The 144179-nt window shown below is 34.5% G+C and overlaps 1 protein-coding gene across 1 annotated transcript; it reads left to right on the forward strand.

Annotated features, from left to right (window-relative positions):
* Nucleotides 1-19311: 19311 nt before the first annotated feature.
* On the forward strand, nucleotides 19312-88784 carry Tecrl (trans-2,3-enoyl-CoA reductase like). Its single transcript, XM_028780837.1, has 12 exons — nucleotides 19312-19734; nucleotides 33555-33606; nucleotides 53918-53962; nucleotides 55781-55884; nucleotides 64408-64523; nucleotides 72089-72194; nucleotides 73972-74044; nucleotides 75767-75810; nucleotides 83837-83894; nucleotides 87252-87337; nucleotides 87767-87812; nucleotides 88555-88784. Exons 1-12 carry the CDS (start codon nucleotides 19507-19509, stop codon nucleotides 88680-88682), a joined length of 1086 nt encoding a protein of 361 aa, XP_028636670.1. The 5' UTR covers nucleotides 19312-19506; the 3' UTR covers nucleotides 88683-88784.
* Nucleotides 88785-144179: the final 55395 nt, after the last annotated feature.

A 144179-nucleotide genomic window follows, 5' to 3' on the forward strand; every position in this document is an offset into this window, starting at 1 on the left:
GATATGGTGCTTTCATGGAAACATACCAGCTAGGTGTCTGCCCCAGCCAAAAGGCTACTATGGGGTTTTTATCTTCATGCTTTTCTCTCCCCATCCACCAGTCCTAATCTTGTGCCTTCAATTCCTGGTATTCTCCTATACTGGCTTCCCTCCCATATATGTCTGCTTGTTAAACCTTTACCTTCTTTTTCAACACCACTTGTTCTCTGCAGTGGCTTCCTGTGGTTGCATATCTTATACTTACCCTCACACCTTCAAAGTTGGAGTTACTTTAAGTTCATAATTCTCCACGGAAAGAGTTAAACATGTGTTCTATTGTTTTAAGAAGTTTTATGCTGGCTTACACATAAACATGAATGGTAGGTTTAGATTTAGTTTTTAAAACCAAAAGAAATAAACAACATAAAAGATACTTTAGAGAATTGCAACCCTCCTGTAATATATTAAATCACACCAACATTAAGTGCCAGCTCACGCTATTCCACATTCTCATTAGCAATTTTCATGTGTTGGGAGTATAGAATTGAGACATAATATAGGTGAGTTATGCTATCATATCTCATTGTGTGAGCACAAAGAATAATTTGAAGACACTCATGTCACATTAGCATTTGCTAATGGGCTTGGTCTCTACTCATGCTTTTGCATGTTTTCACTTTGTACGATTCCTGACTACTGAATTTTAAGTCTAAAATTTCAGGTATATTTGCATACTATTTCTTAAATATGTTTTATAAATCTATATTACTGGTTGGCAGCTTGTAATGGAATCATATTAAAACTTTTTTATCTAAATGATATAAATAAAAGTAAATACAGGGGAGAACAGAACAGAAAGACATTGTATGTGGCCAAATATATTTGATATATGATAGTGTTCAACTAGTTAATAAAACTGTAGACAGTCAGTCTACAGGATTGATTGGCAATAGAAGAATGAGAGAACATGATGTACAAGAAGGCTTATAATCTTGTCACAAATCTAAATAATGTTCTGAAATAAATGTTAAAAATTAACTTGGAGCAAATTTCCCAGGGCTCTGCATTATTAGGGCTGTGACTCTATGTTCATCACATTTCACAAGGACACATTCTCTTATACTGTGTGTTTCCTTTCCATTCTCCTGTTGAGGGACATCTGGGTTGCTCCGGTTTCTGTCTATTATGAATAAGGCTGCTATGAACATAATGGAACTCATGCCATTGTGGTATAGTAGAATATCTTTTGGGTACAGGCTCAGGAGTTGTATCACTGGGTCTTCAGGTAGAACTATTTCCAATTTTCTGAGAAGCCGCAGATTGATTTGCAGAGTGGCTGTACCAGTATGGAATCCCACCAGCAATAGAGGAGTGTTCCTCTTTCTCCACATCCTCACCAGCATGTGCTGTCACTTACATTTTTGAACTTAGCCATTCTGTGTGGTGTAAGGTGGAGTCTCAGAGTCATTTTGATTAACATTTCCCTGATGACTAAGGATGTTGAACACTTATTTGTACCTCTGTTGTGAATTCTCTGTTTAGCTTGGTACCTCATTTTTAATTGGGTTATTTGTTTTTTTGGAGTCCACCTTCTTGAATTATTTGTACATTTTTATACTATCCATCTATGGATGTAGGGTTAATAAAGTTCTTTTCCCAATTTATTCCTTGCTGTTTTGTCTTATTGACAGTGTCTTTTTCCTTATGTAGCTTTTCAGTTTTTAGAGGTCCCATTCATCAATTGTTATTCAGCTATTTTAAATGAGGACATCATGAAATTTACAGGAAAATAAATGGTGAAGCTAGAAAATATCATACTGAGTGAGATAATCCAGACTCAAAAAGCGATTCAGTATATGTATTTGCTGATAAGTGGATATTAGCCAAAATGCACAGAATACCCATGATACATCCGCAGACCTTTAGAAGTTAAATAAGAAGAAAGGCCCAAGTGAGCATGCTTCAATCCCACTTAAAAGAGGGAACATATTAATCATGGGAGGCAGAGGGAAAGAGGGACCTGAGTGAGAGATTGGATAAGGAGTGGAAAATGGGGACAGGATCACATATGATTGCAAACAGAAGAGAAGCCCAGAGGGTCAAGAGAATGAATGGAAATATACAGCTCTTGTGTATGAAGGGGTGTGGGGAGTAGAAGGTGTACAGGGAACCTCTAGAAAATTCCACAGACCTCAAATGTGAGGCTCATCCATGACTCAACGTGGGTGACCTTATTATTCAGAATACACTCATCCCAAAGTTATCATCCTATCTACTTTCAAGCTGACTGTAATCCATTGACTCCTACCCTACCCTTCTCCTCTTCCTATCCTCCTCCCCATATTCTCCTATTCCTCTTCCTCCTCCACTCCATTCTTTTGTTCCTCTTCTTGCCTTTCTATCTCTTCCTAAGTTTTCCTCTGTTTGACTGCTCATCATTCTGACATAATTGCTTTTATAACACATACAATCTTTCCTGTTTCAGTGTAGTTGGTCTTCCAGCCACAATGTCTTCAGGGACTGTTATAACTGAAAAGTGTGTACTGATCTCTAAGGTCTGTGACACTTTGAGTAGTGTACCTTCTTCAACATATTGATCATGGTAGGGTCATTTTACATATGTCTATATGTCTGTCTTTTCTTCATTTGCTCATTGTCTCTAGACAGGATTTTGGGACTCAAGCTAGGTGGGTCATGGGAGTCTATTGCACACATTATTCTTTCTCAGTACTCAGCATACCTTATTATCTGAGTAATAATTACAAATGCATTTTGATTTAGCGATGAAGAAAAGCACATAGAACAACAATTTTACCATCTGTCAAAAAGTTACTGTAGATAGATAATGGTGGCTCTCAGCTGTTTCCCTAGCACTGAGGCTGAGGGTTGAGGACTATTTTGCTGTTCCAGGTCAGCCTGGGCTACAGTTTGAGGAGACTGTGTCTTAAAAAATGAGGACAGAGTCAAATTAGTAGCAAATGGAATCACCAACTCTTAGATTTTTAAAAATATTTCTAAAATTTTATAAAAGCTTCAAGCAATTATAGTTAACAAAATTATGCATCCTCTACTTAATGTGGTCCCTCCTGTGGCTTCTCTCACATCTCACTAATATAAATCCTAATTAATTCTAAGTACTTTTTCTAAATTTTTATGCCTTGCTTCTCCTACTTAATTAAATGAACCTCAGTCAGTGTCAGTATTTCATGTAAGCCACATTGTTGCTGACTGTGTGGACAAAGCTATTTGATTTATTCACACGGTTTTTCTCATAAAGAAAAATACTGAATAGAACAAAACCATGGAGATATATATATATATATATATATATATATATATATATATATATATCATGCAAAATAAACATACTTCATGATATGAACAATTGGGTAGCAAAAATATTCCTTATCCCTAAAACTTCTTATATTCAATATATCAATAATATTATATTTTAAATTTAACATACCAATAATATTTACTGATCCAGAATAATGACCTTTGGAGTTTTCTCTGTCATTTTACTTTTGTTTCTATGGTTTACAACTGTATTTTACTTCAGATGATCTAAATTTTCAAATATGCTTTTTTAAAAAATTTTTTTTCCTTTTTTATTGGATATTTTATTTACATTTCAAATGTTATCCCCTTACCCCATTTTGCCCTCATCCAGGAACCCCTTATCCCATCCCTGCTCCTCCTGCTTCAATGAGGATGTCCCCCCACCTACCCCCTCCACTCCCACCTCCCCACACTATAGTATAGCAGTCACTTTAAATTTGTCTTAGCTTTCATTATATCAGAACTTTTGTGTGTGAAGAAAATTCTGGAATGACCTGGGCCATCAAGAAATTTGTTCTTCTGATTCAAATGTTTTGACTAACAAAAAGAAAACCCAAAGTTTGTCTTCAGATAAAATTATATAATAATTTTTATAATTGCATTCATAGGGGTTTTTTAAGGAACATTGCTGAAATAATGCATATTTTAATGAAAGATAAGTTGAGAAAATATTTGCAAGAATAACGCTATTCTGTATTACAGTAGTAGAGTATATGTTATCTAACAAGGGTTGTCTACATGCAAATGATACATAAAGTCAGGTAGTCATTAAATCAACGACCTCTTTGAGAGTTAAATCTATGGAGCTGGTGGTCTTCGGAACACAATGGAAAACTGATCATTTTTGAGTTTAATGTCAGCAAGGGGCTTCAGGAGCAGCAACTGTTAGTAAGGCACTCATTTGCAAGAAGGGAAGCAAGCAATTAAGATACATTTTTTGTTGGAACTTCTATTAATTTTTTATTACTTATTTAGGAAAATACTCATTCCTATATTGAAAGAACATAATGGATCAATAAGCCATGATTTCTGAGACATGAAATGAATGAAAGCAATATACGACTTATGGAACACATCAACAAGTAGCAAAGAATAATATGTGAACAATGATTCACGGCACAGAAATATTTGTAATTTGTATCCTTAATACATTTGTCATTTGGAATAAGAGAATGATGTTTGCACACTGAGTAATGACCTGGAACCCGAAGGCCTCTGGTGAAGAAGCACCCAACTTTTATGTACACACCCACTCATGTGGGTTTTCATTGACACCAGTACTATAGCAGATCTAAGCAACAATGTACAGATTCAGCAGGATGTATTTATACTTATGCCTGTTTGTATATAGTAAAAATCCAAAGGAAGTCATGATTTTGAGAGATAAATTCATGGGAAAAATTAGAGTACAAAGCAGAGAGTGGGTCTAGATATAGTGAGTATTACTGTAAAATAAATAAATAAATAAATAAAATAAGCAAGCAAACAAGCAAGGAAGGAAGCAAGCATTTATTGGATTTCCTTTATACTGGACAAGCAATGTAAAAACCACTGTCACCCATCTGAGAGAGAGTCCTGTCTTTAAGTCAGCCATGTATGGCTGTGCTCTACAGATTCATCCAGAAGTCTCTCTTAGTTGATTATACAACTTATCAAGTAGACAGATGGGTTTAACATCACAATCATTATATTTACCTGTACATTTTATTTCTTTGTATTTCTTTTTGACTTTTTTCTCATTTTAGCCAAATTATGTAGTTATTGAAATGGACAAATATGAATATTAAATAGATTAATTGAAAATTTTAGTAAGATCTACCTCACCAACTACCTTTAGTTATAATCTTAAACCGAATGTGTGTGTTACAATTAAAATCTGTGCTCTTTGAAATCTTTTGCTTCTATAGTGTCTGCCTGGAGTATGTGGTAACTGTTTCTTTGCTGGGTCTCTTTGAGTTCCTAAGCCTTCAGCTTCTTATGTTAAATAAGGTGGTGTGCCTATAGCATACCAGGGCTAAGGATATGCAAAAGCTGCCAAACTCTAGGAAAGTACAAGTTTAGACAACCGCTCACTTCTGCTGGCATTCACTACACTCACCATCTAAACTATGAATGTTGGCATCGATAGTAATACAGTACGATTTCTTTTCTAAATCAAGGTCATAGTTCAGAATCCAGCCAAGTTCTGCAGACAGGGAACAAGCTTGTGGAAACAGAAACTTTTCCAGTGTCTTGTATTGGTAGGTTCCAGACTGATAGCAGTTTTCTGTAACCTTCCCAGAAATTTATCTTTGAAGGTGAGTCAGAGTCACATTTGTTGGACTCAAATATCAAGTAAACAAGTTAATATAAATGTGGCAATTTAATATAAACAAGTTGACATAAAGATAGTCCCTCTTTTCTTTTCTGACATGTCAGATCTCCAAATCATCCTTGGTTCCAGTATCTGTTTTATTGAGTTTTTGATTTCTCATATACTTACTAAGCCTCAAAAAGGAAGCAAGAGGTTTGCAGGACCCAACAGGGATGACTTTAGTTGAAATATCTAACAAAGGGGAAATAGAACCCATGGAGACCACCTCCAGTAGATAGGCAGGATCCTTAGTTGAGGGATGAGGGTATTAACTCATCTCAAAAATTTTAACCCAGAATCATTCCTATCTAAAGAAAATTCAGGGACAAAAATGGAACACAGACTGAACGAAAGGTCATCCAGAGATCTCCCCACCTAGGGATCCATCCCATATGCAGACACCAACCCCTCACACTATTGCTGATGCCAAGAAGTGCTTGCTGACAGGAGCCTGATATGACTATCCCCTGAGAGGCTCTGCCAGCACCCAACCAATACAGATCAGGTACTCACAGCCAACCATCAGACTGAGCCCGGGGACCCCAATAGAAAAGTTAGGGGAAGGACTGAAGTGGCTGAAGGGGATTGCCACCCCATAGGAAGAACACTATCAACTAACAGGAACACCAAGAGCTCCCAGGGACTAAAAGCCCAACCAAAGAGTATACATGGAAAGAGCCATGGCTCTATTTACACATGTAGAAGAGGATTACATTATCTGACTTTAATGGGAGGGGAGGTCCTTGGTCCTTGATGCCCCAGGGTAAGCGGATGGTAGAGTGGTGAGGCAGGAGCAGTTGAGTGGGTAGAGGAGCACTCTCATAAAGGCAAAGGGGAAGGGGAATGGGATTGGGGTTTCTCGGGAGGGGAACTGGGAAGGAGGACAACATTTGAAATATTAATTTAAAAAATAACCAATATAAATAAATAAATAAATAAATAAATCGCAACATTTTCTGAAATGTGGCTTCCACAGTTACTCAGCATTAGTATAAGTAATTGGTAATGCTAAAGATCTTCAGCTGTATCTTTTTAAAATATTTCTTCATTTTCTTTGCTCTTTTCCTTGGAATTTATATAGGAATCCTCTGCCAGGACTAATCAAGCATGCTATTGTAGGCCTGTAATTAATTTTATCCTGTTTTTTCTTCAAAGAGAATTCCCTTGAGTATATAGTCACAAAGCAGATATTTGAAGAAGACAACACTTGGCCAGTGTTGCTATATTTGCCATTAAAAGAGCATCAAAAGCTTACTCTTATTTTTTTTTTAAGTAATCTGTCCCCTTTTCTTTCCTTCCTCATTATTTTCCTAGTCCTCTTGTTTTTCCTTTGCTCTTTAAGCCTGCTTTCAATATGTTTTATTTCTGAAGAGAGAGAAATTCATGTTTTACTCTGAACATTATTTTCAGATCATCCTGTGATCTGTTATTTCATTCAATGGTTGATGTTGACCATTCTTTAATTTCATATATTCACCTATAAGAAAAACATTACTCTAAAACTAATAAATACTTCATATGCAAAAATAATTTAGGTACATTTTACAATACTTTGGTTTATTAATTTAAGTAGTCCAAAATGTAAGTTCAAAAAGTATCATAGAATTATTTCATTATATACAACTACTTTATGGTGTATTTTAAGATAAAGCAATACTAAAAAGGTAACATAAAACCATTTTAACCTAGTTTTAAATTAAATGACTATTTTCTACAACAAAATTTAGTAGCTTGATTTTATTTTATAAGAAAATCAAATTAAAGAATGGCTTTTTGAATAATAATACTGTTTACATTTCCTACATTTTCAGACCTCTGTATTAAGAAATGATAATGGCTCAAAGCATAGTCCTTATCTTCATAATGTTTGTAATGTATTTAGAGAACATTAGCACTGCATATTAAGTTACGCTGTAATTCAATAGATACTTAAGAAACTGTAAATGAGCAAAGTATGAAGCAATCATTAAGAATTGCTTTCCAAACATGGATCAGGTTGTGCAGAAACAAATTCTGAGAAGATGTTTTGATATGGAGAGACATTCACAGCTGTCCTGGAGAGGCACTGGTTCTATAGGTTTCAGGAAAGCCAACAGCATTTTTTCAATCATCACAAGGTGGAGCAAACTTTCATTAAAACAGAGATGAGTTGATCTTAGGTTTGATTAGAAGGTGACTGTCATTGTCTGAGTTAATAATGTTATTTTAGGTAGGTACTGAGTTGAAGTAGGCTGGGAAGCCAACATTGGAAGAGTAAGACCAAATAGATTTTACTTTACTTTTCTGTATAAAAAACAATGGACCATCCTTGAAAGATGACAATCTTGAAGAAGTAAGGGCTCTACAAACAGCAAACCGGAATATCTGCTGTGCTGTGTGCAGAGAACTAAGACTCCAGACATGGAAGACTATGCATTGAGGGAAATCAGGAAGCCAACTCATTGTGTAAATATTGTAGGCCTTTCTCCTCATTAAAATCTTTTAATAATGAAACACTGCATCGAAGATTTGTACATTTATATTACATATCTGTAACTTCTCCATGCATATTTTACTAAATTATGGAATTCTTAAGATTATGTTTAACTTACTATCATATTCCAATAAAATAGTTTGTTGTAATTGCTATAAGAATTATGCATAAAAATATGTCTCTAATCTGGTTTAATACTCTTATCAATTTGATTAAATTTATGTCGCAAATTTAGATAAAAATACTTGGTAAACTGTCACACAATTTGACCTCTGACATTTTTTTTAAATATAACTTGCCCTTGATTTTTTTTATTTCTGTAATAAATTATTGTATGTCAATTGTCATTTCTTAATTACAAAACATTCAATCTTCTCATATTCTTGAAATCCTGTTTTATAGGGAATGGACATGGAAATCTGTTAAGAAAATATCTTTACTTTCATAATTGTTTACCACAAAGTATTTAGCAGCTGATGCTTTTCATAATGTAATTTCTTGTAAATATAATGGGGTGAATAATAAAAGTGTCACATATCTATGAAGTTTACAATATGTCTACTACCAAATGAATCTAGTTATTTTTATATCTCACACATTATCTCTGAGAAATTAATCAAAATCAAAACTTTATAATATACTGCTTATTTTTAATTCAGACCATTTAAACTGTTTAATAGTAATATGAATCTATCATGGAGAAAATTTTCTATTAAATTTTATAATATGAAAATTAATTAGTTTCATGAGAATGCAACCATCTATGCATGGTTTGTTTTTAATTTTACTGAATTTCAAGAGTTTAGACTTTATTCAGGGTCGATTACTTATGTGTCTGCTTGAGTACCATCAGAACATTTTATCTCCACAGTGTTTAACTTTTCGTTAATGTACTCCCTAGAAATAATTTAGATCCATGGCCTTTGCAGGCCTCTAATAAGTATTCATCATTCCAGTAAAGAAATACGTGTCCAGTGACTTTATTGGGTCAGAGAACAGATCATCAAGATGGGTACCTAAACAAATGGAGTCAGAAGAAATATACAAAAATATTAAGCATTCTTTATGTAAATAAAAATGTGTTGTTTGGGCTAGGATTGTTGCTCAGTGGTAGAATATCTATATATGTCTAGGAAATATATATATATATATATATATATATATATATATATATATATATATGTGTGTGTGTGTGTGTGTAGTCACCAAAATAAACAAAAATAATTGCATTTAGTTATTTTATTTTCTGAAAATTAAATTACCTTACCTTTTAATGATTTCATATGCATATATGACTTTTATATATGTTTTTCATTTTGATATATATATATATGTATATATATGTGGTATATATATGTATATACATATATATATGTATATAAGTATATATACATATATATATGTATATATACTTTGATAGATACTATATGTGTTCAAGGATACCACAAATAAATATTCTTGACATAAACATTCAACTACGAAAATATCTCTCATATTTTAATATATAGTCAGCAGAATTTTGTTTTGAACTCTTATTTATGACACTAAATACCTTAATTTCTAAATAATCCTATAGCAATAAAAATTCAAATGCATCAAAAGTAAGTAGAAACTACACTAAAACTTTTATGTATTTTTAAAACAACTTTACCTTAAATTGAGGACCAATATACTAGTATTTTATATATTGTCTTCATATAAGTAGCATGGTTGAACTAACAAAAAGTCAATTCCTTATCACCCCTATACTGTTCAGCATGCAAGTGATCTTGACGGAAAGTACCCCACATTTTGGAATTAATCATGTTAGGGACAGCCCTGTTTATACACTGAAGACCTAAAATCAACCATAGGCCTAAGTCAGCCTGTTAGCACAAAGTCTTGGGTCTCTGTGGAAAAACACTGAAACAGGTAGCTATAAGATGTTGTAAACAGACAGCTTTGGTGGAAATTTACCAGCCTGGACAAGAACAGTAGTTATATGTCTTGTAGATAGTCATAGATCTTGGGAATCCTTGGCAGACAATACCAACTTAGATAAGGACAACTGAATCATAGGCGGAGTCATAGAGACCTGTCCCCTGAACCTTCACCCAGCTAATACCCTGTTCTAGAAGATATCTGTATTCCCCCTGAACACCTACACTCCTGTGTGATCCGCTTCCCCACATCCTGCCTTTTTGTGTTTATAACCCCTGTGTGATAAAGTAAAAAGCCTCTAGACAAGTGCTGTTCTTTGCGTTCGCCTGTGTCCCCCATCCTCTCTTTAAGGTGATCTCCCTGGACCCCTGTTTAATTCCCTGCTGGACAGGACATAATTATATGTTAAACACTACCTATATGCATATAATATCTATCAATATTTTTATAATTAGCGATTATACTTCTGTCCCAGTAGAAATCAAATCCTAAGGTGAAAGAGTACGATACAAAGAGAATACATAACTAGACTTCTCTTTCGAAAAGACACTGTGGCTTGGCGAAGGATTCAGAATAGGAAAAAAAGAAAAAACAAAAAAAAAAACCAAAAAAACTTTTTTCTTCAGAAAGAGAAATGTGATTGCATTTTCCAGCAGAAATTCACTCTGATATACTGCTCATAAATTTCCTCACATCTCAGTCTACTTCAGTTATCTAAACTTGTGTAGCCAGTATTCCATGAATCTGATTTGGTGAAAGAGGGAATCAATATACACTACCAACATTTTAGATTGGTCAGATAAAGGTTCTTTTTTTTTTTTAACACTGATATTAAACTTCTCCTAAATGACTTGTGGAAGTATTTAGGTAAATACTTAATTAGAAGTAAGCTTGACACCATAGAAGAATTCACTTAAAATAAAAATAATGTCCAAAACTGTAAAGAATCATAACCAACACTTTGAGATTAAACTATTCCACTCAGTACGGAAGCTTCTTAAGCAGGAAGCTATACAGAAAACATAAGTTATAGGAAGTCCCTGAAACTGAACAGATGCACTAGGATGGTCCTTTTCAAAATAAAAGTTAACAGTCCCTCTCAGAAGAAGTGAAGCCAAGATGCAAAGAAGAGTCTCAGATCAGACCAGATTGTTTGAAAGAAGCAGAAACCAACCAAGATGTTGGAAGATTAGACTAACTGAATCAAGTAGAAGGGGCATTCTCCCCCCTTTTATTGTTATGTAAATTGTGCACTAAGTTCAAGGTTCCTTGCTTTGTGACCTAACAACCTGAAGATGGTGATACATCTGCCTTTGATTTTGCAGTGTGAATCAAAACTTGTAGCATAGTATTGGACACCTAAGGATAGCCTCATTTTCAAACACTGCCATCCACTACACACTTAGCTTTCCTCTTGGACCAAATACGCTTCATGCCTACAGCTCACATTGGTGGATTTCCCATAGTCCTGTGATATCCAATATACTAGGGTCTCCATTGCAACCAAGGATTCACCATCACTAGTGGCTTCTCAAGGACTTTTCAGGATTTCAGAGCTGACCTGGGTTTAGCTGTGATCCATGATATTTTTATGTTTTTAAATCGTTAATGCTTTGATTATTCATACATTAACTGAGTACTGATGCAAACTAAAGACGCAGCCTAACTTTCTTGGACCATTTTCTGTTTGGTGAACCAGAGGAAATACTTTCCTCTTGACCCAGTGGAGCATAGCAGAATTAAACAAGAATGTTCAGGATTCTTATCAGTCACAGCTGATACTTTGGTTTCCTGTTGCCTTGATGAAGCACAAAAGGAGCTTAGTGGTTTCTTGGATCCTTGACAACATCTGATTTTCACAGCAGCATGATCACCACACACAGATTCTTAACCAAGTATTACCAAGTCTTGGTACAGGCTTTACCTGTAATCTTCCAACAAATCCAATAAAGATAGTGACACAAACATAATTTCACCTCTAATGACAAAATAACAGGAAGTAACAATAACCTTTTCTTAATATGTATTAACATCAATGGAGTCAATGTCTCCAATAAAAAGACTTAGACTAACAGACAGGATACATAAACAGGACCCAGAATTTTGATGCATACAGGAAATGCACCACAGCTACAAATACAGACACTACCCCAGAGTACGAATAGAAAACAATTTTCCAAGCAAATGGTCCCAAGAAACAAGCCAGAGGACCCAGTTTAATTTCAAATAAAATCAACAGTCAACCAAAAGTTATCACAAAAGGAAAGGAAGGACACTTCATACTCATCAAAGAAAAAACAAACAAGATGAACTTTCAGTTCTGAACATCTATGCCCCAAATGCAAGGACACCCACATTCATAAAAGAAACTTTACTAAAGCTCAAAGCACACATTGCACCTCACAAAATCTGGAGGATTTCAACACCCCACTCTCAGCAATGGACAGATTATGGAAACAGAAACTAAACCTAGACACAATGAAACTAACAGAAGTTATGGACCCAATGAATTTAATGGATATCTATAGAAGATTTCATCCTAAAACAAAATCTTACCATCTCATGGTACCTTCTCCAAAACAGACCATATAATTGGTCACAAAGCAGGCCTTGACAGATAGAAAAATATTGAAACAGTCCCATGCATCTGATCAAATCATCATGGACTAAGGCTGGTCTTTAATAATAATAGTAATAATAATAATAATAATAATAATAATAATAATGGGAACCCCACATACATGAGCAAACTGAACAATGTTCTACTCATTGATGAAGAAAGGAAGAAATAAAGAAAGAAATTAAAGACTTTTTTAATTTAATGAAAATGAAGGCTCATCATATCAAAACTCATAGGACAAAATAAAAGCAGTCCTAAAGGGGAAAACTCATAGCTCTAAATGTCTACAAAATTAAACAAGAGAGAGCATACACTGGCAACTTGACAGCACGTCTGAAAGCTCTTGAACAAAAAGGAGCAAATACACCCAAGAGGAGTAGATGGCAGGAAACAATCAAACTCAGGGCTGAAATCAACCAAGTAGAAACAAAAAGAACTATACAAAGTGTCAACAAAACCAGGAGCTGGTTCTCTGAGAAAATACAAGATAGATAAACCCTTAGCCAGACTAACCAGAGGGCATAGAGACAGTATCCAAATTAATAAAATTAGAACTGAAAATGGAGACATAACAACAGAAACAGGAAATTCAAATACCATCAGATCCTACTACAAAGGCCTATACTCAACAAAACTGGAAAATCTGGATGAAAAGCACAATTTTCTAGACAGATACCAGGTACCAAAGTTAAACAGGAACAGATAAACTATCTAAACAGTCCCATAACCCCTAAAGAAATAGCAGCATTCATTAAAAGTCTCCCAACCAAAAAAAAAAAAAAAAAAAAAGCCCAGGACCAGATGATTTTAGTGAAGAATTCTATCAGACCTTCAAGGAAGACCTAATATCAATACTCTTCAAACTATTCCACAAAATAGAAACGGAAGAAACAGAAGGAATACTACCCAATTTGTTCTATGAAGCCTCAATCATGCTCATTCCTAAACCTCACAAAGACACAACAAAAAAAGAAAACTTCAGAACAATTTCCCTTATGAACATCAATGCAATAATATTCAATAAGATTCTCACAAACCGAATCCAAGAACACATCAAAACAATCATCCATCATGATCAAGTAGGCTTTATCTCAGGAATGTAGAGATTGTTCAATATTTGGAAATCCATCAATGTAATCCACTATGTAAACAAACTCAAAGGGAGGAAAAAAGAGATGGTCATCTTACTAGATGCTGAGAAAGCATTTGACAAAATTCAATATCCCTTAATGGTAAAAGTCTTGGACAGATCACCTAAACATAATAAAAGCAATATATAGCAATCCAGCAGCCAACATCAAACTAAATGGAGAGAAACTTGATGCAATCCCACTAAAATCAGGGACTAGACAAGACTGACCACTTTCTCCCTACCTATTCAGTATAATACTGGAAGTCCTAGCCAGAGCAATTAGACAACGGAAAGAAGTCAAAGGGATACAAATAGAAGAGGAAGAAGTCAAAATATCACTATTTGCAGATGATATGATAGTATACTTAAGTGACCCAAAAACTTCCACCGGAGAACTCCTAAACTTGATAAACAACTTCAGCAAAGTGGCTGGTTAAAAAATCAACTCAAACAAGTCAATAGCCTTTCTCTACTCAAAAGATAAACAGTCTGAGAAAGAAACTAGAGAAATGACACAATTCACAATAGTCACAAATAATATAAAATACCTTGTTGTGTATCTAACCAAGCAAGTGAAAAATAAGTATGACAAGAACTTCAAGTCTCTGAAGAAAGAAATTGAAGAAGATCTCAGGAGATAGAAAGATCTTCCATGCTCATGGATTGGAAGAATTAATATAGTAAAAATGGCTATCTTGCCGAGGGCAATCTACAGATTCAATGCAATCCCCATTAAAATCCTAACTCAATTCTCCACAGAGTAAAAAAGAAAAAATTCTCAAATTCATTTGGAATAACAAAAAACCCAGGACAGCGAGAACTATTCTCAACAATAGAAGAACTTTTGGGGAAATCACCATTCCTGACCTCAAGCTGTACTATAGAGCAATAGTGATAAAAATTGCTTGGTATTGGTACAGAGACAGTCAGGAAGATCAATGGAATAGATGGAATCAGATCCAGAAATGAACCCACATACCTATGGTCACTTGATCTTTGACAAAGGAGCTAAAACTGTCCAGTGGAAAAAGGACAGCATTTTCAACAAATGGTACTGGTTCAACTGGAGGAAAAGATGTAGAAGAATGAAAATAGATCCATATTTATCTCCTTGTACAAAACTCAAGTCCAAGTGGATAAAGGACCTCCACATAAAACCAGATACACTGAAACTAATAGAAGAGAAGGTGGGGAAGAGCCTCGAACACCTAGGCACAGGGAAAAAGTTCCTGAACAAAACACCAATTTCTTATGCTCTAAGATCAAGAACTGAAAAATGGGACCTCATAAAATCGCTAACTTCTGTAAGGCAAAGGACACTGTCAATAGGACAAAACGGCAACCACCAGACTGGGAAAAGATCTTTACCAATCCCACATCTGATAGAGGGCTAATATCCAATATATACAAAGAACTCAAGAAATTAGACCCCAGACACCCAAATAACCCTATTAAAAAGTAGAGTACAGAGCTACTAAACAAAGAATTCTCTACTGAGGAAACTCAAATAACCAAGAAGCACCTAAAGAAATGTTCAGTATCCTTCTTCATCAGGGAAATGTAAATCAAAACAACCCTGAGATTCTACCTCACACCAGTCAGAATGGCTAAGATCAAAATTTCAGGTGATAGCAGATGCTGGTGAGGATGTGGAGAAAGAAGAACACTCCCCCATTGTTGGTGGGATTGCAAGCTGGTGCAACCACTCTGGATATCAGCTTGGCAGTTCCTCAGAAAATTGGGCATAGCATTACCTGAGGACCCAGCTACACCACTCCTGGGCATATACTCAGGAGAAGCTCCAACATATAACAAGGACATATGGTCCACTATGTTCATAGCAGCCATATTTATAATACCCAGAATCTGCAAAACCCCAGATGTCCTTCAACAGAGGAATGGATAGAGAAAACGTGGCACATTTTCTGAGTAATACAATGGAGTATTACTCATCTATTAAAAACAATGAATTCGAGAAATTCTTAGGCAAATGGATGGAACTAGAAAATATCATCCTTAGTGAGGTAACTCAATCACAAAAGAACACACATGGTATGCACTCACTGACAATTGTATATTAGCCCAAAAGCTCGCAATGTCCAAGATGCAACTCACAGACCACATGAAGCTCATGAAGAAGTGAAGGTGCTTTGGTCCTTCTTAGAAGAAGTAACAAAATACTCATAGGAGCAAATATGGAGACACAGTATGGCACAGAAACTGAAGGAGGGGTCATATGGAGACTGCCCCACCTGGGTATCCATCCCATGTGCAGTCACCAAAGGTAGATGCTGATGTGGATATCAGGAAGTGCATGCTGACAGGTGAGTGATATAACTGTATCCTTAGAGGTCTGCCAGAGCCTGCCATATACAGAGGTGGATGTTCCCAAAGGAGGAGTGAGAGAGAAGACTGAAGGAGCTGAAAGAGTTTGTGGCCCCATAGGGAGAGCAACAATTTCAACCAACAAGAGCTCTCAGGGTCTAAATCTAAGGGTCTACCACCAGCCTAAGAGCACATAATGAGAGAACCATGGCTCTAGCTGTATATGTAGGGGAGAATGGCATTGTTGGGCATAGAAGGGAGAGGAAGCCCTTGTTCTATTGAAGGCTGGATGTCTGCCCCAGTGTGGTGGAATTCGTGGGTGGGGGAGGTGGGAGTGGGCAGGTGAGTGGGGGCACATCTTCATGGAGGCAGGAGGAAGGGGGTTGGGATTGGGGGTTCCTGGGTGGGAAGAAAATGGGGAAAGGAGATCACATCTGAAATGTAAATAAAATATCCAATAAAAAAAGGAAGGAAAAAAGAAAAAAGAGAAAAAATCCCATATTAAAACATAATGTTTGTGTTGCAAGCAAAAGGACAGAAATTAATCTATAAAGAAAATATACTCAGAAATTTCAACTAGAAAGTGACTTTCTAAAGAAATGTTTGTGAACAACATGTTGAACATAAAAAATTAAATGTTCTCAGAGACTCAAGCTGATGAGAAATATATCCTGGAGATTATAAGTCACTTTAAATCATATTATTCTAGGATGAACTAGAAACTATTCATTTTTTCTAATCTAAGAATTTAAAACTCAAAACCTGACCTTGAAAATAATCCACCACTATCCGTTAATAATATTCCAACAAAATTGGTTCTTCAATTAGAAAATATCAAAGAGAAGGCTTGGGGTGGATCTCGGCCCCCTACATATTTATAGCAAATATGCTGCTTGCTCTTCTCGTGAATCCCATAACAAGTGAAGCAACTGCTGACTCCCACTCAGGTGCCTCTCCTTGGGTCTCTATCCCCTATCTGGGCTGCCTTGTCTGGACTTAGTGGAAAAGGGTATGTCTAGTCCTGATGTCACTTGATGTGCAAGGGCATGTTGGTACTCATGGGGGGCTTTCCCTTCTCAGAGTTCTTGCAGTAGAGTAGAGTTCTGTTCTCAGTTCACAACTACTTTACTTCTCTCTGCCTTTTCAGGGTCTGTCTCTTATTCTGGCCTATGTGGTATTCTGCTGTGTGTACGAAAATATTTATAATCGTTCAAAAACACATAGTCATAATTAAATACTAAACTAAAATTATAAAATAACGTTAAATAGCTTCCATATATTAACATTGCTCTATAAAGTTCAATTATTTTATGAATTGTACTAATGAAATGCTGGAGAGATGGGTCAGCAGTTTAGAGCACTCTCTGTACTAACTAAGGTCTTGCACAGGACCTTAGTTTGATTCTAAGCATCTGAAGTGACTGACACTTGCCAAAAGCTCCACTCACAGAAGGTCTAAATCATCTTCTGATATCTTTGGGCACTAGTAATGGTGTACATGTGAACAAGCAGGCACATATTCATACACACAAACATAACCATAAATTAATAAAAGGTGAACCCACATAAAGTTGTTTTTGAAATAAGGAAATTATTAATATTTTGTTGTTGCTAAAGAAGACCAAAAATGATAATACCAGAAAAATGATGTTTCTTTTGAAAACTCATTCAAAATTTTTATAACTATATTTCATTAAAATGAAGATTCTAGTTCCTGACTGATTATTTTTTCAGTTGTTAGTATGACTACACATTTTATCAATAAGCTGGCGTCATGAATGTAATGAATCATTGTTAATTGAATTACGAAAATTCTAAATCAACTAAGAAAAACCGAAGGCACTTTACAGTCAAAGTTACTTCATTTCCATATGATAATAGTTAGTTGCAAAATGTGTTTTTATTTTCTCACATTTTAAACAATTAATCACAGATTAATACATACAATTTTCAACATTTATGCTATGACTTCCTCTACCATTTTCTCTTTCTGTAATCACTATTGTTCTTATTGACATTATATTGCTGGGAGGGTTATTATGTCGTTTTATATTTTGGGATCATTTTACAAGGACTTTGAGATGAGTGCATTGTGGTTCTTCTAATCTTTAAATTGCATGTGTGTGTGTGTGTGTGTGTGTGTGTGTGTGTGTGTGTCCATACGCTCAATGGGTGTTTAGATGCCTATGGACGTCAGAGGGCATTTTGTATGCTTAGATTTCTCATTCCACAAATGGGGAACCTGGAGCCCTAATCAGATCATCAGGCTTGGCTGTAAATTTCTTTTCTCACAAGGTTATCTCTCTGTTTATCTCGAGTATATCATGAATCATTCTACCAGGTACTATTCATTCAGTTTCTTCTAACTTAAGTTCCTTTCCTAACTGATTAGTATCCCTGATAAAATGTATTAATCATATGCCATGTCTTGTTCATAAATTTTCTGAAGATGCTTTTTTCCAAACAATAATTCAGAGTAAACACAGAATTTTCTCTTTACATCTCTCACATATATAAGTCTGTCTCATATATATGCATATATATATATGCACACAGATACATGTATGTTCATATATATGTGTTATATATGTGTGTGTTCCTTTATATATCTTATATATAGATAAAGATATATCTTATATATAGATATATCTTATATATGAGAATATATGTGTTTTTATATATTATATGCATATATATGCATATATAATGTTTACATTTTTAAAGAGTATTATTCAAATGTATCCTAGTTTGTCTTTTATGTGGTCAAATGTTTACACTGTATGCTGCCTGGCAGTTTTTTGTCTATGAAAGTTCAGTCTTTCCCATTCTGGGCTATGTTTCAAATTCTTTCACTAAGTGAAACTCATCCTATAACTGATTTTCTGTATATGTTGTGACCTTAATTCTAGACTGAATTTAAATGTGTTATATAATATCTTGCAGCCCTATAATTCACCTAATATGGTGTCACCTTCTGGAGTATAATATGTATGAATTCGAATCAGTATGTAATAGGTTTGAAGATTACTGTATCCGGAACTGGGAGATAATAAAAGCTCTCTGTTTTTTTTTTTTTCTGCTTTGGAATTTCAGATAAGAGTACTCATAAGTAGCAGAGATAAAAAGAGAAAGCAAGAAATAATTCAAATGCAGAAGGCAATGCACTACTCTGCGGCAGTTCTCAATAGTGTTATATATAGAAATCAGATCAGTCATTGTTTTCCAGCTTGCTAAATAAAACTAGACCTCTGGAATGGCATGCCACTTGACCTCCAGGGTGTCCACAGCAGTATTTAAAAGGCGCAAAGGGACACTCTTGCAAGTTTCTCCTGTTTACATGCCAGATTCCCCTGCTAGTTCACACAATGTTCAAAAGGCACAAGTCCCTGGAACGCAAGAAGGAATTACTATTCCAGGGACTTCCACAGTCCACAATGAAGAAGAATACAAGAAATTTCCACTCTTTGTCACAACTTGTACTCTCAGCAGGCCCGTTGAAAACTACTACAGCAGTCAAACATTCAAAAACGACTCATTTTGAGATTGAAATACTGGATGCCCATACAAGAAAACAGATATGTATTGTGGATAAGGTAAGATTTATTTATCTTCTTAAATGATTCTTTTTAGCCTCAAAACTACTAACTTCCTAATTAAGAGACAGGACTTGGTTAAATGCGTTTCTTATTATCAAACTTAATTCTTGAGAGAGTAAGAAAATGCCTTATATACTGTATCAAGAAGAAACATATGCTTCTTTTTATACTTACCATAAATAATCATTTTAATTTCTGCATTGCCCATAACCCATAAGTAAAAATCAATTAGAACAAAAAATAGATTGCATTAAAAATTTTATTTTCATGTTTTATAACAGTAAAACATACACCATTTCAGAAGTGTTTGTAAAAAATAGGAAGTAAAATAATAAACATTAAAAGTATTTAGTATGTGTCCAAATTGTTAACATGTTAGTATATTGTTTTTGGTTGTTTAATTTTCTAAAGAGTTTACCTTTTTAAAGAGCATTCTCTATATTCTTAAAAAGTACAGACTTTTAAATGTCCCTTCTCTCTGCATCTGCACTCACAGGTGTTTCAAGAAGAATGCTGTAATTTGTATGTCTTAGATTAGAAAAATGAAGTCTGTACTTGTGTTTATTGGAGATTTAAGGGCATGTATCATACACCGAAATGTTTTTCATGCAGTTGAAAAGGCAGCAACTTCAATTCATTACAGCATTGATATTTAAAAAAAAAATCTGTGTATTTTGTTTTATAGAAACACTGTTGGTTGTTGTTTGTCTAAACAAAACATCCAATCACTTATTTCTATGTAAGCATACTGCAGGTGGACTCTGAGATAAGAGTACTGCTCACTGCTCTTCACAACTGCCAAAAACATGCTATATTTTCAAATTTACTCACTGTGGTAATTCAGGTAATTTACTAGTTGAACATAATTATTTACTTTAGGTACAGAAAATATTAAGATGTCATATTTTAATATAGGTCACAAGTAACACTAAGGAGATTCCATCATCTACTTGTATAGAGTTGCAAATCATATACATCTGTATTTCCGTAAGTGATAAATATGTTTTCTGTTAAAGAAAATTTGATGTATAGGTTCTACATAATTTGTTTCTGCTTAATATAAAATATTTCCTTTCATTTTTCAAACATTACTTTCAGGAGTAAGAAAATTGTTATAACTTTGAAATCTTCTCCGGAAACGTTTGCAACATTTTCCTATGAAATGTCCGAATGGATAAAAAGTTCAGAGGAGGGAATTAAGCCATTAACAAATAGCAGAGAACCTAAGAATTGTTACCTTAAAGTAAGACATGTAAACACTTGTTAATTATTTATTATTCTCATATCTGATATCCTCCTTGAAGAAATGAGAATAAATTTCACTTTCACAGACATTAATTAAATTGAAAAGAAAAGAAAAGAATAGAAAGCTACTCTCTTAGGAATTCTACCCTTCAAATGTAAAATCCCAGGCTTACATCTGAGTGGTATAATTTTAAAGAAACAGTATCCTAATAAGGGGTTGACTTCAGATTCCTTACTACTCTCTTATTTTCTTTCATTCCTCTCTTCTTGTATACCCATTGCCCCACTGTTCTTTATTTACTTATTTTTCTTCCTTATGGAAAAGTCAGCCCAGAGCATAGTGCATACTGGGCCAGCCACCTACTACAGACTGCCTCCCTCCCACAAAACTAAAAGATTTTGACATTTACATTAACTCTCTGCTATTGCATTGTTAAGAGGCATTGCTCTGTAATTGTTTTTGTTTATTTGCTTGTTTGTTTGTTGTGTTTTGTTTTATGTCATAAAATGCTTCCATCATGATGAAGGTGCATGAGAGAAATGAGATATGAGTAAAGGTGCATTTTTGGTTTTCTTTAATAATTTCAAATTGTTTTGAAGTCTTAATAGTAGTAGCTGATTTTGTTTGCTGGTTTTATACTTCTTTGTCCTTGTTGTGAAATGTATAAAGTAAATATGAAATGTACCATTTCTCTTATTACTTTTTAGAGTTTTCCTCCTGTTACTCTCTGTATTTCTTTTCTCATATTCTACCCAGGCCCATGTCACATGGGCCTTTATCTTTCTCAGTTCTTGGAACTGGAACTTTCAGAATCCAGAGCAGCAGTGGCAAAGACCGCTGAATCCCAATTCGTCACAATGGACTTACAGCATATTCTATTATTAATCAATTAAAAAATCTTCTCAGGATACTTGTGTTTAACTCCAAAACCATTTTGTCCCTGCAGTACTTCTTTGACTTTTAAAAAATGAATTTATTGACTTTTGATCTCTGTTAATTCATCATCATCCAACTCATTAGGTATTTATGATCCAACTTATCATCTATCTGTCTGGCTATCATCATCATGGTCTCTGTCATCTTCTATGTATCTGTATCTTTTATTAGACAAACCTAATTTAGCATATCTGAAGCTGATAATATATGGGACATCTTATGACAGTTCTTAAAACATAATGTGAACAAAGTTATTTTTTACTTATGCTCATGATTTGGTGACACAGTATTTTTTTCACACAAACTATAAATAAAGTCTAATATGTTGATTTTATTATGATAAATTTATGATTTGATGAGATATTTGATATATTTAGTTTAAAATAGTATTTTCAAATACCAGGGGCAAGCCCTGTATAGATCTGGCACTAATGAGCTTCCATAGTGATCTCCAGGTAAATAAATGGAAACTACCCTTCAAATAACTCTCTAGATACTCACTCCTGGGAGTTATGACTCATCCCTTAATCTCATGCTCCACACACAATCCATCTTCTTGACAATACCTTCAAAGTATATCCAGACTGTGACAAATCCCTGTCACTTCCCACTGCCAGCTTGCTTAAATCTGCAGCCTGCATTTGTCATTATCACCTACAGTGGATTCCCTACATGGCAACCAGAGCTAGCTGTTACATTGAGTCAGATAATACACTCTACCTAGTAACTAGGCCGTGCCTTCCTTTTGGATTTCCCTGTCACATTTTCTCTCAGGCTGTTTCTGATGTTGAGCCTTTACTATGTTCCAACTTGCCTTCCCCCCATAGTCTCTGCCAGTGTTACTATGGGACATTATTTTTCCTTTTATTATGTGGTCTGATTACAGTATGTCATATTCATAAACTGAGAGGTTTTATTTTTTTTCTTTCCCCTCAACATTTTTTGCATGTAGATCAATGCTTAGTAGTTTGAATGGTTATGTGCTTAGTAGATGACACCTATTCAAAACAAAAGTCTGATATTACTCTCTTGTTCTAAAGTGATAAGCTTAAAATGGAGCAGTATAAAACATTGTGTGATTTCCTAGCTGTTACTGAAGTAAATGTAAATCTATTCCCACATGAAGACATTACTTTAAATTATTCCATTAATGAAAGATTTCTGTTTACTCCAAAGATAGTTGGGTAAAATTTATCCTTAAATTAATGTGTAGTTAATCAGTAGAAAATTTTATAATGATGTCAAAGGCTGTCATAACTTTCTAGAATCATCTAGAGATGTTTCCCAAGGATTTTTTTTTTCACGAATGACTAAAACAACATAAGTAATTAACAATGATATAATGAGGAAGTTAAAAATAAATTGTTTAATGTCATTGCTAAGAGATTGTTGGAACATCAAAATATATGATGCTAAATGAAAATAATTTTAAGGTAATGGTGAATCAGTAACACTTAGCTCTTATCACTGGCTCCTATACTTAAAAATGCCAGAAGCTTGCCTGCTGCTAAGTCACTTATTCAAGAACAGAGCAAGGGCACAAAGCACTGGGAGTGATAGATAGTCAGTGACTTCTCTTGATCTTTCTTCAAAAGAGATGGAGGTTATTTTATTCTTCTGTTTACCCTTCTCCCCCAAGAGAATCTTTCTAAATGTCTCATAGAAATAAAGCATTAACATCCGTCCAATGGTCCACATATGACCCTACTGCTACAGAACAGTAGGGAGGATATTAGAATTAAACTCCCTTAAATAGTGTGTCTTTAAATACCTTTTACAAAATTCTGAAAAAAATTAAAACTGCAAGTAGTGCCAATTTAGATATGTCTTGCAAAATAAAGCCAATGAGTTAGTTTGGAAATTTTATCTGCTCTAAAATGGTTACTTTTTTTTTTTTACAGAGACTTCTGGCTTTTTTTTTTTCAAAATTTTACATTTATGTCACTAGGTCTTGCTTCTTTTCTTCTACCTCTTACCAATATCCCCCCTTTTCTTCCACACTTACTCTCCTCCCTGTATTGTCTATGATATAGAATGATAAAGCTAGCAACCTATAAATATTTAATTCAGATATATCAGAATGTTATTAGAAAGCTGAGTGATTTTTTTTAATTAACCAATACATCTTATTTCTAAAAATGGAGTACTATCATTTACCCTGTAGAGTATAGGAAACAATGAAATTTGTATTTTCCCCACTAATTGAGGTAGCTGGAGGGTCTTGCATAGTTTATATTCTTACATATATGAAATAAAGTAACATTAGTTAAAATGTAAAAATGAATAAAACATGAGCCTTAAGTCAGTATGACAATCAATTAAGACTTAGTATCTCTTCAGTTTATTTTATTGAAAATAAATTCTTCTCTCAAACAGTACATCCAGACCCACATTTTCTCCTCTCTCCACGCCTCCCCGCCCTCCCCTGTCTCCACTCTCCCCGATCCACTCTCCCTCTGCTTTTACTTCAGAAAAGCACAGGCCTCTAAGAGACATCAACCAGACAACAAAACAAGATACTTTAAGACAAGCCAAAAGCCCTCATATCAAAGCTAAAAAGGAAAATACAAAAATGATCGAAAAGCCTATTTCCAGTTTAAAGTTCCATGGCATTTGTTATAAACACCTTGTCACCTTCTTTTCTTTTTTTTTTATTTTGTTAGCATTAGTGTTTTTCTATTGATTATTTTATTTATTTACATTTCAAATGATGTCCTCCTTCCCAGTTTCCCCTCTGCAAAACCCCTATCATATAATATGTACCATATATACTGTATATACAATAAATACTGATCATAATTTTGTATGGAAAACATAAAAAAATCCTTTTTAATTATTTTTAACTTCTAGTGTTTTATTAAGTACATTTGGCTTGATCCTACCCACCCCTCCCCCTAGCTTCTATGAGGGAGCTCACCCTCCCTCCCACCCATTCTGCCTCACTGTCCAAGCATTCACCTACACTGGGCATTAAGACTTTACCAAGGGCCTCTCCTCCCATTGATGCCAGATAAGACCATCTTCTGCTACATATGCAGCTGGAGCTGTGGGTCCCTCCATGTGGACACTTTGGTTGATTGATGGCTTGGTCCTTGGGAGCTCTAGGGGGTCTGATTGATTGATACTGTTGTTCTTCCCATGGGGTTGCAAACCCCTTCAGCTTCATTCAACATAACACTAGTGCATGTTTATTGGTATAATGGTCTACTTAGAGAGATGTATGCATTGTGGAATAGTATATCAGGTTAACTGACATATCAATAGGTCGTACACTATTGTATACATGTAATATACATATAGTATATATACATATATGTTAGAACAATATAATAAATACTGATCATAATTTTGGATGGAAAACATGAAAATCTCCTTTTAGTTATATTTAACTACTGGTATTTAATTATGTATATTCAGCTTGATCTGTAAAAAACCTTCAAAATTTGATAGCCTTAACAAATATTTAAATTCAGTTTTAAAACCAATTGACCAACAAATATCTCCCTTCTCCATCAGCCCATTAACCACAGGGATCATGTTCATAAGTTTAGTTGTTAAATAACAGTTTTTATTGTGTCTATTTAGCTAATTTATGTCTTCATTTACATTTAAATATATTATTATGTAAGAACAACATTCTATTGTTAAACTATGTATTAGTTATATACTCACTATAAACCTATACAATGACTGACAAGTTATTCATGGAGGACTTAACAATGTGTGATGTAGCAACCCTCCTTGCAAACATAATATTTATGCGTATATGATGAACAGTGGATAGCGAACTGGATAAATAGAAAGCAGGGGATATGGCAATCTATGAAGTATGTTTGCTTGACTGTGGTGATAGATGGAAAGGATGCAGACAAGATGCTGGTTCATGTCCTCAAGCAGTTCCAGACCACGTGCCGATATAACTTACTGTCTTAAATTGTAGTGATTTGTTTGTTTCCTTTCCTTTAAGCTCAGACAAGTAGAAAGGTCAGTATGCATACTAACATATACATCATGCCTATGTATAATAATATGTTAAAAATAGGAAATGCTATAAATGTTCTGTGTACCAAATATTCTTTTCTGAATTGACCAGAGTGTGTCAGTTTGTTATTTGAGAGGAAGTACTGACTGGAACTGATTTATCAATCAACAGGGGAGGAGCTTTGTAGAGAAGTCTTTATTTTGTAAATAGAGGTCTTTGGAACACTTACTTGTCCTAACTCAATCTTTTACTCTTCTCTCATTTAACAATATTCATTATATTTTTAATCAGTATGTATGCACTAATCCTCTCTGTGTTTGTGTGAGTGTGTTTGCATGTGTGTGTGTGTGTGTGTGTGTGTGTGTGTGTGTGCAAGTGCCTGTGGAGAAAAGAAGTTTTGGGATCCTAGATGTAGGGTTTCATAGAATTATAAATTACACTACATGGATATTGCGAATCAAAACAGGATCACATAGAAGAATAATATACTCTCAAAGGACTAAACCATCTTTTTAGCTTGTGTTCTGTTATCATGACTCATTTCTGCTGCTTGGATGCCAACAAAACTAGTACTATATGGGAGGAATTTATGTCTTGGCAAGTTCATTTGACAGCTTGAGGAACAATTTTGGCCATCTGTGGATGATATTCCCTATGAGTTGACCCTGAGGAAGTACTTCCCAGAAGATTTCAACGTGATGATACTGCTCTCTTACTAATCACAAATGGTATTTTGTGGCCAACTACCCAGCATATATTGTCCCAGAAAAGTAAAGGTTTCACTACCACAGTCTCCCCATTAAAAGACAACTGGCTTTGATAAAGTCTGGAAGGAATCCCAAACTTCCTTCTAAAACTTTATATGCCAGGTCTCCAGTGTCTCCATTTCTTTAGCCATCCCAGCTCCAAATCTTCCCCCAGAAGAGTCAATCAAACTCTCAACATTCAACAGCCTTTTCAGCCAAAAGCATTCAAATGCTTCTACTATCCTGCCCAAATCAACACGGCCAGTTATATGAAGGTACACTCACTAAAGTTTGCTGAGTTGACTATTGTCAACTAAACTCAAAAAATATTTTTGCACTGCCATAATCTTAAAAACAGTTCAGTTCCTTCATGGTGTTCTTTTTCTTCCCTGCTTTCCCACTTATATGCACTTTCTTCCACTAATACTCATCCTTCTGCTTTAATAGGCTCTTCACTGAAGATTTGCTTACCCATAGATGAAGAATTACAGGAAAAGAGCCTCTGTACAGTACATTTATACTACACATGCAGAACCTTTGTTGTCATTATTCTCTGAGAGCTAATGCAACTATTTGCATCTTATTTGTCATACATTAGGTATTTAAAGTAACTGAAGGACGGATCAGAGTAAGTGAGAGGAAATGCAAGAGATCTTTGTGAAGGTCATACACATTTGACATAGAAGCCTGAACATCAATGACTGTTGATATGTGAAGATCTTCCACAAACCAAGTAAAGGAAGACTGCATACTAAAAAGTATATCCCAGAAGTGAGCCACTGTCTCAGACCCTAGCTTGAAGTCACACTGAACCAAAGGCTTTTCATACTCTTCAGATATTCCTCTTAGTGCAAAAGACATGTACATGTTGTTTGACACAAGTAGACATAACACAAATCTTTTTAAATAAAATATGAACATGGTACTGGATGCCTTCTGCTAGTGTTTTTTTTTTAATATACTATTGTTTTTTGTTTTGTTCTGCTTTGTTTTAGGGTAAGGGTAAGGACAAATTTCAATAGGCAATAGCTCTACCATTAATCTAAATCTGCTAGAGTGAGACATACATACATATATATATATATATATATATATATATATATGTGTGTGTGTGTGTGTGTGTGTGTGTGTGTGTGTGTGTGTATTATTTAGAGAACTAATGAAATCACTTCCACTTAATGTCTTAATGTGTCCAATGACTCCACCATACGGGAAGGCCATCATGACAGTAGTGGCAATTTCATAAAGGAACAATTATGTCCCCCAAGTGCTCTACTCTGTTGACCTTTGAAGCTTTAACTGAAGCTAACATGCAGTAAAGATGCCTTACAGGAGTTTAGGCAGGAAAGCCAAATAAACTGTCTTATCCACTTAAGATTTTTTCGTGTGCAAATTTCTCAGGCTCCAAACCACTGAGATATCATGTTTTATTGGTGTATTTTGAAGCTGAATAATCCATGTTGATCTGCTAAGATTTAAGGAAGTGATCTGATCGATGTTCAAGAGTCAGGAATTCTCTTTTTGAGAAATTAGTTTTGAAATGTCTGTCCATCTGTCGTTGTTCTTGTTTTTTCTTAAAAAAACGTGTTGTACTTCTGTTTTCATCCTCTTTCAATTTGTGTAAATCAAGAATTAATTAAGAATTGTGAAGATAAATTGTGATTTATCTTTCCCATCATGTGCTTTAAAAGCTTTTGAAAAGGACATTAAAATTGTTTTATTTTTGAAGGCTTTTAACTTGTCTATTTTTGAAACTTATAATCTAATTTGATTGGTAATTTTTTCTAGCAAAGTATTTGATAAATTGTTTCCTTGATGAGTTATTTATATATACAGGTTTATGCATCACCGAATATAGATTTATTACCTGCTTGTCATAAACCTCACTGAATGAAAACAGTTACAATCTGAACTTAATTTAATCAGAATTCAAACCAAAGTCATTACAGATGCAAAATCTACTATAAACCTGAAAAACTGCAAAGCTCTATTGTATCTTTATTTTTTTTTTTACATTTTTTGTTTCGTTTTCTGTTTTAAGTTCTACTTCAAGTACAATTTTTACACAACTTACTAGTAATATTTTGGTACTCTTTATAATATTTATTCAGATGTGCCTATTTTTTAAATTTCTAAGTTACATGTTTTAGAGAAATTGACATGCGTATTAGTGCTGAACTTTTGATGGAAAGGCATATTTGGTATCTGTTGAAGGATTACTATTGTATGTAAATGTTTTATGGAAGAAGAATCATACATTTACAAATGACTATGTAATAAAAATATGTATTGATTTAATGAGAATTCATATGCAACAGCTCATTTTCATTTTTAAATTATTAAGAAATGTTAATAAACTACAAATTTCCTTCAAGGTCCCCCACAACTTGGCTTTTGAGACAATAAAACTCAGACTATCTTCCAGTCTGCGATGTTTCTGAAGCTGACTTTGAATGTTTGAATCCTTTCTTTACCTTCAGTTCATAAGTGCTAGGATTATAGGATCATGCATCATGCTGTTTAATGTAGTGCTGGAGATCAAATATAGACATCCATGCCTTCAAAGCAGGTCTAGGAGATGCTTAACATCCCTAGCCATAGAGTAATAGATCAAATCCACCAAGATAAGCATTTAGATGTTTGGTTTCAGTGTCTAGAGAGTTAACTGTTTCACTAAGACAGAATCTGTTCCACTATTTCTTAATTAATAAGTAAAAATTAACTTAAAATGAAATACTAAACTGTAATTTTATTTTAGCACTAAAATATTACTTGCTTATTTAAAAAAATTCTTATAAATTTTGAAGCAAATTTTCAAATTATTATCCCATTTTCTAAACTAAACATTTATAATAGAAATTTACAGATGTTGCCGTTTTTGTCTGTGCTAATCCTGGGGTTGACACTTTTGGGGCCATGTTCTTCCTTCTGTTCTAAAACCAGTAAGGAGCAGTTCTTACCAGTCATCAAGCCTGTTTGAGTGTTTGTTGTATGCGTTCTTCTGAGGAGCGTTATAACATCTTAATACGTAATCATTGATGACCCACTTATCTTTATTCTATCTTCTTTTGTACTTGTGGGAACAGTTTTCCCAGTGTTCACTGATAATTTCTGGATCAAAAATTGCAAATTTTCTAACAAACAGTTTGCAATGGCCGTTGATTTTTCTAACCAATTCATTTTTCAAAAAGATACTGTTGACAGTATTTCAGAGATGGCTGTTCAATTTTAGAAACTCGGGGACATATGAGAAAAAAATATGGTTATGCAAGCAGTGGTAGTATGAATAGTTTATTTAAGAAGACAACAGATGGTAAATGCAGTCACAACTTTCATTTCTTGCGTGTGAAAACTTTGCTTTCATCGGTGTAAACGTTGGCAAACCAGCAATGAGTCAAGCCTCAACTGCAATCTGCTAAATTTCAGATGCATACACTTGGTTCAGTTAGAAAGCTTTACCTTGCTCATTTATTAGTTCATGATTGATTTCTTATAATAAATACTAAAGAGAAGAATTTAAAAATGTTTCAGTTTGGAAGTTTTTATTTATTTATTTTTAATCATTCCATTTGTTTACCTCTCAAATGATCTCTCACTTCCTGCTTATGCCTCCACAACCTCCACAACCCCATATCCGCCCTCTCCCCCTTTCCTTTGCCTCTATGATGGTGTTCCCCAACCCACCCACCCTCTCCACATCACTCCAGCATCCCCCTACCCAATGCTGGAGCGTTAAACCTTTATAGAACCAAGGTCCTTCCATCCCATTGATTTCAGACATTCTCTGCTACCTACGAATCTGGAGTCATAGATCTCTCCCTCTACACTCCTTGGTTGGTGATCTAGTCCCTGGGAACACTGGGTGGTCTAGCCAGCCAATGTTGTTCTTCCTATGGGGTTACAATCCCTCTCTGCTCCTCTATTCCTTCTGCCAGCTCCCCCACAGGGGTCCTTGAGTTCAGTCTGATGGCTGACTCCAAGCATCCACATCTGTGTTAGTCAGTTGCTGACAGAACCTCCCAAGGAACAGCCACACCAAGTTCCTGTCAGGAACGAGCTCTTGGCAACAGCAACAGTGTCTGGATTTGGTGTCTGCAGATAGAATAGAGTCCCCAGGTGTGGTGGTCCCTGGATGGCCCTTCCTTCAGTCTCTGCTCCATATTTTGTCCATGTCTTTAATTTGGACAGGAACATTTCTGTGTTAAAAATTTTGAAATGGGTGAGTGGCCCCACCCCTCGACCAAGGAACAGTTCCTATCTAATGGAGGTGGTCTCTACAGGGTTCTATCTGTTCTTTACTGCTCATTTCTGCCACAGGCATCTCTGTTGGGTCCTGGGAGCCTCTGGCTTCCATGGTGTCTGGGACACTCCAGTGGCTATCCCCAGTTCCTCATCCACCACTGCTACATATTTTTATTCGATTTCCTGACCCTCTGTACCTCTCTCCTGTCCTCTCCAGTACCTGATACTGTCCCTCTTATTTCCTCTTCCTCCTCTTTTCCTTCCAGGCCCCCCCGTCTCCCTCCGTCTCCTGTGATCATCCTGTTCCCCCCTCAATGTAGGACTGAAGCATCCACACCCCGGTTTTCCTTCCTGCTAAGCTCCATGTGGACAGTGGGTTGTATCATGGGAATTGTGAGGTTTTGGGCTAATATCCACTTATCAGTGGGTACATACCATGTGTGTTCCTTTGTGATTGGGTTAACCTCACTCAGGAATCTTCTTACAACAAACCCAAAAGAAGTGAAATACACAAGTATTTTTTTTTCTTTGTGTATATAGCAGTGACTAATGACAATGACTAAATTCATGTGATATTCAGTTATCCTTTAGAAGATTCTTGAAAATTGGGTGAAAGGGAAAGGCTATTAGTAAACACTCTGAGAAAGTTATAGGGCATTTAATTAGAAGTCAGAAGCTTTCCATACTTTGTTTTTGGATCCTCGTATTCATTACTTAAACCTTCTCTTCAGAACCTGAAATTATTTCTCATTTATTCAATATGTTGGTAAGACTTTCCCTGAGCTTTTTGCATTATTTCTTGAGTGTTTTATTTCAACTCTTATTTCAATTTACCATTTAGTGATTCAGTTTCTTTATGAGATTATATTTTCATCTTGAATTGCTTTCCTTAATTCATTTTATAATGTCTTCTTTGAAGTAGTTATTCATAACCTCTTTGAAGTTCTTGACCTCATTCACAATTCCTATTTTGAAATTCTTGTCTTGTATTTCAGCTAAGCTAGTTTTTAAGAGAATATTAAAATAGAAGTTCTGGTTTTTGGAAAAGGCACAGTATCTCATTTGTTTGTTTCCGTGGTTTTGAGATTGTATCTGTATCTGGAGTTAAAATGTGTATGAGGTTTTGTGATGTTGTGTGTGTGTTCCAGTCTTTGATTACTATTATACAGTATGAAAGCTTGTGTATCAGTAACATGGTGATATCTTTGAGTCTTGGGGTCACTCAAGTTTTAGTGTTCAGATTCCAATTGGTCACAGATCTGAAGTGCTGGCTGGAAATCTTGGTTCATACACCTAGCAGTCCCAGATTAGTTAAGTGTGTGCCTGTGGTAGGGAAACTGGGTTAACCCTTGAGAAGTGTTTGGCATCCAGCTCCATGAAGCATTGGAAGGTCTAACCTATATTCTACCACAGAATGCAGTGAGTCTCAAGAATGGAATGGAATGATCTGGGAGGATGAGCAGCAAAGGCAGGACTATTGCTACCCTAAGGGAATCAAATGGAGGAAATGAAGGAAGGCATCTTTAATGTACTGGTATCTACCAATAGTGACAGCTGTGGGGTCCATAGGAGGCAATGGGTCTGGTTAGAGATGGGTGGAATGTCACAAAAGAATGGAGAAAATAACTGAGGAAGGTAACAGATGAAGAACTATGAGAAGCCTGTTTCTGTACCAAGATTAGCAGCCAAGTCCAAAGGTGACAGGCATGGACTTGGAGGATGGGGTAAGGCATTCTCAGTGTGAAGTATAAGAGAATCTGTGGAAGTCAGAATGGAGGAATGGAAGGAAAGTAGAGGCAGTTCACCTGGGTCCTTGCCAAGGTTGGTAGCTGTCAGTAATACATGTGTATGTTTGAGTGTATATTGAGTGTATTCAGTTGAGAGTTGTTGTAAAATATTCTACCATACGTTCATTAATGAGATCATATAAGTGACTTGTCTCATAACAGTTCTATGTACCATAAAATTTTAAATGTAACTCCTGTATGAGTCAAACGCACATCATACAGCACCTGTCTTTCAATAAATCATTTTACTTGTTTTTAATCGGTCATACTTTTTGCTCAATATTTTCTTGAAGCTATTTGTACTTTTAAAAAATTTTGTATTGCTTATTTTATTTATTTGCATACAAATTTTATCTACCCCCTTCCCAGTTTCCCATCCAAAAGTCCCTTATTTCCTCCCCTCCCTGTGCCTCTATGAGGGTGCTCCCCCACTCATCCACCCACTCCTGTCTCAGTGCCCTAACATTCGCCTACCCTAGGTCATCGAGCCTCCACAGGACCAAGGGGCTCCCCTCCCAGTGATGCCCACTAATGCAATCCTCTGTGACATCTGAAGCTAGAGCCGTGGGTCCCTCCATGTGTAATCTCAAAATTCTCTTCATTGTTGAAGACAGAAACCCAATATTTTGAAAAGATGAAACTTTTAAAGATATTCCTTAGAGGAATAAACTAAGTTTAGTTGGACTTAAACTACTATTGCTATATGTTAATAAAAATTTCAAGTGTAATATTATTGTTTATATTACTTGTTAAAGTAGAATTTAAAAGTTATTAAAAATATAAATTTACTGATATTTTGCCAAAATCAGTATGTTTCTTAAATATTTGTTTAGCAGAAATTATCATGTTTTTCTTATAATTTTAATTCCTTCTTTCAGGTAACACAAACGTCAACTATTCATGATGTCAAACAGAAGTTTCACAAAGCATGTGAGTTTTATCTATTAAAATATATGTTAACATATTTTCAAATTGGCTCACATCTTTCTTTAAGAACAAGCACATGAAAGCTATCTTTTAAAACTGATCTCTTTAATAATTTAGTAAGTAGTAATTCTTAAATATAATGATTCTCACATTTGATACTCTTTTTGATGTTATAATATTCAACAAGTTTTTGTCAGTACTGGTAATGGAAATTCATGTCAGTATTCAGGAGTCAGGTGCTTATCCAATGAACAATATCCCAAGAAAATCTTCAGTGTTTCAATGGAAGAATGTATAAAATTGTTTTAATACATAGTTCAGTATTCTTTTTATGAAGATATTTTAATATATAAAGACAGAAAATTTATTTCTTTTGTATTAGAACAAAACATTAGATAATGATTGGTCTAACTATTTAAATAAGTTAAATTCATTCCTCATAAAAATTATTTTACAAGGCCTATAAATGATATTGCTTAAGGTTATTGATAAGTAATGTTCTGTGAAAAAATTTCTCCATAATTTGCTTGAAAGTATTCATATTGTGCATATGCATATACTCTCTATATAGCTTTTATAGTGAAATTCATTCTAATTTTCAAACAGTGAAAATAGAGTTACCAGAAATTATGATTTTTAATATTTTATAAGGGTTAAATTATTGTATAATTATGAAAATCAAGTCAATGGTAGAAACATTTTCCAAATAGATGATTCTTCATATGCATAGTTCCCTTTTGCTATGAAAGTTCTTCTCCAGTGTAGTGCATTTTTAATTTAAAAACCTATGTTGATATATCATAATGTGTCAAGGCTTTGGATATTAAGATATATCATTAGATTCCATAGTTATATCATTTTAAAGACGCAACTTAACATGTTTTGTTGAACAGAACATGTGTTTTGGGAAATATATTCAAATTCATATTCTTATTTATTGATTCATCGTATGAAAATTGAAGATAAACTTAGTGAATAATTAAATTATTCCGTTTAACAGAAACAGAAACTATTGATCAGTATCTAGATTTATATATAGCTATTCCTATGGTACGACTAGTTCAGTTACAGTGCAAATAATAACATCATTCCTATTTAAAGAAGGACACCTATACAGGATTTAATATACATTTTAAGAAACAAACAATATAACAAGGGACTAAATTACTAGGGCTAAAATAGATAAATATTTTGAGAGAATCTGCTTGTGGTATATTGTTAAGAAATATATACAACGAGTAATATAATTACTGCAAAACTGCTTATATTTCAAATTGCTTTGTGAAGATGTGTTTTGATATTTTTCCTTAAAAGTATGTAGGTTTTTTTCTTTTTTTTCTTCTATTATCATTTTTTTCCTTTTTTTACACTCCAGATTTTATTCCCTTCCCAGTCCACCCTCAGACTGTTCCACATCCCATACCTCCTCCCCGACCTCCTGTCTCCAGGAGGATGTCCCTGCCCCCAACCCCTCCACCCAACCAGACCTCTAAGCTCCTTGGGGCCTCCAGTCTCTTGAGGGTTAGGTGCATCTTCTCTGACTGAACCCAGACCCACCAGTCCTCTGCTGTATATGTGTTGAGGGCCTCATATCAACAGGTTGGTGGTCAATTGTCTGAGGGATCTCGGGGATCTTGAGATTGTTGGTCCTCCTACAGGGTCATGTCGGTTTCTAATATACTAAAAATAAAAGATCAGGGCATCATAGCAAGGATACAAAATGAGGTCGGGAGTGTTCACACAGCGTTCCTAGATTCATTTTTCTAGCACTAACTTGTTTATTAAATTCTCTGAAATTGTGTGCCAATATTTTCTGAAATATGGGATGTCTTAAGTTTTAAGTTTTTAAAGCACATCTTTATTTTTGATGCATCAGATATGGTAATACATGCCTTTAAGCCCTTCAATGCAGGATTGAAAACTCAGCATGTGTCTATGTCGTTCCAAGCCACAATGAATTAAATATTAAGAAACTATAGATGAATTAGATTAGTATCTAAGCATATAATCTATGTTGTTAATTATCCTAGTTAGCCACACAACAGTCTCTACTTATTTATACTCTATGAACATTTATTTAGTGGTAATACAATCTGAGCATAAAGCAGATATCACACCAAAACAATAATTGCAATGCTAAAATTTAAAATGTTAGAAATTCAGTCATAGGAATTTGTGGTATGTAAGTTAACAGACATTTGAATATGACTTGAAAATATAGGAATAATTTGTAAAAAAAAAATTTCCAATTGGCTAAAGTGTGATTAGATCTAATAACTATAATAAGACAATATTTATTAACTAATGTTAAGTAATTTTTTTCACAGGCATAATATATTCTGATATTTAGCATGCTTACTAAACTTATTAAAAATAGAGATGCACCTAACCCCCGAGAAACTTGACTCCCCAGGGAATGGAGAGGCCTGGTGGTGGGGAGACATCCTCTTGGAGACAAGCAGAAAGAGGAATGGGATGGTGAACTGTAGGAGTGGGTCCGGAGGGAGACAATGGCTGAACTATAATAAAATAAAAGTAATTAAAAAAATTCAAAGAAACCAAAGCCAAAACCAACAACAACCCCCCCCAAAAAAACAAAAAAATATGACTTTATTTAAACAATTCATCTATAATTTAAACGTAACAATTATTCTAACTTTTTCCCATTTTATATTCTATTCTTAAAGTCTTCACACTTTTGTAAATCCTCAAAGATATAAGTGTTGATACATTTGTGCTGTAGGGGTATAAACACTAGAACAATGGCTATGTTTTGCTATTCTTCAATAGGACATAGTCCTTCCTAGATCAGAGATACTGAGACGCTGACCTGTCACTTCTTAGCCGTTTGTGCCTTTCCATCATTATTTAAACGGGCTCTTTTTGTCCTGCAACCGTCTAATAGGCAGGCTTCACTCAACTTTTACGGACTTCATGTTTTACTAATGGACAGGAAGTTGTGAGTTACACTACAAAATTTTCGCTTCCTCCATTGGTTTTTTTGGCTTGCAAATTGTCTAACTATTGATGAAAATTAATTTTGGGAAACTATTTTTATTCCCAGAAAACTCCAATATATCTATTAAGTGTTTGGGAATACATTTTCCTGACTTTTCTTTAAATTCTTTATTATACCAATGATTCATCACGTAGACAATTTATGATGCTCATGTCCAAGGCAGCTTCTGTACATAGTTGTTCTGAATGGATTTTTGAATTTCATTTTGGTATTTATTTTTGTGTATATGTGTATGCATATATGGATTTTCACATATGTAGAATAACATGACAGTGGAGGTCATAGGACAAGTTTTGTCAATTAGTTCCCTTTTTACAATATGTGGATTCTGGTGATTGTACTCCCGTTGCTGTCAGACTTTGCTGAAAGAAGTTTAACCTGTTGAACCCTTAGGCTGATCCCTCAACAGAGATGACATATATACTGTTCTACAGAAGGGACAGAATTATTACTGAAGAATTTTAATATGCTGAATAATTTAATTTTGCTTTTGAGGTTTATTGATTCCTATATATATAAGTGAAAATTTTTGATAGCTTCTGAATTTGGAAATATGTACATGTGATTTGAAATTAAAAGGCATCATAATTTTTTTTACTATACTAAGAACAAGAATATTTCCCTATTTTACTGTCCTAGTGCAAAATTTTCCTGTATAGAATTTAATTTATATGGTTGATTTCCTTTTAATACTTTTTTAATAACTGGAAAAGAACATTAAAGCATCATATTTTTACTGCTATTACTGTTTATGAATTACCAAGGGAACAAAAAGAGGAAAGGAAGATTTTATGAAGTGACCTGGAGCCATCACCATTAGCTTCCAGACTTTTAAAGAAAAGAGGAAAGGAGTTAGAGACTGTAGCATTTAATCAGTAAGCTTCTTAAGGTTGAAATCTATTCACTGGTGATTTTTCTCCCAATACCTGATTTATTTACATTTATTTCTGTAATTTAGTATACAGTCTCAAAAACATTGAATAAATCAAAACACAGAAGGAAGGCAATACCTATTAATCTATCCACTATAGATTAAATTTCAAGAAATAATTTGAAAACTGATATTCTTCTTAATTGAGTAGCTTATGAAATATTAAGGAACTCATATAAACCCCTTATCTCTACAAAGCATTGGCTTTTCTTGAATTTCTTTTCTGGAATTTATTCAAGGTATAGTTAGTAAGTCATTTAAAAATTAATGAGATGTGTGCAAGTTTTACAGAAGAAATACTTCTGAACATTTTGTCCTAGTTGGAAGTATGTAAATTTTGATTTATTTTTTTTTAGGTAATATGTGACTAAAATTAAAAACTTCCAATATTATGAAGGGAATGTAGTTTTCTTTTTAAAACAACTATTTAAAATGTAAATATGTACAATGTTGACATAAAACGTTTAACTTAGTATCTTTTTAAAATTATTTTTTTTCTTGTAAGAATCCTTACCTTGTAATATGTAATTGATTCGGTGTTTCTAAGTCATTTAATTACTACCTAAATATTTGCTATAACTTTCACAGTTGAGAGGTTGAGGTGATTGGAAACAGGATGTACTTGGAAGTAAGAAGAGATGTGGAAATTGGTGAATACAGTATAGAGGCTCAGAGATACTGGCTCTAACCCACATATGAACCTGATGATGTTGATCGTGTTATTGCTTCAGAAGTGTGTGTGTGTGTGTGTGTGTCTGTGTGTGTGTCTGTGTGTCTGTGTGTGAACTGTTGTTTCAGATTTTTTTCTCGTGTTTCAGAGGACTTCCCTAGCTTCTTTGTCACTAACTCGAAAAGAAAATTGAAATGAGCTGGTGCACTTTTTTCCTGGGGTCTGTAAGGAAGAGTCTTAAGCTCAGGCTCAGTGCTTTGTGGGATCCGTGCTTCGTTTTGTCTCTGTTTGCTCAGAACTCCTTACAGCTATATCATACTCAAGAGGGAATCTAGTCTTTTGTGATGTATGTATTCAATGGAATATATATGAGATATAAAAAAATAAAATCATGCAATTTCCAGAAATACCGATGTTACTATATGATACAATTTTAAGAAAGCTAATTGTGTCAATTACGTCTCTGTTGCTCTGATGAAACAGCATCACCAAAAGCAACATAGGGTAAAAGTGTTTGTTTCTTCAATAGATTGAAGAAAACACCCTTTTTGAACCCCAACTGGTTCAAGCTACATGGGAATATGTAGAAACTCTAGGGTGGTGGCATTGTGTGGTGATCTTTAGAAGGTGTGGCCTTGCCTAGGAAGCATGCTAACGGAGGATGGGTGTTAAAGCTCTTACCTCATCTCCGTAAGCTTCTCTGTCTCAAGCTTCGGGTTTAGGGTATGATCTCTCAGCTTCCTGCTCCTGCCATCATGCTGTCTGCGTGCTACTGAGCCTCCCCACCCTGAAGGAATCCTAACCTTCTGGAAACATAAGCCGAAACAAACACTTTTACCCTATGTTGCTTTTGGTGATGCTGTTTCATCAGGGCAACAGAGACGTAACTGAAACAATTAGTTTTCTTAAAATTATATCATATAGTAACATCGATATTTCTGGAAATTGCATGATTTTATTTTTTTATATCTCATGTATATTCCATTGAATACATACATCACAGTTTCATTATCTATTATCTGTTGATGGACACATAGGGTGGGTCTACTTGTTTACTATTGTGATATGAACAGTGTGATACATAGGAACCTGGACATACCTACATCATAGGACATGACATTCCTTGATTATATGACCAAGATTGGTACAAATGGGCCCTAAGATAATTCAATTTTTAGTGTTTTAGATAGCCTCCAGCTAATGCATGCAGAAGCTGTGTTTTAACCTCATTGCAATTATAGACAGGTTTGTCATTCCTCATATATTCTTCAGTGATATTTTTAATCTTGTGTACCTGATAGTGACTGGTTTCACTTGAATGAGATGATATCCCAAAGTAATCTTAATTCACAAGTTTCTGATTTCTAGTATTTTTGGACACGTTAATTTTTACTTGCGTTTAGCATAGTCTTTTCTATACGGTCCTGCCTAGTCTGCAATTCACTATAAAGATCAGACTGGTCTCTACCATACCCACTTTCTTCTACCTCCTGAGTACTATTTCAAAACCACACCTGACTGTGCCTTTAAAGTTTTGTAATGATTATTTGTAGCTCTTTTCTCACAGTTGCCTATTTTTTTTCCCATTGGTCCATTTATGGGTTGGCAGCTTTGTTCCTTTGATGACTAATGTTTTCTGTCCTTCAAATACTATAGATATTTCTTCTTCGTATAAAGGTAGTAATTTTCTCTCAGTCTATGGGCTGTCCACTTATGCTGCTGACGGTTTCTTTTCTCTAAGGATGGTTTTATTTCCTGTGCTTCGTTTTGCCAACCTTTGTGACCATATCTATGACTATTGTGATTCTATTCATACATTTTTTTTTTTTGCCTGCAACTAGGTTCCAAAGTGTTCACTGTTTTTTGTTTAGTTTTGTTGTTTTTTTTTTTCTGTTTAGTAATTGTGCTGCTTTGCACTTTAAATTAAGTTCTCCGATCCAGTTTCAATTGACATTGTGTACACAGGAGAAAGGGATCTAATTTTATCCTCTTGATTGTATACATGTTTGTTGACAGCACCACTACCTGAAAAGATTCTATTTTTTTTTCAGATGAATATTTTGTTAAAGCTTAGATTTCTCTATGTGAGTGAATTCATTGCTAAGCCTTCTATCATATTCCATTGGTTAAACATCTGTTTTGTGCCAGTATCATGATGTCATGATATTTTTATCACTATGGTTTTGTAGTATCATTTTCATTCAGTTAATCTGTTGTCTCTGACTTTAATTGTGCTTGGAATTGTTTGCTTGTTCATAGCCCCCCCCACCATGAGTGTGTGTGTGTGTATTTGTGTGTATATGTGTGTGTATGTGTGTGTTTGTGTGTTAATTGTGTTGATTTATTTTTTACTTCTGTGAAAGACGTACTGGAATTTTATGAAGAACTCATTGAATCTGTAGTTTTATTTTAGTAATATAATGTTTTACAACATCTATTCTGGCAATATATATATGTATATATGTGTATATGTGTATATGTGTATATGTGCATATGTATATATGTATATATGTATATACATGTATATTATAGAGATAGAGATGGACATAAATATGGAGAGAGAGTATCTTCTTCAATTTCTTTTATCAGATTTCTAAAATTTCCATTGTAACAAACTTTAATCTAATTGGTTAGTTTCTGGGTATTCTTTGCAAACAAGCATTGGAAAGTCTTTTTACAGAAGCCTGAGTAAGAATTTGAGATATGAATGCAGTCGTAGACATACTTGGGCAGATAGACTTATACCACAATGTATATTTGACCAAAAGAGTAACCTTAGAGAGAAGATATGTGACCAGATTCAGGACCAAGCAATGTGATAAAGATTGAAAAGAAATTTTCTGTTTGCTATTAAGTGTGAAATACAAACAAATATAAAAGAAATTCCAACTTTAGTTTCCTAGTTTAGTTTTTTTAAAAATGGAGGTAGCTAAATCCCAAGAAAGAAAATTCTAATGACTCAATGCACTTGAGTACATGTGCTACATAAGCATTTGGACACACTTGGTAGCTTGTGGACTCTAGGAAAGGGTGAGTGGCATTCGAAGATAGAGTCAAGTGCTATTTACAGAAGTGTGAGTTACTCGATATGCATCACAGATTCCTGTTCTATCTCAGGACACTGGAGAAGGTTGCAATAAAGGAATGACAGGAGAGCTAACATCTTGGTGAGCAAGAAGATTTTGTAAGACCTTTACAAGGCAGGAAAGACTTGTAAAGACTGATGTGTGAACTTACAGGCCTTTTCTCATGTTGAACTTGAAAGATAATCTTACAGTTGATTGGGTATCAAGGAATATACTCCTAGAAAGAGAAATGAGCAGCAATGAATGGACTGAAGAGGACTTAAGTACTATTAACTTTACCAAGTATGAGAATCTGTTCAGGAGAGAGAGCACTGGAAAGGAACATAGTGGGTAATAATTAGTGAATATTGTGAATATTTGACTGTTATTCTGCCTAGAGCCTGTTTGTGTAAAAAAAACCCCAAGTGCTATTATACAGGGATATTTCGTATAAAGATAATCATTGAGTAAAGCCGTGTGTGGAGATCTTTTACATGGTGAAAACCAGTGAAATCGAAGAAAAAGCAGAACATAAGCTGTATATGTTAAAACCTTTTGAACCAGGATATGCACTGATGCATTGAGTGTAGTCAGCATGGGAGGTACTTAGCCCTCTTCCCTAAGCACTCTGAGAACCAGCTATATCATATGGGACAAGGTTTTGTGGGGTAACAATGTGCAGTCTTCTGAGTCAGTGTAATGGTTCTTATTAAAGAATGATGTTGCATTTGAGAAGACATAAAACAAATGGAAGTTGAGGCTCATCAGCCTTAGTAAGATTTCCAATAATATCAGCTTTGTTGAACATTTTCAGAAGCCTTGACAATCTTTCAATAACTTGGGGATTTAATTGCTACTAGTACCTGGCAGTTTACACAGCGACATAATATGTATATTAGTCCTGCTTACCCACATGACCAATATTGCAAGGAAATATCTACATATGTATAAGTGCTTAGAAACAGAAAGAGAGAACAACTGATAGAAAGACACTGATCTGAAGAGGTTGCTTCAAGTGATTCTGTCACAAGAAATATGTCAACATATTTTGCCTTCCACATAAAGACCAAAACCAAGCTCTGTGAATATCACTGTCAATGGCTGTATTCCCACATGTATCCTTCAGTGTTAAAGAACAAGAAGTGCTTAGCTTGAGAAAGGAAGACTGGTGTGCTAGCTCAAGCAGAGAGCAAAGTTACATTTTCTCTTCCATTTTGTTTCATCCAGATGCTCCACAGGGTGAATTGTGCCAGCCTACATAGACCTGTGAGCTAGTTTCTTTGCTCAACTTCCAAAGGTCTCACCTGGGATTTACTTTAAGAATTGTGGTAGGCTTTATTAGTGTCATCTCACCTTTGCTGTTTTCAGCTAATGTTTGTCTTACCCAATTAAATATTGCGTGTTGCACATCGATTCCGTGTAGGAATGATTAACTGTTAATTTTCAAGACAAGGAAAAAAAAATGAAAAGTAGAAGTCCTTTTTGGACATTTAGCAGGTCTAGTGTTTCTTTTCTCTGATTTCTCATGTCTCTCAGACAAATTGCTTTTTGCTCTGGGCTCTTTGTATTAGTGTTTACAATCTTTATTCAAACCTATAAGTCATTAGGTTTTATGTAATGGATGTGCTTATAATAAATACACTTTAAACTGTGAGTACCTTTTCCAACACTGACTAGTAATGTTTATGTATTACATAAGTTTACTGTCTTTAACCTTGGGCTTTTACTCAATCAGAAGTCTTTCTGCTACTTGTTTTCTCTTTGGTGTGTGTGTGTGCGTGCGTGCGAGAGAGAGAGAGAGAGAGAGAGAGAGAGAGAGAGAGAGAGAGAGAGACGGAGTTCCTTATACCCAGTGACCCTTCAACTATCTATGAAGCTCAGGATGATTTTTGAACTTCTGATCCTTATTCTATCCCCAAGTGATAAGATTGCAAACATGTCTCACCTGACTATTTGTTTGTTGTTTGTTTGTTTGTTTGTTTAGGTCTCTTATTGATACAATATATTATACACAGAAGCATTTTATGTGTATAAAGTTTCTCACATTGAACAATTCATTTCTGATTTCAAATCCTTATTTCAAAATCAGAACAAACCACCATCTAAAAAATTTATAGTGATATACATAGAAACAAAAGACACAGAGAGAAATTAAGCCTCTGACATAAATTATTCTTAGATTAATGGGTCTATGTATAAGTTGGTTGGCTATAATAGTCTTCTCTATGTATGAATGTTTTAAAACTAGTTTGATCATTTCTTTCCAACTCAATAGCAAGAGTTATAGTCATAGGTACCATCTGAGTGAATTACCTAGGTGATCTGCACTTCATTTATTCATTCTGAACACAAATTTTTATTTATAGCACTATGTTCACAGAGCTGTGGTGTTTCCTCTCTGAAATGAGTGTCAAGGAATAAACACATATTTTCTTCAAAGTTTTCATCCATAAATTAAAAATAATGAATCTCCAGATCAGTTATAACGGGAGTATAAAGTCTTAAGTCATGGCAGTTTGCTCATTCTCCTTTTCTTCGATCCATCCATAAAAATTATAAGAGTCAATCATCTCTTACTAAGAATTTATGGCATCAACCATCAAAGAAAATTCTGTCAGCAAAGTGTAACTGTCAGAACTCGAAGCATAATTGCTGAGTTGTTTGTGAAAAGGAAATGTATTTTCAGTAACATCTAAAATAAGATATCTTTGTTCTTAAATATTTGATTTCTTGAAACTTGTATGCATGTCTGTGAATATTTCTAATCACAAGACATACAATTTTGATGAAGTGATAATTAAAACTTGTTCTCATGGAAGTTGGATGTATTATAGTGGCAAAGAGAAGTGGACATTAAGCATCCCCATATATACACAAAGTAGTAAGATGGGAAGGTAGAAACAGGGTGAGGGTGAAATAACTGCACTCAGAAGCTCTGGTTTTCTCCTCAGTACCATATAATCAAATTTATTGCTGGACTTGGTGCCAAATACCTTTAACTGCAGTTTTTGGAGGGCAGAGGCAGATGGATCTGTGTGAGTGTGAACTCAAGTTGGTCTACAGAGCTAGTTTTCTGTGTCTACCTTGGGGTTTCTATTTCTGGAAACAAACAAACAAACAAACAACAACAAAGAGAAACACCACCAACAATAAAAATACCATTGTCAAAACCAATTTGGGAGGAAACTGGGGTTGTTTGTTTGTTTTTCAGCTTCTGTCTGATAGTCTTCTGTTTAAGGAAGTTACAGCAAATATTCAAGTGAGTAACCTGGAGGCAGGGACTGACTTAGAGGCCATGAAGAAACATGGCTTGTTGGAATTGTTCTTTATGGCTTGCCCAGCCTGCTTTGTTATAGTATCTAGTACAGTAAACCCAGGATGTCAGCACACAAGTTGAACTAAAATCACCCATATCAATCATCTATCCAGAAAATGCATCTCATGTTCACTACAGGCCAGTCTGGTAGGACCATTTTCTCAGTTGAAGTTCTCTCTTGAAGAAGTTCTTTCGTTTTTGTAAGGTTGATATAAACTTAGATACTATATAGTTATCCTGGAACCTAGAGAAAGGACCAGTAGAAAAATATGGATTGTTTATTAATTATCAAGATGATGAAAAGTAGGAAAGGTAACTGAGGCTTGTGTATAAACAATGTAATATCAGGTAAAATTTAATATAGTACAAAAATTTAGATGAAGGATTTTTCTTAGAATAGATAGGTGGACAATTTCAGAAATCCTTGTAGAGAAAAAACATTTTGGAGATTTGGAATTATTTTATTTTATTTTTTAAGGTCCTCCTCCTATTTCATAATTCGGAGAGTTTGTTTATTCAGTGTTAGTTTTATTTATTTGAGTTTTCTTGCTTAAATCATGTCTCTATCTTCCTGCAAAAACCTCACTCTGCAATACTGATTATTATATTCTCCTATGCTATCCAGTTTTTCTTACCCAAGCACTGTAATATCAACATTATACTCTAACCATTATATTTTTTTTTCCTTTGGTGAACGAAAATATTCCTGTTTTATTGTTGCTGATTTGCATGAAATAGTTTAAGTTGTTGGGGAGGAGACAGCAAACATTTCTTTCTTCCAGATTCATAAACACTGTTCTGCCTCTCCTCCTAAAACCCTAAGTGTCTACCTGGAATCATGATCCATTTTAGCTTGATTACTCCATTGTGTCTGTGATATTTATAAAACTACAAGGAAATGGTTTGCCATTTGTACATTTGTGTCTAGTTATGCCGAAAGTATGCAATGATTGAATCACTCCAAACAAATGAAACAATTATTTTAGCAAACACAGAAGCCAGAGGTTGTAGCACATCAAGGAGTCATTTCAGGTGATGTGTTATGTTAGTTTTGATGAAAAAGCACCAGAAGTTATGCCCTTCTGGTACTGACTCATAAAATACTATAGTAACTGCATTACCGCAATATACAAAAGACATCCTGGCTTTGTACTTTCTTTATTGCTTTGTTATCTCTTTGCAGCGAGTTTATTTTGTGAAAATAAAAACTTTACATTGCATTGGGACTTTTAACTACAGGAAAGACAAGATGTATGCTGCTATAAATACCAGAAAGAGAAAACAGAGGCAGTTACTGGGAAAATATTTGTTAAAATATAATGGTAGTTTGGTGAAGGTATACTACTTTCGAATAAAACAGCTTCACTTTTTAAAATTTAAGGTCAATCAATATTTCAAGGTTCTTCATAAATAAGCCATGGAATTGTTAGTTAAAATAAGAATAATTCAGAGATTGTAATATTTTTAAATTCTATTTCTTCTTTACACTGATAATAACTACTATCAATATTATCTTCCATAATCAAATTAACAACTGTTCTGTATACTTTTTTTTGGTATTACCATGTATGGTACTTTATTTGTTCAATATCTTCTTATTGATGTTATTCTTTTCTATGATGTCTTACCTCATTTGTTAACAGGAAGAAATTGTTTTTTAAACTCAGAGATGGTGTAAAGATCATTTAAGAACTCATAAAGTAGTGAGCTATAAATTGGAACTCTATAGAGATGAAAGCAATCAGAAAAATATGGAGAACAGAGAACTCTCAGTTATGTATGTGATGCAATGTGAAAATATAATTGCTGAAACATAAAAAACAAAAAGTAAAAGAAAGTACACAGCTTTGTTGAAAACTAATTCAGAGCTTTTGAAACCCTCAAAATATGCCAACATTCATTAAAGAAACACTTTATGACTATTATATATATATATATATATAAATATATATATTATATATGTGTGTATTATAATATATGAATAATTAAAAATATATGTCACATATATTATATTTTATATATAATTATATAATTAATATTATTCTTTATATATGTAATATACAAATACATATTATTTATATGTATATATATATATGAACTATAGAAACAACACTTTAAAAATTTTAATGAAGGGAGAGCAATCAATTTAGAATCAAAATAAAGATAAAGTATCAACTAAAACTAAATGGTGAGAGTGGTGAAAATACTGTTTTGTTTCGTAGTCTCTACATTCACTGAATTTCCTATTTATTTTACTGATATCCCACCACATGGATGAAACCAACTTTTTCCTAGTGTTTATTTTTTTATATGTAATCAAAGTACTGAACTTTGAGCACATAGACCACTTTTATTAATTGAAATTGAGCTTTTTAAAATTTTTTCTTATAAGCACTAGTCTGTTTCTAATCATACTTGTCAGGTACTGGCTGAGATACGAGGCTCCCTTCAGGCCTTCTGCTTGACTTATCACGTACTACAAACACAGTCTGCCTAGCTTGCCAGCTCTGATCTTTTTTACCCAAATGCAAAATTCAAAAATGAAACCCAAGGCTCTGGCTGTTGGGCTAAGTTTCCTAGTTTTCCTTAACCTCAACCTTATCTTTGGTACTCATTCTTCATTCAATCTCTACCTGGAGAAATCTATAATTATTGCTTCATAATTTTATAGCTACTATCAACAGAATTGACGGACTGTAGCAATAGATTATCTTTACAATAACAAATATTTTTGTGTATGTGTGGATGGCTGACATTAACTTACATCATCCTAAATGTTTTACTCTTTCTTCATATTTGTATTGTTTTCCAGATTACTTTATATTTTTACATGTGTGTGAGTGTGAATGTGCTTGTGCATGTATGTGTGAGTGTGTACCTGCGTACATGCATGTGTGTGTGTGTAAATGTGTAACAACCGAGGTGGGAAGAGGTTATTAGATCCCTTGGAGCTGATGTTAGAGGCATGTGTGAGCCACTTAACCTGGGTGTTGTGGGTCAGTGGGCTATGAGAAGCAGCTGGGTGCCTGGACGAACATAGGCCTCAAACCCTGACCTTTATTGGATGGCAGGTGTTCGGCTCTGCTCCAGGGTCCTGGTTCTTTTCACTTAGCTTCAGCCCTCCACAGCCCCTCCCACAGAGAGGTCTATGGACATCAGTCTGGAGGAACAGTGCCTCAGGCTCTCCCACATGTAGATGAGGTATCTCTAAGCTCTCAGACCAAGCCAATAGGCGTTATCCGCTGCCAGACCCTAACCCACCCTAAAACTGTATAGAAGGGTTCTATTCAGAAGTAAAAGGTGTTTGAGAATCATCCTGGTGTCCGAGAGAGTTTCTGTTGCAAGAGCTGAAACACTTGGGAAGAGATCTGCTCTCCCAGAATCTGCCTGGGACACCAAGCTGCCTCCTTACCAGCTAGCTGGATTCTTATTAGCCCACCACAGGCTGGCTTAGCGTGGAGAGACAGGTGCAGCACCTGGGAGTGACCAGGCAGAGACAGCAGGAGACGAGCAGAGGCAGCACTGGAGGCAGGTGATCTCCTCTCCCTGCTCGCACTCTGTCCCATTGAACCAGAACCCCGCACCAGACCAGGCCGAAGATCATCGTGGGTTGCCCTCCAGAACAGGGGACCCACAGGGTTAGGAACTGAACTCTGGTCTTTGAAATAATAGCAAACTCTCTTAACCTCTGAATAGCCTGGTCCCTTTTATCTCTCTCGTTTATTATTACCTTCTTCCACTCTTCGTGCCCATTATTTTACCTACCAGGTTTCTGTTCTTTCTCACCGAATATGTTAAAATTAGGTCTCATTTTAATCACAAAAGCATGTGACAGAATAAGACAAGGCAGCTGTTCCCTCTTCTTGATTTTTCATGTTAAATATTCTACTTCAGTTTATACATGTCCAAGTGATAAAACAAACTGAGTACTAGACAGTTTTCTTTGCATTGTCTGTGACCTAAAGAAACATATGGCCGCCAGTCTTGAAGGCCGTGCTACAGTTTGTTCAACTTTCTATTCCTATTGTATAGACTATTTGCCTCAAATTGTATGTCACAACAAATAAAGTCCATTGTTTGCTTGGCAATCAGAATGCCATCTTCCATCAATCACGATATTTTCCCATGATGTCATTTTTTTAAAGACAAGCATTTTATTATTTATTTTTATTTTATGAGCACTGGTAGTTTTCCTACATGTGTATTTGTGTAAGTAACGACTGTGATGATAGCCATGTGGGTGCTGGGAATGGAGACCTGATCCTCTGGATGTGCGCTTGTGCTCTTAACCTCTTAACCACTGAGCCATCGCTCCTGCTCTAAAAGTACTTTTTGTTTTGTTTTTGTTTTTCCAGATGGAGTTTTTCTGTATAGCTCTAGATGTCCTAGAACTCACTTCTTTGTTGACTAGGCTGCCCTCAAACTTAGAGATCCGTTGGCCTCTGACTCCATATCATGTCAATTTTAATATGAATTAAGTAATAATCATTCACCTTGTAAATTTTCCATAATGACATGTCCTCTGAAACATTCTTGAAAACAGCTCTTGCCATGGTGGTCAGAGGGACCATATCAAGATGGGCTGTGGAAATTTTATTGAGAGTAATAGACATTTTTACATTGTTATTTGAAACAAAATATAATGGCAATTGCTTGGGTTGATACAGTTGTAGTTGACAGGATAGAAGTTTGCATGACACACAGGGTGCACAAGATTAATGTCTAAGACCAATTGTCCTATAAAGTTTCCTGGCTACCTTGACTACTAAGGGAACACACAGAGAAACACAAAGTAGCCTGAATACTTCATTGCATGAGGGAGTACATCAGTCTATTAGGAACTGGGAAGTTTATTTTATTTCAGGAGCCATAGACTACAACCTAAAAAACCTATGACAAATGGCTTTCAAGGCAGCTAGACCAGGCCAACTCCATGGTTTGCTGCAGTTGACAATCAAGAACATATGTATATGTGTATAGTATATGTATGTGTATATATATATATATATATATATATATGTGTGTGTGTGCGTATATATATATATATGTATATATGTATATGTTATATACACATGTATACACATATGTATGTATGATACACACATAAATTTGAGAAGAATATATCTATTTTCACTTATATTTAGGAAAATACCTGTCTTTATCCTGCTGAAGCTCTCCTAACATACTTGTTTTCTGCTCAGTTTACGTGGTTGCCTTCAAAAGATTATATTGAATAGGGTATCATCTGAAACATACCTGCCAACTGTCAAGTTCACAATGAGTTTTCAATCAGCTTCCCAATTATTTTGATTTAATCTAGAAACTTACTGTGCATTAGACCAAACATATGCATGTGTGTGATACATATCAATGACAAAATTCTAATTGCTACTATTTTCAGTATAAAGACCTGCTTACCATGTATAAAAACTGCTTTCCTCCAATTAAGCTACTGGCTATTCTCTTAAATAACTCTGGCAGGTTTATTTAACGTTTTGAGAGGTAGGTTGGGCATTGCGTTCACTTCTAAACATTCCTCCTTTCAGATGAACACATGCTCCATCTCATAAAAATCTCATAAAACCATTACTAATTATCATGTTTCATGCTTCCTAAGAATGGTCTCGTATTTACCTTTCTGTTAATTCTGAAATCTAGAAGCAGGTGCGGAGCACACGGAAACTTTATTTAATATGATCACAATATGTCTATTATGACATGTTTTTAGGAAATTTTCTCCCCTTTATAATGCCGAGGCTCTGCTAACATACTTGCTTTATGCTCTCAATTTACTTGGTTGTCTTAGAAGGTTTACCTTGAATAGGCTATCATTTGAAATGCACCTGGCAACTGTCAAGTTCGCAATGAATTTTCAATCCTATTTCCAATTATTTTGATTTAATCTAGAAAGTTACTGTACATTATTTCAAGTTTATTTCATAGTTTGAAAAGATATGTAAAAATATTTCCATTCAATTTTAAGAATATTCTGCATTATTTACTCCTAATGGTATATTATTAACTATAATTCTTTTTACAGTATAAAAGACACATTACCATGCTAACCCGTTGTTTTACTCAAGTGTTTGCAATCAAACAGCATTTAAGAACTGCTAACACCCTCCTGTTTTGAACATTTCCTAGTAGTGAATGCTGAATTATTCTGTTATTGGACACATGCTGTATAAGGCTGCCTTATTTCTGATAAATATTTCAAAATAAAATGGATACTTTATACTATTCATCTATCCAGTTTGATTTTCCATATGCATTGCCTTTTAAAAATGATGTTACATTGTTATAAGTACATTGCTACTGCTTATCTTTACTTGCCTGGGGAATCATGAGAGATAAGTAATGAAATGAAATATATTTTACTTGTGGCAAGGTTCCATTATTTTCACAGTGTTGTTGAATTACGTTAGGAAAGATTTTTAAAGTGTGATCAGAATAAATAGTGATTATATAAAACGAGTTTACTCTTGCAACTGACAAGATGTCATTATCATTGGGCTGACTTTTATAGTAATAATTTAGCTGTGACACCATGATCCAATATCAACAATGGATCTACAAGCTATTTAATATCTACAGGCTCTTTAAACAGGTAAGAAATGTTATATAGCTGATATCTCTTACACACACACACACACGAGTTGAAAAAGAAATTATAAATTGAATTCCTGCTATAATTAATACACTCCCTACATATATAGATACACACACACACAAACACACACACATACACACACATACATATATATGTATATACACATATATATATAATTTATGTATATATATGATTATATTTATCTGTGTTTGTATATATATGTATCTGTGCATGTGTGTATAAATATATACATATGTATTTTCATGTGCATGTGTCTGTGCATATGTGTATGTGTCTATGTATCTGTACATTTACATTAAATTGTATAATCTATATATACATATGGACATATACATACACAAACATACATGTAAATGTTTAAGAAAAATAATTACTTTTACTTTGGCATTTCTGTCTAAGATAGCATTATAATTTGTTATAGAAAGTAATGTCTTCAATGAATATTATTAAAATAAACAGTACCTGATTACTTACATACAGCTTTCATATGGGCTCGCTTACTGTCTGAAATGCTAATCAAATGGCTTGTACTTGGTTCAATATCAATTGTCCTCACATACTCAATTAAAAATGTTGACTTTTCTGTGGCATTTATGTTACATCATATTTTATTTGTCTGAAGGTCACAATGTGACAGAACTCTCTTAAAATTTTTTCAATAAATAGTGGTAGCTTACAAATAAAACTTTAAATGAATATATAAATCATAAGTATGTTAGATAATGCATAGGATTAAAAAAATGATGCCTTTATCTGGAGCATATCCTAAAATGATATCACAGTATTTGTGTGTAATCTGAATAATCATCATACCTAAATTTTATAATTAAGCCTAATTACCCTTTTGTTTATCATAAATTTTTGGTTAGGATTTTCCCCATGATAATCTTCATAAACAAGTTATCTTTTGATGTAAATTCAGGAGTATTTCATTCTTTTATTTCAGTAATTCACATCATTACCACTTCTAATTATTAAAACATTTGCTTTTAAAATATATTTACTTTAATAACTCAGGATTGTGTTTTGTAGCTCAGGCTGGCCTTGTACTTTTAATTCTGGTTGAGCCTCTAGGAGAGTGGTATTGTAATTTTGTGCCCCAATTGTTCCTACTGTTAGTAATAATTAAAATGTATTTTGGGGCAGACACTTGCAGGCAACCATTGGACTGAGACCAGGGTCCCTGATGGAGGAGTTGGAGAAGGAATTCAAGGAGCTGAGGGGGTTTGCAGCCCCATGGGGAGAGCAATAGTGTCAAATGGCCAGACCCCCAGAGCTCCCAGGGACTGGACCATCAACCAAAGAGTACACATGAAGGGACTTATTAGTCAAGCTGCATATGTAGCAGAGGATTGCCTTGTTGGACATAAGTGGGAGGAGTTGCCCTTGGGCCTGAGAGAATTCGATGCCTCAGTGTGGGCAAATGCCAGGGCAGGAAGGTAGGAGTGGGTGGGTGAGTGGGGGAGCACCCTCATAGTGGCAGGGGAGGGGGGATGGGATAGGGGGTTCTGGAGGGGAGACCTGAAAAGGGGATAGCATTTGAAATATAAAAAAGGAAAATATTCAATAAAAGGAAAAAGTTATTTTAGGGAAAGAATTTCCTTGAAAATACACTTCTATTTAATCTATCATTACACAGTAGATAGGATTGCTTAACATTTACTTCAATACACATTTAATAGAATTGTTTATAATTTGTTTTTAGCAGAAACAAATTATCTTTGAATTTGGAAGTCATTTTTCATTAGCGGTATACATTATTAAAATGCTAAGAATTTCTTGTAAAGAAAGTATTATTCTATCTATTCATATTGCTTGCTGAAAAAAATTTAAATTGTTATTCCTGAAATTATTGATATATTCACAATATTCCAAGTCAATATCCATACCCTTCGAATGGAACTCTTCACTTCTATAGATACTATTTTGCAGGAGAGTCTAAGACACTTACTCCTAAAGAGAAGAATTATTATTTTCAGGTGCCAAAGTTAGAGAAATTCCAGTGAAATAAAATGTAATCACTTTACATAAATATGTAAAGCTTATTACTGAAGAATTAATTACACTATCTACCTTGGCTGTCTGGGACCACAAGAATTGTTGCATGCTCATAACCTGAGCACATCTTCGTTGTCAAGTCACAGTTTCATCCAGTAGCCACACACCACTGCAAGTCAGCACTCTTCCAATGGGAACTATTGTGTCTATTTGATATTGAGTATGTGATTTATTTCCTTTCTCATAATTTATTTTTTTCTCAAATCGTAATTCATTCACACAGGGGTTATAAACACAGAAAGGCAGGATGTGGGGAAGGGAATGACACTTGAGTGTGGGTGTTCAGGGGGAATACAGATATCTTCAGAACCGGGTATCGGCTGGGTGAAGGTTCAGGGGACAAGTCACTATGACTCTGCCTATGACTCGCTTGTCCTTATCTAAGTTGGTATTGTCTGCCAAGGCTACCTATTAACAAGGTCTATGGCTACTCAGGCTTGTAAATTTCCACAAAAGCTGCCTGTTTACATTAGCTTACAGCCATCTGTTTCAATGTTTTTCCACTGAGACCCAAGACTTGGTGTTAGTATACATGTATGACAGGCCTATTGCTGATTTTAGCAATTGTTTTAAAGCTAAGTCTCTGCTCTTACTAATGATTAAATGTTATTTTTCACTGTGTAGGTCCAAAGTGGTACCCTTCTCGAATTGGCCTACAACTGGAATATGGTAAGACCGAGTTCAGCCAATCAATTTACTTAATTTAGAATCTGTCCTCAGAACTCAATAACTCTCATTTATTACTTAGTGCGTACACGTAAATACTCTTCTATTTGAATCTTACACACCAGTCCTTGTCCCTTTTATCATTGATCACTATTGTTTTGAAAATTACATATCGATAACATAAATAGAATGCTATGTTAAAGGGGAGCAAAAATTAATAAAATTGGGAAAAATGGAACATTCTCTAACAGAAGTAACAAAACCAGAATTTAAAGAGATATATAAATGTAAAACAGAGCCTTACTTAAAAACTAATAGCACTGATGTTGCACCATCTCTAGAACTTAAAACATTCTCTTGATATGAGAGCTGTAGATTGAATTAGATTTTTGCAAGGTGTGTAGAACCTATTTTTAAAAATTTTAGTATTGTTTCGTAGGAAGCACCTATTGAGGAGTTGCTGCTTCACATATATTGGATTTTTTCTTCCTTTGCTAATATTCATCAATCTTAAACTTCACAATAATTTAAGCCATATTCCTATTTCTCAAAATTTGAAAGATACTTCAACCTGAATGTTAAAATGATAGAGATCTATTATATTTTATAATCCATATAATTTTAGTATAATATGAATCATCACTAGATTTTTCAAAGCCAAGAAAACAAATGCATTGTCTTCTATCTATAGGCCTCCACAATGTATGGCTTATACTAAATGAAATGTCTCTCTCCATTATTTGAACAATTTCCTAACACAAAAAGTCTGTGTGAGGGGGCCACAGGCATCAGTGTCAAACAGAATTTCCATTTAAGGCATACTCCAAGGGACTAAACAATCTATGTGTTAGCACAAGTCTTCTGGTGGCTGAGAAGTACATGCTGACAGGAGAGAGAGAGATAAAGGGAGACGGAGAGGGAGAGAGAGAGAGAAGGGGGGGGATTTATCATGTATCTGGTTTTGTTACAAAATGTCCTATTTCTGAGAATATATTAAAAACAAATGTTCCAATGTTCTATTAAAAGATAATCTTTCAAAGATAATAGAAGAATGCAAATTTATTTCCCTTTTAAAGAACCGAGTAAATATAGATATCAAAAAAGATACAAAAACATCAAAATTTTTAAGTTTACAAATATTCTATAATTTTAGGTGTGATTGTCATAGTAATATTTACCATTTTGATTTCAGATTGCTTTCCTTGTTATAATCACTCCCTGTTGTTATATAATAAGTTAGAAAAAATGAAATATAAGAGTAATCTTCATTTACTCTCTCTATATATATAAAAGTAATATATCATTATATATATAGTCTAATATATAATAATATATATCATATAGGTACATATACATACACATATGCATACACACACACTATATATATACATATACATACACATACACATACACACACACACACACACACACACACACACACATATATATATATATATGTATATATATACATATATATACATATATATATATATATAGTGTCTATAATATACTGAAGGTTAATTCAAATGCTGGTTGAGTTTAATTTTCATGGGAAAAGTCTTGAGTCCTTTCTTTTCTTTCCAGAAATGCTGAATGTCTATGTTTGGCTCTGAAAGATTTTGGAAAACTGTATATCAGGAAAGTTGATACATAAATCCTCAAATATAATGCCTCATGTCTGATAATACTCAGAGTTGTTATATTCTACGATGACTACTTAAAACTGATTCTAAGTAGTTACCAGTTTCATATTAAGAAACACCTTGTCACTGTGTCATGAAACGATATTTAAATATGACTTCTCCATTGCTTTTACTTTAGGTGGCCCGTATTTGAAGGACTACATCACTGTTCAAAGTGTGGCTGCTTCCTCAATTATAACGCTCTATTTTACAGACTTGGGTCAACAAGTTGGGTGGACCACAGTAAGTGTTCATTGGCGTTTAGGACCTATGATTCACTATTTTAATTTTCATGTTTATATTTTAGGCTTTATATTTTTAAGTGATAGAAATTGAACCTAGTGTCCTACTTAGGTAACTTAGTATCTGACCATTTCTGACAAAGACATTTATATTGAAATTCAACACTGCAAATATATCTTTAAGAAAATGTTGTTAAATTCCTCTGCATTCAAACTGAAGACTTTGGCATAATGAGGAGAAACTAATTTCAATCGTATACTCAGGAAAGAACTGTGTGAAGTTTCTGTGAAGAGCTATAAAAACTCAAGAGGATCCAAAATAATTAAATGATTATGTACACAGAAAGTAATACATAATAATAAATCATTGAAAATCACCCAATTTCAAATGAACTTCCTCATAGTTATGTAAAATTCTACTATATTTATACCAAAATCATTGGACAAAGTTTTATTAAAACACTAGGTTTTTATGGGTAAAGAAAGAAATCTTTTTTTTATATCATTCTTCTTAAAAAGAGGAGTCCATCTGTTTGCTTTATCCCTTATCTATAGAGTGGCATTGCTTTAGCTTTGGGCTTATGCATAAATTCTCTTGCCTTCATTTTTATGGGGTGTAAAACTTGTAGTTCTTAAAATTAATACTTCTGAGTCTAATGATATAGAAACAGGAGGTCTACACCAAAGGAAAAGAAGGGGAAAAGTATTTGAAACCACTTCAAGAGATTGAACTATTCATAATTGTGGCAATCAATTAATAGAAAAGTTTCAGCAGCCAGAGTAAGCTCCATGTATTTCTTAGTACAAAGAAAAATTAAAGGGGATAAGCTATTCTTGCAATGATATGCTGAGACCTTGGCCTTCTCTTTCATCATTTTGTTTTCACGATAGGTATCTTTTATGTATTTTATTCAAAAATGAACAGGTGTGTTTTGTACTACAATATAATATATATTTGTAATTTTATACTTATTAATTAAAATGCTGACATATTTATTACCTTTCCATGTTAATTTTAAGATACATTCTCCTCCCATATTTAGTAATGAGGTTTTTTATAGTGGTGTTATTATAGTGGGATCTTTGGTATAAATTTGTTTTGGTTTCCAAACACTGTGGAGCCTTAGAGTACTAATTGTTAATTGTTAGACTAAAAATTAAATTTAAAATACTATTAAATCTTCTGAAATATAGGATGTTAAGGTGAAACTACTGATGCATGCATTTGTAAAAAATACAATATTTAATATGGAGCTTGAGCATGCTTAGCTAAAGATATTTGAGATAGGTAGATCTGGCCTTCGAAGATTCAAGTATTCTAAGATTCTTTGAGCAAACTTATGATGAAGAGTTCATTTTCTACATGGGGAAGGTGAGAGACATCAGCCATGACTTCAATAGAAGCTTCAGCTGCACTAGCAGGATAAGCACTGAAGAGCAGGAACAGTAAAGGAGAATTTTTTGATAACTGCACTAGAGAATTATACCTGTTTGAGGAAAAAAAGGTCATCTAAACAACAATGAGAGCTCTGAAAATTGGTTCTCACTTTGAAATCAGCCTTACGATTCACATATTCATTTCCCCTAAGTGGTTCAGTCTAATAAATGCTAAAAGAAAGACAGTGCAACCACACCTACTTTGTGTCCACTAAATTGTAAAATGGATGTATTTTATCCCATGTAACCTTTATATGCATTTATGAAATATTCAAATATGTATGAACAATAAGTCATTTTGTAGATGCAAAATTATTTAGTCACCACGAAGGTGCTTCTCAGTCATACTACTTCTGAGGGGTCAGAAGTTTCTATAGTATAAAACAACTGATCTTTTCTTATCAATCTGTTTCTTATATTTAGAGAATGCCTTATATGGGACACATAGGTTTGTGGAAAATATTTACTTTGCTCTAACTCTTCTTCTCTTGGAAGTAACCTTGTTTGTTGCCTGATGAATACTAGGTTTTATTTGTTTTCAAGTTATTTTACATATCGATAATGAAGGTCATTGGAAACCTTTTGGTCTTCAATGATTTATTATTGGGTGCTTTTACAGGTTTACATAATTAATTATTTGGTATCCTCTTGAATTTTTAAAATATTCACATAATTTCTTCCTGGGTATATGATTTGAAATGAATTTTTCCTTCTCATGCCAAAATTGTTGAACTTGATTGCTGGATGATTTAACAACATTTTCTTGAATACATGATTTCAGTGTTGTATCTTGAACCCCAAACTTAGTTCATACACAAAAGAATTAGCACTAGTGTCAGGCCTTGGTGCCCCGTCCTCCCCATGAGATGGATCCCAGGTTCAGCCGGTAATAGTCACTCTACCTCCTTTTTTCAGTCTTTTCTCCATTTTTGTCCCTGCAGTTATTTTAGACATGAAAAGTTCTGAGTCAGAAATTTTGATTGTGGGTTGGTAAACCATCCCTCTGCTTGGGGCCCTGTCTATCTACTGGAGGCGGACTCTTGAAGTTCCCTCTCCCCATGGTTGGGCATTTCGGCTAAGAATACCCCTTACTTACACCCATTGACTCTGGGGAATCTCTCACATCAAAGGTTTCTGATACTTTCTAAAGAATTCCCCCACCTCCCACCCCTAAAAGCTGCATATTTCCATTTATTCTTCTAACCCTCTGTGCTTCTCTCCTGTTTCCAAAGCCCCATACCTGATCCTGCTCTGCTTTTCCCCTCCCACTCCCCTCTTCTACCCACTTTCCTTCCTCCCTCAGCCTTTCATGATTTTTTTTTTTTGGTCCCCCTTCTAAGTGGAATTGAAGCAGCCTTCTTGTTAAACTTCATACCGTCTTTGGGTTGTATCATAGATATTCTGTACTTTATAGCTAATATCCACTTACCAGTGAGTACACAGATGCTTGTCCTTTTGGGTATGGTTTACCTCTCTCAGGACAATATTTTTCTAGTTCGATCCATTTGCCTGAAAACTTCATAATGTCCTCATTTTTAAAAGCTGAATAGTAGTCCATTGTGTAAATGAACCACATTTTCTGTATCCATTCTTTGGTTGAGGGACATCTGGGTTGTTTCCAACTTCTGACGATTACAAATAAGGCTTCTGTGGAGCATGTCTTTTTGTGGTATGGTAGAGCATCTTTCGAGTATATGCCCAGGAGTGGTAGAGCTGACTCTTCAGATAGAACTATTTCCAATTTTCTGAGTAACCACCAGATTGATTTTCAGAGTGGTTGCGCCAGTTTGCAATTTCACTAGCAATGGAAGAGTGTTCCTCTTTCTCCACATCCTTGGCAGAATCTACTGTCACTTGAGTTTTGATCTTAGCCATTCTGTTGGTTATAAGGTGGAATCTCAGGGTAATTTTGATTTGCATTTTTCTGATGACTAAGGATGTTGAACATTTCTTTAATTGCTGAACAAGTCTTTTAGTGCTTTAAGTGTTTCTTGGTCATTCAAGATTCCTTTGTTGAGAATTCTCTGTTTAGCTTTAGACTCCATTTTTTTAAATTGTATTAATTTGGTTTTTGGATGTTTACTCCTTGAGTTCTTTATATATTTTGTATATCATAAATGGGACCTCATGGAACTTAGATGCTTCTGTAAGACAAAAGACACCATCAATAAGACAAATCAGGAAGCTACAGATTGGGAAAAAATCTTCACTATCCCTACATTCGATATTTTTCAATATCTAAATTGTCTAGGAAAACCTTTTTTTTTCATCTTGATCACAAAGTTTAAGCATATTTAAGTACAAGTATGTTAGTCCTGTTATTTGAATCTCATATAAGTTCATGTTTTCTGATACGTTGTTACCCTTGATTTAAATCACAGTATCTTTAGCTTTAATGAACATGTATTTTGGATAAATGCAGAGGTTTTTATATAAAAGTATTAATGATTTCTGAAAATCAAGATTAAATTAAACTTTAAAATCATTTAAATTATTCCAGATGAACAATGACATTAAGGACTTTTGGGAATTCTTTTTTAAACCCATGAATGAAACAATATCTTAGTTACAATTTTTTGTTCATGGAGGCAATTATTTTTACGTTCACCTTCAGTCTTGATAGATAGCATATATGGTTTTAAATATTCATTTTCAAAAAAGGTTGAAAAATTGTGCTGTTGTCATTTTTATGATCTTCAAAGCTTCATATCCATAATCAATCACTTATCCAGAGAATATTTTTACAACAACAACAATAACAACAACAAAAATCATAACAAATTACCCTAGGATTACAATGACTCAAGAGCTTCTCATTTTTTAAAATATCTTAAAGCAGTGCTTTGATTAATTTTTTACTTTTAACTCATTATTATGATTTGTTGGGATTTCTTACTGCATGTGGATGATTTACATAGTAGATTATTCACATGAGAATAAGGCTAAAAAAAGAAAAATGAATACTTGTCTAATATGATATCCTATTAAATGGTATTCACTAATGAAAGTGATCTTAGTCTTATGAAACTACAAACAGTTTGACTCAGAGTTGTCCTTTGTTTAACAACTGAAAAATGCCATAGTGTTTTTATTGTTGATTTCCAATTATTCTGAGGTATGCTACTTAATTTTTTCTCAAAAGTAAAGTCAAATATAGAATAAGAAAGCAAACTATGAACTTCGTAATAATGGTAAAAGTAAAGATAATTTAAAAAAAACCCCATAAATTTACTAAAGAAAGTTTAAGCACGATCTAATTTATAACTGATATTTTAAATTAATTTTTCCAGAAACATTATCTCTGTCTCTTTATTGTAATTCATATGGTCTTGCATACTTGCCAATACTCAACTGACACATTAAAACGTCTATCAACTTTATACTCCCTAGCAAGAACTAACATGGCGGTATCTAACCTGAACATGTACAAATGTGCTTTTTTCTTGCGTTTTAAAGTATACTAGACACAAGGATTCCTACAATGTGTAGACTGTATCCCTTAATATAAACAATACAGATGCTGGAGTGTGGAGAAGGTGTTAGACTTCTTCGAGCAGCTTGGAACAGACAACACCAGACCAAACGGTTCTAAAGGGGAGGGGGTTTACTCAGGACAGAGGGCAAAGGTAGGGAGAGAAACGGGAGATGGTGGAGAAAGAGGAGAGAGAGAGAAGTGGAGGCCGGCCATGACCACGTGGGGAGAGGGGCAAGGGAAGGGAGGAAGGGTGAGGAGAAGCTAGAGGCAAGAGAGTAAGAGAGTAAGAGAGAGAGGAGGAAGCAAGCAGCCCCTTTTATAGTGTGCACGCCTACCTGGCTGTTGCCTGGTAACTGTGGGGAGGAGCATACCTGGGTGTTGCCAGATAACTGTGGAGGTGGAGTTTAGACAGAATACTAACAGAAGGTGTTTACCTACTACCCACATCCTGTGCAGTTTTATATATGGAACTTAGATATACAGATTTTAGTACCACGGGGCCCTAGATTCAATATTCTACAGATACCAAAAGAAAACAGTTCACCAATGTGGGAAAATAGGGCCGCAGGGGAATCCCAGAGGCTTTCCATGCTGGTGGGTCCCACATACACGAGAAGGTCTAAGGTTCCAAAGGCTAGAGGTGTTGGCGATGACAGGCCCCAATGACACGAGGAAATCCTTGGTTCCAAAAGGGTTTATTGTCATGGCGGATGGTGGATGGATCTGGATGTACCCCCCCCTGAAACTCAGAGCAGACCTGAGTTAAATGGGAGGGAGAAAGGGGGAGGTTCTGGGAAGAATGCTTAATTTTCTCCGCCCTCTGGCCTTCATTAGTATGTAAATCCCTAGGTCCTGAGGCCTCTAGTCACACCCTCTACCTTTACACTTTGGGAGGGGCTGTAATGGCCTACGTGACTGAACAATGTAGGTCCATGGAGACGAGACTGCATGTCAGGACTCTGGGTTCTGGGGATGTGGCCGAACACCTGCCATTTCTCCCTTGGAGTCACAGGGTTCCAGGCCCATGCCCAACCATGAACCAGGATACCCTTATGCAGTCCCACACACCAAGATGAAGATTCCATAGAAATTTGAAAGGCTCAAAAGGACCTCAAATGTCTACTTAAAGGAATATAATTTTAAAATCAAAAAACAAAAACACAAACAACAACAACAAAAACAAACCAAGAATCTATTTCAAATGAGTAATGAGGAGAAACCTGAAGATTTCTACCTAAATTAAGTTTCAATCAAAAATAAAATAATTAGAAATTAAGTGTAATTTGTGAATCCAAAATAAAATCAACTCCTTACTGCTTAAAATGGAGTTTCCAGACTTTGTACGTACTTATCATTTGCTTGGTTTCTGTATGCATAAGCAACTGCCTGGTATCTTTTTATTTTGCATCAGAACACAAATTCTATTTCATCAGCTTCCGCAGTAATATATATATGCAGTCCTTGTTTTTTTTATCATAAAACAATTTTGATAACTTTTTCAGTTTAATAAAGTATATTTTATCTTTTTTTTATTTGCCCTCGGATGAATATTTTGAGACATTGTCCAAAAGTTAGTGTGATTCTCTATTGTATTCAAGACTTATAATTCATATCTAGTTTCCATTTGAACTGCTATATTTCAGCATGTGAAATATTGGTGATAAAATATTAGCTTTTAAATTGTAATCATGCCTGTGAGCATACTGCCCTGAATTTTATTTAAGAGATGACAAAGGGAAAAAAACATAGTTTAATTTCCTCTGACTCCAGAGAACTTCATTCATAATATCTGATAAAATTTTATTAGCTTAAAATTATAGTAGCTTTTCATCAAATTTCACTATTATTCACAACCCTTTTCATACTGGATATATCATATAGAATTTTCTAAAATTTGACTTTGCTAAATCAGATGGCATTAGAATAAACATTTAAAACTTTTTTATGTAAAACAAACAGTTTTTTTATTAAAAAACAGTGTCTGAAACATATTATAGGACATTTACAATAGGGAATAATCTCACTGCCACTTTCTCTATTCATCACCCTCCCTCTCTCTCTCTCTCTCTCTCTCTCTCTCTCTCTGTCTCTGTCCCTGTTTCTGGACCTCTGTCCCTGTTCCTGTTTCTGTCTCTCTGCCTCTCTCTCTGTCTTTCTGTCTCTCTCTATGTCTCCGTCTCTCTGTTTCTCTGTCTCTGTCTCTCTGTCTCTCTGTCTCTCTGTCTCTCTCTGTCTCTCCCTCTCTCCTTTTTCTTGCTGAAATGTTATACATTATATGGATTCAAACTCATTTCAATTTCAGTGGCCCATCCTCCTGAATACTGACATAGAGGTGGAAGCTAGCATGCTAAGCAGAATTATTTGTTCACATTTCAATAAGGGGGAACCTCATAAGCTGTGAATTAATATAAATTTTTATGGGGAATTTATTTTTAGAAAAATAATCATGTGTTCTACAATTTTTCTTATTGCTAGTTTTTCTGCTCATGATATATGTATGCATTTCTCTATTCATAATTGTAGCTAAAAACACAAAAATATATGCATAAGTATATATTACACATTCCATTATAAGCCTAGATATATGTTTATACATAACACATATTTACACACCTATGCAATAATATACTCATGTAGGTACTTCTGTAACCTAGGCTGGCCTTAACTTATGGTCTCCTAGATTCAGATTCAATAATGCACACTGTAGGCTGTGCTTTTCTAGATCAGTTAATTTAAATAAGATAATCCTTCACAGACTTGACATCAGAACAATGTAGCTTAGAAAATCTCTCATTAATATTCTTTCTAAGTAAATGAAGATTGTGTACAGTTGAAACTTAAAGTTAAATATCATAAGATATAACATTTCAAATAGACAAGGCTTAGTGTTTTGTTTTTAATGATGGTAAAATTAGTTGATTTCATAAAGGAAATATGTAGGGGGAAGAATGTAACAAAAAGGAAAAAATAGACGCTTTCACTATGCTCGTCTCAATGAGTGGGGCACTATAGGATATAGATTGGGTGGGGCAAAACTAAAACATAGTTAAATGTATTTGCTTAATAAGACAGAATGATTTTTCACTATTTTTTTGCTAAGTTCAAAATCAGAGGAAATAATATGTGCTTTTCTGGTTTCAGATCTGTGTGTGAGTGTGTGACTGTGTGTGTGTGTGTGTGTGTGATAGATAAGTGCCTAAAAGTGTTATGAACAGTGACAATGTGCAACCTTAAGTGCAACGTTCTGCTTTACAATGACCATTACAATGATATAGAAGTGCATGGAGTTGCACAGAGTTTGATACTGCTCAAACGATTTTGTAAGTAGCCACATTAGTCTAGCTTTGGATGTTTTCATTTGCAATTTCATTACAATAAAATAGTTGTTTAAGATGATTTTTAAAATTATGTCTACATTATCCATTCTTCTTAGCTCTAAGTGGATTCCTCTGAGCAAGATTTATTTGCAGCAGTATCTAGCCTGTTTTTTAAAAAGTCAGTATCTGTTAATATTTCACCAGACCATGTATTTGATCAATGCTCATGAATGCTCATGAATCTTAAAATATTTATAAAACTATTTTTTAATCCAAATCTACTTTCTATTTTCAGGTCTTTTTGGCGGAATACTCAGGACCTCTGTTAATATACCTTCTTTTTTACTTGAGGAGCTCATACATATATGATGTCAAGGAGAGCTCTAGATGGCCCCGACACCCTGTGGTACAGTAAGTGACACACATGGGAGACACAAGGGTAACAGATACAACCTTAATAAAGAAGAGACTACTTCTCCATAATTACATTATCATTTAAAGGCATGAGAAGCTAAAATAAATCTATTTTTTGGACCAATACATCTTAGTTATTATCACAGTATAAACAATGAGATATTCATCTTCTGATCACATGCATGATTGAGTCACAGCTGCCTCTGAACATCAGGAAGATTGGAACCATACAGAATAACACAGGAAAATTTAAAAAATCAAAGTTCATAGTATAATATTACTAAGTCATATAGATTTTATATAATGCAGTTGAAGAGCCTGGCAAAAATGAGCAAAACTTTAATCTCAGCACTGTGAGTTTGAGGAGAGCCTGATCTATATAAGTATCAGCAGAGCCAAGGCTACCCAGAAGATTTGTCTCAAAAGCAAACCAATTTTCTTTCTGGAAAACAACAAATTTGTATAATTGTGGTCCATTGGCAGGGAAGCAGACTTTAGAGAGTTTATGCCTCTTTGGGAGGATTCTTCAGCAATTTAAGAGAACAAGGTCAAAGCTGAGGACTTTTGGAGGTAAAGATCAAGATAAGAAGTTAATTCCTGTGACCATGCTGGGCCACTTGTTCAAGGACATGAAGGTCAAATCCATAGACCTACATGTTCTCCATGTCTCTTAAGGAATCCAAGATTATTGACTTTTTCCTGGAAGCATCCTCAAAAATGAGGTTCTAAAGATTATGCCAGTGTAGAAGCCAAGTTGGACTGGCCAAGGGACCAGGTTCAAGAATTTTGATGCTACTAGGGATGACAACAGCCACGTTGGTCTTGGTAATAAGTGGTCTAACAATGGTGGATAGTCACTGCAATCTGTGGGGCTACTGTCTTGGTCAAGCTTTCCATCATCCTGTGTGGAGAACCTACTTTAGAAACAAGACTGGAAACACCACCCTCTACCATGCAGGATGAAAAGCTGCTGTGTCTGTGTGCTGATCACTGTTCCCGGAGGCACTGAATTTGTCTCTGTATCTGTGCCCCAGATGCTGTTGTTTGTGGCTAGTATTAATGATGTTACACATCAACCACAGGCTGTACTGTCAATATAGGCAACTTTGCAATGGCTGCTTTTGTTAACATCTCCACAACTTAGAACTCAAACTCTGGAAAGAGACTGTGCACACAAAGTCTTAACAGGAATTCACCGACCATCTGTGAAAACCCACAACAGAATCTCCATTCAGAGGACTCAAGCTCCAACTGTGACTACCACATAAGAAATTTTATACAAGAAAGATAAAATGAATTAACTCTATTAAAAATAATTAAGTTGAATATTTTTTGTTGTTGTTTTTTTGAGACAGGGTTTCTCTGTGTAGCCCTGGCTGTCCTGGAACTCACTCTGTAGACCAGGCTGGCCTCGAACTCAGAAATCTGCCTGCCTCTGCCTCCCAAGTGCTGGGATTAAAGGCGTGCGTCACCACTGCCCAGCAAAGTTGAGTAATCTATCTTAAACCATATCATCTTAAACCAGGATCTTCCTCAGCAAGCAAGTACTGTCCTCGTAAATATTCGACCAAAACCCCACCAGAGTAGAATTGATTTACAATAATATATTTTAGTGAATGATAAAATAGAAAGAGGTTGAATTTTTCTAAGTCCCAAACTGTCAAGTGTAGCTCAGTTAAGAGTAGCAACCCATAGCAAACAATAAATAACTCAAGTCAAGTAATTAAAAACATAAAAATATACTTAAATCTATAAAGTTGAGAGTGTTTAAAAATTATCAGTGTTACATAGGGAGATAATAAAGAGATCTAACTATGGATAAAGATGTTTTACAGGACACTTTTAATAATTTAAACCCCAGAATTAAGTAGTACTTAATTGGATGTGACTGATTTGTGTAATAAATAGAACAATTATAAAGGCATTCTATGTAAATATGGTTGTTAAGGTGAAAACTAAGCATCCTTTATTCTATGTCTATCTCCATACCCCCCGAAAAGACATGCCTGTTAAAGAGAAGGAGTGTGATCCTTCAAAACATCACATCAAAAATGTGTTAAAAGGATTGCTTCTAGGCCTTTGGCTAAGATCAAGTGTAAAAATGTGTTTAAGAAAAAACAAATCAAACTTCAAATTCTATGACTTAAAACTATACCAAGTGAATTAAGAAAGAATATTGGGGTCCTGTGGATTACTGTAGTAGATAACTTGATTTTTCATTTCATCATAAACACTGAGCCTCACCCAAGCTGAGGACTTCATGTCTTGTCTTCCCACTGCATTTCTCCATACATGTTATTAAACCATGACACTCCCAATTCTCATAGCTTCCCCTCTATTATCTAGATTTCAAGCATGATATCAATACTGTCAATATTACTCACTCAGAGTAACCATTCCAATTTCTTTCATAAACCTTACTACTTTGGCTTGCTTTTAAACAGTTTCTTATTTTTAAACTATGTTTCTGTGATCATTTTGATAATTTTTTTCTCTAAATTTAATTTAACTCCCACAACACATACAATAAGTTATTGACCATGAATAGTTCATACAACATATTAGTTGGAATAATTTGAATGATCTGATTGGTGAACTTATTGTATACATATTGGTTTCACTTTGGGTATTTTGTGGGCTAGATTTCAACTGGTCAATTTGGTAATTGTTCATATTAAAGTGATCTGTGCTATAAAGTCATTTAGTATACTGTAGGAACAGAAGAATGGCTACTGTAGCCCTTCGCAAAGGTACAACAGGAAATTGACTCTTGATAACAATAAGCTTGTCAAGGAAGCTTTGAAATATAAGCCCCTTCATTTTTCTTCAATTAAATTAAATGTCTAACTGAGTTAGAGAGTAAGTTTAGGACCTTGGAAGGAGAACACAATAACACTTGGATTTTAAGAATGAATTCTAGCATATATTGAATATACAGCACAGATTGGAAGATGAACAATTTTAGTTACAAATGAACTGACTGACAGTGATTATTACTCTTAAACACTAACAGCATGTTTGATAACATATTAGTAACAAGTCCATCAGTACCACATGTTTTCCCAAGCATCAAACATGTTAAGCGTCCACAAATAATTTCATTGTAGCAACATCAGAGTCCTCTTAAAAATTACCACCCTTGAGTGGTTAGCAGAGATTTATGAAAACTCTTTGCAAGATTCTAAGGCATGTGATCTCCAAATGACACCAAGAAATATGAAGAACATGCTTATGGCAAATTGTTGATCAAAAGAAGTAAGGAAACTACAACTTTAATAGAGGCTGTTGCGGTTGCTTTTGGACACTTTAAAGAACTTGAATTCAATGCCGTTTTATAGAATACACAACAGACATTGGAGAAGTCTCCCTTGAAAAAGTCCAGTTAGAACTGTCCTGGAACACTTCTCCTGAGGACCAGTTGTTGTAGTAATATAAGGAAAGATGGAAGCTGCCTAAGGAGCAGAGTAATCAATAGTCTATCTAGCTGTAAAATTTACAAACCACTTCAAAGATCGTCTTAACAAAATATCCTCAAGGGTGTAGTAGTGGCATTTACATCTTGGTGATTGCCAAGACTCCTTTAATTAGACTAAAGGCCCATCAGATAGGAGGGAGATTTCCCTGCTCTTGAAAACCAGTGCTTAGCAGTATGTGGTGATCATTGAATATTTTCTTTTCTTTACTGTCACTACTATTCCCAGTGTATTTATTTAACTAAAATAAGATCTTGCTATGATAAGCTAAATGTCTTATATTAAATAAATTATGTGTTTACATTTTTATTCTACTATACTGCCTAAAGTATATTATCTTTCATTTTATTTAAAATATATTTTATTATTGTTTCGTTTATTTAAATTCTAGTCATTGACCCTCCTCAGTTCCCCCTCCCACAGTTCCTCATTCCATTCCTCCTCCTCTTTGCTGCCTGCAGGGTGCTGCCCCTGCAGAGCTTCCCCTTCTCTGGAGCCTCAAGTCTAACAGGATTGAGAGCATCTTCTCCCACTGAGGCCTGACCAAGCAGATCTCTGCTGTGTTTGTACTAGGGCCCTCGACCTGGACTGTGTATGCTCTTGGTTGGTGGCTCAATCTCTGGAAGCTCCCAGGGGTTTGGTTAGTTAAGAATGTTGGTCTTCCTATGGGGTTGTTCTCCCTTTCAGATTCCTCAATACTGCCCCTAATTCAACCATAGAAGCCCCTGACTTCAGTACAATACTTGGGTGTAAGTATCTATGTCTATCTCACTCAGCTGCTGGTAGGGCCTCTTGGGGGACAGCTATGCCAGGGCACCCTTTAGAAGCACATCATAGCATTAGTAATAGTGTTAGGCATTGCCTTCCTTCCACCCATGAGATGGATTGCAGTTGGGCCTTTACTTCAGTCTCTTTTCCAAACTTATCCCTGCAGTTCTTTTAGATAGGAACAATTCTGGGTCATAAATTTTAACTGTGTGTTAGTAACCCACTCCTTCCACTTGAAACCATGTCTATCTACTGGAGATAGACTCTTTGAGTTCCCTCTTCCCAATGATCAGCATTTTGGCTAAGATCACCCCCACTGTGTCCTGAGAGTCTCTTACCTCCTAGGTCTCTAGGACTTTCTGGAAGTTACCCCCCCACCTCTCATCCCTGAGGATGCTTATTTACATTCATTCTCTTGGCCCTACAGACTTCTCTCCTGCAGCCCTCCCCCACCCCCACCCCCACCCCTCACACCTGATGCTGTTCCCCTTTTCCTCTCCCCCCTCCCCTTTCCCAGCCATGTCCCTCCCTCCCTCTGACTCCTGTGATTATTTCATTTCCCCTTCTAAGTGGGATTGAAGTCTCTTCATTGGGCCTTTGTGCTTGTTACACTTTTTACAGTCTGTAGTTTGTATCCTAGGTATTCTGTACTTTTTGGCTAATATCTTCTTAACAGTGAATATATATCATGCCTATACAATTGGGTCTGGGTTGCTTCACTCAAGATGATATTTTTGAGTTCCATCCATTTGTCTGCAAATTTCATGGTGTCCTTGTTTTTAATAGCTGAATGGTATTCCTTTGTCTAAATGAATGACATTTTCTGTTTCTATAGTTTGGTTGTGGGACATCTGTGTTGTTTTCAGCTTCTGATAATTACAAATAAAGCTGCTATGAACAAGATGGGGTACACATCCTTGTGGTATGGTCACACATCTTTTGAGTTTATGTCCAAGAGTCGTATAGCTTGGTCTTCAGGGAGAACTTTTTCTACTTTTCTGACAAAATGCCAGGTTAATTTCCAGTGATTATTTCAGTTTGCAATCTCACCAGCAATGGAGGAGTGTTTCTCTTTCTCCACATCCTTGCCAGCATATGTTGTCACTTGAGTTTTTGACCTTAGACATTCTGATTGGTGTAAGGTGGACTATCAGGATTGTTTTGATTTGCATTTATCTGATGACTAATGTCATTGAACATTTCTTTAAATGTTTCTTAGCCATTCGAGATTCTTCTGGCATGAATTCTTTGTTTAGCTCAGTCCCTTATTTTAAATGGCGTATTTTGGGGGTTTTCTTGAGTTACTTATATATTTTGGATATTAGCCCTCGAGCTAAAGCAATTACATAACAAAAGTAGATCAAGGAAATATAAGTTGGAAAGGAAGATATCAAAGTATCATTCTTGTCAGATGATATGACAGTACTCATAAGTGACCCCAAAAATTCCACCAGAGAATTCCAACTTCATCAATGTGGCAGGATATAAAATTAACTCAAAAAAAAATCAGTAACCTTCTTTTATACAAATAATAAACAGGTTGAGAAAGAAATTATGGAGTTAAAACCTTTCACAATAGCCACAAGTAGTATGAAATATCTTGGTGTAACTCTTACCAAACAAGTGAAAGTTCTGAAATAAAAGAAGTTCAAATCCCTGATAAAAGAAATCAAAGACCTCAGAAAACAGAAAGGTCTGCCATGCTCATAGATTGGTAGGATTAATATAATGAAAATGTTCATCTTATCAAAAACAATCTACAGATTCAATGCAATCCTCATCAAAATTTCAATAAAATTCTTCACAGACATGGAAAGAGCAATTATCAACTTCATACGGAAAACCAAAACACCCAGGATAGACAAAACATTTCTCAGAATTAAAAGAACTTCTGGGAGGACTCACCATCCCTGGTCTCAAGTCATATTACCGAGCAATAGTGATGAAAACTGCATGGTATTAGTACAGAGACAGATAAGTTAATCAATGGAAGTTAATCAAAGACCCAAAAGTAAACCTACACATTTACTTATACTTGATCTTTGACAAATACGCCAAAAACATAAAGTGGACAAAAGAAAGCATCTTCAATAAATGGTAATGGTCTGACTAGAGTTCTGGATGTAGGAGAATGGAAATAGATCCATATTCATCACCTTGAACAAAGCTCAGGTCCAAGTGGATCAAGGACCTCAACAGAAAACCAGATACATTGAATCTAATAGAAGAGAAGGTGGGAAAGAATCTCATACTCATTGGCATGGGGGAAATTTACTGAAAAGAACACAAGTGGTTTAGGCTTCAAGATCATCAATTGATAAATGGGGCCTCATGAGACTGAAAAATTGTTTAAAGCAAAAGTCTCCATCAAATACTTTAAAGAAAATACAGATTTTTAACTATTTTACCTTTGACATAGAAATAAAATAGTTAAACATGTTAGTAGAAAGTCTGTCCAAGTAAATTGGCCATCCTAAAAGACATTTTGCACTTACTTTCAAAATAGTAGTTATATAAAAAATGGCAAGAGGAGGAGCCTTATATACAGGGGATGCAAGAATATGAAGAGACAAATGTGGCAATGTGACAGATAGTCAAAACGACAGGCTGCAGTAAGACAGCATAGAAGATGAAATTCAAACTTTCTCAATCTAATAGGACTTGCAAAAGGACAAGCAGACAGTTAAAAAGTAATTTCAAATATTGCAAAATGTCAACTACTCTCAACATAGGCATTGGTTATTTTTAAACTTATTCATTATCCGCTTCAATCTCCAGGCAATTTCTTATGAACACATTGTTAATTATTATATTTATGCCACTTCCTAGAGCAAATGGATACGAAAAAAATCATGGTTGATATTATATGATATTTCTGGTATCATCAGAAGCAATTTTGATATATTTGTATTTGTTACTTTAATTATTAAATAAAAATTTAAATTGTTATAAAAAAATTAAATATAAGTAAACATTTATGGCTAATTAGCATTAAATAAGATTTATTGTTAATGAGATATTCTGATATACAATATTTGCTAAGATTTGTCAAAATTTGTAATATATATGTGCATATATATATATATATATATATATATATATATATATTTATGACATGAAATCAGAAGTAAGACTGCAGGGCCCAAGAAGAATTCACTGTGAAGGAGCAGAGCAAGTAAATAGAGGGGACCAACTGCTCAGTGTATGATATATGCCGGGCAGAATACTTAAAAAATGAATAACCTTTTTAAAAAACACATAATATGTCAAGGTTGGTTCTGAGAAAGCAGTTAATTGTCTGTTAATTTGTTCATTTTCCAGTTTGGCTTGCTTCTTCCATTGTATCCATTACATCCGACACCTTCTGGAAACTTTGTTTGTTCACAAAGTTTCTACAGGACACAGTCCAATGAAAAACTTGATAAAGGTGAGAATTAAGATAAGTAATGGGTTTGATTTTTATTGCAAAGTAATATGCACTGCATCATTGTGTTAGCTATGATTTTAGGAGCTGTGAAAAAACACAAACAAATAAACACCATGATGCCCAGAAGCTACTAGGGAAGTAAAGGGTTTATTTTTCATTTAATTGTTAAGTGTCTCAATGAAGGAAGCCAAGGCAGGGCTTGCTTATGGACACCAGGACCACCTGCACAGGAGAGCCGTGACCCTTAATGACCTGAGCTCCTGCACTTCAGTGATTAATCAAGGAACTATCACAATGTCTTGCCTTCATTCAAATCTTATACATATATGTATACATGTTTGTATATATGTATACACACAAGTTTTTAATTCAAATTCAATGTAATTTATCTTTTTATTGAATTTTTATTAACATTGTACGCTCTTAACAAAAATTTCCCTTTGTACAAATATCTAAAAAACAAAAAAACAACAACAGCGAATTTTAGAATGCTTAGAGAACCACCTCTTTGAACTACCAATTTGTAACTGAGCAAGGTGAATGCCTTAGCCTCTATGATCAAGTCTGACATTGTCTAATTAATCAGCATATATATATTTGAGTTCATGATTATGTTGACATTGTTTTTTGTAGTGTCAATACTTTGCTGTAGATCATTTCTTTCAGTTTAATATCATGATGAAAATAATAATTCTTAATAAGTAGTTATATAATATAAAATATTGAGATTTGTCTCCAATACCTATGAAATATAAAGGCTGCAACTAAGTTATGTGTTTTCTTAATGATATCAAATTTTAATGTTAAATGCTGCTTTATTTTGGGCAGAAGCATTCCATGTACTCTGTTTGGACAGTTTATGATAAAAACGATTCTGCATTACCCAGTAGTTCAGTGGGCGAGACAAGGACATGTGAGCCTCTCCTTGGTATGTGGTGGACAGATAACAACTCAGTATTGTTTAAGTCCATTGTAGGTAATCATAGTCTGTAAGGACATTCCTGTACTGTCTGTACCATGAACAGAAAGCAGTGCTAGACAGTCTTTGTAGCATCCCATTTTTTTACACTCTAAATACTCATAACTCAGTGACATCCCATGAGACTTAGAGGGGTGACATATGTGTCATGCTCAGAAATGAAAAGGCAACAACAACTTGAATTCCTCAACATTCTTGTCAGAGAAGTTTCTCTGAGTAAAGGTAGGGGGTAACGTTTGTCTGTGGAAACATAAATGTTTCGAATGTAGCTTCAGACCATGGCAATTTAGCTCAATAACTGTGATAAATTCACCTGGGAAGTTAAAAACCTACTCAGACATTGGTTTTGACCAGGAATAAGGTATCAAACATAAATTCCAATGACTGTTGATTGATTCTGAGGAAAGGCTTTCATTGTCTTCAGATTTGTACCCACTGAGGAGAACATCACATTTATGACTACTATCCTAATTAAACTCAGTGAGTCTGAAAAAAGGAAACTAACAAACAAACCAACAACTACAGTAACAAAACCCACACATAGATGTTGAAAGGGAAGGGTAAGGTACATGTAGGCCAAGTTGTAGCTATGTAAAGGGGGTAGGAGAGAGATTAGGAGAATGAGGGTTCGCAAATATCAGATTCACTTTATACAGGTATAAAATTTTCAAGTAACAAACACAAGAAAAGTAATTTTAAGATGCTACAGTGCATATGTAAATGTACAGGTATTTAAATAATAATAATATATGGTTTGTTATATCACAACTATAACTTTTATTTTGTCTTTTTTTGTAGGGTTGTGCATTTTATTGGGGATTTACTTCTTGGATGGCTTATTATATTAATCACCCAAGATATACACCACCATGTATGTACAATTTCTTTTTAACTAAACCCATGCTAAAATCCAAGTTCAGCTCTTAGTCGCATAAAAAAGGGAATATCTTATACTTAACAGAAATTAATGAAAGTGTCAATTTTTGATTTTATCTATATTATAATCTTTAAATTTTCATGGCATCTTGAAAGACTAAATCTAACTGACATGGATATTTTCTTTAGAAATTCTAAGAAAATTACTAGTTACTTGTCCAAAAAGAGACAGTGAAGTGATTAAAAAAATTAAAAAGAAAGCATAGTCACTGCCACATTATGGTTTCTAAGAAAGCTAGAATCAGTTTTCCCCAGGAATGAGACCTTTAAGAGGTTATTTAATCCTAAGCGGTCAGCCTTAAAAATGTGTACACACAAGCAGCACTAAATGAACTCTAGGCTATGTGTATATGTAAACATTTTATATATATACATACATACATTATAATATATTTATTATTATATTATATATAATATAAAAATATATAAATATATAAATAATATATGTAACAGCCTGTTCCTTTGTAACAGCTGTTCTGCTACTTTGTAATGGCCCATTGTGCTGCTCCAATCCTCATGTCAGGGTCTAGCAAGAGAGAGAGTGGGGACGGAGGGGCGAGAGAAGCAAAGATGGATACAAGACAGAGTCTGGTCAAGTCTCATCAAGTCTCCTTCAAGTCTCTTTTATTCTCCTGTATAGAAAGGAAATCCTGGGTATTTATACCCTTTACCACGTGACTTGCCCTCCTGGACAAGCTCAACTGAAGGCACTATGTCACGTGCCTTGTAGCCATGGATACCACGTGCACCTTGCAGCTGGGGGCACTAAACAGTGTGACAAGACGTTTATCAGAGTGTGCTTAGCTGTTGCAGGCTGTTGAAAACAAGTCTCTTGTCAGGGTATATGGCTCGAGATGGCTGTAAAGATGATAGCTGCTTTAGGCTAAGAGTCGGCTCCCAATAAATATACATTGTGTGTGATATGATATTTTGTATATATATTATATATATATGTGTATGTATATATTTACATTATATATTACATAGAAATACATATATAACCTCTACATGCACAGCACAGGATGGGTGTACACCTGTCTATGGGGAAGCACCTTCATAGAAGCAGGAGGAGGGGGAATGAGATAAGGGGTTTGCAGAGGGCAAACACGGAAAGGGGATACCATTTGAAATGTAAATAAATTATCCAAAAAAAATATAAAAAACATAAAAGCCACATCACTTGTACTTGTTCTCATGATAATTATGAAGCTCTTACAATAATAAGACTATAAAGCACAGTCAAAATTTGTAAAATTAACATAATAAATATGAAAGGTACAAAATTAAAAAAATATATGATTTTTTTTCATTATATTGTTAAACAACAAATAACACCTAGATGTGCTGTTATTTGCTGGGCAATTTTATATATGTAGTTAAAATGAGACATTAGCAAGATACATTCTGCTTTCCAGAAGCTTATAAAAACAATTTTAGATTCTATTTGTTTTCTAGACACTGTTAGAATATAAAAAGAAAAGTACATGAGTAAACAAAAACAATTTCAACATTTTGAAATTCAAGGGTATGATATTAAATATTCAGATGCATATGGCAAGCCATATAGGATGGTTGGATACTGTAGACATGCCTGCCTGTGCTTTGTCTTTCTTTAGTACAATGATCCAGCAGCTCCTCTTCTCTCTCTTCTTTACAGCATTTGGAAACAGGCAAATAATAGTGTCTGCTATCAATTTCTTGGTATGTATTACACAGTAAATCTTATTGATGTTCTAAATTTAGTGTGAATAAAAATACAAAATACATCATACGTATGTAGAGAATGTAGAGGAGAATATGTATGTGGAAAATGTACTTAGCTACGTAAAAAATTATCTATATCAGGGCTGGAAAGATGGCTTAGAAGTTAAGAGCACAGAACGCTCTTTCAGAGGACCTGGCTTCAAAACTCAGCAACTACATGACATCTCACAAATGTCTATAACACTGAGATCTGACATTGTCCCACAGACATAGATGCAGGCAAAAAAAACCCTATTGCACATATAATATATTACTTTGCATATATACATATAAACTGGCAAAATGTATAAATAACTTTATATAATTTACTCATTAATTGTTAAGTATTGCTAAAAAAATAGCAGTCATTTATAATAGATAATCAGAATTAATTGAAATACAGTAAACAGTTAACAATTAGCATCCATGATTCTTCTTATCATCCACATTTTTATGAATTTACAAACTTCTAAAGGACAATCATTTTTACAAGTATAAATAAATATCCAAAAGTAGTCATTAAGTTATCACTTTATTCATTCAGGATGTAGAAAAAGCCAGCATCCATTTGACTTATTAAGTGGTACTTATTATTGAACCAGGAACTGGCTCTTTTCTAACTTGTTTTCACGATATTTTTTTCTTCCCCATGGTTTCATATATGTAAACATGACTATTAATTGAATTTCGTAAAAATTGATCTGCGTTCACAAAGTTCTTTTGATAAAGACTTTTTGATAAATTACTCTAAGAGACAAAATATTTATGTGTTTATATTAACTTCACAGTTGTAAAGTTCGCTTACTGTGTGCTCATTTTTATTTTAAAAATCAACAAATATGCACACAGTAAGATACAATGATCTATAGTTATTCAATAAATATGACATATTGTTTGTTTTTAGAATTTCAAAAAGATGGTGAAGTACATCAAAGCATTTAATGTTCATACTTATACATTGTTCATAAAGAATTGCCTCATAGCGTAAGATTTTTGTATTGTCTTCATGACTAATTTTCTAATATGAGCTGCTCAGAAATATTTGGGACAGGAAATAATGAGTTTACAAACAAAAGCAACAACTTGTTTCAGCTCATACCTACTTTGGGTTGTTTTGTGTTGGTGTTTACATCTGATTGTTGCTCAGATTTTTATCCTTTGTCAAACTGCAGCCCTCTGCTGTTTGGAGCATGTTCATAATCTCCTTTTTGTATTTTGTTGTCATTTACACTATTCCTTTAATGCACTGTTGTTGATTTATTACTTTTTCTCCAATTTACTATAATCTATTGATTTTTCTATTAAATATGAAAGAAGTACAAAACGAAACTTTTACAGGTAAATATAGATTTTCAAAACAATTGTGTAAGAAGCACCTTAAACTCAATACATAATTAGACATAAGCAAAATTCTACCCACTCTCTTTCTATGTATTCAATATAGTACTTGAAGTTCTAGCCAGACCAATTAGACAACAAAAGGAGGTCAAAGGGATACAAATTCAAAAGGAAGAGTCAAAATATCACTATTTGCAGATGATATGATAGTATATTTAAGTGCCCCAAAACTTCTACCAGAGAACTTCTAAACCTGATAAACAACTTCAGCACAGTGGCTATATAAAAAATTAACTCGAACAAATCAGTAGCTTTCCTCTACTCAAAGGATAGACAGGCTGAGAAAGAAATTGGGGAAATGACACCATTCATAATGGTAACAAATAATATAAAATAACTTGGTGTGAATCCAACCAAACAAGTTAAAAATCTATATGACAAGATCTTCAAGTCTCTGAAGAACGAAATCGAAGAAGATTTCAGAAGATGGAAATCCCATGCTCATGGATTGACAGGATTAATATAGTAAAAATGGCCATCTTGCTGAAAGCAATCTACAGATTCAATGCAATCACCATCAAAATTCCAATTCAATTCTTCATAGAATTAGTAAGAGCAATTCCCAAATTCATTTGGAATAACAAAACAAAACAAAACAAAAAAAAAAAAAACAAAACAAAAACACAAGAGTGAGAACTATTCTCAAAAATAAAAAAACTTCTGGGGGAAATCACCATCCCTGACGTTAAGCTGTACTACAGAGCAATAGTGATAAAAACTGCATGGTATTGGTACAGAGACAGTCAGGAAGATCAATGGAATAAATCTTCAGATCATGAACCCACACACCTATGGTCTCTTGAACTATGACAAAGGAACTGAAACCATCTAGTGGAAAAGACAGCTTTTTCAAAAAATGGTGCTGGTTCAATTGGAGGTCAGCATGTAAAAGAATGCAAATCAATCCATTTGTATCTCCTTGTACAAAGCTCAAGTCCAAGTGGATCAAGGACCTCTACATAAAACAAGATACACTGAAACTAATAGAAAAAAAAGTGGGGAAGAGCCTTGGATACATGGGGACAGGGGAAATTTTCCTGAACAGAACACCAATGGCTTATGCTCTGAGACCAAGAATTGACAAATGGGACTAATAAAATTGCAAAGCTTCTGTAAGGCAAAGGACACTGTCAATAGGACATAACGGCAACCAACAGATTGAAAAAAGAACTTTATCAATCCTACATCCAATAGAGGGCTAATGTCCAATATATAGAGAGAACTTAAGAAATTAGACTCCAGAGAATCAAGTAACCGTATTAAAAATGTGGCACAGAGCTAAACAAAAAAAAATCTCAACTGAGGAATATTGAATGGACGAGAAGCACCTAAATAAATGTTCAAAATCCTTAGTCATCAGGGAAATTCAAATTGAAACAAACCTGTGATTCCATCTCTCAACAGTCAGAGTAGCTAAGATCAGAATTTCAGGTGACACCAGATGCTGGCCAGAATATGAAGAAAGAGGAACACTCCTCTATTGTTGGTGGGATTGCAAGCTGGTACAACCACTCTGGAAATCAGTCTGGTGGTTCCTCAGAAAATTTGACATAGTATTATTTGAGGCTCCAACAATACCTATTCTAAGCATATATCCAAAAGATGCTCCAACATATAACAAGGACACTTGCTCCACTATGTTCATAGCAGTCTTATTTATAATACCCAGAATCTGGAAAGAACCCAGATGTCCCTCAATAGAGAAATGGATACAGAAAATGTGGTACATTTACACAATGGAGTACTACTCAGTTATTAAAAACAATGACTTCATGAAATTCTTAGGCAAATTGATGGAACTAGAAAACATCATCCTGAGTGAGGTAACTCAATCACAAATGAACACAGATGATATGCACTCACTGATAAGTAGATATTAGCCCAAACGCTAGAATATCCAAGATACATTTCACAGACCACATGACTGTCAAGAAGAAGGAAGACCAAAGTGTGGATGTTTCAGCGTTTCTCAGAAGGGGGAGCAAATATGGAATCAAAGTTTGTAGCACAGATTGAAGGAAAGGCCATCCAGAGACTGCCCCACCTGGGGATTCAACACAGTCACTAAACCCAGACACTACTGTGGATGCCGAGAAGTGCTTGCTGACAGGAGCATGATATACCTGTCTCCTGAGAGGCTCTGCCAGATCCTGACAAATACAGAGGTGGATGCTGGTAGCAAATCATTGAACAGAGCAAGAGGTCCCCAGTGGAGAAGTTAGAGAAAGGACTGAAGGACCCAAAAGGGTTTGCAAGTCATAGGAAGAACAACAATATCAACCAACCAGACCCTTCAGAGCTCCCAGGGAGTAAACCACCAACCAGAATACACATGGAGGGACCCATAGCTCCAGTCGCATATGTAGCAGAGGATGGCCTTGCCAGGCATCAATGGGAGAAGAGGTCTTTGATCCTATGAAGGCTCGCTCAATGCCTCAGTGTAGGGGAATTCAAGGGCAAGGAAGTGGGGAGTGAGTGGGTGGGTGCATACCCTCATAGAAGCAGGGGGAGGGGAGGGGATAGGGTGTTTCAGGGTGGAGGGACTGGGATATGTGTGGGATGACATTTTAAATGTAAGTAAAGAAAATATTCAATTAAAAATAGAAAAGAAAAATAAAGAATGAGAAGACAAAGAAAGAAAGAAAGAAAGAAAGAAAGAAAGAAAGAAAGAAAGAAAGAAAGAAAGAAGGAAAGTTTAATTATTAGGACCTGTTTTCTTTTTTTAAATGAAACATGCAACTGACTTATCTTTGTCTTTGCCGATTTTTCATGATTTCATATACAATCATGAGTTCTATCTTACATACAATCCTAGGGAAATTGTTGAAGTCCAGCAAGCTAATGTGCATTAACTCAATGCTTACAATGGCAAATATAATCCAGTTTTAATGGAGTGTAGAGAAACATAGAGATGATATTGGATAATTTTATACTTCTCTTAAAGTTGAAAACAATGAATATAATTTTACTCAACAGCAAATCAAAACTAGCAAATTAGAAGTCAATCTTCACTGAACCTCTTGACAACATAAATCATGGTGACAATTAAAAGATAATTATTGGCACAGGATATTCTTATAAAAATAGTTTTAATAAATAATAAATATATATTTAACATTTATTATTTATATCTGTATATATTATCTATATATACTATAAAATATGTAATTGTAGATATAAATTTAATGATGAAAATATAAGTAAATATAATAGAAATATTAATAATACATGTTTACCAGTCAGATGTAAATTTGCAAACACTTGTTACTCATTTTACATAAATGACAATATTAGAGGACATAACACAATGATCTGAATAATTTTGAATATATAAATTAAATTAAGAATATCAAAATTTATTGCAGACCAGGTAATTCAAAGATGGCTTATTCATTCATAAAAATGAACAAACTTACATAAGAGTATTTTATTATAATATAAATGCTGTATGTGTATTTTATTTTAAGGAAATTAACAACTCATTTTAAGTACTTAGCATTGTAAATTATCTTTAATTAAACTAACAGAACATAGTAAGTCTGTTATTATGTAGGATGATCAAAGGGAAAATAATGATAAATATTCATTAATGTATATTTCAGTGATAAATTTATTCCTCAATTACCAGTGCTAAAGTTTTATAATAACATTTTGCATTTGCTAAACTTCATATTGTTCTTTATTGCTTTGTATACTATTAAAAATAAAATCATAAAATTTATTTAAAAGTTACTTTTAATTTTGTTGATATATAGAATTAAGAAAAGTATCTTGTGAGATAATTTTAAAACGATGCTGAATGCTATTACAGTTGTTTTTTTATTTACTTGATTTCTTTGATCCTCAGGAAAGGATAGCCCATAGTTTTACTATTAACTATAATTAATCCTCTTGCTCTACTTCGCATCTTTCTACTGAAATTTTGTTAAATAATTTTTTAGGAAAAATTATCATAAGTTACATAAAATTGTCATAAAATATATTTAAAGGTCAGGAAAAACACTTGTGATAAAATATTTAGTTAGATCACACTAAATGAATGTTACAGTCTATGAAGTATTTTATTGTCTGCTTTTTCAAACTTAAATGTAATTTTGACCTCTTAAATATTTTTAAGAATCACACACTCAAAGGGAAAAATAACAGTAAGATCTAGGAAAAAAATATCAAGTTTAGAATTAGTCTTCCTTCAATGTTCATATGTATTTTTTTAATCTGCTCTAAATTTAACACACTGTTCATTAATGTTTTCATGTATCTACCACCATTCTTGATTCTCTAAAATCATCTTGCTTCAAAACACTACAAAATGGAAAGAATCAAAATTCTAAAATAGATTGCATTGCATAAATAACACATTTTTTAAAAATCCCATTTCAACTCCATTTACTTTCGTTTTATAGAATCTGTCACGGTTTGCCAATCTTTTGAATAGGTAACATTTCACTGACAATGGGTGTTCTCTTTCCTTTCTTAGAGTGTTTCATTATTAATAAACTAGAAAGAAAACAGAACTTCATGCAGGTTTGCTAAGTGTTCTAATAGTTCTTTAAGATAGCTTTTCTCTTCTGTCTCTAGCATAAACATTTGTTATCTATTCAGCTGAGGTTTTTTTCTCCTTGTTATGATAAAATGCAAGTATTTGTGGAAAAGGGAACTGTTTGTATCTGGTGGTGTTTGTGTTGTAAAAGCACTGAAGTGCCTCAAGCATAATAAAGGTAGACTTGATTAGGCAAAAGGATTCATAGAATCATACATCACAGCCTGTAATAAAACCAGAGAGCTGGGCTTGCTGTGATAAGCCAGAAAAACCAGAAAGCAACTTTTGGAAATTTTGTATGTACTGATATGGCAAAAATGAAGAATTATCCCATACCTTCATCTTCAGCATGGTTATGATTGGAATCAATAAATATAATTTTGCACTCTTTTTTAACCAAAGGCTAAATAGAAATTCAAGAGTAAATTAAAGTTCATTTGTTGTTTTAATCGCATCTCAAATTAACCGATACAACTTATATAAGTAATAAGTATATAAATAAGAAATCAGTGGTTAAAATTAAATTTAGCTGATCTGTGAAAATAAAGCTCTTTTAAATGATCTGAAGTTAGAAAACTACAACGTAAAATTAATATACTATATATTATATGTTTAATTAAAAGGAATCAATGTTTAACAAACACTTCAAAGAGACACGGTCATGATTTAAACTAAAATCAGTAACTACTATGAGAACATCAACGTTTAAATATTTAAGCAGCATAATACCAAAGCAATGTATGAAGAATTCCTGAGGAAAACAACTCTCACAAGCAAGCTTCAATTACACCAGTTCCTATTCTCCATGTTCTGGATTCTCTTAATGCAGTGTATGGTATTCAAACATCACAAAATAATTTGTGATGACTCTATGGATTTACAAACAATTGACATACTGTAAAAACCATGATAATGAGGTAGATTCTAGAAGCAAAAATGAAAAATCTTTCTTTGGTAGAAATGTATTGACTGGGGGTTTTCTTCTTCTTCCTCCTTCTCCTCCTCCTCCTCCTCCTCCTCCTCCTCCTCCTCCTCCTCCTCCTCCTCCCCTTTCTTTTTCTTTCTTCTTCTCCCAAGTCTCTTCTTTGAGTAACAACAATGTTATAATGAGAAAGGCATAATATTGAGTAGCAAAAAAGTGAGCATATCCAATAATTCTGTATTATACAATAGTTATTGTCAGCTTCCTTTTCCATATTCATTCATATAGTAACTCAATACAATAATAGGTTATTAAATAATTAATATCCTGAAACTCTTCATTTGCATAATGAACCTACCATTAACTTCCAATAGTTAATTTTCCTAATAAGGATTTTATCAACTCACAAAATAATGATTAAATTTTCTTTAGAATTAATTCAAATGTAAACTCCATTAGAATTTCCACTTAACTGCTCATAATAGACACAGTGACTTCATATGGAGAGTAAAGTGTATTTTATTTTTAAGACAATTTAAATTCTAATCACATAAAATCACCCTAACGTTCCTCCTGACAGTTACCACAATGACAATGAACAATTTGTTTCTGATGATGCTCTTCTCTTCATGTTTATTTTTACCCATTCTTCATTTTTATCTATGTCATCTACTATTTCACCAACCAAAATGTCTATCATTTCCTTGTTTCTGCTTCATTCGCTGTGCTTTCAAACACTGGAAACTAGGCTAAGGACAATGAAGAATTACCATGCCACAGCCTAGGTGCTCTTCTGTATTGCAGTTAACTCAGACACTGAGCCGAAACCAACAGGGTACCTAAGTATGATCATTGCATTAAAAGCTTTGTTCTTATATGTTAATGAACTTAAACTGTATACTGGTGTTAAGTCAATCTTTAGCTACATATATGATAAGCTTATGGTAAGAAAACTAGCCAGCAAAGATGTTGAAGGCAGATAGCGTTGACAGATTAATAAGGATGTTGGAACCTGTTTAACAGCATAGTGAAGAATATCTTTGGAATATCTACCTCCCTGTAAATAATTATTAGTAGATAAATGTTTCTTCTTGTTAATTGGAAAACGTTAATATATTTTGCAGGTTTGTGAAGCTGGAAATCATTTCATCAATACAGTGTTGGCTCATCCTAATCACACAGGTTAGTTGTTTTGTATTAACAAAGGTCTTTCAATTCATTTTATCATTAGTACATTTATCCACACTGTAAACCTAGAAACATGTAAGATAGATTTCAAACTGATGCAATCCTTTCTGATGACAAAAGTTTGGAGGGAAAATAAAAGTCATCTTTAAAAACGAATTTTTATGCTTTGAAATTCATATAGTGTAGACCATGAAACTTTTGTCATCTTTCATTCCATGCTTCCAACTACTTCCAGGATCCAACATCACATCTCCATTCCAACTTCATGTCCTCATTTTATAAATTTTATTTTATCTATTTCTTCCAAGATAATTTTCTTTAGATTGCATTTTAGAAAAGAGGATGCTTATGTTTAAGGACGAGTGGACCACTTCTGTAGTCGTAAGGACTCAGAAAATTTAGAGTTTGGAAAATATTTAGTCATCCCTGTTTGCATAGAGCAGTGTGGTCTTAGGGCTTTATTGCACTTTGTAGCTAATGCTGGCCATAGTTTGGGTATTATCAGTCTGCTCGTGGCAGGTTATCAGCACTCATAACATGTTCTTTGTGACATTTTTTAGAAGACATCATAGACACTTGTTTATCCTAGATAGGGCACCGTGACAGACCAAAAAAACATCCCACATGAATCTGTCTTGGGAAAACATGAATTTATTGGAGCAACAAGCAGGCACATGAGTGATGGGTCTTATAGGACCATGTGAGACTCAAGCAGATGAATCAATGTAAAACTCACTCTAGCATGTATGAACTCACCAAACCTACAATCCTGGGTCTTACTGCAAAATTTGAAGAGTCTTCTCTCCATAGAAATTGCTTAGTTTTTCTGTTATTTGACCAGAACCTTTCGGAGTTTGAATAATTCTCAAGTCTTATGAACAGTCTTCTCTGTGTAACAAAGATGATTTCAATTCAGAGGAAATCGATTTGCTACATTTGCTGCTAAAGAGGCCTTAGAAGCATGCATATTTTACTTTTAATTTTCAGCTATATTTAAACTATATTAAGTATATTTACCTAAATTCCACTTATTTCTATTCATTATACTGAGCCTACCAAAGTATTCCATACATCATTATTACATACTGGCATATCACTATTGAACATCTACACATTTATACTACTTCCTTATACAAGCAATATTATATTCTGTTATCTAAGTATAATATGATATTTATTGAAGTCCCTCCAGACAATTGTTCAACTCTAAAAAAACTATTTTAATATCATGTTCTTTAGAAATTCTTGGTCCAAAAATTTTCTGAGTAGGTTTCTAGGAATGGAGATTTTGAGGAGATAAATGCTCAGACATTCCATTTCATGAAGTGATGTCATGTATATGGAGAAAAAATGACACTGAAATTAGAGATTACTAAATGTCTTCATTGACCATTTCAATCTGGGATTATCAGTAAATGCTGACTTGCAAACTATTATGAATTTAAAATAATAAAGTCTATGTTAAAATTTTAACATAAAAACTAGACATAACTTTGATCTAGATCTCTCATTTGGGTCAAAAAAGCCCTTAGTAGGCTTGTTGAGAGATGAATGTTTTGACAGCAATACTTGTTAACACTAACCAAATATTGAAATCTTAAGACATGGTGCAACATTTAATATTAAAAATATCTAATATTCATGTATGGAAGAAAGACTACGTCAGTAATGTGCTTACTACATAAGCATGGTGAATGAGTTTTAATTCCAAGTACGCATACTAAATGTCGGATGTATTTGACACATATTTGTTATCTCAGTCCTGATGAGACAGAGGCAGAATTCCTGTTTGTTTGTTTGTTTGTTTGTTTGTTTTGTTTTTTGTTTTTTGCTTGCCATAGAATTTCTTTTCAAGTTGTCAAGCTCTGAGTTCATGGAAAGAACTTTTCTCAAAAAATAAGATGAATAATGGCAAAAGAATAAAGCAGGTATCACACACGCACACACACACACACACACACACACACACACACACACACACACACAAACAGAAATCTTGCCAGATTCCATTAATAGAAACGGCTATAATAATTGTAACTTGAGAAAGGATAATGGAAAATGTATGTAATTAGTAGCCGCTACACTTACTTACATATTATTATAATCAACAGCAACTATGTGTATTGAAACATCACTGCCAATATAATTATGTTTATTTTAGAAGACGTGGTCATTATGTAACCTTGAAACAGCAAATTCAAAGACAGATTGTTGAGCACTTGATCAATGCTCCATCCATGCTTATGAACTAAATGCTCATTACCTAGTGACTTATCTCAAATTATCTCATGTGCATCTCTTCCCTCTGAAATGCAATGATTTCTCACTGAATTAGCTTCCTCAATAAACTTTCTTTTGACTACTCGATGGCTGTCATACAACATGGTTACATAAATTTTCTAAGAGAATCAGTAATATGCTCATCCTTGACATAAAATGAGCCAGAAAGTGATCTGCATGCTATTTCATATATATTTCTTTTGGTATTTCAACCACAGTTATATTATTGAACAGAAAACACTGACATTTTACGATGACTTTACTCTTGTAACTAAGCGAGATTAGGTGATTTGTTTTCTGATTAAACTTTGTACAGAAATAATATGGTGATTTTGTAATTCACATTTCCTTTTACAAGTGTCACAGCTCAAAGTTCAACTTGAAGTCATTATAAATTTATTTTCCAAAATGTTCCCTGATAAAAATTTACTAGGAGAAAATTAATGAAAATCAAGTGATAGTGTGAGGCATATAATGAAATGTGTAAATAATATTTCTGAATCCTTAGCTGCAATAATTTATGTGACATTACTGAGTATTAACTATACCGATTCAGGATAATCCTCAAGGTACTATCAGATTCATCTGATATAAATGAAATTCTTATAAAATTCCTTTTGATTTTCACTTATTTAATAGAGAGTTTTGAGGTATTTATGATTTCAAGCATATATACTTTGACACTGAGATAATGAAAAAAGCTATGGAGTTAGCATTATATAGTTTATAATTTAAGAAGAGAAAACTGGTAGACTGTTGCAGCTGTTGTCTAGAACAGAATAATTACAATTACCATTTAATTTCTTAAGTAGTTAATTGTACTTAAATAGTTAATTGTACTTATGCATCTCATCATTTTAAGGGGCATAGATGTAGAAATACTAGAAAGTGACAGCTATTCCCTCTGAGTCAAAAGGTCATAACATTTGAAACAGGTTTTTCTGAGAATTTTATAAAATAAATTGCTATGGATAGATGACATTCCGTGTGTTACATGATTATCCTCACGTATTTAGCAGTGCCTAATCAGTATATTTGCAACATAATTGACATTTTTTTCTTTCCAAAAAGGGAGCAATGCCTGTTTCCCAAGTCCAAATTACAACCCCTTTACATGGATGTTTTTCCTGGTTTCCTGTCCTAACTATACCTATGAGGTATGGTATTTACATATGCAAATAACTTAACTGGATTCTATATATAATGAATATAATATATATATTATGCTTGGACTATATTATGTGCAATACATAGATATAGCTTTTCTAAAGATATCGGCAGATATAATAATATTTTATAAAAATATATTTATACTTAAGGAATCTGTAAGCCTTATATCACATGGATTGAAATATATTCAAATTTTAAGTTTAGCAAATATTTTAAAATAATATTTTCTTTTATGAATGTAGTGATATTTTGTGGCCTTTATGGATTTAACATGTAAAAGTTATTATGTGCAATCCATCTATACCTGTAACATTTCTGAAGTCTTGAGCTTTCAAATTTTTTATTTAAGACCACAAGTGTTGAAATATCTAGATGAGCCAGAGGTGTCTGTTAACTTTGGGATTTTTTATTAACAGATCGGATCCTGGATTAGTTTCACAGTCATGACACAGACACTTCCAGGTAACCTTGATATTTACTGATAATTTAAAAAATGATTACATCTGTAGGAGAAATCACTTCTGAAAACAAATTACTCTCACACTAATATTGAAGTATTTTCACGAGTATATTATGCATACATTTTATTTTGATAGTGATTTTTAGCATTAAAAAGGGTATATTTTTATTATGTGTACATCTGTAACTGAAATTTAATTCAAAGTAGGAAATACAATTGAAATGTATTTGTTGATTGTATACATAATCAGAAGGTACCTCTTGTGTGTTCATCTTTAAAATTTGACCTGAGTAATGCTGATTTTGCAAACTTGAAAACTTGATATTTTAACACAAAGTGGAATATTGTTCATTTGAGTGATATGCTTAAAGAAATACATGTAATACCAATGTCATTTATTGTTTCAATTATCTGTTATGATTTATCATTAATTTAGTATATATACATATATATTATATGTAAGTAATTATATAGATATAGAAGTTTACAAAAATATGATTTCTTTCAGAAATTTTTGAGAAGGCAATATGTAAGTAGATTTTATGAAATTTTTTGTTTATTTAGTCTTCACATAGATTTTGTGCATCTAATATTCTAAGCCATAGATAAAAGGATCTTAATAGAGAACCATGAAACATTTTAGAAATATTTTCTATTACAAATTATTTTTATTGTTTAAAATAGAATTGTTTCTTTCTACAGGAATATATTAATGTGATTGTTTTGTTTTGTTTTGTTTTTCAGTTGGTATTTTCACAATCTTAATGACCATCCAGATGTCTTTGTGGGCACGAAAGAAGCATAAGATATATCGGAAAAAATTCAACTCATATGTTCGTAGGAAATCAGCCATAATTCCATTCATATTATAAATAATCTGAGCAAGAAGTGTCACGTAAAAATTCACTCAGAAAGGCTTAGGAATTGATGATTAGCTGTTATAAAGCAACAATTCATTAATAATATTTTAATAAATATTAATGGAATTAAGCTAAGTTTCTGTTATGAACTAGAGGTAATAAAAAAGCAGAAATTAATCTAAGCATGGCAACTCATGGCCGATTACCGGCATACTGAAAGCTGAGTAAGCAGGATTGCCATGAGTGAGAATCCATACAAGTTTATGATGGAGAGCCAACAGTGCAATTAGAATGAGGAAGGTAAAGCAGATATTATTAATATAAATATTAAAATAGCATTGAATTATTTGCAAGAACTTGAACTTAAAATAGTCTTATGGCCTTAATATTTCATAGCACTATTTCATAAGGTAATTGAGTTTTCAGGCTTCTGGGCTGGCCACCTGGATTGGTGCTTAGAATTTTCTTGTTCTCCTGAAAACTTTCCATACTCTATTTGCTTCTTAGAAACATCCTTTAATATTCCTTAGACGTTGTAGCATTTTTCGTTATTGAAATGTTTCCAGTTTTACATTGTTTGACACTCAAAACAGTAACCGAAACACTGTCACCTCTCTGCAGGAAACTGCAGATCCCAGACATTCAGAAAATTAACAGTTTGTGTGGTTACATCTCAAACTTATTTATTTTTAAAACATCTATATGAAAGATATATATATATATATGAAGGAAATGCTTGATATGGCTCTTAACAAACCATAGCTTTTCACATTCTGTTTGAAGTTTGTTGAAAATGGTAGTTTATGGATTAGAAGTCAAACTTTTGACAACTGAATTTATTAGACATCATAAAATAGAAAAATAAGTCTAATGCATTTAGAAGGAACAGTATAGAGACATTCTACTCTAACCATTAGGTTTTATGCATATGTGCTTAGAATAAGATGCTATCCTGAAATTCCAAAAATGTAATGGTTTCAACGTGCCATGATTTAGGTCAAATGTAATTATATAAAGTACCTAGAGAGATAAACATAAAAACCAAGGTCTTGAAGCATCAGCTGGCATACTAGCCTTCATTGCCTTAGTTTATCAACTTTACTTGATATCATATAATACACAAATTACACTTGCAGTAAAATTGGTTTTGTTTAATTGTTTGTCTTTTTTTGATAAACAATTTTATTCAATATATTCATCTCCAAACTTCTCTCAAACCTCCCGCCTCTCTACTTATCTATACCCACAACTCTTTGCCTATTCTTTTTCTCACCCCTCTCTCAGAGTTGTGATCTGCTGACTTGTTCTGTCTCATCTCTGTAAGCTTGCGTTATCAGGCAGATGAGTTTGAAGATATTGTTTCCTTGGAGTTCTCCCTCATTTCTGGGCTCTTATCATCTTTCCATCTCCTCATCAGCATAGATGTCTAAGTCTTAAGGAAAGGGGTTTACTTAAGTTAAAGCTGATATCTTTATTAAAATACTGTCTCTAAAACGTAAGCCAAGTTATAAAATTCCTGATGATTTTGTTTGTGTATTGACATTTTGCCAGGAATGAATCAAAATTTCAAAATGTTTCAGCTTAAATTAAATTTACTGTGCTCAGTCCAGGTCAAAATTCAGCTATTGGTTTATGTCAATTATAGTGATTTTGTTCCTGAAATAAAAATTTTCCTTGAATTAATAATGATGGTTCTTCTATTTATATAAAGGCAATGAAAATCCTCTGGTTTTCTTGAGATATTTGAAAAGAATATGGCAAATATTACTTTATAGATTCAACTAACATTACTTGTACCTTAGATGACTTGTACGATCTGTGTATAACAATAGTAATTGAAAATCAAGTTTCTAAAGACTGCTTAAAAGTTAAGTTTTGCCAAGATCCATATAGAACCTTATAATTATATCTTGTTTCAAGGAGATTTAGTGTAGAAAGCTGTAGATACATTCCCAAAGACAGTATTCCTTGCTAACAGGGACATTAATTTCAAATAATTTTGGGTGTTGATGCTTGAAAACTATAAAGTGATGCTTGGAATTATTTACAAAATCAACGTACAAATACCTCAGAATTATATTTGTGGGAACAAGAAATATCTATTCCTGAATTGACCAAGAAATAATGACCTCTATTATGGTGTCAAACTAAAGTAAAATTTGTATAATATATTAAAAAGAATCAAGCTAATCACAAAATTGATTTCGTTTCTTTGGGGTCATTACATCACTCTACCAGCTTGGAAAGCTGTATGGTTTCTCAGAAGAGAGCTGAAATTTTAATTTTGCTCTGTAATTAATTCTCTACTTGTTATAACTTCTCTACATGGTATAATTTTCATAAGAATTGACCAAATCCATGTAAACATTTAGATAGACAAGACTTAGGTATCCCCATAGGAACTTATGAAGTAGAAGAGAGGGACACTGTGAGAAAGTTTGTAGTGCTATAAATGTGCTCAAACACAATGAGGAGGTATCCACTTGAGTAAGTTCACAGTGCCAACAATCAGATTCTTGGCTATTTACAATAACTTATATGCCTACAGTTGCATTTGTGATAACAGGAAGAGATATTTCCTTAAAAAAAAAAGAAAAAAAAGTCATACATATACAGTTACACAGTCCTGGTTCACAGTCTAACTCAACTGCTTTCTTAAAATATGATTGTTTTTGTCCATGCTCTAGTATCTTTTGATTTTACACTGTCATGTTTACAAACATCATTAATGTTTTATTTTATGAATATTTGCAAGAATGAGCTAATTAAATGAACTCATTGTAAACTCAGTCGCCAATATGCATTGACATTGCAGGGAGGAAAGATATCAAAGCACTTCCTATTTAAGTCGTTAAAACTTTGTCAAGACCACGTTTTAATTCTGTAATTCTTCCTTCTGTGTCTTTACTGTGACTCCTGTCTGTTGACTGAGTCTACCTCATGGGTATCTGTTGTATGTATATGAATCTCAGTCTGCCTGATGACTGTTTTGCGTTGAGAATCTATCATCTGTCCCTGTGTCTCTGTCCTTAGCAAAAAGTTTTTGTTGCATGCATATTGCACAGATCAGAGAGCATCACATGGGGAAGGGAAGAAAGATCCTCTACATGAAAGCTCAGCAATTAAGTATCAAATGTGTTAGCCAAGGAAAAGAACTCAGACAAAATAAAAGAATAACAAAACATCTATTTTATGTAATAAAACAACAAGCAAAACTATGTTTCTTAGATTTTCTGTATACTCGTTTTATATGTTCTATGTTGATCTCCGACACATTGTAAAGAAAAACTTTAACAATTTTTTTTGTATCTCAGACCTTCAAAGGATAAAGTTTTATACTCTGCTTATAGTTTATCTCAGCAACTGTATCTATTCCCATAGATTTCAACTATTATAATTTTATTACACTTTAAAACTCTAAAGAATTAGCTCGGTAAAAACATAAACAAAATAAATAATCTATATACGCTTTACACATTTTATTTTATTACTACTTACAAACGGATCCATGTATGTGCACCCTAGAAAATAAAGTATCTTGGGAAAAAATTAGTCTAAACAACTCTGTAAAGCCTGTTAAAAATAGGACATATGTATGTAAATGTATGTTACTAAAGGATATCAACAGCTCTCTGAAATGAAAATAATAGCTTAATTTTTCACATTTAATATAAACAAAAGTAGAATAGTTTGTCTTTGCTTGTTTTTTGTTTGGTGGGTTTTTTTATTGATTTGTTTGAGATGTTTTTTATCACGTATATGAGACTGGATTCTGTCTATGTATGACAGGCTGGTCTCAAGTTCATGGATGGTTGCACCTTAAAATATGGTTTTCTTTTGTTTCTGACTACTACCTTCTGCAGAAGAGATATGGGAATTTGATCTAGTAATTATCACTAACTTTTATACTTAATTTTTCTTTGCGACTCCTATATTCACATAAAATATGTCATGGATCAATATTTGAAAACTCAGGCAAAATTACAAAATTCTACACATATTAATTAATATATAGTAGCATTTCGTTATATTTGGTAGTTTGTTTTAAACAGCACAATTTACTAAACTCAAGTATTACACTATAGTATACTTGGAATTTGAAACCCCGTAAGAAGAACAATATCAACTAACTGGACCTCTCAGAGCTCCCAGACACTAAATCACCAAACAAAGAGTACACATGGAGGGACCAGGACTCTAGACACATATGTAGGAGACGATGCCCTTCTCTGGCATCAATGGGAGGAGAAGGAAGCTTGATGCCCCAGCATAGGGGGATGCTAGATGGGTGAGGCCGGCGTGGGTGAATAGGAAGAGGAGTACTCTTGTAGAGGCAAAGGAGAAGGGTGAGGAATTGAAAGGATAGGTGGTTGGTAGAGGGGTAACCAGGAAGGGAGATATCACTTGAAATGTAAACAAATGAAATGATTAATAAAAATTTAAAAGGAAAAATGATTTAATGTGTGTGTGTGTGTGTGTGTGCATGTGTGTGTATGTACATATGATAGAACTTGTGGGCATCAGGTTCTTCTACCATGTGGACCTCAGGGCTAGTCCTGTGATCTCGTACTTTATGATAACTTCCTTTAACAGGGAACCACATCACTGGCACAAATTTGGATTGTAATTAAGGCATCAATGTTCAGAATTTCAAAACAAAGTAAACTACTTTGAATATTTGAAATTGTTATACTATATATAAGAAAATAGAAAATTCATAATGATTTTATATTGAAATATCTTGTTGATACATATTTGTCATGCATAATCATATTAACATTTCTTTTAAATTTTCATGAGCAAAATATATTAATTATATGAATTTTTTCTTGCAAAATTACCTAAAAGAAATGATTCATTAATAAAATAATATTTTATATAGTTATTACTGTGGAATTTTATGTTGGCTTTTACCTAAGTGAGTTTACTGGGAATATAGACCATACATGAATAAAACAGTCATGGTGATTTGACCACATGTTGAGCCCAGGATCATCATCATTGTCATCATGGACATGAGCAGTGACAGAGCAGAGGCACCCTTCCACGGCCTTGAGCAGGCCTGAGAGACCTTGTTTATCACAACAGACCAAGTGATAAGGACCTAGGTGGAGTTCCACCTTGGCTCCAGCGAACTTGAAAGAAGAACTGCCCCTGGGCTTGCCTTGAGACATCTCCAGCTCTGACTCATGACCAAGAACAGATTATCTCATCCATCTCTCCTGGCTGAAACTAGGAAGGTTCGGGAGGGGTCTTTCCCTTTAAATTGAAAGCCGAACATTAAAACATTGTGCCTTGATCAGAGAATTTTGTCTTGGCTTCATCTTTTCTCGTTCTCTGTCCTTCTTTCGTTCCCAGCCCCCTTTCAGGAGAACCCGGTTGACTCGTGGCCGCTGGCCGGCTACAATCTTTGATCATCTAAGAAGGAGAATGTGGGAGACTTGGGACGAGCCATTTCTCCAACCACATGTTCTCAAATGCCTGCAAGTTCCTGTCAGCTTCAGTATCTCTATGTATCCATCAATATTGTGACACATTTCTTAGGTCAGAACCCTCATGGTACAGTCACTTTCCAAAAGGCTCTCAGATAGCAAACCAGTACTTAGAAATAATGCAGAGGTCAATTTAAATTCCAACAAAAAAATAACCCGAGGAAAGAAAAGTTTTTCTATACCTGATACCTGTACAATTCTCATTCTGTTTTCTAGAACATTATAAATCATCTTACTGAGTTTGATTTTAAAATAAGCACTAGTAATGGTGAATTCGGGATAAAGTTATCCAAGCTGGTTTTAATTCAAACAATGTCTAATGCCTACACATTTAGTGCATTCCAATTTGTCCACACATAATCTCTATTGATGGGACTGTGAGGGTGAAATGATGTTTTAAAGTTGTTTTTAGATTGTAAATCGATTTGTTTTCTATCTGGATTGTACCCTGTCAGTTAACTTGCTGAAAATGGACAACTCTGTGGTTCAATTGGGCTATTCTCTCTTTTTTTGCATTTATTATTTATTTATTCACTTTGCATCCCAAATGCAGCCCTACTCTTCCCTTCTCTACCCAGTACCACCCTTCCACCCACCTTCTCTCATCCCTCCTTCTCCTTCTCTAGTTGGATTCTTCTTAAATCCTGATGACTGAGCCTGACCACAGCGGCACATGCCTTTAACCTGAGCACATATGTTTTACAGAAGCTCATGATCATGTAGTATTTCAAATGTAATTTTTATTTGTCTACAATACTAGGTATTCTAACAAAGGCATTTCTTAAAGGTAGGGACTAAGACTTAATAAATTTTTGTGTGTAATGAAAGCAATGATTGTAGAACAATGCTATGGCTTCCATCTATAGAAACCATACATAAGAAAGCTCAAGGCTTCATATCCTTCTCACTTCCTTTTCTTGTACTGGGAATGTGGGATCTAGAATGATAATATGATGTCAGCTTTAATTCTATGATACTGTAATTTATTATTATTATTATTATTATTATAAAATATCTCATTAAACAATTTGGGCAGACGTTCTAGAAATAAGATTACAGGCGTATACTGTTAAATATTAAAACTTAACAATGCCTTTGCCATGATCCCTCAGTCGTTATTTTATAGCTTCTAACCTTAAATTAACCTACTATTCCTTGCCCTGACAAAAATAACTGGTTGTTGTACTTTATTATGGAGCCTGACGGGCTTTGAAGATCCCCTAGGCTCAATTCCTCTAGATCCAGCCCACTAGCTTAAAGGTCATACAGCTCTGCTTTGTGCAGATAAAGCTTATAAGTTGCACATGTTGCAAATGTTGCAACTATACCTCTTTGCTGATTTTCCCAGATAAAAACTGGGATTTGCCGGGGTTAGCAGTTTTGGATCCTGACTCCCTGATACGTCCTTGATTAATCAGTCTTAGAGTGTGTTTTCAATAAGCCATCTATAACTGACTGAGATTAGAGTCTATGTGGTTTATGCAGCTGTTCCTGGACCCTAACGCATACCACTACGCAACACAGACAAATGTATCTTTTTTTTCTGACAACCTCTTCTTTAAATATTTAAAATCGAACTATCTTTTAATAGGACCTGGGTGACATGATCCCTTCCATCTGCCTGAATTCCATTCATACAAGAAACTCAATCTGGGCAAGTACAATATGCTGCTCAGAAATGCTGAGAAAAGCAAATGGATTTGTGTGCTGACGGCAATAAAAATATATCATGTGAGAAATGGTAGAGTAAGTAGGAATGATCATCACATTTTTTTATTTGTGAATAAGGTCTCACAGTTTCAGATGTTATCAGTACAACTTTAGGCCATCCATCACCCACACATTGGGTTCAATAACATTAGCTGCAATGAACGTGGGAAGAAAATCACGTGGTAATACTGAAAGCTAGGGAAGATAAGGAGGCCAGCGTTTCTCTTGTCTGCCTCCCTAGCATCTCAGCAACTGACTTCAAGGGACCAATATTTGTCAGTCCCTTAATTACTTCCCACTAGAGCCTTCACCTTTAGTTTCTAATACCTCTTAATCCTATTCTAATGAAGACCATGCATTTGGCACATGAACTGGTAGAGGAAACAATTAATCCATAACTATTGTGGTTGTGTGTAATGTCCTTCACAGGATCATGTGTCTGAACTATGTTTTCCATGCTGTGATGTCTGAGACAATTATGAAAGCTTTAGGACAGGAAGTCCTGATTGAGGAAGCATGTCCCTGTGGTTTGGCTTGAAAATGTATAGCCTAGCCCCGTTCCTTGTGTTTGCTTTCTACTTTCTGTGTAGTGATGAAATCCAAACAGCTTCCTGGTTTATGTGGTTCCTTCCACATAGTCAACACGTCAAGCTTTTGTCTTAAGAGTTGACTTTTGCTAGACTGCCGTATCACTACAATAGAAAAGTAATAACTACAATATTTGAGCCACTGAAATACCAAACTAAAATTCAGCTTCAGACATCCCAGGAGGAAAATACTGATTTCAAAATGGATACATTAAAAACGTATTTCATAACATTTTAAGACACGAGGAAGAAAAGATTAGAAACTGTGAAGTTGATTATTATAGATATTCTTATGTATTGAATGAGAAGTAAAAAATGTTATCAATTCATTCATCTCTTTTTAAAATTTTATCCACCAGAATTAAAAACAGTCTTACAAAATTCTATATTGTAGCTATTTATGTAGTTTTTTCTTACAGTATTCCTATGAGTTGTATATTTAATTTAATATTACACATGTGTTCAGTTGATAGATCAAAGAGGAACTGGCTTTTGTATCTTTTAACCTTACCATTATTGTTTACTCATGCTGGTACAGCTCATCTCTTAATCACCTTTAAATAATCAGTAATCTTGAAATTAGGGCAAAATTCTGAACTACAAGGCAAACATCTATGAAAGTTCAATAAAATTGTTTTCCAAAAGACAAATTGTTATTTTCTCATGATACAAGTGGGATTTAAAATGAAACAAGAATTTTGAAATTAAACTCCTTTTCTTCCTCAAACAAAAACATATGTGATATTTAGTCATTTACATAGAATTATGTGATTATGGTAATGATTTCATTGGTTTTCATTCAGAAGCCAGTCTAAAATTAGACATCTAAAATGCTTGTCCATGGTAATTACCATATTCCATTTTAATTTCCGTTTCCCTGACAAGGGCAGTAAAGAAACTGTGTGTCAGAATGGCCATTTATGATATCTTTGGTTGAAAACTACTCACAAAGTTTAAAACAGCTTTCTACGATGGGGTCTCTCACTGGGTATACAAAGCTCAGTTAAGGGCAGGCTCGATAAATACCAACACAAAAGAAGCCCAATGGTATTTTAGACACTTTTTTTTAATCCAATAAAGCTTTATCTGTTCATCTCTTAATATCTTACTGGATTTTTGCAGATGTTTTCTCACATTTATGCTTTTTGTGGTGTGTGTGTGTGTGTGTGTGTGTGTGTTACTCTGCATGTGTATCTGACTATCTTCTTTTTTTTACTTAACTTTTTCTGTCTCTCTTTGTTTTTCTCTGCTTCTCTCTCTGTCTGTCTTTCTGCTAATTTTATTCTATCTTCTTTTATTTGTTTTTTGACTTATTGTTTTCTAAAGAGAGACCAAAAAAGCATGAGGGTAGATGAGTGGGACAGTGGAGAGGATCTGAGAAAAAATAAGGAAAGAAGGAAGGAAAAGTCATGGTTAGAAATAGATAGATAGATAGATAGATAGATAGATAGATGATAGATGATAGATAGATAGAGATAGATGATATAGAGATAGAGAAAGAGAAAGAGATAGAGATAGAGATAGACAGACAGACAGACAGACAGATAGATAGACAGACAGAAAAGGTGAAAATTATATATATATATATGTATATATATATGTATATATAGTGTAGTTTATAATATGCAATAAATATAATAGATTATAAATAATATATTATACATATATTTAAATTCCCAGTGTCTATTTTCAAATACACTTTGATATGTTTAAGTATATTGGTATTCTTATGATTAATTTTAATCGTAAAAATTACAGCTATTCATTATTTCAAAATGTGTATAACTATTTTTCACTTTTACTGAAATGAGTGCATCACATCTACTATGAGTTGTGTGACATCACTATGGAAGTTCAAATATATGACGTTGTACACATTTTTATATTAAGTATGCATAATGCTTTACTATAATTTCTTCACAGCATACTGTCTTGTTATTCATGTATCTATTTTCTACTGGAAAATACATGACTGATATATTTTACTGCTTTTATTTTATTCTTGCTTTATATCAGCAAGCATATTGTTCTTTAAATTATAATATTTATCAAGTACTGTTGTAGGAGCGATTAAAAATAACTGTAGTAAAAGTTTGCCTATGTGCTTCATTAGAATGAAGCCTCATAGTTGAAATAGTTAATTATTTGACAACTGATTGTAGCACAGGGTCTGAGCTTCTGTTAAAAACATCGAACTGGTGGCTACTGTATAAATATCTAAAAATCTCAAATTGACTTTCAGTGTTTAATAGTGTGACTTGCATAAGAGGAATTCACCAGGATATTTTATAGCTTCTTCTTTCCATTGTCCTGATGACTTCAGTATTGGCTTTTATGGTTCATAGTCCAGTTTCCTTTGCAACAGAAATCATTTTCATGTTGGAAGGTATTCCACAAATAATGAAAATGATATAGGTAGGTTAAAAGCCTTTAACTCAGATTTCTAAATCTGCATTTTTAAAAGTTTTTTGAATTGATTCTTAGTAGCTTTAGAAGCTTAAATCTGCTTGCTCGTTGAACTTGTTGCAAATCCTTGAACTGTTGTTTAGAGCTACTTCAAATGAGAAGGCCACTTGAAGAACAGTCAATCTAGAGCTCAACAAAAGATCACTTGCACTTTTACAATGGCATCTTGCTGATGGAATAAGCTGAACTGGCACACACTTTGAGAAAATGTTATCACAGCCTTATCTGAAATATGGCATTTTTATAAAAAATGTGGTGGAAATCTTTTTAAAATTTGAATACTTTCTAATTATCACACAATGATATCCATACTTTCGTTAGAGAAATAGCTGATCATCTGTTTATAATTTATTCAATCCACTTCTGCTTTTGATATAGAAAGTGTCTAACTCTTAAAACCTTAATGCAGGAACCGAATCTTTAGAGTCTATATTACAAAAACCAGTACGAAAATCACTAATGCTGTTATTTCTTCATTGTTTTAGGTAAGAAAAGTTGTCATGTTGTGAGCCTTGACACAATTGGCACTCTTATATTAATGTTCATTTCTGTCTCCCAGTTTAATGTTTTAGTAAATATTCCTCAAAAGAAACCACAATCCGTCTCTATTTCTGTCCTCTTTCAGGGGACCTGAGTGTGCATCAGGGTATCTTAGTAAACCTTGGATTTTTAAAAAGTCTGAATTAAACTAAAGGTTGAAAGGTCATCTGCTGAGACAGCTTCCGCTCACTTTTATCTGTCTATTTTATGCTTAGTGTATTTGACATGTAACAACTGAGGCAGATAATGCTTCACAATTTTTCAAGCTGCCAAATCCCATGAAGAAAGAAATGACTCACTGTATCCTGTCACTGTCCAAGTGCAAACTTAGCAAATTAAATGCTCAATAATATTTTCATTCATGTATTACCAAAAGTGGGTTTCATAACTGTAAATGTAATCTTCCTTTCAGAGAACTGTATCTTATTATTCAAAACTCACATTAGGGAGTAGGATTAAGCCAAGCCATGATGTACTTAAAGCAGTTTGAATTTGGTATACGAAGGGAACAGCTGGTTGTCAGTGCTGTTTACTGTAACTCTAGCAGACAAGAACAGCTATAGGATGTTAATCCTAAATGAAAGAGAAGTTCTAAGTTTGCCTGTGGATGGAATTCCAAATGTTCTGGGAATGCCTCAGCAATTTGTTCCCCTCTAATAGCATTGAAATTAATCAGAGATTCCATTACCCAGAAGAAGTGAAGTCCGTAAGACACAAATGTTAACCAATTCTGAAGGCTCTTGGAACACTAGTATTTATTTGTATTCTTTATAGTTGCCAATCCTTCCATAGTATCTTAGTGAAATGCAACAAGTCTTTATATTTGTTGAATAATCTATATTACTCTAATGTAGGTACCATCAATCTAGGAGGATAAATATGAATGTGTGTGTGTGTGTGTGTGTGTGTGTGTGTGTGTACAGACCTATATGTCAGATTCTTTTGAAAAGGCTGCAAAACACACCCTGATAAAAAAGTAGTTACTATGTATGCGTATATAAAACTGCTAAAGAATGAGAACTAGAATCCTGAGTGCTCTGACTCCAATCTCAGCACTATGAAAAAGGAAGAGTAAGTGGAGTCTTAGTTGCTATTCTATCACTATTACTGTGAATAAATGACCATGACCAAGGCAACCCTTTTAAGGAATAGTTTCATTTGGAACTTATTTACAGTTTCAGAGGTTTAGTCCATTATCATAATTTTGTAGAACTTTAACCCAGAAGCATAGTTTCTTAGGCGAATGATCATATCCTAAAAACTTTTAGGTCTATGTTGTCCAACTGGAAAGAAGCATCTTTAATCCCTAGGGCTGGAATATAGACAAACCCTTAGTACACATCTTTATTCCCAAACAATGAATGTAGGTTTAATTTGTAGAAGGAGAAGCCATATTGGAAAGTGACTTCTAATTGGTGGTCAGTTCAGCTAGTGGAGTTGAGTCAAGTCTTTCTGTGTAGTGGAGTTGAGTTCACTTCAGAGTTCTCACAGTTCAGTGCAGATCAGCAAAGGCAGCTGAAGCCAGAGAATAAGAAGTAGCCAGAAGATTAAGACAGATTGATGGAGTTACTCTGAGGCCGAGTAGAGGAATTCATTCAATAGCTGAGAGAAGACAGTTTGAATTAGAGTCAGCTTGAAGTGGAGTTTGAGCCAGAAGAGCTGAGTTGAACCATCTAGCCAGAGTTCAGAAAGAGCTGGAATGATTGAGCTTATTCAGCAGTAAGGCTCAGGGCAGCCAGTTACTTCAAGTGAATAAAAGGTGCTTTATATCAGGCATGGTGCTGGAGAAGTAGACAAGAGCTACACCCTCTTCCACAGGCAGACAGGGCAACACCTGGAACTTCAAAGCCTGGCCCTAGTGACACACTTCTTCCTACAAGATCAAACCTCTGAATCCTTTCATTCATATAAAACATGGTGAATACTCTATTGAAGTATATGTGACTGCGGGGGGCTATTCTATTTCAAATCTCCACCAGTTGTAATGAGAGAAATTGAGGAGGAGTGGTGAATATACTTAAACACCGGAAAATGAAAGTTATTTAAAACAAAACAAAATGAACAGACAAGCAAACAAGCAGATTTAAGAATCAGTATGCTTTAAGTTAAAAAGTTACCTTGAAATCCTCAAATTAGAAAAAGGAAAATATAGTCATAAGGTTACAAGATGCATTTAGTTATATTTAAAACTATGGGCTAGAGTATTATCTCTCACCACACACACAAATCAAACCAAGTATTTTATTGCATTTTCATTAAATATGGATTAAATTGCAGTATGGATAACAAAACCTAAGTGGACAAATGGAATCATGTCAAACTCAAAAGCCTCATGTGTCAAAGAAAATGATCGACATAGTAAAGAACATGAAAAGTGGAGAACATATATGTGAATTATCCATGTTCCTGAGAGTTAATGCATGGAATATCTGTGCAGCACAAACTACTCATAGTACTATAAGAAGTCATTTGGTTAAAATGTGTGCAAAATCAGTAAAACAAGATTAGTAAAGCATGGCATGTAAGTGGCTAAGAGATATACATGAAAAAATCAAAACAGAACAAAAAGCAAAACCAAAAAGTTCAATATGACTAATCACCAAATTAAACGTAACTCGTACATGGCACACAAATGCTTTGCCAGTGTCAAAGAGTCAGCCCTGAAAACGTATATATAATTAACATTATACGAATTTAACAGGTTATGTTTAGGAATATATATGTATGTGTAAATAGTTATATGCATGCAATGACAATTTGTGAAAAAACTCATGGATTTGAAATAGCGAGGATCAGCTACTGAAGTTTGGAGAGAAGACAAAAACAGAAGAAACATTGTGATTAAATTGTAATTGAAGCCTCCAGCTGAACACATAAAAGCCCCATCCCCCCCACCCTCACCATCATTCTATAAAACAGGGATCACACAATGGAGACTCTCATCAGGATGAGGGTGGCTGTCTTGGTCCTCCATAGTCTTTTTGATTCTAGTCGAGGAAGCCTAGGGAAGCCATAGGCAGACTCACCATGCAGCGGGGAGATAATGTAAAGAGAAAGGACAGCACTTTTCAATGTTCTACAGTTTGGGGAATAAATCTGCTGGTCCAAAGTTTTCTGTCAGAAAAATCCAGTTGTTGTGTTAGGAACTATTGTGATAGAACAAAATGTCCAGGAAGCAACAGTGTTGGGATTCAAAGGGAAGTGAAAGTTTTGTGAGGAGGTGCTTCCTCGGTAATTATAGCTCTTCTGAAACTATAAAGTGATGAAATATGCTGTCCCATCTGTCTGGAATTTCTTTTGCCTGTCGATTGTATTTTTCTGTATTTCTTAAAGGGATTTATTCGTTCATCCATCTTTAAAGCCCTTTGTCATTGTTATAAATTGTATTTAAGGTCGTGTGTGTGTGTGTGTGTGTGTGTGTGTGTGTGTGTGTTAACTTACTGCCATTGAGTGTGCTTTCCAGAAACTTGATAGGCAGGGGCTTGGGATGGACCGGCTTAGTTGGTGTTTCTGGTGGCAGCAGGCCTCCTGGAAAGCATACAGGACTTTGGAGTTGGAAACGGAGTATGCAGTGGAGTTTATTGCTATTTGTTAAGCATTCCAGGGAGTTGGCAGGCCGGGGCTTGGTGAGAAGAGACTTATGGGGCCTCCCTCAGGATGGCAGCAGTCCAAATAATCAGGTAGAGTTGTGGAGATTCTGTTTTTAAAGGAACATACCAATAAAATGACTCCTAAATCAATGTCTTGCTCCGCAAATAGAGAAGCTTCCTCCTGCAGGAGATGGAAACACATACAAAGACCCACAACTGAGCAATGTGAAAATACAGATCTGAAAACACCGAATCCTGTAAGGAATGTCTGCATCTTTCTTGACTCACGGAACTTTGAAGAATAGGAGTTGGAGACACTGTGCTAGCTCCAAGACATGGATGATCCCAAGGAAACTACGTTTTCCAGACATAAGAGATGTCTGGAAATGTACCCGCAGATATGCAGATGCAGATATGTACCCGCAGAAACTGTAGCAACATGCGCGGGGCCAGCACAGGTCTACATGAGATCCTGTACCAGTGCTGAGAGATGTGGACACAGACTTCGCCTATAACCCAGTAGCTAACTACAATTGATAAACACTTGCAAAAGAAAATTTATTTTTTTCAACAAAGACACACTGGTATGCAAATCACACTGAAGGGCGGGTCTCATGCACAGCAATGTGAGGCCAACACAAAATGAACCCACTGGTATTTTTGGAAGTCTGCTTATAAGGCTTGTCTCTTACTTAAATATTAAGGTGTCCTGTTATGTGGTTTTATGAGTTTTCAGGGAAGTTATAATGTAGGTGTGTAAAAAAAATCACAAAATTATACATCTTAAACACATACAGTTCTATTTATCAGTGATTCATGTATAATCGGGAAAAAGATTTTCATTGTTTTCTTCACTTTTTCCATTCTGTGTGACCACTTACATTACTGAGCCTAATTTCATTTCACTGTAAATTTCAGTTTATATGTAAAGATTTTATAGAATTTAAATATTGCCTCCATAAAAAGTATTGTAATCTGCACAATGAACAAAAATTAATAAAATAGTGTTCTTTTTTTTTTTTTGAGACAGGGTTTCTCTGTGTAGTCCTGGCTGTCCTGGAACTCACTCTGTAGATCAGGCTGGCCTCGAACTAAAATAGTGTTCTTATACATACTCTATAAAATGTAATTGGGTAGAGCTCTTTTGGATTAAAAATTTTTAAGAAATATATGCAGAGCAAACCATCATGTATTCTGACCATCCTATTAGTTGCTATAAAATCAGTATATAAACAAGAAGTTCTATACAACCATAATTCATTGTAGGTTGAAATGCATTGGCAAAAATTGGCAAAAGTTGTATAGTACTGATTAATGGATTAATGAAATGTACACAGAGGATTATTACTTGGTCTTAAAACATTGAGATTGTCATTTGTGATGAGGAACCCCAAAGATATTATGCAAAGTAAAATAGGCAAGGTACTATTATATGCATACATATTTTTTTATAAAATTAATTTCATATTATCAATGTTAGAAGGGAGTGTGTGGGTGGTAAATGTCTGTTCCATATGTTCCAGTTATATGCAAGAACATGTTTGGTGGCATAACTTTTATTAATAAAAATTTATTTCTCATGTCACATTCAAGAGATTGTAGGATTTTAAATATTTTAGTCGAGAAGGAAAATGTTTACAGTAACCAATATGGAATAATTATTCACTTGATCTTTCCACAGTGATGTACTGCATATCAGAGAATTCACTTCGCTGCAGACCGAATGTTTGCGTTCCCCACAAGACATGTCTTGCGAGGAAACCTAGCATCAGTGAGATGGTACTAGATGATACTGAGGCTACAAACAACTTAGCTTTATGTGATTCTTTGATCCCAATGTTAGACTCCAAACTCTGAAATTTTTAGAAGGAAAAAGTACAGAGTACACTTTCAGACACAAGCATACCTAAGAGCTTTCTGAATAGGATTCTACACAGGAAAAGATACCAAAAATAGACTTCATAAAATGAAAGACTTCTGTACTGTAGAACAAATGTTATCAGTCTGAACATGCAGCATGCAGACTGGGAAAACAGTTTTTGAAGAAATACATACGACAGATTAGTGTCTAAAATATACAAGGAAAAAAGCAACCCACCTCACTGGAACAACATTTTAGTTATTTCTTGTGTGGATTAAAAGGTGGGAATTTTTATTACTCCAGATTCATTATATCTGTAAGGTCTTAATAGGAGCAGTTAAAATTAATATGTTAAGATTTATATATGAATATACATGAAATCTACAAACAAGAAATAATTTAAATGTCATAATAAAACTTCTGTGGATAGCTATTTCTTGAAATAAAAATGAGAACACTATGTTTCAATGAATCAATTTCCCTGTTTCTAAAATTTAAGTTTAAATTTTAAAATCAATTTTTAAAGAAAATTCTAGATAAAAATGTAAAATTTAGTCTAATGCGTATGTATCAAATTCTTAATTATTTTAAGAAAAAATAAAGTAAAATTCTTAAGATGATGTACTATGACAGCTCTAACTACAAGAATGTCTTTGTTAATATCAAATAATTTAGTAAAGGAAAAACATTCAAGCAGTTCAAAATTTACATATATATACCTCAGTAATCATATACATTGTAGAAGTAATAACAAAAATAGAAAGAGATATTTAAGTGAACTGTTCAATTCAATGTTGGCTGTGAGGTTTTAATATAAATCTCTCTGAAATTGGAAAAATATGTATCAACTCACTGATACACATTAATAACATCATGAATATTTATGTTCTCCATGGCTTTAAAAGTGATCTAAATATAGCAACAGCCCCAACTTGCTTAAATGCTCAAGAAACATATTTAAGGGCACACTCAAATACAATTGGAAATACCTAGAAGGAATCAAATAGATAAATTAATTCTGTGACATCATACACTTTTAATATGAAAAAATTAATAGAATGATATGTGTTGTACTCAAAAGCTGGAAACAAAAATCTGTCACTACTGCATATAACACTGGTTAAAAATAAATAAAAATGAAAACAGAAAGTTGAAGTGATTTGAACAGGTTTGGCTACCTTAGACTCATGTGTTTCAATGCTTGACCCATGGGGAATGGGACTATTAGGAGGTGTGGCTTTATTGGAATAGGTGTGGCCTTGTTGGAAGTATATCATTATGAAATTGGGCTCTGAGGTATCCTAGTGCTCATGCTCTGCCCAGTGTGGCATACCAGTCTCCTCCTGACTGCCTTTGGCCCAAGATGCAGAAATCTCAACTCATTCTCCAGTACCATGTCTGCCTGGATGCTGCCCTGAGTCCTGGCATGATAATGGACTAAATAAACCTATACACTGTAAGCAAGCCCCACATAAATATTTTCCTTTTAAAGAGTTGCTGTGGTCATGTTGTTTCTTCACAGCAATAAAACCCTAACTAGGACATAATGTATAAAAATATCAAGAGATCTTATTGGAAGTGTCAACAATGTGCCTGTTTAAAACTTCCGAAATTAATGCACTCATCATTTCAAGATGAACTCCCTTTAAAAACTACTTTCAGGAATGGTTGTTACTGTTTTTTACCATATATAGGAACAGGCACAATTGATTTTAGAAACAATCTTCTCCAGAAAATTTAGGAAACTGTTTAAATCACCAGAGACTGGCCACTGGGCATGTAAAGAAGTCAAAATATCCATTCTTCATTATCACTACATTATTTTAGCACTCATTTTTCAATGTTATTAGAAAGAAAGAAAATTTTAACTATATTGCATGTATTTCTACTTAGCTTTATATAATCTAATTGCAATATCTCTAAAGTTTTGAAATTCTCCCACCCAGAATTTGTTAAAGTTTTTAGTGATTTTGTTATGTAGGAAAATTTGAGTTACTGGGTCTGACTATATACATGAATGCTACATAGATATTCATTGTTTATAACTTTATAGTCTTCTCCCATGTTTTTCCTTATATTTAACCTGTTGCTATTCTAAGACATGTTTTGCAGTCATAAATAAAATTAAAATTTATCCTACCATCCATGCCAACATTATGGAGGTTAGAATTATTTTCATTGTTTATTTTTGGGTGTGTATGTGTATGTTTGTGGGTGGGTGTTAGGATAATGCTTTTGTACTGCATTTGTAGATTTGCTGTTATTTTCTTTTCTTGTTATAATTAATTGTAAATGATACAAATGCAAATATGTATATTACACACTGATATCATAGATGTTATCAAACATAACTCAAATTCAAGATTTGTTAGGTATGTTAAATTATATAAATACAGTGAAAACATATAGCATTGAGTCTACATTCAATGTACACACTATAATCAATATAACCACAGAGATCAGGTGTAAAATAAGGGACATTAAGTGAGGGAAGAATCTCGCAAGGCAGTGGAAACTGAATATCTAGATATGAAGAGATATAAAGAAGATGAAATAAAGTAAGGAGTAGAGAAATATGTTATAAAAAGAGGTAAGATAGGGTATACAGGGAACAGCTTCTAACTTAAAGGTATTGGAGAGGTCTATGGAAACATAACAGTATAGAAGTTTCTTAAAACAAATAAATCTATGAAATAAATATAAACAGAAAAGCAAATAACACAGGACACAGAGCTCCAGCTAAACACCTTCCTGCCCCTAGTGAAACTTCATCTAGTTGAGTCATTTGGGAAAAATATCCCAATAGAAAAATCTCAAATGCCTCGAGATATTGATAAGACTATTGATTTTTCTCCATAAATTATGGTAAGGCCTTCTTGCTGAAGACAACACTTACATAGCTTACTTAACATTCAGAAGTCAAGCTCATGCCCATCGAGAACCTTCACCTCTCTTGAACAGTGTTTATGGTACTTTGCATGCTGATAGAGGAGGAAGGTAACCATCAGCGTAACTACAGACCCTTTGATCTGCAATAATGACTTGCTTACATGATTTTCTGGTGCAATAGTGGAACAAACTTGTGTGTGAGTGTTTGTATAAGTGTGTGTACATGCATACATGTGTGTGTCTGTGTGTGTGTATGTGTGTCTGCGTCTCTGTGTATCAGTCTGATGTACGTACATAAAGTATTTTAAACATTAATGTGTTGATGTGCATCAACTTGTGTCTGTTTTCATGTGGAGGCTAGAGATTAAATTTGAATTCTTTTGAATCCATAATTTATGTTTTTTTTCTCAAGTGTTAGTTTAGCACTGAACAGTTTTAAAAACAATTTAGCTCTTATGGCTGGTCACGAGGTCCAGAGATCTTCCTGCTCTTGCCCCATCAATACCACACTGAGATTACAGACACATTGTGTGGCAATACTTGTGTGGCATGCCTTCTACAAAATGAGTCATCTCTCCAGGATATAAAAATACATTTTTGAAATAGTTTTAAATGCAAATGCTTGTGACAAGAAGAGTATAAAGTGAAATTAATAATGTGTCTTAGAATTAACCTTTTGTTTTGTAAGTTAGAAAATAATCATGATTTATTTTTATAGATACAAAGATATCTATGATTTTAAATATGCTTCTGAAAAGAGAAGGTAAGGAAGCTTCTGAAAGGAGGTAAGGATATCCTGAGAGGAGGAAGGGAAGGTCAGGTTGAACAGCAAATGAGGCTGTCACTGCTAAGTCGCATCAATGGAGAAAATGCCATGGGACATTATTCACCTAATCATGGATAAAATGAATGTCCTCATTCTGTCAGAAAATATGTCTCAAATGACCTCTCCTCTTATCAGCAATAGTGGGCTGCAATGGCTCAGCCATTATTTATATACAGATAAGAAGGGATTGTTTTTCTTTCTGTCTTTGGTGATGATGCATACATACAGGTTTTCTTATCATCTTCAGTACTGAACATTCTAAATAAAATTCTAATAGAAATTGCAAAAGCATCTATTTTATCATACAATCCCTTTCACCCATTAGGTTTATATATGAGAGTTTTAGTCAATTAGATATCAGAAAATAATGCAAAACCTTTCTTGAGTTTGAAACACAAATATAGATTCATACAGTCACAAAGCCATAATAACAAGACTCCCCCTACTAACCATGCTTTTGATGTAGGGATTTGTTCTGGAGAAATTATGAGCAAAAGCAACCAGTTTGCACTGAACAGTCATCACTTTTTCATAGATGATTTGTTATAGTAGAATGTATAAGATATATGATTTCTTAAAAATTAATTAATCATAAATATTTAAAAGTGCTGAATGCATTTCAGGCCACATGATTAACATGTCTATTTTAATTCTTAAAGCTATGTCAGTTGGGCATAATTTTCTTTCTGATGGTCTCTATGTTGTTAACTTGACTGGATCTGGAATCAATTAAGAAACATGTCTCTGTAAGTATGTACCTATGAGAGATTTTCTAGATTAGCTTAATTGCATCAGTAAAAGCCAGGATATATAAAGGTTAGTGTCTTCCAGTGACAGCTCAAGTAAGAGAGGATCCAGGGAAAACTCTGCTTTTTGTCTGATTGCTTTCATGTCTTAGCAAATTCCCTCACTCTGTTTAAGAATCTATCTATGTTTTTGTTGTTCTTGGTGAATACTTTGCTGACATCAGAATCCATAGCCTTGGGACACTCAAATTAAACTGTAGACCACTGCTTGGCAGAGAATTCTCTTGATCTTCATTGTAAGACTGTGATTGCTGAAGAATCTAACAGAGAGCTACTGTTGGACTAGCCATTATAATAATCCCCATTTAATATATTATCATTGCATTAGCTCTGATCCTCTTGCAAAACCTATTAAAATTTCTGTGTTTTATAAATTCACATTCTAGTATGCAGTTGTATTAGATTAAATGTTTCTAAACCCAAGTCTTAGTCTATTTGCAGCTGCTCTCCTCAACTAGTATATGTTAAATGATTTATAAGATTCTAATTTTATTTCTCACAGTTCTGGAAGCTATTATGTCCAGAAGGATGGCTGGTATATGATTAGAATAAAGTCTTCCTGACCCAGTTGGCATATGCAATGTTCAACTCTATGTAGAGAAGACATTCTGAGTTCATCCATGGCAAACATTGACATAACAGTGGACAGAAAGGCCTTTCTCCCAGTTTTCTTTAAGGAGCCCCCAATTCCATACAAAAGGCCAGCTAGTCTGGCTTGGCACATCCTGAACTTCTGTTACTACCCTATCATTTTTAATGGTAGGAAAGGGGGATTTCATTTGAAATGTAAACAAATAAAATGATTAAAAAATAAAAATAATAAAAATATGCTACTTATGTTCTATCCTGTTTATGAATATTTGGCTAGAAATGCTTGCCTCAACTCAGGAAAAACAATAGAGTCTCTGTCGGGTTACCATCTTATTCATCTTCCTCTCTGTATCTGCAATGTGCTATATAATTTTGCCACATATTATCTTTGAATTTTAAAACATTGAAACAGATGGCTATAAGCTATTGTAGACAGGCAGCTTTTTGTGGAAATTTACCAGCCTGAGTAGTCATAGACTTTGTAAATAGATAGCTTTGGCAGATAATACCAACTTAGATCAGGACAAGTGACTCATAGGCAGAGTCATAGCAACCTTCAATTAGCCAATACTCTGCTCTGAAAGATAACTGTATTCCTCCTGAACATCCACGCTCCAATGTCATCCCCTTCCCCACGTCCTGCCTTTTTGTGTTTATAACTCCTGTGTGAATAAGTAAAAAAAACGATTTGAAAAAAATTATAATAAAAGAAAAACTTTATGAGAAAACTAAAAAAAATAAAATAAAATGAAATGAAAGAAGATAATATATGTAAAATTTATCTAAATATAAAAAGAAACATAAAACGTAAGTATATACTTAATACTGAGGAAATATCTATGTAAAATGAAAACAAAGCTTTATACAGAGAAGGATATTTCAGAGTCAACAATTTTCGTAATTACTTTTCATGTATTATATATTTCAAACAACTGTGCGATACTAGATTAGTTTCACAAAAGATTAAATCTACTGTCTTGCAAACTCAAACTTGAACAAAAGCAGGTGTTGTGTCTTAATGGAATGCAATAAGCCTATTGCTTTAATGAGTTTTTACAGACATGTAAATCTGAATTATTTGTTCTCCATTCACATTCAGTGTTTTATCAGAACTGCCTACTACTCAGTCTTCAAGAGAACTGGCTATTTTAAAGTTGTTTAAATTTTAGAGATATTGAATTTTAGAATTTTAAATTATATGGTATTTATTTTAAGTGACAGTGTGATTCTACCATAATTATTACCCATTCACAAATGTCACTCAGGGCCATAATGACCAATTTCAATAATAATCCTTAAGGATATTAAAGGTCCTAATCCAATACATGTAAGTGTCTCAGTAGGTAGAATTTGCTGATGGGCACAAGAGGAGTGCATATTCATATAGAATCTTATAGAATCAAAGATCTGTTTTTATATTCAAGAGTGCTTGATGAAGCTTGGAGTTGTAGCTCTGTTAGCCGAGTGTTTGACTAATATGGATGATTTCCTCGCTTTACTGGAACACTCTCCATAATTCTAGCATGGTGATACACTCTACTAATCTCAAGAATCAGAAGGTTAGAGGCACAGCACGTTTCAGGTTAATCTCATATACCCAACAGTTTGCAGTAAAAAGGAAGAAAAAAGAAGAGAAAATGAGAGTTTGTTGTGGCCAATTTATACAAACTTTTAAATCATTTTACACAATCCTAATTGCCAGTGCTATCACTAAATTTTATACAATATGTTAATGTTTAAATCTCATACATTAGAGTAAAACAACTTTCTTGGACATGCAAGCAGTATAAATGACACAGAGTCTTCTATGTAGTATGAAGCTTATGACTTCTTTCTGGGCAGTCTCCAGGCTAACTTGTCTGATTTAACATAACTATCAAGACAATGACCTGCCATATCACCACATGTTTACATCTATACCGCTATACCTCTCTGCTTCTCTGGAGCTCTTTATTACAACCAATCACCAAGGAGACAACCTCTGATACTATTCTAGATTGCCTTTAGACAGGTGAGGAAGGATGGATATTCACAAAATAGAAAACTCAGTGATGAGTCATGGAAAGGACAATACCATACCACCAGCACTTAACTCTCTGTCAATACAGAATTAACCATTGAAAATATAGAGACATTCATACAAAGTAAAAAGTAAAGGTTAGACCAACACACAATTCTTTTTTTTATATTAGTTCTTGCCCGAAAGGTGGTGGAGTTAGCAGTGAGTAGAAAAATCGGCATCTATTGAAATTCAAAATACATTTCATATGTAGGGAGTTATGGAAAAACAGCCAGCATCTGACATTTCAGACAGAGAAACAAGTCTTTACAGGAGAGACTAATGGCAGAGAGGAGATGAAATCCCTGAACAAAAGCCTTGTTTGGGTGGAGATGGGTATCAGCCAGAAATAGTTGACAAAACTGATTGAAGTGACTGGGAAAGAAGGTTAGAGCCTCATAATCCTAAAGTTTTTACACAAAAATTAAGGAATTTACGGGGAATTCATAATAAATACTTAAGTGAATTATGTAGGTTAATTGTGAGAAGATAATAATTTTTTAAAAAAAATAAGTGTCTTCTTATTAAATGAACGGTACCATCATAATTTTGTAAATCAGTTATCATTATATGCATCCTGTTTTCATGGCCAAGAAAATTACAGCGGGCACTTTGTCTCATCATCATAATACATCCAGGACTTGCTTGATGCCATTTTGGCTACAGCAGGAAATGCCACTTTTATGTCATTTTTATTTTCTTTAATTATTATTTTTTTTTAAAGAAAAAGTCCAGAACCACCAGCATATACCAGACAGCATATACTAGCTGATATGAGGGCCCCAACACATCTACAACAGAGGACTGCCAGGTCTGGGTTTAATAAGAGAAGATGTACCTAACCCTCAAGAGACTAGAGGCCCTAGGGAGTTTAGAGGTTTGGTGGCATGGGATGGGAGATGGGAGATGGGAATGAGGGATGGGGTATGGGGGATAGGTGATGGGGACATCCTTGTCTAGACAGGGGAGCAGGGAGGATGTACGGGATGTCGAGCAGTCTGAAGGTAGACGGCGAGGGGAATAAAATTTGGAGTTTAAAATTAATTAACAAAAGAAAGAAAGAAAGAAAGAGAGAGAGAGGGAGGGAGGGAGGGAGGGAGGGAGGGAGGGAGGGAGGGAGGAAGGAAGGAAGGAAGGAAGGAAGGGGAAGGAGTCTGGTTCCTAATACACACACTTACATAGGCATTTTATGGAGGACTCTGACTAGATCTCTCCATGTCGTTTACTTCTACAGTGTAAAATGAGGTAGGAAATTTGCAATGGAATATCTTCTCTAAGATAGTGTAGGAGTGAATACAAATATGTGTGCATATTTATGGTTAAAGAGGTAAATGTGTTGTGAAGAGAGAGAAGCAAATAAACACACACATGTATGTGTATGTGTGTGTGTGCATGTGCGTGTGCGTGTGTGTGTGCGTGTGTGTGTGAGAGAGAGAGAGACAGAGACAGAGACAGAGAGACAGAGAGACAGAGAGACAGAGAGAAACAGAGAATGACAGAGAGAAAGAGACGCATAGAGAGAACTTATGTTTTAGGCTGTATTTATTTGTAGTTTATTACCTTGGAGATAGACTGAGAAGCCCTTGGAAATCAAGAACTCCCATTAGATAAGAAAGTCCATAAAGTCCATAAAGAATGAAGACCAAGTGGGGGTGATTCGGTCCTTCTTAGAAGGAGCAACAAAATACTCAAGGGAGCAAATATGGAGACAAAGCGAGGGACAAAAACTGAAGGAGGGGCCGTCTGAAGACCTTTCCACCTGAGTATCCATCCCATGTGCAGTCACCAAAGGTAGATGCTGATGTGGAAGTCAGGAAGTGCATGCTGATAAGAGCCTGATATGGATGTCTCCTCAGAGGTCTTCAAGAGTCTGACATATTCAGAGGCAGATGCTCACAACTAGCCATTGAAGTGATCATGGGGTTCTCAATGGAGGAGTTAGAGTGAAGACTGAAGGAGCTGAAAGGATTTGTGGCCCCATGAGGAGAGCAACAATACCAACCAACCACAGCTCCCAGGGTCTAAACCACCAGCCTGGGAGCACTTATGGAGGGATCCAGGGCCTTAGCTGAATATATAAGAGTGGAGGGCCCTGCTGGGCACAGGTGGAAGATGAGATCCTTGACCTCATGAAGGCTGGACGCCCCAGGGGGTGGGAGTTTTGAGGGTGGGGAGGTGGGAGTGGGGGGGTAGATAGAGGTTACATCCACAAAGAAGAAGGAGGAGGTGTGAGGGGATTGGGGGTTCCTGGGTGGGTGGGGGATGGGGTAAGGGGACAACATATGAAATGTAAATAAAACATCCAATAAAAAAATTTAAAAAAAAAAACCATAAAGTGTGTGGATGAGCACAGACATTTAAAAAAAAAAAAAAGAAAAGAAAGTCAGGTCCTTTCTCGAATATTTTGAAGCAGAATTTGCAGAACAGGGCACAGTAACACTGCTACTTTACTCGTTGCCTCAGAGCACTTGAAAAAGAGACATAGGCTTGTGTGGCAGCAGATTAACTTGTAAAGGGCAGGACAGCAGCACGGCAGCCAATGAGAAAGAAGCCCTAAGGGAAAGCACAAGATCCAGATGGACCTGGTGACCAAGTAGTCCTGGTGGCTCACCCTTTAATTTTAGTCTAAGTTTGCTGAACAAATGTTGATAAGCTAATACAAATAAAAAAGACAAGGCAGAAATGAAAGCAAATCTAGAACTTGCTGCTATGTTTACATCCACATGGTTGGTTTAGAAATGTCAGCAGTTCACGCGGAAGATGGCAAGGCTATTTGGGAGCACATGCTGAGGAATATGCCTTTCAAACTCGTCTGTTAACAGATGACCATTACAGTGGAAGCAAATCAGATCAATTAACATCTAATTTTGAACGAATCTCCATTTTTATAGAAAATATTTTTCAAAAAATGGATCATAATGTGTTATTTAATGCCAACGTTAATTCTTCATTGAAAACTTTGTATAGTTTATAAGCACAGAAATCAACGTTGCTGGTGTTGTGGCAAAAACATTAACATTCAGGTCCTGATGGGTTGTGAGATGTGTCTGCCTTTAGCGTTTATGACTATATCTGGAATTATGTACTTTTTATTGAAACTATAACTAAGCTCTTTGCTCTTGCATATTTCTAAAAGAGCTATGACAGCAGATGGTAGTAAACTATGTATTTTTATAACTGTTTGGCAACTTTCATCAAATGTTAAAGGTAATCATTAAATTCACCATATCTAAAACTACCAAAAATATCAATATTCAGCAGTAATATAGGCAATTATTTTGGTTCACCATAATATTGCCTGTTCCCTATGTGTGCTAAGTAGAAGAGGCTCGGACTAAACTTAGCTATGCTATTCAAAGGCTCATTTTTGCTAAGTAAAGCAGTTATTGTATTTCATAGAGAGAAGATAAATCTTTAATCAATTTTGTCAGTCCTTGATTATTTGCAAAACAAGATGACAGACCGAAAAGAAGAACTAAAAACTGTCCACCATAAGGTTGGAATTTATTGCTGTAATTTTACAGAAGAGTCCCTTTGATGTCATAAACGGCAAGAATAAAGCATGAACAGTTTATTAAAAAGCAGAACAGTGAGATGAGATTGAGTCGTTATAGGCTCCCATTTTGTATTGGATAATTCATTCATTCTCCACTGTAGAAAACAGTAAATTGATTTTGATTTCAAATATAGCTGTCCCATTAATTTTCAAAGCATAACCTCATGAAGATCAAAATGGAGGAATCTGCTGACATCAGCTTCACAACAGAGCATTTGCTGCTTCCTGAAGGGAAAGTGTAATATTACCAAGAAACACATCTGCAAATGCAGCTATTGTCCAGGCAGTATGTAAATTACAGCAGTGGCATAGTTGGTGATTACCCCATTTTACTAAGAGAGTTAAAAAGTAGTTTAAAGCACAGAAAATGAGAAACGTGTTTTCAATGGTATCATCAGTTTTATGACACTTTTTAATTGGAGTATATTTTTTGCTTTACTTTATAATACTGAGTGCATTTTCACAATTTCTGAGCCAGCATACCTAAGGGCAAATGTAGTGATACATCATTGTGAAAGTACCTCTTTTACTCTAAGAGGCTGGAGTGTTTGATGGACTTCACAACTAAGTTAATGATATATCTTATGACCATTAAAACTTAAAGGTTCTACCCCCCAACACTGATATACTCAGCCTATTTGTTAACCAGCATTTAGAAGAGAACAATATTATAAGCAAATTGACTTGTTTGCCAGGATATCTGAAGAAATTCCATTTTACAAGGTATGTTAATGTATATTTGTAATCTCAAATTATGACTCATGACCTATCTGGATTGATATATGTATATATTGTGTGTTTTAATACTCATTTTCTGAAAGCAACAATCAGATAAGGAATGGATATGAACAGATATCCACCCTAAATGGTAAGAACTACTATTGATAGTTTTTCCTACAAACAAAGGCCAATGCATTGTTTATTTTGTCATGTTTGCTTTTTCAAGTGCTTCACAGAGGCACTGAGAAAATTGGAGTCAGGGAAATTTCATATTCTGTAAGACTCTGTTCAACAATGGCATAATACATTGTACATAATACATTTCCTCACCATGTGGTACTTTTTCTGTTGTAAAAAAAAAAAACTAGAGAAAAAGCTCTTTGTTAGGAACATAGAAGCCAGGACAGAGAATTAGACTACAGGCAGTCAGATAAAGAAGTATGCAAAAGACAGATACAGACAAACCCCAAACCATAAGTTATACTGACACATTAAGACATTCGAAAGTGGAGAATTCAAACTTGGGTTTGCTTAAGCTATGCCAACAGGAAGTCCTAAATTTCTTTCCTAATGTGGTGTCAATATACTATGATTTCTCTAAGGCTACTTTTTAATGCATTCACCCACTGCAGGAGAACGTTAGGTTGGTATAATTCACTCAGACTTAAAGTTGAACTGACATTCTTTGATTTTGCGATAAAATAATCTCTCTTTCAGTAACATTTTAGATCATTAAATATATCCTGAATTGATTATTTAAAAACAATGCTACTTTCAAGTAATTTTAGTCTTTTTTAATCATAAGTTTAAATAAAACTAATCACTCAGATAATTTATTAACCTTGTAGCCAAGTTCACAGGATGTTTTACTAGTTGGGGCAAGTGTTTGTTTCCTTTCTATTCAGATTTATGCACCTAACCCTGCACTTGATGGAAGTTAGAAACCATTTAATATTTCAGTCAAATGATTTAGTTTCATATAGAGTCCAGAAAAGTTATTCAGGGTTTCAAGGACTCACTAAAAATTGCAGTAAGCCTGAAGAATTGAATAGTTATAATTATATGTATACATTATCCAAGGTTGTAAAAGTTGATTACATAGAAATTCAAGGTGAGTAAGGTTGAGAGTTGTGTGGTCCCCTTAAAGGCAGGTTAAACAAACAGGCTAAGTACATAAGAGGACAGCAACAGTCTTAAGCTGTAATTGGCGGCAAGGGTACATTATTAACTCTGGTTGTGTAGTCCAGCCAAAGTTCCAGTCTCATAGAATTTATGAGCTATACCTTCATCATAATGTATTATCACAATTAAATCAATGTGAAGTTATTTTTATTAGGAATATGAACAATGATGTTAATCATTTCCACAAAAGAAAATAGGTTTGAAAAATCATGCATAATATGAAATTCTGTTTATAGCAGCTCACTTACAATTATGTTACACATCTAAAGACCTTGGCGAAATACATTCATCTATAGGTTAGCCCAATATTTCTAATACACATATAAATGGGTGTGTGTGAGAGTGAGTGAATGTGTCTATGCAAAGTGAGTAGCTGTGGAAAAGTAAATTTTTTCTCTTTCTTTTCTAATGGTTTTATTTCTACTTACTAGATTTCCATGATGTTGCCACCACCACTGTTTACTCAGCTATAGAAACTTGTATGAAGTCTCTGTCTCCTTCATAATGCTCCTTTATATCCATACCAATAGACCGACTTTTCTCACTGCTGTCACAAAATATTTGACAAGAAGAAAGTGTGGTCTGTGTTAAATGATAGCAGTGCCATCATGGTTGTCATGTCCACCAGCAGGACTTTTCTCCTTTTTATTCAGTTTCAGACCCAGTCCATGAAATGATTTTTACATTCAGGATAAGTCATCCTATGTTCAGAATCTCCATAACATACATGATCGGAATTAATGTTCTAAGTGACTCTAGATTCCATGACGTTGACAATTGATATCAACCATTCCAGATACATTTACATTTTTCCAGAACGGTGATTCATGTTGATATCATCTTTGTTGATAATTTTCTGTGTTAGGAGCACAGATAGATGTAGCATCAACCTAACTTTTTCTGTATAGGAATATAATAATTAATATCTAATTTGTTCAATTAAAAGAATTTAGAAAAGAATTTATTATTACAAGATTTTTGTTAAGAAAACATACTTTTTATATATTCTGTACTCAATGTTTTTTAATCAGCCTTTAGTGGAGTGGGAAACTCTTCTTTAACCACTATCATTAATGAAAGCTTGTAATTTACCCAGAAATCATTAGCTGGTATATCTCTTTTCTTTCTCAGTTCCAAAATCCCATTTAGAAAAACACATTATATTCATTTGGTATTTCTACTTTAGCTCCTTTCAGATTTGGGCGTTTACTGAAATTTACTCTATTTATTATCCTATATTTTGAGACTTGCTACAATCAAAGGGAACTTAACACATCATGTGTACAAATTTAGGTATCTCCACATTTTTTATTATGATTAGTCTAATGTAATCTTTTTAGAGTGAGAGTAGAGGTGAAGTACTGATCAATTAAATTTTATCTTTTTATTCATTGTTTTCATTTAACTTTTTTTCTATGCTTGTTAAGAAAAACATTTTTTTTAACATCCTAACTTGATTTATTGACATTTCAGGGTAAATACCTTATTTAACTCCATTACTCATGCTCCATTTACTTAAATATACACATTTAAATTATCTTTAAATACTGAAAAGTAATGGAACAAACAGAAATTAAATAATAAAATGGATCATTTGATATCAGTGACTAAAAGATGGTACAGCAATTAATCCTTTTGGCAGACTAGAGTTTAGTCTCCAGCATGCACATAGGGTGGCACATGTCTGCAAGTAATTTCAATTTCAAAGGATTTGAAACCATCTTATGATATGTGCATGTACCTGCATGTGTTATTGAATAGTCACAGACTCACACATAACCATAAATAAAATAGATCTTAACAGATCTCAAGGTTTGATCATAACATTACTAATTACTCAAATGAAATATAAACAAGTCATTTAAAAATATTTCAAGATATAAGATGCACAATGCAAACCGCAGTTCTATCCATGTATATACAATGTGGATGTTGAATTCAAACAGTAGTACTGTATATAATAATGTAAATATGTATACTATACAATGAATATATGTTTAATGTAAAAATATTTTACAGTACAATGCTTTTATGCTTTAAACTACATTTGACTTATAACAATGTATTTCCTTGATGTATGTTTGGAATTAAATGGAATATATAGAGGGAATGTTAAGACTCGGCAGACTATGTCTTCTGTGTTTTAGTAGCTTCTCTACTTACCTGAAAGAAAACATAAGCTTCCTTCCAGTCTGTGCTGGTGCCCTGAGCAGACCTTGAGCACTAGCTCTGCACTCAATCCTACAACACCCAGAGGATGTTGGACTTCCAGGAGTTCTAACACATGCAGGATCATGGCTCTGTACCAAGTCTCACAACACCAGAGAAAGCTAGACTCCCAGGAGCTTGAACACACCCATGACCATATGATCTTAGGATCACAGGATCTCAGGAACTTGGTCACACCAGAACTTCAGGATACCAGGTAACCTGACTCCCAGGAACTCTTACACCCAGGATCTCAGAATCACAGAATCACAGAGACAGCTGGACTCTGAGGAGTTCTGACACAACCAAGATAACAGGAGAGACAGATTCCAGTCAGAGACAGTGAGTCCAGGTAGCACTAGAGATAAAAAAGATGGTGAAAGGCAAGCACTAGAACATAAGCAGCAGAAACCAAGGTTACTTGACATCCTCAGATCCTAGTTTGTCCACCATAGCAAGTCCGAAATACCCCATCACACCAGAAAAGCAAGATTGAGATTTAAAATCACTTCTCATGAGGATGATAGAAGACTTTAAGAAGGACATAAATAACTCGCTTAAAGAAATACAGAACACTGGTGAACAGGTAGAAGCATTTAAAGAGGAAACGCAAAAATTCGTTAAAGAATTACAAAAAAAACCCAAAGTCAAACAAGTGAAGGAATTGAACAAAACTATCCAGGACATAAAATTGGCAGAAGAAACAATAAAAAAAAAATCACAAAGGTAGACTACCTTGGGGATAGAAAATCTAGGAAAGAGATCAGGAGTCATAGATGCAAGCATCGCCAACAGAACATAAGAGATAAAAGAAAGAATTTCAGGTGCAGAAGAAAACATAGAAAATGTTGACACAACTGTAAAAGAAAATACAAAATGCAAAAGCCCTTAACCCACAACACTCAGGAAATCCAGTAGAAAATGAGAATATCAAACCTAAGGATAAGACGCATAGAAGAGAGCAAAGATTCCCAACTTAAAGGGACAGTGTGGGGAAAATTTAAAAGCCGCCTCAGTGGCGGGGGCCCCAGAGGGGCTTCCACCGCTGTGGTGGGTCGCACATTCGTGGAGAACTCTATGGTTCCAGTGGCCTGGAGGCCTTGGCGGCGACAGGCCCCAATAACACGAGAAAGTCCTTGGTTCCAAAAAGGTTTATTGTCATGGCGAATGATAGATGGATCTAGGCGTACCCCTAAAAACTCAAGGCGGTCCTGAGCCATATAGGGAGGGAGAAAGGGGGAGGATTGGGGGAGGATCTGGGGGAGGCATGTTTAATTTGCTCTGCCTTCTGGCCTTCATTAGTATGTAAACCCCTAGGGCCTGAAGCCTATAGCCTGGCCTATGTAATTCTATGGAGACCGGGACTGCTTTTCAGGATTCTGGGTTCTGGGGGGTGCCAAACTCCTGCCGGTTCTCATGCAGAATCCTACCCAGAATTCACAGAGTCTCGGGGTTCTAAGCACCTGTTCCACCATGACCCAGGATATCCTTACACAGTCCCACAGGCCAGTAAATATCTTCAACAAAATTATAGAAGGAAACTTCCCTAACCTAAAGAAAAAGATGCCTATGAATGTACAAGAAGCCTACAAAACTCGAAATAGATTAGACTAGAAAAGAAATTCCTCCTGTCACATAATAATCAAAACACCAAATGCACAAAACAAAGAAAGAATATTAAAAGTAGTAAGGGAAAAAGGCTAAGTAACTTATAAGGACAGAGCTATCAGAGTTACATCAGACTTCTCACCTGAGACTATAAGAGCCAGAAGATCCTGCACAGATATCACACAGACCCTAGCAGACTACAAATGCCAGCCCAGGCTACTATACCCATCAAATCTCTCAATTAACATAAATGGAAAAAAACAAGATGCTCTATGACAAAACCAAATTTACACAATATTTTTCTATAAATTCAGGCCTACAAAAGATAATTGATGGAAAACTCAAACACAAGGAGGGAAACTATAACCTAGAAAAAGCAAGAAAGTAATCTTCTTCCAATAAACCGAAAAGAAGATAGCCACACAAACATAATTCCATCTCTAATAACAAAAACAACAAGAAGTACCAATTACTTTTCCTTAATATCTCTTAATATCACTGGACTCAATTCCCCAATAAAGAGACATAGACTAAATGACTGGATACATAAATAGGACCCGACATTTTGCTGCATACAGGAAACACACCTAAATGACAAAGACAGTTACTATCTCAGGGTGAAAGGCTGGAAAACAATTTTCCAAGCAAATGACCCCCAGAAACAAGCTCTAGTAGCCATTCTAATATAGAATAAAATCGACTTTCAACCAAAAGTTATCCAAAAAGACAAGAATGGACACTTCATACTCATTAAAGAAAAAAGTCAACCAAAATAAACTCTCAATTCTGAACATCAATGCTACAAATGAAGGTAGCCATACTCATAAAAGAAAGTTTACTAAAGCTCAAAGCACACATTGGACCTCACAAAATAATACAAGGGACTTCAACACTCCACTCTTATCAATGGACAGATCATGGAAGCAGAAATTAAACTCAGATATAATGAAACTAAAAGAAGTTATGAACCAAAGAGATTTAATAGATATCTATAGGACATTTCATCCTTAGACACAAGAATACACCTTATTCTCAGCATCTCATGGTACCTTCTCCAAAATAGACCTCATAATTGATCACAAAACAGGCCTCAACAAACACAAGAAAATTGAAATAATCCCATGCACCCTATCAGATAACCACGAGAGAAGCTTGGTCTTCAATAATAACAAAATCAATGATAATTTGGTCAAGGAAGAAATAAGGTAAGAAATTAAGGACTTTTTAGAATTTAATGAAAATAAAGGCATATCACACCAAAACTTATGGGACACAATGAAAGCAGCTATAAGATGAAAATTCAAGAAATTAGACTCCAGGTGATCAAAGAAGCCTATTAAAAAATGGGGTAGAGAAATAAACAAATTATTCTTAAGTGAGGAAACTCAAAGGGTTAAAAAACACCTAAAGAAATGTTCAACATTCTTAGTCATCAGGGAAGTGCAGATCAAAACAACCCTGAGATTCCACCTTACATCATTCAGAATGGCTAAGAACAGATCTCAGGTGATAGCAGATGCTGGCGTGGATGTGGAGAAAGACAAACATTCCTTCCTTTTGGTGGGATTGCAAGCTGGTACATCCACTATGGAAATCAGTCTCGCAGGGTGATTCCTCCGAAAATTGACCCTATTACTACCTGAGGAAACAGCGATATCATTCCTGGGCATATACCCAAAACATGCTCCAACATATAAAAGGACATATGTGCCACTATGTTCATAACAGCCTTATTTATAATAGCCAGAAGCTGGAAAGAACCCAAATGTCCTTCAACAGAGAAATGGATACAGAAAATGTGGTATATTTACATAATGGAGTACTACTCATTATGTAAAACAATGAAATGTTTTTTATGAAAAACAATGAATTCATGAAACTCTTAGGCAAATGGATGAAACTAGAAAATATTCTGAGTGAGGTAAATCAACAATGGAGCAGTGTTCCTCTTTCTCCACATCCTCACCAGCATCTACCATTACTTTAGTTTTTGATCTTAGCCATTCTGACTGGTGTGAGGTAGAATCTCAGTGTTGTTTTGATTTGCATTTCCCTGATGAAGAAGGATGCTGAACATTTCTTTAGGTGCTTCTCAGCCATTTGAGTTTCCTCAGTTGAGAATTCTTTGTTTAGCTCTGTACCCCATTTTTAATAGGGTTATTTGGTAGTCTGGAGCCTAATTTCTTGAGTTCTTTGTATATTTTAGATATTAGCCCCCTATTGGATGTGGGATTCATAAAGATCTTTTCCCAATCTGTTGGTTGCCATTTTATCCTATTGACAGTGTCCTTTGCCTTACAGAAACTTTGTAATTTTATGAGGTCCCATTTGTCAATTCTTGATCTTAGAGCATAAGCCATTGGCGTTCTGTTCAGAAACTTTTCTCTTGTGCCCAAGTATTCAAGGTTCTTCCCTACCTTCTCTTCTATTAGTTTCAGTGTATCTGGTTTTATGTGGAGGTCCTTTATCCACTTGAAGCTCATGAAGAAGGAAGACAAAAGTGTGGGTGCTTCGGTCCTTCATAGAACGAATAACAAAATACTCATGGCAGCAAATATCAAGACAAAGTGTGGAGTAGAGACTGGAGGAGAGATCATCTGAAAGGAGACTACCCCATCCAGGATCCATCCTATGTGCAGTAACCAAATGTAGACACTGCTGTGGATGCCAGGAAGTACATGCTGATAGGAACCTGATAAAACTTTCTCCTTATAAATTCTGATACAGCCTGACATATACAGAGGCAGATGCTTGACACTAACCATTGAACTGATCATGGGGTCCCCAATGGAGCAGTTAGAGAGACTGAAGGAGCTGAAGGGGCTTGAGACCCCATCGGGATAGTGATGGTACCAATCAACCACAGCTCCAAGGTTCTAATTTGCAGCCCACGTGGTAGGACCTTTGGCTCCAGATGTATATGTAGTGGAGGATGTCCTAGTTGGGCATCAGTAGGAGAGGAGGCACTTGGTCTGGTGAAGGCTGGATGACCCAGTGTGACAGAATTCAAGGGCAGGGAGACAGGAGTTGGTGGTTGGGTAGGGCCACACTCTCATAGAAGAAAGAGGAGGAGGGATGGGATAAAAAAAGAGGGGGTGGGAATGGGGAAAAGGGATAACATCCCAAATGTAAGTAAATAAAATATCCAATAATAATAATAATAATAATAATAATAATAATAATAATATAAAACAGATAAGAGAACTGGCTATTTCCGTCCAGAATTTGAGACTTTGTGTTAACAATTTAATATTACCCATGTTACTGGGATTCCTTATAATCCTCAAGGACAAGATATTGTGGAAAGGGCCCATGGAACTTTTAAACAATATCTTCATAAAATAACAAAGGGGGAGGTGTATCTCTATACATCACAAATTTATTTAAATCCTGTTAATTTTATTATAAATTTAAAACAAATTGGATTACAAGGAATTTTCTGCTGAGTATCTGTGTCACCCTACAACTAAGCATATTTACGCATAGGTGAAAAATAAGGATCCACTTACTGGCATTTTCATGAACCTGATCAGGTACTTAATATGGGGAAGAGAGCATGTTTGTGTTTTTTCTTCAGGATGCTGAAGGAGCATGGTGGCTGTCAGAGCTATGGTAAAGACATGCTGATGCTGGGACAATGAGTGATGCTGACCTGAGAGCTTGCTAAGTGCCCTGACAATGGTGACTGTGAAGCTGTATTATACATATGTTCCTGACCCACCTTTGATTGTCTATATCCCAGATGGGACAAGCTGCCTTGCCTCAAGTTTTTAGACCTTGTTGGAGAGATAATCAAAAAGAGAATTTGTAATGACTCTTATATTTTTCTTAAATGTGACCAGTTATTCAGACTCAACCATGGACTCATCTAGAAATCAATCCAATATTAGAAATAACAGTCTTCATTTGGAAGGCTGGTACTGGACATTTTCAGAGACATAGTTGTAAGTTAGCTGCAGTTCCCTATGATGTTATGTTAGCAAGAGATACATTTGGGACAGGATCTGGATTTCAAACAAGTGTTAGTGCATGTGTTAAGAATCTTTTTAATTGTCAAGTTTTGTTTCTTCTGCAGTATTTAATATAAGTTGCATTAATTGTATACTTTTTAATGGAGTTAGTGTGTTGAAAAGGCATGTCTGTTACAAGGGTCTATCAAACAGCTTTTGTATTTGCTTTTGTTTTTTTTTCTTATTTGTTTGTTTTTGCCCTGAATATTAAAGAACTTTGGTATTCTGAAAAATCCTTGCCAGTACTGGGTGAAGTAAATAATTCTTTAAGCAGAAGCAAGAGTATAGCGGGCTTGATTATTAATAGTATAACAGCTTTAATTACATTAATTGCTAGCAACACTGCTTCTGCAATTGCTTTGACACAAGAAGTCAAGCTGCTACTTTTGTTAATCATTTAGCAAAACAAAACAGAACAAAACAAAACAAAATGTTACTAATGTGTTGAGTATACAAGAGGATTTAGATAGGTGTTGGGAACAACAGATAGATCCTCTTTATCCTAATCAAGCTATTGCAAGGAGTTTCAGAGTTTAAGAGTAAGGAGTCATCTCAAGTCTCATGCCAAATACCAATGGATTTATGTTACTTCTAAAATGTACATTATAGTCATTATAATTAGGAAAAAGTTTAAAGACACTCGTAGGGTATTTGGAATAAATCTAACACCTCTCTGGATGTTTTAACTCTGCATAGTGAGATTATGAATTTAAAGAATGCTACTCTGCTGAGCTTTGATAGTGCAGATACTGCTGATAAAATTTTCTATAGCCTGGTGTCAGTATTTCTATTTTGGTCAAGCTTTAAGAATGGCATACATTGCTTGATCATGCTAATCTTTTTTGTCCTGGAAATTCTTTTATTCCTGCCCATTCTGTTAAAGCTTTAACAACATCAACATGTTGTTAGCCAAACTAACAGGCTGGTAAACCAAGGATGGATAAGATTTTGCACAGGTCCTTCCCAACCTAAGACAAAAGTGTTGTGCTTTTGATAATGTATATTCCATGAAGAATAAGGAAGGTATTCTTGTCAGAATGACCTAAGACAGGCTCAGTCTTGTTAATGAAATAAAAAAAGGAGCGGGGAAAGGTGGAGAGCCTTTGGGGCTGCTTGGCAAGAATTTTACATGGGCCAAGGACAAGGAAATGGACTGCTTGGCAGAAACATGACATTGGCCTAGGACAAGGAAGTAGGCTTCAGACATGAATCTGACATTAGACTAGAACAAAGAAGTAATTTCAGGTAGGTATCTAAATCTTAGACTAGAACAGAGAAGTAACTTCAGGCAGGCATCTAAATATTAGGCTAGAACAAAGAAGTAGGCTTCAGTCGTGAAAATGACTTTGGACTAGGACAGGGAAGTAGGATCAGTTATTTTGGTCATCCTGATAAGTCCTTAGTAACAGTGATCACAGTAGAGATCAGGGGACTTTGATTATTGCCTTGCTTGTTCCTTGACTATTTGCATCTATTATATTGCTAGTTCCTCACCCTAGAACTGACCGTAATACTTGCATGTAGCTAACATGGTTTAAAAGCAGATTGGGAAAAAATAAAATTAAATAAATAAATGAATAAATAAATAAATAAAAATTTGAAATGAAAGAGATTGTCAGGTAGTGAATTTGACCTTAAATTACCTTAGTGTCTATAGTTTTTTAGAAAAACAATGATGCAAAGTATTAAAAACAACTACAAACAGTTAATTTCTTTTAGTAATGTGAAATATATTGCTGAAAAAATTCTGTTTGTTCTCCTTGATTTAGCAGAAGCAAATAGAGGACACTTTCTGTCCATGTCTCATTTGCAAAGACTCTAAACATAGCTACATGCTGCAGTAGGGGAATTTGCTGCTTCTTCTGCTCATTCTACTAACAATTACAGCTTTAGTATCTCAGAAAATAGAGGAGGAAAAATTTCACTCTGAGAATCAGCCATTTATATATTGTTACAGCAGTATGACTCTACAGATAATGTTCTAAGTAGTGCATTTTATATTGTGAGATAATCAAATACAGAGAACATTTTGTAGGGATAACTGAAGATCTCCCTTCAAAGCATTCAGTTACCATCCAAAGTCAGGGCAAACCTCTCAGGCCCGCATTCAATGGATAGAGCTTCATATGATGCTGCTAGTTTTCTGATGTTCTGGTGACTTTGATGCTTGAAAACAATATGCATATCATTCTTTAATGACTCATGACAATAAAGTCCAGGCCACATTTACCAAGGTCTACAATTGCTAATTCAGATGGTTATAACTAAAAAGTAGCATATATTTCATGACATATTGGGATCCATCATGCATAATGGGCACTTTACCGAGAAATGATATTTATAGACAAGTTCTCTAGAGTTAAAGGTTATAACCATGCATCTAACACTTAAGGTAGCTAATCTGTAGTCATAGGGTGGATTGAATTCATATGTCATTTAGATGTTAGACACTTTTACTGCATAACAACCGTAAAATTTAGGGCTGTACAAAAATAAATCTTGTTGTTTTCATGGCTTTTAAAATTTCTGATCACAACTCACTCAGGTTTATGTAACTGTGGAAGGTGTCAGTTGCTCAGAAGCATAAACTAAATCCAAGCATGACTGGGTTGGGCACTAAGTGCACTCCTGTCTTCCTGAATGAGAAGTAAGCACTAAATAAGACTGTAAGGAGCCTTCTATTTGGAGACTAGCTAATACTACACAGGTAAGCCTACTAGCCAAGTATCAGGGAGTGTGTGATATCCATAGATCAGTGCAGTGAGTGAGACCATATGATAAGGATGATGATACAGGTGGAGCAAACAAGAAGAAAGTAGAACCTCCTGAGTGTTCTCAGCTTTTCTGGAGCAACTCGGTTAGTTGCTACTGTGATTGCTCCTGGATTTGGGGGTTGCTGATATTTTATATTTGTGTTTTCATCAGTAGGTCTAGTAGGGTGGCATACATTTCAGTCACTAGGCCTTAGATTAAACTTAAACTGACCTACTGGTCTGCATTTCTCTAAGGCTTCTAGCTTAGACTAAGTAGTTATTCTAGTATTTGAAATAGCAAATATACATTATTAGGTTATTCAATTCCAGCTCATGCAAGCAAATCTACTGAATCATAGATCTATAATCAGATAGTGAGATAGACGTAGATAGAAACATAGATACAAATGGGTCTATAGATATGTATAATGAATGTCTTGCTTCATTCTTCTGGAGAACTTCATCTGATATGTTGGTCCTGGTTCTGTTTGTTACATGTAGTCTTCTGGTTCATTTCTCTATCACCTGAGGGGATCATTTTCTATTCTACTCTCTTCACTGGTAAACTCCTTAGAAACAATACAAATAAGCTTTTTCTCAGTCATACTAATAAGTATTGTTAGTAATAAAGTCAGCCTGTATTATGGAAAACTAGTATCATTTAGCAATCTTTGATTTGACAATTTTGTAAACTAACTGTGCATTGCTTTCCAGGAAATTCTTATGCTACAAATCAGGATAGTGTTTATAATGTGTTCATTTGTCTCAGAGATGAATGAAAACATGTTTTGAATCTTATGAGCTTCACTGGGCTATATATTGACTCTCTTTGGCGATTTCTTCAAATGATTGATCTAGAAACAATTACATTCACTTTGTACAACTTAATTATAATTAGGGTGTAATGAATTCAATGTTTCAAAGAAGAAAGTCCCTAGACTTGCTGACCTGATGTTACATAATAAAAATAAGGGCTTGGAGGATGAGGAGATGACTCAAAGAGTCAGGACACTTACTGTACTTGCAGAGGATCAGGTGATACACGTGATGTCTTAACTTATATCCACAATGCTGGTTTCATGATGTCCTTAGCCTCTGTGGACACATGACATGTAAATGGTACCTATTTGTATGGCAATATAATAAATAGTAAAATAGTTTTATTTTTAAATAAATATAAAGAATACATGTAAATGATAAGATATAAAATTGTAGCGTATATGTGGGCATTCACTTCTACACATTTCACAAATGAGCAGATGGACATGCTACAGTTTGTATTAAATTTATTTAAGGAATTTACAATTACATTATATTCCAATTTACTTGTTTAGTACACAGCAGAATTAATTAAATAAAATTAATTCTCTAATCTTTAAATATTTATTTGATATACTATATGTTCTTAGTTGTAGATTCATACATAATGGAACCTGTTGGAGTTGAATAGTTCAGTGACAGTCTTTTCAGGAAATGGTAAAAGACTTAATTTTTATCGAATAAAATAGTTTCCATGCAAAATTATCTAAATATAGTATTGATTAACTGCATTTGAACCTGGAATATTTTATTAAGAAATGAGAAAAATCAAAATTCAATATTAATACTTCCACTCACTTGAGAATTTGAGTATATTTCATTGTTATGAAAATATTTAATGTTTTAGTATTACTAAAATGTATCTAGCATAGTATTTTAAAAAATAGACTATTTGATATCATGAAGACATATTAGTCGTTCTTCTGGTATTTTTTCTTGAATAATCATAGCTTCAAGTATACCATATTTTCTTTTAATCAATTTCTTCCTTTTATCCCCATTTACTTCCTAACATGTTCTTTTAGCTATTGATACATGGCTTTCATATTGATAACAGTAAGAGCTTTTAAAGTTTATATTTTTCCATATTTAGTCCATTTACACATTACTGGTTGTATTTTAAATTACATATATGTAAAGGCATAGAAACAATTGGAGATTTTATGAAAATGAATATAAGTAATTAGAAATGTTAGTCTGTAGTGGTTACATGTATCTATAACCATAATTTTAGTCTTTCTATACTATAAAATGTAACAGCCTAAAATGTTACCAGTATGGAAATTACTGTGAATATTTTTCAAACCAATAATAGAACTATCACATACTCAACTCTTCTACTCAAAGTCATGTGTCTAAAAGATTTTTTATTTTACCTTAGAGACACTTGCACATTCTTGGTTTTTTTTTTCTACTGTACACCTTGGATTTTGTTGTTGTGTATTTGTTGTTCTTGTTTTCTTTTAATTAATATTTTGATTTTTCTCACATAATATACCTGATTTTAGTTTCCTCTCCCTCTGCTCCTACTATTTCCCAACCACTTTCCATCTCATTCAGATCTGTCCCACTTTCTGTTTCTTTTTAGAAAAGAAAACAAGCTTCTATAGGCTTCTACACAGGAATAATAAAAATATATAGCTATAAAATATATTAAGATAAAACAAAACCTATCACATGAGATTTGGACTAGACAAACAGAAAGTAAAAGCGCTCAGAATAAGGCACAAAATTACAGATCCATCCATCCACACACTCAGGAATCCTATAAAGACATGGAGGTTACATCCATAGAGTATATACCAGTTTGCATCTGGTCTCTTGGCATACATGTCATGGCATCCATTTGTTTATTAATATAAAAATAAACTGATAAATTTTTTGACTCCTGAAAAGTTCTTCTTGACAAGACCATTCTTTCTAAATGTTCAGGAATCATTTTAAATAAGATCACATTGAACATTTGAATACAAGATTATAAGGTGTTTACAAATTATGTTTCTGTAAGAGCAACTCTAGAACCCTCCACTTTCATGGTCTTAACTTCAATATAGTCACTGGTGATAAGGAATATGGTATGTAGGCTGGGGCTAACATTGTTTTGTCTAACCATTGATTATAAGAGAATAGTGCTTGCCAAAATTAAACTTTATGCTTTTCTTTATTTTTAATTTTTCTACGTCTTTATATGGCTTAAACCTAACAGAAGCATTCTTATATTTAGTAGTTTTGACTTTTCATAAATGCTACATTTTAGAGTTTAGTAAAAAATTAATATTTACAGTTTGGCTGCATACCAAGATTATTTTTTATTTGGGTATTTTATTTATTTACATTTCAAATATTCTCTTTCTTTGTTTTCCCTCTGCAAACCACCTATCCCTTACTCTCTCACCCTGCTTCTATGAGAGTGCTCCTGCATCTACCCACTCCCACTTCCACCTCACTGTCCTGGCATTCCTCTACCTTCAGGCATGGAGGACAAAGGGTTTCTCCTATTGATGTCAGATAAGGCAATCCCCTGCAACATATGCTGCTGGAGCCATGGATCCCTCCATGCGTACTCTTTGGTTGGTGGTTTTGTCCCTGGGAGCTCTCAAGATTCTTAATGTGATAATGTAAACATAACATAAACTGCATGGACCTTCATGGTGACTTTAAAAAAGAGACACGCAAACTTAGATCAAATAGTAACTCATGGTATTGTAAATCATGATGCTATTTGTCTATTGTATATGGACCTTTCTTCTCATTAGAAGTGTCTGTTAAAAATAAAGCCAGGATTTCAATAGAATTCTCCTGTAAATTATCTTCCAGTGTCATGACATCAATGTGGAATCTGCAATGTGTTAAAAAAATTCTTCCAGTAATATCCTAATAAGTTTTGCTTTTGAGGATTAAATTTAAATGTTACACACAATGATCAAATATGTGATGGTTCAAAAAGAGTTGGCAAGAGTATTGTTCCTTTAACCTTGCTTAGAAATTTACAGAAAAGTTTCTGCCCAGCAAAACACATTGATTTTCAGCCTCTGTCAAAGAGAAGGGTCTGAAACATTGCCATCTTAGGATCTTTTCTTTTCCTGAAATCTAGCAGGGAAAACATACTTTTTTATGCATGAATAAGAGCTTTACAAAGCTCTTCCCAATAGTCACTCTCTATTGTTCTGCACGTCTTTGTTATTTATTCTTTGACTGATAAGTAAAAATGTTAGGTATTAGTACTAACATCAGAGAAGCTGCTTTGTGCCACAGAGGATGGGGAATGTAGAAACTCACTGCTGCTTAAAGTGCTGAGTGTCAGTGTGAAGTTCAGCCACAGGTGGGACATATATATCATACCCATTGTTCAAGGTTCAGTGACCATCAAGGAGGTTTGAGATCAATGAAGAGGGCAGGGAAATGTTTTCTGGACTCAACAGAATTAGGAGACAGTCATGTACTCATAGAGGCTATGATTACCTACGCATAGTCTGGACAAGATTAAACCAAAGACATTCTATTTGAGGGGATATTGACAGCTAATAGCATGTGTGTGGGATGGGTAGTGAGTTGTCTTTATGGGTGAGGTTTCCTGGTATGTTGACCACACTCCAGTGGTCCCATACTCATAAGTAGATAGGCAATACAAACTGGAATCAACAGCACAAATATGTGAGTGACCAAAGAGTAGACTGCAAAGAAATTACAGGGAACATTTAGGGCACTGAAGTATGATCAAAGACATTATATTTCATATCTGAAATTCTCAAAAATAATAAATGCATTATATTTTAAAGTAAAATAAAAACAGTTTTAAAAATAATTTTGAGGGCATTTTAAGACTGAAAGTTAAATATAAAGTTCTTAAAAATTTCTTCCATAGTATTAATCACTAACACGTCTCAAGGTGTGTTTCTTGTGCTTTTCTCATTGTTTCTATTCTGTTGCTATGTTTGACTTTCTGTTTGTTTTCTAAAGAAAGAGATAAAAAAAAGCCATTAAGTTAGACGGACGGTAAAATAGGAGAATTTGGGAGAAATGTGAGGAAGGGAAACTGCAATCAAAATATACTGTATAAAAAGTATTTTCAATTAAAAACAAAGAGAAAGAAAAACCTTAAAATCAGTAGATAAAAGCAAAAACTCTTTTGAGTCCTAAATGAACTCCTAAAAATACAAAACATTCCCTCTAAGTGTTAATATCAGATCTGCCAGTATAATCTCATACCTACTAAAATTGATTGGAAAAGTTCTTCAAAATTTCTCTATATTTTTGAATGAAGAGATTAAAACTATTGCCAAGAGCAAATGGTGAAAAATTAACTTTTTTTTTATTTAGCATTGGACAGACTGGTTTAAGTAATATTATCATTGGCAACATTTTCAATCCATTTCAATATTCTTTTTTAATTTCAGCCTCAATACATGATGCCCATTGCTACATCCACATGTAATTATGCTTTTCTCATAAAGTATGTAATTACACTTCAGTGGCTGTAACGTACAAGCCTTTCCCTTAAGAGTGAGCTCTTTTAAACAAAGTAAAAATTATTACAGAGATGCAACCAACTTTAACTATCCTATTTTATAAGCCAAGGTTGGAATAATGACATCCTTCCTCAGAAAAGATGCCAGATATTACTTCAAAAGTACATAATATAGGAATAATAGCGTAGTAGATATATAAAGATTTTTGCTCTATATTTTGTTTAAAGGTCACAAGTAATACACTATCATTGAAAACTCAAAACAAAACACCAGATTTGGCAAGGATATTCACTAGTTACCCATTGTTAAAATTCTTTCATATGAAACAAAATGAATTTACGTTTCAACTTTCTCTTCTTATAGTCATAACGTGCTTTATCAATTATAAATTATGACTCTATGATATTTGAAATACAGCTGAGACGGTTATGTTCTTTGTCATTATAAAAGCCCTAATGCTTTATTGTTTAAACTGTTAGTTCTAACTTTATACTTTCTCAAAATAGCTTAAACACAGATTTTTTTTTTTCCCGTTAAGGTCCATTGTTTGATATATTTTTTATGACCAGGTATCCTCTGGTTTTACTTGATAATTTAAAAAATGTATCACGTGTATCAAACATAGCACATAAATGATATATAGTACTTAAAAACTCATTTAAAAAATTTTAAAAGTCCATTAACTTAATATTCAAACCCAAATTCAGTTTGCCAGTTACTGTCAACAGATTAAGCATCACTTATTATGTTCAGACTTGATTATCTTATTGATGGGTTTTAGAGACATCTAGAGAATAGTAAAACACACCCATAACTGTGTCTGCCAGGACATATCCAAGCACAACTGACACATGAGACAGCAGCTGGCTGGAAAGACCTGCCCATGAGTATCAACACTCAACAGGCTGCAGATTCAAATAGGATAAAGTAGACAAAGCAAGAAGTCAGGGAGTCCCTGAAAGCTCTGTTCTTCCTGGGCAAGCGCATTTATTTTTTTTGCCAACATCACTGTGGGTATCATTGCAAAGTTTTGGCCTTTTCAAAGTAGACTCACACCAGTGATTGTCTGTGAGAATCCAGGCTTTACTTGTGGGACTGCTGCTACATTCCTGGTATCATTTGCACTGAGGTTTTGCAGGCATTTTGGGATGACTACTTCTTTTATTCTCTATAACCCTTGATGATATATACTCCTGAGCTACCTAATCTGCAACTATATATGCTAAATAATAAAACTATGATATACACATTGTATTGTTTCTGTTTCGCTGGAAGATACCATCTGAACATATTTAGTAACAGTAGTTTTAGAGAAAGAGAACTGTTAAGATGGATTCCTTAACAGGATCCTTTTTTCTTTTCCTGTTCATCCTGTAACTGGAATAGACTTACAGTTTTTAAAGCTACTCTTAAAAGTATAGACGAAAGCCGTAATCTGTACATAGCTGGGACTATTTAAAGAACTAGATAATGAAAATGCATTCGGCATTTCTGACACAGCACTTGTGAGTAACAATGAGTTTAATTGAATGTAGATATGATATTTTTGAACATATCTAAAAAATTAAAGAACATAAGAACATAATGGCATTCCTTGGTTGACTGTGATGTGTCGGATGAAGGTAATCCAGGAAAAGAATGATATCAGTGATAACTCTTCTAGTTTTTCTTAGATGTAAATGACATATAGGCCTCTAAGTTATTACTGGTGACAAATCTTCTCTCCTAGAAATAGAAAGAGAGGAAAGAAAAAAAAGTCACAAGATACTCTCTTAATGTTGGCTAAACCCCAATTTAATTCCAAACCTCTACTTTAAAATGATGAAGTGATCACAATGACTAACAGAGACCGGATCTGACAATTTGGGATGGGGATACATGCAGTACCATGATGAAGCTGGACTGATAAAAATCCAAATTCCTTTTAAAAAGACAGGTTATGCATCCTTCTGTGTAGGTCTGTGAATGTAACAGCATGTATGCATACAAGTCAGAAGAAAATTTTCTAGATTTGTTTTTATTTTATCATATAGATTTTGAGGACAAAAATATTTCAGGTTTTCAGCTTGGCTGTAAGCATGCTTATTGGTTGAGTCATCTCATAGGCCTCCTAAACTCCTAATTTTTATGAATCTATATTGCCTGATGAATTCTCTATATTGTCTTACATTCTGTGACATGGTTTCCTTTCATTCTGCCTCGTGATCAAAACCTGCATTGTCTCTGGAAACAATGATGGTCTTCGTCTAAATTGATAAATAGGCTAGGTTTTAGAAAACTCTTAGAGGAAAGGAAAATTATGTGGACCATAAAGCAGTATACAAAGACTTAAGAACACAGATTTTGATTTAGTTTAAACGTGGGTCTTGGAGTATATATAAAATTGATTTTATGGTTATGAAACTCTGGAGGAAATAACATACATTGGATCAAATTGAATTTCTTCTTGTAATTTCTTTGATGAGTTCATTAAGCATAGATTCAGGGATTCATGGTGCAACTCAGAAAGTTACACAAATTGAGAAGATAGTATTCAATTTGATTGATTCTTGGAATTATGGAAGGAAGTGTACTGTGATAAGCTGGACATGTCTAATAATCTTTAGTTTGTTCCTAAGACATGGATCTAAAGAAATGCTTTTATTTTGCCATGAGAAACCCTATATTCAACAATGGGGGGTTCTAGAAGACAATATATCTCAATAGAAAATACACCACAAAGAAAAGACATAATCATCAGTAAAATCTGCTGGACCGCTACATGTAGAATACTGAAAATAGATACGTATTTATCACCTGCTAAGTTAAATACAAATGTATCAAAGACCTTAATATAAAACCAGATGCTGTAACCTCATAGAAGAGAAAATATGAAATAGACTTATTGGCACAGGAAAAGATTTTCTGAACAGAACATCTTTGGCAATGGCACAAAATAAACAGTTAACAAATGTAACCTCATGACACCAAGAAGCTTCTGAACTGCAAAGGACATCATTGTTCTGGAAAAAATGCCAGTTTACACAGTAGGAAATGATTTTCAGCAACTCCTTATTCAATAGAAGGCTAATATTCAACTTATATAAGGAATAAAAAGAAAAAGACAACAAAAATTTTATTTATTATCAAATTTATTATTTATCGCAATTAATAGGATATACATTTTTAAACATAATTCTCAATAGAAAAAACTCAAATGGTTGAAAATTCTTAAAGAATTTCAACATCCTTAGGCATTAGTGAAATGAAAATCAGAACGACTTTGCGATTTTATTTTACACCTGACAGAATGGTAAAAGTTACAAAACAAGTGACAACCCATGTTAGGGAGAATGTGAAGTAAGGGAAATGCCCATCTAATGATGGAAGTGCAAACTTGTACTATGAAAATCGGTGGGGCAGTTCCTCAGGAAGGAGGGAATAGATCTACCTCAAGATACAGCTATGCATATTCTTAAAAGATACTTCATCCTGCCACTGGGATACTTGATCTACCATATTGCCGCTCTGTTCATAACAGTCAGAAATTGGAAACAGTGTACTTATGTCTGGTGGATTATCCTCTACAGGTCTTTAAGACATTTACCCTCCTCTCTGTAAACTTTTCAAATATTTTACATAGATTATCTCTCCTGCTCTCCATTTATTTTCTTTCAAATCAATTATCATAGTCTAACATAATTTTAAATTAATTTTATTATATTTATTATTATTATTATTATTATTATTATTATTATTAATTCCCTTGTTAGCTTGCTCACTGCTCCTCTCCCAGTAACCTGCTCTCACAGTCTTTCCTCTATCCCCATCTCCTTCTCCTCTGAGCTGGTGGGGGTCCCCTCAGGTATCCCTCTACTCTGGCACAAGAAGTCTCTGTAGGGCTAGGCAAATCTCGCACTGAGGCCAGGCAAGGCAGCCCAGCTAGAGGAATATCCCACGGACAAGCAACAGCTTTTGGGATACCATGAGCTCGAGTTTGTTCCGGGGTCCATATGAAGACGGGATGCACAACTGCTACATATGTGCGAGAAGGCCTAGATCCAGTCTGTGTTTGCACTTTGGTTTGTAGTTCAAACTGTGAGAGCCTAAAGAGTTCAGGTTAGTTGACTCTGTTGCTCTCCCTATAGAGTTGCTATACCCTTCTGGCCTGCAATCCTTCTCTCTTTTCTTCCACAGAAGACCCCATGCTGCGTCCACTGTTTGGTTGTGGGTGACTGTATCTGTCTGAGTCACTTGCTGGGTGGAACCTCTCAGAAAACAGCCATGCTAGCCACCTGTCTGCAAGTAGAACAGAGTATCTTTAATAATGTCAGGGACTGGTGCTTGCCTGTTGATGGGTCTCATATTGGGCCGGTTATTGCTTGGCCATTCCCTGAGTCTCTGCTCCATCCCCTGTCTCTGCATTTCTCATACAAATGATAAATTTTAGGTCAAAAGTTTTGTGGGTGGGTTGTTGTCACTACCACTTTTCTGGGGATTTGTCTGGCAACAAAAGGTGGCTTCAACAAATTCCATGCCCTCAATGCTATGAGGTCACAGCTAAGGACTAATTCTTGGGTGTCTTCCTTTTCCCAAGTCTCTGTCTCCTCCTAGAGATTCTCCTCAAACTCCTCACCCCCCTCAGTTGAAGATTTCCATTTATTTTTATGGCCATCTAGCCTTTACTCCTGTTCCTCTCCATACCTAATCCTGAATCCCCAATTCCTTTCTCTTGTCTTTTGGAGTAGCAAGTCTTGGAGACCCCGAATTAGCATTAGAATACAAGCAGCACTAGGCCAACCCACTATAGTTATTTTAATATTAACACTATGTTAATCCTACTATTTCATAAACATGGGTGATCTTTTCATCTTCTAATATCTTCTTTCATTTCTTTCTTCAGGGACCTGAGGTTCTTGTCATACAGATCTTTCACTAGTTTGTCTAGTTACGCCAAGATATTTTATATTATTTGTGGCTACTATGAAAGATATTATTTCCCTTTACCAGTTGCTTAAAAAGGGCTACTGATTTGAGTTTGTTTTATATCCAGCCACTTTGCTCAAAGGTGTTTATTAGCTCTAGGAGTTCTCTGATAAAAATTTTAGGATCACTTATATATACTATCTTATCGTCTGAAAATAACAATACTTGGACTTCTTAATTTCCAATTTATATTCACTTGATCTCTTTTACTGGCCTTAATTGCTGTGGGTAGAAATTCAAGTATTATATTGAATATATAGGGAGATATTGTGCAACCTTGTCTTGTCCCTTATGTTAGTGGAATTTCTTTAATTGTCTCTCCATTTGCTTTGATGTTAGCTACTGCCTTGCAGTATATTGCTTTGATTATGGTTAGATATCTGATTTTTATCCCTGATCTCTCTAATTCTTCTAACATGGAGAGGTGTTGGATTTTATCAAAAGCTTTATCAGCATCTAATGAAATGGTCATATGAAAATTTTTCTTCAGTTCTTAATATGCTGTATGAAGTTTATGGATTATTGTATATTAAACCATCCTGGCATCTCTAAATGAGACCTACAGGGCTATGGTGGATGATGTTTCTGATTTGTTCCTGGATTCAATTTGTGAGTATTTTATTGAGTATTTTTCCATCATTGTTCATAAAAGAAATCAGTCTGAAGTTGTCATTCTTTGTTAAGTATTTGTATGGTTTAGGTGCTAGGGTGACTGTGACTTCATAGAATTTGTTTGGCAGTGTTCTTTTTGTTTCTATTTTGTGGAATAGTTTGAGGAGTATGGATATTAGCTCTTCTTTGAAAGTCTGGTAAAATTTTGCTCTAAAGTCATCTGATCCTGGAGACTATTAGTGACTGCTTCTATTTCTTTATGGGTTACTGAGCTGTTTAAATAATTTACCTGATCTTGATTTAAATTTAGTAAGTGATATCTCTCTAGAAAATCATTCACTTTGTTAAGATTTCCCAATTTTGTAGAGTATAGGCTGTTGAAGTAAGACTTAATGATTCTTGGAGTTTCCTCAGTGTCTTTTATTTTGTATCCCTTCTTATTTCCGATTTTGTGTATTTGGATATGGTCTCTCTGTCTTTTGATTAGTTTGGCTAAGGGTTTGTCTATTTGTTGATTTACTCAAAGAACCAGCTCTTGGTTTCATTGATTCTTTGTATCGTGTTTTTTATTTTGATTTTAACCCCGGTTTTGACTATTTCCTACCTTCTACTTGTCTTTGATATGCTTGCTTTTTCTTTTTCTAGAGTTTTCAGGTGTACTTTTAAGTTCTGGTATGAGGACATTCTAAATTTCTTTTTCTGTTTTTAAAATTAAGATCAATTGATACTTTAGTTTTACTTTTTTTTCAATCTTTTTATTACTTTTACTTTTTTACAGTCTAGTCATTGCCCCACACCTGGTCCATCATCCCATTCCTCCTTTCCCCTGTTTTCAAAAAGCTGTTCCCCCTGCCCCAACCCACACCAGGCTTCCACACTCCCTATGACATCATGTCTCTTAATGATTAAGCATTCTTTCACTGAGGCCAGACCAGGAAGCACTCTGCTGTGTACATTAGGGGCCTCTGACCAGCAGTATGCTGGTTGGTTGGTGGCTCTGTGTCTCAGAGATCTCAGGAGTCTGGGTGAAATGAGACTGCTGGTCTTCCTATGAGGTCACCCTCCACCTCAAATTCTTCTAGTCTTTCCCTAATTCAACCATAGGGTTCTCTGGCTTCAGTCTAATGGTTCTGTATAAGTATCTGCCTCTGTCTCAGTCAGTTGCTTGTTAGGCCTCTCAGAGGAGGGCCATGCTTGGTTCCTATCTATAAGCACACTATACCATCTGTAAGAGTGTCAGACCTTGGAGCCTCCTCTTGAGATGGATCCCAAGTTGGGCCCATCACTGCACCACCTTTCCATCAGTCTCTTCCATCTTTGTCTCTGTAGTTCTTTTAGCTGGAACAATTCTGGGTCAGGGTGTTTGACTGTGGTATGGTAACCCCATCCCTCCACTTGATGCCCTATCTTTCTATTGGAAGTGCACTCACAAAGTCCCCCTCTATTTACTAATGGGTACTTCATCTAAGGTCCCTCCCTTTGAGTTCTTGTTGAGAGCTTTTGGTGCTGCTTCTAGGAATTTGACATTTGTCACTGGGCTCACATAAGGAAGTAAGTTCAGATAAGAATATTAAAATCAGTAGCCATGGAGCTTTGTTTACTACTTTACTTAATTATTAAGCTGTAGATCTTTTTGCTTATTAATTACTATCTTGTGTGATTTTCTTGTTTACTACTTTACTCGGTTACTTTGTCTTTGATCTTAGAACTGTTCATTTTTTTTGGTTTTTTTTTGTTTTTTTTTTTTTTTTTTGGATGTACTAGAGTGATATAAAAGTATGCTGGAGAGAAATAAAGCTACTTCAGCCTCATTACTGGCTGGAGTCATGCTATAATTTTGTCTAATTGTTTTTGTCTTTTTCAACCCTCCTTGTCTCCCATGAGAGCTGATTGACTGACTGAGCTGAGTATGGTAAATTTTGAAAGTCTCTCACTTCCTAGGTTTCTGGTACTTCATAGAGGATACTCCTATCCTCCCACCCCATGAGGTTACATATTTCCCTTCATTCTGCTGGCCCTCAGGATTTCTCTCCTTCTCCCACCCTTACTCCATACTTGATGATGTTCCCCTTTTTCCATTCCCCCTCCCCTCTTCCATTCATGTCTCTCCCTCCCTCTGCCTTCCATGACTAATTTCTTCTCCCTCCAAAGTGAGATTGAGGCACCCTCACTTGGGAGCTTCTGCTTGTTAACCTTCTTTACTTCTGTGTATTGTATCCTGTGTATTCTGTACTTTTTTGGCTAATGTCCATTTATTAATGAATACATACCATGAATGTCTAAATTTCTTAATGAAAGAACTTGGTGTTATAAACTTTGCTCTTAGCACTGCTTTCACTTTGTCTCATAAACTTGGGTATGTTCTGCTTTCATTTTTATTGAATTCTACAAAGTCTTGAATTTCTTTCCTTATTTCTTCCATGACCCTGGTATCATTGAGTAGAGAGTTCTTCCACTGTTTCCTTGAGGTCCAGAGGGGATAGCTGCTAAGGGCAGCTTGGTGTGTCCAAAGGACCCAGCAAGCAGGGAAGATGGACATGGCAAGGGAAGCTGATCTACTATAATTTGTAATTGAACAAATTTGCCTTATATATTTCTCTCTTGAATAAAATTCAGTAATGATTATATCATTTTCCTCATTAGAAGCAATGCATTCTGTCAGGGAAATCAGAAAGGCAAAACTAAATAAAAAACAAAACAAAATTAAACAAAATGTAACCAAAACAACAAAACAAATTTAAAATCAATGTAGTTTGATTTGTGTTGACCAATGACTTTGGAGAATGGGGCCTGCACTGAAGTATGATTGAGTGTGAGTGATGTGCACACTTTGCGCTTATTATCCTTATTTATTTTCTGAGTTGGTTTGGTGTGTGTGTGTGTGTGTGTGTGTGGAGAGAGAGAGAGAGAGAGAGAGAGAGAGAGAGAGAGAGAGAGAGAGAGCGAGCACAAATGAGGTTGGACAAGTAGAAAGGATTGGGAAGAGGAGAAACATGATCAAATATATTATGTCTAAAAATAAACCAATCAATCAATAGAAAAGAAGGGAAGAAAACTAACTATGAAAGGTCCATGCATTGGTAACAACTGTGAATCAAGTGTTAAAACATACAAGTCTACAGAGAATATGTCATATGAAAGTCATAGTGGGAAACAGGATATTTATTTAATTATTTATTTACTTACATCTTAAATATTGACCCTCCCTCCTGATCCTCTTCAGAGATTTTTTTCCCAACCCCAACTCCATCTCATTTGAGAAGGTGACCCCCGCCAGTATCCCTCTTCCTGCGGCATCAAGTCTCTACAGTTTTAGGCGCCTCCTTTCCCACTGAGGCCAGACAAAGCAGTCATGTTTTGCCTGAGGACTCAGACCAGTGCATGCATGTCCTTTGGTTGGTGGCTTTTTCTCTTTGAGCTCCCAGAGGTCCAGATTAGTTGACACTATTGGTCTTCCTATTGGAGTTGCTATCCTCTTCAGTTCCTTCAATTCTTGGAAAGTAGATCTTTAAAAGTGTGTTTGTGTTTTTGGTTTTGGTGGTGGCAGATGTATGAACAATGAGTTAAAAAGTATGATATATAATTAATGCTCTTTAAATACTTGAATAAATGTTATATATTCCCAACCAGTTAAAAAAAAACTATATTTAAAGTTTATTTTATTTATGTGAAAATGTTCTGTGGTATTTGAAACAAAAATGGGTTTTGTAGCCGAACCAAACTCTTTTTTATACTTGCTATCAATATTCAGTTTAGCAGCTAAATACTCTATATAACAAGTATAAAAGAGACAACCCCTTTTGAAAATATGCCTGTCTCTAAAATTTTTTTAAAATATGGTACTAATCATTTGTTTTATGTGACTATTGGTGTAAATATCATTTAATTGATTTTGGGATTTAGTTGGAAGATGGTATATACCTTAAAGTAAAAGAAGTGTTAAAGAAAAAAGCTATAAGTTTTTATACCTTTATTAGTCATTATGATGTTAAATCATAAGAAGCCAGAAACTTATGGCTTTTCTATAAGAGTCTTGATTTATTTAAAGAGAGAAGACAACAGGTAGAAAATATACAAAGGGGTATAGAAGCAAAGTTGTCTTAAGGCAATTTGAAAGCTAGTAGGGGATTTAGACTCTGACGCACCATTGTGAATGTTTGGATACAGTATGTCCATGAAACTGGCCAAAAAGATTTCTAGCAGATTCCATGCAACAAGCATATGGTGTCCAGCACCTTCCATGTGAATAAAAATAATATTGGCTTCTAAGATACTTGCAAGAAAATGCCAAAGTGACACAACTTCCATCATACAGAGTGCTTAAATCCACCATGAGCCTGCTCTTACAAAGAGATGAAAACACAGCTAAAATAGAAAGGGTTTCAGCCTCCCCTGAATTCAGACCTACTCAGGTGCTTGGGAAAAATTCATGAAAAGAATGTATAAGTACTGGCTTCCTTCTCCCACTACTATGCTCTACGTAATATCAATATGTATGGAATGCTGTTATTAAAAACTATTTAGAGACTATGTCAACAATATTAGAGCATGAGTATAAGCCACATGTTAATACCAAATGGTACTATGTAAATGGCAAGAATGTGGTTGGATATTGGTGTCTATGGAGTTCCTTGCACCGATCTTCTACGTGTGAGAGGGAATAACTATGTATTCAACATGTTTTTAAAAAAATAGTAACAATAAAACAAAAGCAAACAAAAAACCAACAAAACAAAAAAATGAAAAATAAAAGTAAGACAACACGAACACAATGGCTTTTAATTCTTTCCTGAAATACTCTGAATATGACACAAAATATTGTAATTCTTTATTTACATATGGGCAGTGGAGACTAATTAGAGGCACCTGGATAATTTTATGTTTTGGTATTTTTACAAATGAATTCTTTATATGGCATATTCAAAATATACCTATGAATAAATATGTTTGTCTTATTTCATATGATTATGTAGTAGGGTATATTATGTTATCTAAGAATATAAACATCGTGTATGGCTAGACTATTAGCATGTACCTATGTATTAAACAAATATATATGTGCATATTTATTTAAACACTTAATTTTTCCCTTTATATTCAAGACTGTAGCTGTGTCCTTGTAATTTAGAGGTGGGCATTTCTGCTTCCATTAAATAAAATAACAAACTGTTACAATTATCTTTGTTGATA

The sequence above is a fragment of the Grammomys surdaster genome, unplaced genomic scaffold (assembly GCF_004785775.1).
Source record: "Grammomys surdaster isolate TR1022 unplaced genomic scaffold, NIH_TR_1.0 372, whole genome shotgun sequence".
NCBI lineage: Eukaryota > Metazoa > Chordata > Mammalia > Rodentia > Muridae > Grammomys > Grammomys surdaster.

What these genes read in the sequence shown, in the direction of transcription:
- Tecrl (XM_028780837.1), top strand. Translation starts at nt 19,507, where the DNA reads ATGTTCAAAAGGCACAAGTCCCTGGAACGCAAGAAGGAATTACTATTC. An exon ending in TGGCCTACAACTGGAATATG is followed by an intron (nt 53,963 to 55,780) that starts GTAAGACCGAGT and finishes CTTTTACTTTAG; the next exon opens with GTGGCCCGTATTTGAAGGAC. An exon ending in CCCCGACACCCTGTGGTACA is followed by an intron (nt 64,524 to 72,088) that starts GTAAGTGACACA and finishes TTCATTTTCCAG; the next exon opens with TTTGGCTTGCTTCTTCCATT.